This window comes from Paroedura picta, chromosome 4 (assembly GCF_049243985.1).
Source record: "Paroedura picta isolate Pp20150507F chromosome 4, Ppicta_v3.0, whole genome shotgun sequence".
NCBI lineage: Eukaryota > Metazoa > Chordata > Lepidosauria > Squamata > Gekkonidae > Paroedura > Paroedura picta.
Window position 1 is genome coordinate 143,935,777 of NC_135372.1, and position 108,199 is coordinate 144,043,975.

The 108,199-nt window shown below is 52.8% G+C and overlaps 2 protein-coding genes across 2 annotated transcripts; both read left to right on the forward strand.

Moving 5' to 3' along the window:
• The first annotated feature begins 25,326 nt into the window (after positions 1-25,326).
• Positions 25,327-71,759, forward strand: XKR7 (XK related 7). Its single transcript, XM_077336060.1, has 3 exons — positions 25,327-26,087; positions 68,161-68,360; positions 69,191-71,759. The coding sequence occupies exons 1-3, from the start codon at positions 25,408-25,410 to the stop codon at positions 70,150-70,152; spliced, it is 1,842 nt and encodes a 613-aa protein (XP_077192175.1). The 5' UTR covers positions 25,327-25,407; the 3' UTR covers positions 70,153-71,759.
• Positions 71,760-84,625: 12,866 nt separating this feature from the next.
• CCM2L (CCM2 like scaffold protein) lies at positions 84,626-103,257 on the forward strand. Its single transcript, XM_077336061.1, has 10 exons — positions 84,626-84,809; positions 90,047-90,214; positions 91,371-91,454; positions 93,117-93,300; positions 93,798-94,348; positions 96,473-96,608; positions 97,438-97,501; positions 98,728-98,875; positions 100,145-100,283; positions 101,350-103,257. The coding sequence occupies exons 1-10, from the start codon at positions 84,780-84,782 to the stop codon at positions 101,640-101,642; spliced, it is 1,797 nt and encodes a 598-aa protein (XP_077192176.1). The 5' UTR covers positions 84,626-84,779; the 3' UTR covers positions 101,643-103,257.
• The last annotated feature ends 4,942 nt before the right edge of the window (positions 103,258-108,199 follow it).

Consider the following 108,199-nt stretch of genomic DNA (forward strand, 5'->3'; position numbering starts at 1 on the left):
GGTGCTAGGGATGCCAGCCTCCAGGCAGCGCCTGGAGATTCCCTGGAATTAGGACCCGGTGCTAGGGACCCCAGCCTCCAGGTGGCGCCTGGAGGTTTTCCAGAATGACACCTCCATGCTTGGGGTCGCCTCCCTAGGTCCACCAGCAGGGCCAAACGCCCCCCCCCCAAACCCCTCCAAGCACCAAGAAGACAGAGCACCCCCCCCCCCCCAGTTCATAGTCTCAGCAAGAGTGCGTGCATGCAAAAGTTCACACCTTGAATAAATCTTTGTTGGTCTTAAAGCTGCCCCTGGACTCTGATTTCGTTGTGCCCCAGTCAGAGTGTCCCACTTGTACCCTGTGGCCAGCCATCACTCTGGGCATCAGAGGAGCCCTGTTGGATCAGGCCAATGGCCCATCCGGTCCAGCACTCTGAGTCACGCAACAGCCCAGTCCAGGGGCCCTCAGGAGGTCCTCCAGTGGGGCCAGAACTCCAGAAGCCCCCCTCTCTTGCCCACTCCAAACCCCAGAAGCCCCCCTCTCTTGCCCGCTCTTGCCCACTCCAAGGACCACAATCCCTGTGCCAGGCAGAGCTCTCCATCTAAACTTTGTGACCCATAGCCTCCTCCTCCTCCTCCTCCTCGTGTGACACTCCCGTGGTCCCCAGCCCACACGCCAGAGCAGTTCTAGACCACATGGCTGTTATGCAAACCGCCCAGGATTGTGGCAGAACTCCGAAAGGAGGACAGATTGCTCAGATACACGAGAGTGTTTTGTGGAAAGCTCCGCTTCTCACCTCCTCGTCTCTAGACAAATATTTGTAGACAACTTGTACCAAAACCATTTTTATTGGCCAAATGCTGTTAAAAGTGTTCCTCGGCATCTTTGGTGGGTGGGGATAATGAGTTCGTGGCAGCACAGCTTTCGGCGTGTTTACTCAGGAGGAAGGCTCCACGTTGCACAAAGGGGCTTACTCCCAAGCAAGAGAGTGGACAGGATCGGGTTGCAGGAGGGGTAACGTTCTGGAACAAAATGGCTTTGGCAGAAGTTCTCCCCTTCTGCTCTTCAAATGTTCGCTCCACTGCGAGTGCTGAGACTGGCAAAGAACAGCGCGGTTGTATAACCTGGGGAGAACTTCTGTGGGGGTTCGGCTGAGGGTGCTTTGCATCTCCGGAGGAGCAGACAGGGTGTGCCCCCAAGTCTCTATGGATGGAGCCTGTGTGGTAGGCCTTTACTCGGTTAAACAACATTAGTGAAGAGGGTGTCGGCAGAGTTTAAAAGCACAAAGGAGCCGAGCATGGGCTGCATGAAAGAATAAAACAGTTTTATTGAGAAGAGAAACAATGTCAGTTAGAGAAGAGAGAGAGAGAGAGTCCTAACTGACTAACTGTTGCAGGAAGGACAGAGACAAAGTGTGCTCAAAGGAGCAGGAAGTCTCCCGTGGAGCCAATCAGGACACAGGAGGAGAGTATTTGGAAAACAGGAAGTTCCTCCTCTGAGTGTGCTAACTGCTCATTTCCTCCCTTGTAGGAAACCAAATCAATCAATAAATGTTCTTCGTATGCTGTCAAATCATGGGCATGACCCATCTTGCATATCCCAACAAACGGATGAGGACCGGTGTCATGTCCTCCACGTGCATGGCTTCTTATAGAGCTAGAAAAGTCCGTTCCCAGTCTGAATGCGGAGAGTCGCAGCCAACCTGTAGAAATCAAAGCAAGAGATGTTGTGGGGGTAGCTTGCCACTGCCTGCCCCTGTGTAAAGGCCCTGGACTTCCGTGGTGGTCTCCCTGGGGAACCTGGGGATCCCCTCGTTGGGGGGTAGGGTTGCCAGATCCAGGAATCTCCTGGAGATTTGAGGAGGACAGGGACCTCAGTGGGGTACAATGCCTCAGATTTCACCCTCCAAAGCAGGGGTAGTCAAACTGCAGACCCCCAGATGTCCATGGACTACAATTCCCATGAGCCCCTGCCAGCGTTCGCTGGCAGGGGTTCATGGGAATTGTAGTCCATGGACATCTGGAGGGCCGCAGTTTGACTACCCCTGCTGCAAAGCAACCATTTTCTCCAGGAGAAGCAATCTCTGTGATTGCAGAGCTGACCCTGCTTACCTGGGCCTTCTAGGAGAGCGGGGGAGGCAAGAAAGGGGAAATATGTTGAGGATCCCCGGACACAGAGAGGCGAGACTGGCCTCAATCAGGGCAGGGGATTTTTAGGTTTGCGGCCGAGGAAATCTTTTTGAAACAAGTATTTACTGGATGCCCAGACCCAGCTCTTGATGCACTGCCTTGTGGAGGTGGCCAGCAAAAGCCCAAGAATATTAATTTGGTTGCAATGTGCAAGATCGCAGTGTGCATGATAGGGATGTGCGATTTGTTTCAGTTAGGTCCCTGAATCACCGCCATTTGTGGGATGGGCACCCCATAAGCTGAACTGTGATCCCCCCATGCAAAATGTGGCTTGAATCACTGAAAACCAAAACTGATAAAACAATCGATGAAACCCAAATGGATGAAATCCGAATGGGGTGATTCAATTGATCCTTTTCGCCTCCCTCCTCTTATACCCTGCTTTTCTCTACCCGAAGGAGTCTCAAAGCAGCTTCCAATCACCTTCCACTCCCAGCACAGACACCCTCTGAGGTAGGTGGGGCTGGGAGAGCCCTGACAGGACCGCTTGGTCAAAAAAGCACTATCAGGGCTGTGACAGGCCCAAGGTCACCCAGCTAGCTGCAATGTGGAAGAGGGGGAATCAAACCCGGCTTGCTAGATTAGAAGCCGCCTCTCTTAACCATTACAACACACTGGCTCTCTTGGGAAGGCGGGGGAAGCTAAAGGGAACCCTGAAATGGCTACAGGCCATTTAAACTTGCCTGACCAGTCCACCAATCAGCTGTTACGTTTGAATAGCCAGCAGCCATTTAAACCCTCCATTTCATTTCCACCACCTTCTAAGCAGTTTGGTGCTGTGCTGCTCTCTGCATATTTAAACTCTGCCAACTAGTTTTTGCCATTTGTCAGAAGGACCCCTCCGTATCCCATAAATATGATGTAGTCTCTCTCTTTCTCTCTCTCTCTCCCTCTCTCTCTCACACACACACAAAGTAAAAATAGCATTCCTGCAAAATGAGGCCTTTTTCCACATTCACTCCCCCCCCTGCAATCCCCCCCCCCCCATTCTTCTTCTCCTGGCGTTGACGGCTCTCCCTTGCCAGGATCCCCTGTGATGGATTATTTGCCGCAGAGGCGGCATCGGAATATTTGGCAAGGCCCAAACGGGGGTGGGGATGCGGGTGGGGAGAGAGTGGCTATTTCTGTGGAAACGAGTCAGCAAAACTTTTGATGAAGTGGCAACTCTGCTCCATGAAGTCTTAAATTATGTTAATGTAATTAAACGGGGGGCACCCAGTTCATGAGAGGCAGCTGCTAAATGCACAAAAGCAATAGAAGGGAGACGTCTCAGCTGCTCGGAGAAGGGACCTGCCAAAGAGCCAAGCCATTAGGAGATTGCAGGCTCTTCTTGGCTGGAAGGAGATGCTTGGAGATGCTGCCTGAGTTCCCTGGCTGAGAGGGCATGATGCGCCACTGGAGCGGGAGCCCTGAAAGCGGAGCAACAGGTGAAAGGCTGAGGAGAAGGGCTGTGGGGGACCCAGGATATGAGGACAATGTTCCCGATTCTTCAAGCAGAGGCTGTAAGAACTGAAGAACCTCAGAAGAGCCCTGCTGGAAAAGACCAATTGTCCACCGAGTCCAACCAGTTCCTCTGGAGGACCAGCGGCAGGGCAGGGAGGCTGAGGCCTTCCTAAGAACATCAGGAGAGCCCTCCTGGATCAGACCAGTGAGGGTCAGTCTTGTCCAGCATCCTGTCCCACACAGTGGCCAACCAGTTCCTCTGCAGGGGCGGCAACAGGGCAGAGGGCCAGGGGCTTCCTAAGAACATCAGAAGAGCTCTGTTGGATCAGACCAGGGAGGGTCCATCTAGTCCAGGATCCTGTTTTACCCAGGGGTCAACTACTTCCTCTGGAGGGCCAACAACTGGGCATAGAAGCAATTTATCTAATCCAATTTAAAGCTGTTTATTCATGTGGCCATCAAGACATCCTCTGGCAGTGAATTCCCCATTGTAATCGCTCCCTATGTAAATGAGTAGATTAAAAAAGTAAAATAGTCGAGTAGCTCTGCTCTATGATGAAGATAAAAAGGACGCTTCTAAATCAGACCAGTAGTCCATCTAATCCAGAGGATGTTCCTGTGTAGAGCAGGGGGTTGGACTAGATGGCCTGTATGGCCCCTTCCAACTCTAGGATTCTATGTTGGACTAGAGGGACCCTGACCAGTCAGACCCAGCATTGCTCTTGCTGGCCCTGCAGAGGAACTGGCTGGCCCCTGGGTGAGACGGGAGGCTGGACTGGAGGGACCTTCCCTGGCCTGACCCAGCAGGGCTCTTCTGATGTCCTTAGGAAGGCCTCGGCCTCTCTGCCCTGTGGCTGGCCCTGCAGAGGAACTGGCTGGCCCCTGGGTGAGACAGGAAGCTGGACTGGAGGGACCTTCCCTGGCCTGACCCAGCAGGGCTCTTCTGATGTCCTTAGGAAGGCCTCGGCCTCTCTGCCCTGTGGCTGGCCCTGCAGAGGAACTGGCTGGCCCCTGGGTGAGACGGGAGGCTGGACTGGAGGGACCCTCCCTGGCCTGACCCAGCAGGGCTCTTCTGAGGGTCTTATCAGGGGAAGGCCTCGGCCTCTCTGCCCTGTGGCTGGCCCTGCAGAGGAACTGGCTGGCCCCTGGGTGAGACGGGAGGCTGGACTGGAGGGACCTTCCCTGGCCTGACCCAGCAGGGCTCTTCTGAGGTTCTTATGAAGGCCTCAGCCTCTCTGCCCTGTGGCTGGACCTCCAGAGGAACTGGCTGAGGCAGGATGCTGGACTGGAGGGACCATATGTCTGATCCAGCAGGGCTCTTCCTATGTTCAGTTCACCCTGAAAAGCAGCCATTTTTTCCAAAAGAACCCTGTTGTCTGGAGACCAGGGTGTAGTCTGCACGGGGCTTTTTACCCACTCCCAGATTGACTAAATCCCTGCAGTCTACACTGAATTTGATTTCCATTTTGATTTGGGGCGCTTTAAATTTCCCACTGCAACATGCATGGTTGATCCGGAGTGACCCTACCTTTCCCCCGCGATGTCCAGAAGTGGATATAAAGCTATTTCAAAAACTGGTATCAGATCTCTGCTTTTTGCTAATTAACTTGCTGCCTCGTGCCTCCAATGCTGTAGCAAAGCAATCTTCCCTGATTGGCCAGGGCGTCAGTTCAAAGACTTTCTGGTTCCCGGTTGCAAGACTTGTCTTAGAGTGACTGCGCTCCAGAACCCTAACTTCTCTCAGCAGTGATTTGCCTCTTGGATTTATTCCCCCCTCCTCTGCTGTCTCCAATCCTTTTCCCCCTCCCCCTCCCCATTCACGAAAAGAAAGAGGCTCCTGCTGCACTTGGCACCCCTCCCCGCTCTGATCTTCCCCAATCGAGTGCAGAAAACTTTCTGTTTCAATGGGGGGGGGGGGATAAAGGAAGACACGAGTTCAAATTGATCTGAATTCAGCAGGATCCACAATGGAAAAAGCAAAGTGCAGAAACAGCCCTGGACTCAGAACCCACGGGTCTAACACCAGCTGGCTCAGAAAATCTCACCACACAGTGAATCAACCGGCTGCCACCCCGTGCAGAAGGAGCGATCCCAAACTGGGCCTAGTCTGCACACAATAGATAATGCACTTTCAATGCACTTTAGAAGTAGATTTTCCTGTTCTGCACTGGGAAATCCAGCTGCCAAAGCACATTGAAAGTGCATTATCCTTTGTGTGCAGACTAGGCCCCGGATTCAGGAAAAAAGCACTTTCACAGCCAAACAGCAGGACGACCGGAGTGAAATAGAGAGGGGGGAAAATGATTTATTTATTTATTTATTTATCATACTTCTATACCGCCCTCCCCGGAGGCTCAGGGCGGTTTACATTATAACAAGGAACCTTACATAAAACAGTCTGTAAAACATATACATCAATAACCAACAATTGCAACCAAACACAACACAGTATAACAGTAAACAGTTGTGATACAAACAGGTCCAGGGCTTGTTGATGGGATTCTGAGAGGGGTGGTTTATTGATTGAATTCTGAGGGGGGGTGGGGGGGGGAGCAGGGGCCCTTGGTCGCTGTTGATTACGTCTGGTCTCGGCCAAATGCCTGATGGAGGAGCTCCTTCTTGCAGGCCCTGCGGAACTGTTTAAGCTCCGTCAGGGCCCTGATCTCTTCTGGGAGCTCGTTCCACCAGGTAGGGGCCAGAACAGAGAATGCTCTGGCCCTGGTCGAGACCAGACGGACTTCTTTAGGGATGGAGAGAAAGAGCCAAGAGAGGAAGCCAGCCGGGCTTGAAGAGAGATGTCTGTGCCCCCAGGGATCCCCCAGGCACCATCCAGAAGAATAAACACATCAGGAGCCAGAAAGGCCCGGAAGGATCAAGGTAGACACGCAGAATGCAACTGGGAGGAACAGTAGATGAGCAGCCCAGCCCCAGGGATGGATGGGAGCTTCACAGCCCAGGAGGGCAGCCAGCGTGCGGAGGGGGATAGCTGTGCCGGCCCCTGTCAGGATCTTCGACTCTGTGAATAAGAAACCTTGTTTATGAAACAAAAGTTCTTTATTTTAAGAAGTGAAACTATCCAGGGACAACATTCTCGGTTCTGAGTTATGTTCAGAGAAGCCTGAGGTTATACATGCTGAGCCCCACCCCCAACATAATTCAAAGGTTAGGCCTCCTATCTAACTACAAAGGCTACACGTTACATATTATAATTCCTTTTTTTACTTTTTTTTTCTTCTTAAAATTTTTTTTCCAAAAAATATGGAACGCTTCACGAATTTGCGTGCCATCCTTGCGCAGCACAGATACATATTATGCTTCTTAACAAACAGTGGATACACATATAGCATCATAGACCGAGCAGTGATACCAGGGCTCTCTCAGCCTCCCCTCCCTTTGAGAGTCCTTTGGGTAGAGAAAAGCGGCATCTAAGAACCAACTCTTCTTCTTCTTCTTCTTCTTCTTCTTCTTCTTCTTCTTCAGTAATCTCAGGGCTCTCTCAGCCTCCCCTCTCTCACAGGGTGTCTGTTGTGGGGAGAGGAAAGGGAAGGCAAATGGAAGCTGCTTTGAGACTCCTTTGGGTAGAGAAAAGCGGCATAAAAGAACCAACTCTTCTTCTTCTTCTTCTTTGGATAGTGAAAGGCAGGGTACAAAACCCAACTCTTCTTTCTCTTCATCGGACCCACAAGTCTGCCTCACATAGAATCAGACCTTTGGTCTGTCAATTGGCAGTCGCTTTCTGGGGTCTTAGCATTTTCCACATCCCAGGGGCTCATGGGAATTGTAGTACATGGACCTCTGGAGAGCCACAGTTTGGACACCCCCACCCTACTGTGTGGTCCTTTTAACTGGAGATGCCAGGGACTGAACCTGGGACCTTCTGCATGCCAAGCGGATGGTTTTCCATTGAGCCACGGTCTGTCTGTCTCCTGCTGCCATCCCTTGGTAACATCGGATGGGGGGCTGTAGTTCAGAGGGGGAGAGTTTGTTTTGCATACAGGAGATCCAAGACACACACAGAGGGAGGAAGCCCATATGCCAGGAACAAGAGAAGCAGTTTAAACAAATACACCAGCAAATGTTGGCAGAGATTAAATATGCAAAGGAAGAGAAGAGCACTGGCTGTGTAAGAAATAGTCTAATTGAGAAGAGAAACAACTTTGTAAAGAAGAGAGGAGAGAGAGTGAGTCCTAACAGTCTGACTAACTGTTGTTCTGGAGGCAATCAGGGAGGAAGGACACTCGACGGAGCAGGAAGTCTCCAATTGAGCCAATCTGGACACACGAGGAGATTATCTTTAAATATCAGGAAGTTCCTAATCTAATGATGCTAAAAACACACCTCCCACGCCCCCTGTCGGACAATCTTCATTTGCTGTTGATTCACACACACTACAGACCCTGCATAGAATCATAGAATCACAGAATCATAGAGTTGGAAGGGGCCATACAGGCCATCTAGTCCAACCCCCTGCTCAACGCAGGATCAGCCCTTAGCATCCTAAAGCATCCAAGAAAAGTGTATATCCAACCTCTGCTTGAAGACTGCCAGTGAGGGGGAGCTCACCACCTCCTTAGGCAGCCTATTCCACTGCTGAACGACTCTGACTGTGAAAAACTTTTTCCTGATATCTAGCCTATATCGTTGTACTTGTAGTTTAAACCCATTACTGTGTGTCCTCTCCTCTGCAGCCAGCAGAAACAGCATCCTGCCCTCCTCCAAGTGACAACCTTTCAAATACTTAAAGAGGGCTATCATGTCCCCTCTCAACCTCCTTTTCTCCAGGCTGAACATTCCCAAGTCCCTCAGCCTATCTTCATAGGGCTTGGTCCCATGTTCCAACAGGAAACAGGAGAGTGAGAATAAACGTTGCCACTGAAACGATGTTGTCTTAATCTGCACAACCAATTCGATTTCCAACAGTCCACTAGAAGCCTGCTGGCCGGGAGCCTCATATGATCACACCCACTTCCTAAAAACACTTGGTGGTAGTCAGGAAAGGTGTTGGTGCCCATGGACACCTTGTTGGGGGACCTCTGAGTTAGAATGTAAAAAGGCCCAGGAGATGCCCCTAGGAAGCCCCGGACCACGGCACGGAAGCCCTCCTCCCGTTCTGCCCCCACCTCTGGGTATCAAGAGGTCCCCTGCCTTTGAACATGATGACAAAGATCTTTGTGGCATTTTAAAGCTTAACAAATTTACTGTGGCATAAACTTTCATGAGCCAGAACGCCTTCCATCGGAACATGAATCAAACATGTGCGGAACGGCTTCTGGCTCATGGAATTTCCTGCCGCAGTAAATTTTTTAGTCTTTGAGGCACCACAAATTTGTGCCTTTTTGGGTTTTGTTTTTTTGGCAGCCGAGCTCTCCTCTCCGCTCTCAAGCCCTCTAAAAGGCAGCCGGGCTCCGCTTCCCCGCAAGGAGCGGCTGTTCTCTGCGTTTACTGCCTTTTACTGCCCTTTACGGCACTTGATTACATTTTTATTGTTATTCTTCCCGGCCTGATGATCCTGTCAGCTGTTTGGGAAGGGCTGACAAGCCGACAATCCATTTTTAGCAAATAAATAAATGATGGGAACGGTTATAGTCCCCTGCTGTCGATGGGCCAGCCTGCCTCTGCCTCTGCCTCATCCGACCAGGGAAGCTAAGCAAACTCTGGCCTGCTTAACACTTGGATGGGAGACAACCAAGAAAGCCAGGGCTGCTGTGAGCCTGCGTGGTGTGGTGGCTAAGAACAGTGGCCTCTAATCCGGCGAGCTGGGTATGATTCCCCGCTCTTTGTCCACACACAGCCAGCTGGGGGACCTTGGGCTAGTCACAGCACTGATAAAGTTCTTTGCCCACACACAGCCAACTGGGGGACCTTGAGTTGGTCACAGCACTGATACAGCCATTCTGACCGAGCTGTCCTGTCCTCCTTCTCCCCACAACAGATACCCAGTGAGGTAAGTGAGGCTGAGGGAGCTCTGAGAGAACTGTGACCGGCCCCACTCCTCCACAGAGTTGTTGCGAGGATAAAATGGAGAAGAGGGAAGCTGTAGAAGTCACTTTGGGTCCCCGCTGGGGGGAAAGATGGGAGTCTAAATGCATCCAATAAATAAATAAATAAATAATTTATTATTATTGGTTTGGAGACCAAGACGTATGAAGAACGGTTGGGGGAGCTTGGTTTGTTTAGCCTGGAGAGGAGACGACTGAGAGGGGATCTGATCACCATCTTCAAGTATTTAAAAGGCTGCCATATGGAGGATGGAGCAGAATTGTTCTCTCTTGTCCCGGCGGGATGGACCAGAACCAATGGGATGAAATTAATGAAAAAGAAATTCCATCTAAACATCCGGAAGAAGTTCCTGACAGTCAGAGCGGTTCCTCAGTGGAACAGGCTTCCTCGCGAGGTGGTGGGTTCTCCCTCTTTGGAGATGTTTAAGCAGAGGGGGTGGCAGGTGACAGTGGATGAGCGATGGGGTTGGGAGTGTCCTGCACAGTGCAGGGGGTTGGACTAGATGACCCAGGAGGTCCCTTCCAACTCTCGGATTCTATGAAACTCTTGCTCAACAGAGAAGCCAGCTCTTGCTCAGAAGAGTCTGCTGTTCCTCAGGGGTGGTGGAAAGTGGGGACCACATAGGGTATCCGAGGCAAGACATGGTCAGAGGTGGTTTGCCATTATGACCCTGGTCCTGTTGGGTTGAATTCCCATCCGCTTAGTGCGCGAGATCTTACGAGGTTGGGCTAGGCTGGGCCATCTAGGTCAAGGCTGGGTTTGGCCACATTTTCTCATCTCAGCATCCCCAAAGGTTATGCAGTTATGCAGTCACCAACCATCGAGGGAAAAGAGTCACGGCCTTCTCTGTGGCAGCCCCTCATCTGCGGAAGGCCCTCCCAGGCACCTGAAACCCGGGGCTTCCTTTGATCAGTTTTGGGATCCAGGGGAGATTTTGTTTTAATTCTCCCGAGCTTTTAGCAGTTAGTTTTTATGCATGGCTGGTCCCCCGCCCCTTGTTCAGATGACTTTGAGTGGCTTGTTTTACTTCTGCCAAATTGAGGTTTGTAGTTTTTGCTGCTACTAAGCGATCCTGTTGTCATGCAAATATCCCAGTTCAATTCTGGGCAGTGTCGCCCACATCCAGGCCTGGCTGGTTTCGATGGATCTAGACCGGAATAACTCCGCAGGGGATTGCACTGCATTAATTGCCGGTTTTACTGCTGAGAAGCAGTTCTGGTCTGCTGCTGAGCTGGGTTTTTTAACTGCTTTTTAAACTGCGCCCATTTTAATTTTAAGGCATTTGCTGCTGGTTTTATGGGAGTTTGTTATCGATTGTAATTGTTCTTCAGTTGTGTGATGTTAGTTGGCTCCATGCCCTGAGAACATAAGGAAGGAAGGAAGGAAGGAAGGAAGGAAGGAAGGAAGGAAGGAAGGAAGGAAGGAAGGAAGGAAGGAAGGAAGGAAGGAAGGAAGGAAGGAAGGAAGGAAGGAAGATAGAGGCAAGGAAGGAAGGAAGGAAGGAAGGAAGATAGAGGCAAGGAAAGAAGGAAGGAAGGAAGGAAGGAAGGAAGGAAGGAAGGAAGGAAGGAAGGAAGATAGAGGCAAGGAAGGAAGGAAGGAAGGAAGAAGGACAGGACAGGACAGGACAGGACAGGACAGGACAGGACAGGACAGGACAGGACAGGACAGGACAGGATGAAAGGCTCCTGGACTCCAGTTTGGGGTTAACGTTATTTTCCTCTTTGTAGTGGCCAATATTCACCATCCATAGCAGCAGCAGCAGCAGCAGAGGAGTTTCTGAGCCATTGTTCAGCCATCCCCGGGCAGGTTGCTGCTTCCTCCAGCCCCATCAGAAGAAGAAGAAGAAGAAGAAGAAGAAGAAGAAGAAGAAGAAGAAGAGTTGGTTCTTCTATGCTGCTTTTCTCTAAGAGTCTCAAAGCGGCTTACAGTCGCCTTCCCTTTCCTCTCCCCACAACAGACACCCTGTGAGGTGGGTGAGGCTGAGAGAGCCCTGATATTCCTGCTCAGCCAGAACAGCTTTATCAGTGCTGTGACTAGCCCAGCTGGCTGCATGTGGGGGAGCGCAGAATCGAACCCGGCTCACCAGATTAGAAGTCCCCACTCCTCACCACTACACCAAACTGGCTCTCAGCTGGGGCGATGCCTGCTCCCCCAGCCCCCGTGCATTTTTCACAGAAAACACAAATCGATTGTAGAACAGAATTGGAGTCCGGTAGCACCTGGAAGACCAACAAGGTTTAATTTTGATCTTCAAGGTGCCGCTGAACTGGGGTTGTCAGCTCTAGATGGGGAACTCCCTGGAGGCCTTGGGGACGGAGCAGGGGATGGGCAGGACTTTGGGCTGCATGGAGACCCCCCTCCCAAGCAGCCCTTTTCTCCAGCAGGGGAACTGATCTCTGTAGTCTGGAGATAAGCTGCAATTCCAGGGGATCCCCAGGCCCCACCTAGGGACTAACATCCTTCCATGACTTTACAAACTTGTCCTGCTTCTGGTGACTCATCGGGAACAATTAGAGTGTGATGGACAGGGGCCCAAGTGCTGAATTAATAGCTGGAAGCCTATTCCACACTTCCTTTGTAGCTTCCGGCCCTGGCCGACTGTCCAGGCTTGTGATATACTGGCTTAGTTAGCCTGCGATGCATTAGGCCGGCTCTGCGGCTGTTCTCTCCCTCCTGCCAGCTTTTTGCTGCGGGTGTCCAGCAGCAGCTTCCTTCCCTTCATCCACCACTGACGACCGGCCAATGCTAAATCTGTCTCTGCTGCTGCAGCAGCTGCAAGAAATGCCTCAGAGGGGCTTTGTTTGATCGGTCCCAGATGCCAGAGCAGCCCCTTCCACATGCAGCCAGCTGGGTGACCTTGGGCCAGCTCCAGTTCTCTCAGAGTTGTTCTCGCTTAAATGTTCTTTCTGAGCTCTCTCAGGCCCACCTTCCTCACAGGGTGTCTGTTGTGGGGAGGGGAAGGGAAAGGTGTTTGCAAGTTGCTTTGAGACTCCTTTGGGTAGTAAAGAGCAGTGTACAAAAAGCCCAATCTTTGAATTAATTTCATCCCATTTGTTCTGGTCTGTCCCTCTGGGGCAAGAGAGAACAATTCTGCTCCATCCTCCATATGGCACCCTTTTAAATACTCGAAGAGTATTTAAATTCTTCTTCTTCTTCTTCTTCTTCTTCTTCTTCTTCTTCTTCTTCTTCTTCTTCTTCTTCTTCTTCTTCTTCTTCTTCTTCTTCTTCTTCTTCTTCTTCTTCTTCTTCCTCTTCTGTGGTTGCAGAATGTTTTCAAAGCAGGCCAGGGACCTCTACATGGCAACTGCACAAGACAATCTGGTATAAAATCTCCAGTGTCTCTGGATCTATGCACCATCGACCACAAGTTGTGATCAAACAGCCTTCAAAGCCCAAAACGGAATGCCCTGGGAAGGGGTGCAGGAGCAGGGGGTGTGTTGGGAAGGGTTCTTGGCCAAGTACCATGCACCTACAGTTTCCTGCCATGTCTACTCATCCTTTCAATTTTCCAGGGCTTTTTAGCCTCAATAAATAAAATATAATAAATGGATATTTCAAACGTGCAATGATCCAATTGCAGTGACACAGAAAAGCACATTTGAGAGAGAGAGACAGAGAGTGACAGAGAGAGACAGAGAGACAGAGAGAGACAGACAGAGCAGACAGACAGAGTGGACAGACTCGTGATCCCAGGCAAAAACTCCCAAGCAAACATTTGAAGATGGATCCCATAAAAGGGAAGCTTCAGCCACAGCGGGATGGGTGATGGAACATCCTGCCCCCCTCCTCCATGTTCCATCCTTCCCTTTTATGGGCTTTGTCTTCCAATGTTTGGTCAGGACTTTTTGCCTGGATTTAACAGCTACCCCCCCCTCCAAATGTGCTTTTCTATGTCAGCATAAATGGATTGTTGCATGTTTTAAACTCAAACAAATGGTGGCCATATAAACTAAGTCTGTCATTCCACTTTGGTCTGTCAAACAACTTTAAAATGCTGCTTGCTAGAAGAAGAAGGAGAAGGAGAAGGAGAAGAAGGAGGAGGAGGAGAAGAAGAAGAAGAAGAGTTGGTTCTTAGATGCCGCTTTTCTCTACCCAAAGGAGGCTCAAAGCAGCTTCCAATTGCCTTCCTTCCCTCTCCTCACAACAGACCCCCTGTGAGGGAGGGGAGGATGACAGAGCCCTGAGATTACTGAAGAAGAAGAAGAAGAAGAAGAAGAAGAAGAAGAAGAAGAAGAAGAAGAAGAAGAAGAAGAAGAAGAAGAAGAAGAAGATCGCCTTCCCTTTCCTCTCCCCACAACAGACACCCTGTGAGGGAGGTGAGGCAGAGAGAGCCCTGATATTACTAAAGAAGAAGAGTTGGTTCTTAGATGCCGCTTTTCTCTACCTGAAGGAGGCTCAAAGCGGCTTCCAGTCGCCTTCCCTTTCCTCTCCCCACAACAGACACCCTGTGAGGGAGATGAGGCTGAGAGAGCCCTGAGATTACTGAAGAAGAAGAAGAAGAAGAAGAAGAAGAAGAAGAAGAAGAAGAAGAAGAAGAAGAAGAAGAAGAAGAAGAAGAAGAAGAAGAAGAGTTGGTTCTTATATGCCCCTTTTCTCTACCCAAAGGAGTCTCAAAGCGGCTTCCAATCGCCTTCCCTTTCCTCTCCCCACAACAGACACCCTGTGAGGGAGGGGAGGCTGAGAGAGCCCAGAGATTACTGAAGAAGAAGAAGAAGAAGAGTTGGTTCTTATATGCTGCTTTTCTCTACCCGAAGGAGTCTGAAAGGGGCTTCCATTTGCCTTCTCTTTCCCCTCCCCACAACAGACACCCTGTGAGGGAGGTGAAGCTGAGAGACCTCCCAGCCCTCCTCCAAGGGACAACCTTTCAGATCCTTCAGGCGAGCCCTCCTGTCCCCTCTCAGCCTCCCCTTCTCCAGCCCCTCAGCCTTTCCTCATAGGTCTTGGTCCCCAAGCCCCAGATCGTCCTCTGCGCCCTCTCCATTGTGTCCAGGTCCTTTTTCAACTGACAGCCCCAAACCTCAGCAGCCCGGGCCATCCCCCCTCACTGCTGCCCTGTGTTGCCCGTCCCCCCCCCCACACACACTCCTTTCCAGCAGCTGTGGGCCATCCGTGCAGTTTGCCAGAGGTGATTTAGCATTCCCGGCGGTGCCTGGGGAGCAGTCTGGCATCAAGCGTCTGCGGAAGAGCCATTAGGAGCCCCTTCCCCGGCAATTCCAGCTCCGCTTGTCCTGATTAAAGCCAGAGTGGTCCATCACCCACCAGCTTCAGAGGGCGGGGAGGGAGGACAGGAAGGAAGGGAGGAAGGGAGGAAGGAGGACCAGGTGTCTTTGGAGAAGGCCTCATCCACTCCTGAAGCGGCCCAGGGAGGGGAAGCGCCGGAGCCAAAAAGCGGAACCTCTGCTGTTGTCAGGGGCTCCCAGCTGCTCCTTGGCCAGCAGCCCCTGAGATCCTAAACCCTCTGCAATGGGAACTCATCCAACCCGGTCTCAGCGTTCCTGAGAAGGAGAGAGGAGACCCAGCCTTTCCCCTGAGCTGTGGGGCAAGGGAGTATCACTCGTGCTGGGATTCGGTCCCTCTTTGCAAGCTCAGGTTCTGCCCCAGATCCTGAAGGGAACAAACAGTAAAGGGAAGATGCCATTTGTCCCCAGTAATTCCAGGATCTGAGGGAACCAGGGAGCTGCCCTCTGACCCTTTCTGTCTCCCTTACTTTGTCCCCCCCCCTTCTCTCTACATGGCCTTCCATGGAGATCCAGGTCTCTGCAGGTCTCTACTGTAGATAGTAGATGTATAGATGTTATTCTGTTGACTCCATGGGATGCCTCTCTCTGCCTTAACCTGGGGCCTACCCTCTGACACCTCCCCTCTCTGCACATGGCCTTCCATGGAGACACACGTCTCTGCTGGTCCCTCCTTTGGACACAGGGCCCTCAAGCTCCTGCACGTAGGATGCTGGACAAGCTGGCCATTCATGATGGGGAGAGGACTCCTGAAATTCGGCTTCTCTCTCTTCTTTCGACTGGAATCTGAATCTACCTGAATAAACAGAACTGGATCTGAACTGGATCTACCTGAATAAACAGAAGTTGAATTTTTTTGCATTATTTGTCTTTGCAGTATTATTCTTATTTGCCACACTTAGCATCACACCTTTGTGACAGGGCCAAGCTTGGGGCAAAAAAGCACCTTACTGGTTTACTACTACTACTACTACTACCACCACTGCCGCCGCCGCTGCCGCTGCAGCCACAGCTGCTGGTACAACAACAACTACAACTGCTGCTGCTGCTGCTACTACTACAACTACTACAACAACTGCTACAACTGCTACTACTACTACAACAACTACTACTACTACAACAACTACTACTACTACTACAACAACTACTACTGCTGCTACTATAACTACTGCTGCTACTATAACTACTGCAACCACTACTACTGTTACTGCTACAACAATTACTACAACTGCTGCTACTACTACTACAACTGCTGCTGCTACTATTACAACTACTGCTGCTACTATTACTACAACTACTATAACTGCTGCTGCTGCGGCTACTACTACTATTACTTTATTTTTATAGCCTTCCCGGTTGGTTCAGGACAGGTCAAAAGAGGCCCCCAGCATCAAATCAGGGAATCAGCGTCCTCTTGTTTGTAGATAATCCATTTGGAAAGATTGCTCCTAAACGGAAGGTGATGGCTCGTGATCACCTAAGGCTATTTGTTCTAGTTAACTGGAGAGGCTGCCCTGCCAAGCCAAGGAATGTGAGGTCTGAGACAAAGAGATCTTACTGCTAAATTTCTCCAGCTGAGGCAGGGTGTCATGGCACCTAGAGGTGTGCAAAAATATAAAATAAATTGTGCTTGGTTTTTCTGTTCGTGTCTATTGGTCCTGAAACATTTTGGTATTTCAAAAAAATCCTGGGTTCGAATACCCGTATGGTATTCAGATCTGGGGTTTTTTTTGATCCAATAGATCAGAGAAAGGGGGAATTTAAAAAATGAATAAAATAAAATAAGAAGCCAGCTCAGCCCTGGGGCTGGTTTGGCTTCAATCCTCAGGATCTGTGTCCGGTGGGGAGACGTCTCTCTCCTCCCCCAACAGACCTGAGAGTATCAGCTGGGGCGGCAGGAACTGAGAGTGCCACCCTGCCCTAGCTGGCTGGTATAGCTGCAAACTGAGAGCCAGTTTGGTGTAGTGGTTAGGAGTGCGGACTTCTAATCTGGTACGCCGGGTTCGATTCTGCACTCCCCCACATGCAGCCAGCTGGGTGGCCTTGGGCTCGCCATGGCACTGAGAAAGCAATATATATTTTGTTGTTGTTAGGTGCGAAGTCGTGTCCGACCCATCGTGACCCCATGGACAATGATCCTCCAGGCCTTCCTGTCCTCTACCGTTCCCCGGAGTCCATTTAAGCTCACACTGACTGCTTCAGTGACTCCATCCAGCCACCTGATTCTCTGTCGTCCCCTTCTTCTTTTGCCCTCGATCGCTCCCAGCATTAGGCTCTTCTCCAGGGAGTCCTTCCTTCTCATGAGGTGGCCAAAGTATTTCAGTTTCATCTTCAGGATCTGGCCTTCTAAGGAGCAGGCAAGGCTGATCTCCTCTAGGACTGACCGGTTTGTTTGCCTTGCAGTCCAAGGGACTCGCAAGAGTCTTCTCCAGCACCAGAGTTCAAAAGCCTCAATTCTTTGACGCTCGGCCTTCCTTATGGTCCAACTTCACACTTTCACATTTATATAGTACAGACGCCATTGTGGCTGCCATGGCTGTGCCTGCAGGATGCCCTCCCCCTTAAAGTTGTTGGCATCTGCAAGAACTGCAGTGGGTGGGGAGGTAGTTGTGATCTTCCTGCATTCTGCGGGGGGTTGGTCTAGATGACCTTGGAGGTCCCTTCCAACTCTATGATTCTATGACTTCCTCCCTGCTTCCCTCCTGAACAACAGGGAGAAGCATGACCGCAGACAACAGTTAGGCAGCTAGTTAGGCCTCTCTCTCACCTTTCTACACCACCAAGCTGTTTTTCTTCCCAAGCTGTTTTTCTTCCCAATAAAACCGTTTTGTTCTTTGAAGCAGCCTGCTGCTCCGTCCCTTCCTCCAGTCAGACTCTGCGACTGAATTTGGCCTGGTATAAAGCAACGCAACCTTACTCAGTCTCTGCACATGGCCTTCCACGGAGACACGCGTCTCTGCAGGTCTCTCCTTTGGAGAGAGGGCCCTCAAACTCCTATATAAACGATGCATAAAGGTTCCATCTTGCAGGGGCCCCGACTCAGAGGCTGGGTCAGGCTGGCTCCCTTATCTTTTCCAAGGCGACTGTTCTGCCTTGGATAATTGGCGACGTCGTGAGGACCCTGGGCCCTTGCAAAGGGTGGGGGAGCTGCCTGCGAACAGAGATGAGGTCGTTTGCTGGAGATTCCACTGAGGACGATGCTGGGTTGGCCAGACCAGAGTAGACCCCAAATTCTATCTGGGTCTAATGACTGAGGGCCTGGCTGCTAGCCTGGATCTCCGCTGGCCAGGGTGCCTGGAATGGCTGCAGCATCCTGGGACCCCCTTTGGAACAGGGCTTGCTCCCCCATTCTCAGGCCGTAAGCCAGCTGCTTTGTATTGAATCCATCCCTCACAACTAATTCCCCTGCATTTCTTCTAATAAAGGTTATATCACTTTTACAAAGGAAAGGCTGGTTGTTTGGACACATTTGCCCTGAGAAGCCCTGAGGTTCCACGTGGGACTCCTTGGCACCTGGCAGCTGCCTGGCCGGCCCTAGGGATGCCAGCCTCCAGGTGGGGTCTGGGGATCCCCTGGAATTCCAGCTCATCTCCAGACTACAGAGCTCAGTTCCCCTGGAGGAAAGGGCTGCTTGGGAGGGGGACGGAGGGATGCCAGCCTCCAGGTGGGGCCTGGGGATCCCCTGGAATTCCAGCTCATCTCCAGACTACAGAGCTCAGTTCCCCTGGAGGAGGGGGGGAGGGCTGTACAGCATAAGACTCCCCTAGGGTCCTTCCCAGCCCCAAATCTCACCCACTCCCAGCTGCACCCCAAAACCTCCAGGTGTTTCCCAACCCAGAGTCGGCGACCCTGTCGGGCCATACCTTACTTGTTCATCTGAGCCAATTTCACCTCCTTGCCTGGCTCTCTCCTGGTCATGCTGCTGCTCAGGGAGGCCGGTCTCCAGGTGAGGCCTGGAGAGTTCCTGGAACTGCATCTGAGCTCTGGGAGGCAGAGTTCCCCTGGAGAAAACGGCTGCTCTGGGGGGCAAACTCCACCGAGGTCCCTCCCCTTCCTGATAAAGCTGTGCTCTGGGTTGCAGGGATCAGTTTCCCTGGAGAAAAGGGCTGCTGTGGAGGAGCTGTCTGGCATTACACCCTTCTGAGATTCTCCCCCCCCTGGCAAAGCCAACTTCTAGGTGGGACTTGGGGTTCCCCCGGGATTGTCATTTTTCAGTCTATAGAGACCAGTTCCCCTGGAGAAAAGGGCTTTGGAGGTCAGACGCAGGGGTGGCCTGATGGTGGCTCTCCAGATGTCCATGGACTACAATTCCCATGAGCCCCTGCCACCTGGACACCTGGAGAGCCACCATTGGGCCACCCCTGCATCATTCCCCATGGTGGTTCCCTTTCCCACAAAACTCCCCATCTTCAAGAATCTCCAGGGATTTCTGACCCAGGATTGGTGAACCCGCTACAGCCATTGATGGCTGCCACCTTTAACCACTGGTGGTGAGTCTAAATTCGCCGTTGCAGTTGGCCAAGTGCAGCCTTTCTCCACTTTTTCACCCTTGAGAACCCCCTGAAACCTTCTTCCGGCTTTGAGATACCTCAGAAATGGCGCAATCAGGCAGAAGCAGAGCTGTGGACACGTCCACCCAAGCCCCTCCCCTTCCCACCCCCTCCAGGCCCATCACTGGCCTTTGGGGGGGGGCAACATGGCCATATGTGATCAAATCACCTGATAAATCTATTAAACTTAATATTAATTAACTCCCACCCTTCCGGGAAGCCCTTCCAGGGCTGTCAAGAAACCAGAGTTTCACGAAATCCTGGTTGACAAAGCTGGGTTTGTTGGGATGTTTCCCTTGTTGGTTGGCCTTGAGAAGGAATTCTAGCTTGTCTCTCCTCGAATAAGATCATTGAAAGCTCTCCAGGTGCACTCCGCCAGCCTTTCCGGGCGAGGGGGCAGGGGCCAAGAAGAACCCAGCTGTCTCCAGGCGTCCGCTGGCGGATCCTCTTCCGGCCCTATTAAGCTCGGGATAAAAGGGTCAGCGAGAAGGAACTTTTGACAAGGTTCTCAGCAGCTCCCAGAGCACAGAAATGCTTTCAGCGCAGCAAGTGCTTAGGGAGCATGGCACGGGGCAACCATGTTCTCTCCTCTCTCCTCTGGGGGACGAAGGAGCAGAGGACCGGAGAAGGCCGGGAGAAGAGAGCCGGCATGACTCAGGGCTTGGTTATTAGATTCCTATAGTGCCCTCCCAGCAGGCTGGCCCAGGGAGGGCTTCGTTGGTCTTCCCTTCATGATACAATAAAGCTGATCCGGCAAGACAGGCGTCTTAGAAGGTTGCCACCTCTGGGCTAGAGATAACTGGAGATTTGTGCAGGACAGGGTGGAAGGGCAGGAAGAGGCATCCTCTGAGTGTGGAATTGGGGTCCCTGTGGGTGGACAGGTGGTTGTGAGTTTCTTGCATTCTGCAGGGGGTTGGACTAGATGGCCGTGGAGGTCCCTTCCAGCTCTATGATTCTAGGCTCTCAGCATGCTGTGGAACCCACCCTCCCGAGTAGCTGCTTTCTCCAGGAGAACTGATCTCTGCAGCCTGCACTCTGTTGTAACAGCAAGATATCTGCAGACCCTGCCAGGAAACTAGCAACCCTAGAGCCACACCAAGGTCTGTTTTCTGAGAGTCACGGAATGTACGCAAACATCCAGAGCGGGAAAGATGATATGCTGACCACTAGCACTGTTGCTGTGGAGGCAGGTAATTTTGGCAGAAGGGGGAAGAATCACAGACAGGATCTAGAAATGGAGGAGGTACTGGTACAGGTGGGGTGCAGAAACAGGGGGTTTTTGGGGGGAGGGGAAGGGCAATCCAAGAATCAGGGTGGCGTAGCGGTTTAGAGACTTGTACAAGTTTGCCATGGAAGTTCTCTGCCTAGCCTACCTTGCAAGGCTGTTGTGAGAATAAAAACAGAAGAGAGGGTATATAAAATATTTTGTTTCACCCTATCTGTAAAAATTGGATTGGGATCAGAAAAATTGGAAGGAAAACCATTGAAAAAAGAATTTCTCTGAAAACGTGGTACTTTGAGACATTGATTCGAAGACCTAGTTTGAGTAATAAACTGTTTTATTGAACAGCTGTGGCTGGTTCTTCTCTCGGCTTGTAACCTCCAGGTGGGGCCTGGAGATATCGCCAAATTCCTTGAGATTTGAAAGGTGGTTGGGGAGGGGAAGGACCCCAGAAGGCTATAATGCCAGAGCCCCCTTCCTCCCAAAGCAGCCGTTTCCTCCAGGGGTACTGATCTCCGTGAGGATTCCGAGAGAGCTCCCGGCTCCACCTGGAGGGTGCCAGTCCTGGTGCTCAGTTCCCCCTTGCCGAATGCCCTAGTGGCTGGGACGTGAGCAGAGCTTCCTGGCAGCCAGCTAACGTGGCCGGCCTTCTCAGACAGCTCGTGCAAGGAGGCTGAGTCAGCTGTCTAGGATGTGTGAGCCGGTTATTGAGCATGTAAATATTTCAGGAGGTGCCTTGGGAAGCCATGAACAGGAAACGAGGGGAGCTGCTTCCCATCGGCCCGGTGTCACTGCAGAGGTGAACGTTCGTCAAAGGAAACGCATCCCTGAAAGGGCAGCATTCTGGCCACGCCAGCTCCTCCCTCATTTAGGAAAGGGGTCCCCATATGGTGTTTGTGGGGGGCTACGGTGCCGGCCAACACCTTCCAGCTGCCTGCCCAGTAGTCTTAGGAAGTGGGCAAGGCCCAGTTCGGCTTTTGCCCAGCGAAGCGTCTGATTGGCTCTTTGTGATTTGATTGACTGTGCAGGTTTTTCAAACCGTTGCATTGGCAGCAGCTGCCCCCAGAGCACAAGGATAAAAATGTAAGGTCATAGAATCACAGAATCATAGAGTTGGAAGGGGCCATAGAGGCCATCTAGTCCAACCCCCTGCTCAACGCAGGATCAGCCCTTAGCATCCTAAAGCATCCAAGAAAAGTGTGCATCCAACCTTTGCTTGAAGACTGCCAGTGAGGGGGAGCTCACCACCTCCTTAGGCAGACTATTCCACTGCTGAACTACTCTGACTGTGAAAAACTTTTTCCTGATATCTAGCCTATATCGTTGTACTTGAAGTTTAAACCCATTACTGTGTGTCCTCTCCTCTGCAGCCAGAAACAACATCCTGCGCTCCTCCAAGATACAACCTTTCAAATACTTAAAGAGGGCTATCATGTCCCCTCTCAACCTCCTTTTCTCCAGGCTGAACATTCCCAAGTCCCTCAACCTATCTTCATAGGGCTGAACGTAGGAGATGAACGTAAGAGAAACCGGGTTGGATCAAGCCTATGGCCCATCCAGTCCAACATGCTGTGTCACGCAGGGGCCAAAACCCAGGGGCCCTCAGGAGGTCCACCAACAGGACCAGAACTCCAGAAGCCCTCCCACTGTGCCCCCATAAGCACCAAGGAGACAGATCATCTCAGCTCCAGACTTAAGCACACAAGAGAAGCCATCTGGGATCAGGCCAAAGGTACACCCAGTCCAGTGCTCTATGTCGTACAGTGGCCAAAACCCAGGTGCTATTAGGACATCCACCTGCTGGCCAGAACTCCAGAAGCCCTCCCACTGTGGCCCCCAAGCACCAAGAAGATGGGGCATCCCTGCCCCAGACAGAGTCTTCCATCTAGACCTTGGGGCTAAGAGACACTGATAGACCTCTGCTATATATAAAAACACTGGGGGCAGGGGGAGGTCCCTCTCCCCCCAGCCTGGCCGCTCCCATTACAATTATGCTCTAGGTCCCGGCAAATCCTTAAGCTGGTGCTCTGGTGCTACAGGCCCCATGAGCCCTTAAACCACTCTTGGATCCCATAGCGGGATCTGTGCAGATCTTGTTGCTAACCAAGTCTTGAGACTCTAGTCGAGATAGGCCTGGGCCAGCTGTGTCGTTATGGGCAGCAGCTCCCTGCTTTCAATGCTCTTTCTGCATTCATGAAGGAGACCCCTTGGAGATGCAGGGCAGCAGCACAACATTGGTAGCCAAGCGGCCAGAATGGGTCTAATGCATCTGCTGATGGTTCTTATTCTGGCACCTTGATGGGCAGCTGGGAGGTGACCGGGGCAGAGGGAGGGGAGCCACGGTCCGGATTCCTTTGCTCCCCTCTTCTGCCAGCAATGCTAGGCAAGCTCTTAACACGGAGTTCTGCCAATCCCTTCTCCTCCCCTCCCCCAGCCACTGGCACCAGCTCCTGTGCTTGGCATCACTGCCCCAGCAGAAGCCCGGCCAAGAAAAGTGCTCATCGTGAGTCAGGGCTCTGGCTTCCAAACGTCTGGCCTGACCGGTTCTGACAAAGCGCAGCAGGGGCATCAATGAAGCGTTTTCATGAAAGGGAAAGAACCACCCGGCAAAGTCCAAAGGAATAGAGAGAGAGAGAGGGCGAAAGGCAGGGTCTCCCCTGCGAGCCTCCCTGGAGACAGATGCTGTGGGCCTGGAGGTCCCAGAACATTCTTATTTATGCTAAGGGCTCTCTGGAGAGAGCTTGATTCTCTCCCAATGACAGGGCAGGGAGGCTGAGGCCTTCATAAGATCATCAGCCCTGCTGGATCGGACCAGTCAGGGTCCATCTAGTCCAGCCTCCTGTCTCACCCAGGGGCCAACCAGTTCCTCTGGAGGACCAACAGCAGAGTAGAGAGGCCGAGGCCTTTAACCTGGTGCTGCCTTCTGGCCCTGGTATTCAGAGGGTGTCTGTCTCCGAATGTGGAAATTGCCGCTTCAGCATCTGTGGAAACACACAGTGAATTGGGCTGCAGAATTTCTGAGATGATCATATGGGTGCTGCCCGGGTTGATGAGGACAAAGAACAGGACAGCGGCAAAGAAGAAGAGGAAGAGGAGGAAGAAGAGAAGGAGGAGGAAGAGGAAGAAGAGATGGAGGAGGAGCTGGGTTTTTGTGCCTCACTGTTTAGTACCCCAAACAGTCTCAAAGTGGCTTATAGTCGCCTTCCCTTTCTTGCATCCTGTCAGCTAGGTAGGACTGAGAGCTCTGAGAGAACTGTGACTGGCCCAAGGTCACCCTGCTGGCTGCATGTGGGGGAGGAGGGGAGAATCCAACCTGAGTGTCTATGCAGTGCAGTGTAATCCGATGGCTTCCCCCCCCCCCTCTGCTGAATGGGACGTTGGTGTGTTTGTCCTCTGTCCCCCACGGGTTAAGCCTCACGGGGCTACTTGGACAGGGAACCTTGTTCATCCCCAGCAGCCTCTTGGGAGGGAATCCTTTCAATGTCACTTGACAGACCCAGAGAGGCTCTGAGTCCCTCCAGGAAGCACGGGGGGGGGGGACCCTTTCCACACTGGGAGAGCCACTGGGAGGGGGAAGGGAGGCAATGGGGGGGCATGAAGCATGGCCAAGTTACTCCTGGGCCAGCATCTGGGAGGGGGTGGGACACCCCTGGCCACACGATCCTGGGGATACGGGGCATCCTCCTCTGCAGCAGGCTCCCCTCCCCTGATAGTCTTTCCAGGTCGTTGTCTCCCCCCACCCCATCACTGGTGAGTGAGGGGGAGGGGGACGGTTGCCAGCTTTGGGTTGGGAACTCCTGGAGGTTTGGGGGTGAAGCCTAAAGAGGGCAGGGCCCACGGTGTGTGTGGGGGGTGCTCTCCTCTGGAGATGAGTCTAAATTCTGGGGGGGGGGCAGGTCCCGCGTGGAAGATGGCATCCCTATCCGCTCATGTGTGGCTCTTTGAAGTGGCCAAAGAATCTACTCAAGCCGGCTCCGCCACTTTTGGGGTGGACGCGAAGGAACCCCCCCCCCGATCCTCGCCCCCCCTTCCATCTAGCTTACAGGAGAAGCCTTGTGGGGGGGGAGATTGAGCCTCCTACCGCTATCTGTGTCGCGCCGAGCACATCTTGGGCGACGCCTCAATCCGGGCTGACCCCCGCCCAGCCCCTCCCCCCAAACCCCACCCCACCCGGCGGCGCCAGAACGGCCGGGAGCCCAGGGGCGAGACGTCGGGGAGAAGCGACCTCGAAAGGCAGGCGGGGGGCCCTTTGTGGGGGGGTGGGGGTGGCAAAGACCCCCAAGGGCCACCTTGCTGCGCGGGAGGGGGGTGAAGGAGGGGGCGTGTGGGGGGCGTGGCCGGTTCCTGCTGGGCGGGGCCGGCGGGGGGCAGAGGAGGCAGGGAAGGAGCCCCCCCCCCCGATACCACGCCCGGCCCGGTGGCGCAGCGCCGGAGGGAGCCGTGAATGGGGCGGGAGGGATGAATGGCTAGCGGCGGCGAAGGGGCGGGCGGCACTGCTCGGCCAGCCCCCGGCCTGATCTGGGGCGGCGATTGAGAGGGGAGGGGGGAGGGAGCACGCCGCCGGCTGCCTGCTTGCCTGCCTCTCCCCCTCCCCTCCCCTCCCTCCTCCTCCTCCTCCTGTCCCCCTTGCTGCCCCCTCCCCGCAATCCGGCCACTCTCCTCCCTCCCCTCCCCTCCGCTCCCCGTGGCCGCCCCTCCTCCGGCTCCGTCCCTCCCTCCCTCCCTCCCTCCGGAAGTCTCCGCCGGGCTCTCCCCTCCTTTCTCCCTCCGCCTCTCCTCCAACATGGCCGCGAAGTCGGATGGAGGAGCGGCCGCGGCCGCCGCCTCCTCGCCCTCGGCGTCGCTGGTGCGGCGGGAGGGCGGCGAGGGCGGCGTCGGCGTCGGCGGGGGCAGCCTGGCCCGGGGCGGCCGTCGGGGCGCCGCTCCCTGCGCGCCTCCCGCCGCTCCCTCGGCGGCCCCTCCGCCGCTGCCCCACGCGGGTCCGGCGAGCCCGGGGGCGGCAGGGGGGGCGCTGGTGCTGCCGGGGCGCCGCTACGGCCTGCTGGACTGCTGCTGGGTGCTGGGCGCGCTGCTGGTCTTCTTCTCGGACGGCGCGAGCGACCTGTGGCTGGCCGCCGACTACTACCTGCGCCGCCAGTACTGGTGGTTCGGCCTGACGCTGCTCTTCGTGCTGCTGCCCTCGCTCGTCGTGCAGCTGCTCAGCTTCAGGTGGTTCGTCTACGACTTCTCCGCGCCCGCCCGGCCCGCCGCCGCCGCCGCCGCCGCCTTCAGCACCAAGGACGGCGCCTTCAGCACCAAGGACAGCGCCCGCGCCTCTGCCGCCGCCGCCGCCCAGAGCCCGCCGCCGCCGCCGCCGCCCCGCGCCTCCCCCGGCGCCGCCCGGAGCCCCCGCGGCTGCTGCCGCCTCTGCGTCTGGATCCTGCAGTCGCTCATCCACCTCCTGCAGCTCGGACAGGTCTGGAGGTAGGCGCGGCCGCCCGGGATCGACGGGGAGGGGGGCGGGGGGCGCCCCGCTGGGGAACGCGGGCCGAGGAGGCGCCAGGCAGGTCGGGAGTCTCCCGCCCAGGAGGCCGGGGCCAGGCGTCAGCCCTGCATCCCCCCCTCCCCCCAGCACCGACCAGCTGTCCCTGGCCGAGCCCCCAGCTAGAGGGCCGGGCCCAGAAGCAGTTCTTGGCTCTCCGGTAGCATATCACAAAGGAGCGCCGCCCCCCTGCCCTCCGCCCCACTGCCGCTCCACCTGCCCGGCCAGGTTGGCTTCCTGCTCGGGTCCTTTAGGGCTTTGGGGCTCCGGAATGTTCTCCACACCCAGCAGCAGGGCGAGGTGGGGTCCAGGGATGGAGGGGGAGGGGCGGTCGGCACACCTGGTCCGTCTTTGGGGGGCATGTCTGCTGGAGTGATGCTGAGAGGGCGTCGCAGGCGTCCTCTGAGGAGCGAGGCCTGGATCCCAACGGGAAAGGTTCATTTGTCAGATTAATTCTCACTTGGGGACGGCGGCTTAAGGCAGGCCGCACATGGAGCCGTTCTCCACGGGGGACGGGTTGAGCGGGCTGCACTGCATGGGGCTTGTCTGGAAGATGCTGCGATTCATTGGGGGGGGGGGCTGGAGGGGGGATGTGGACCGGCACGGTCTGGTGCCTTTGCAGACGCCCATCCGCCTGTCGTTGACCAGAGGACGGGAAGGCGGTGAAGCGCAAGGCCAGGGGGCAGGAAGACGGTGTGCAGGCAGGGGAGGGCGTGTCCCGAATTAGATTCACCTCCGCCTCTACCATCAGCAGAAAAGCACACCTGAGAAACTGCCTCTCAGGCCTCTCATCCCTCAAGGTCAGTCCTGGCCATGCAGGTGGGCAGCAGCTCTCAGCCGTTTCCGGTAGAGGAAGGTTTTCCTGGTCACCTACTGCTGGGCATTGGCCCTGAGGCCTTCCGCATGCCAAGGGCATGGTTGACCGCTGACCCCTTCCCCGGGTGCCCCCAGAGCCTACTTTGCCATCGCAACAACCCTGTTAGGTAGGCTAGGCGGGGACAGAGCCATTGCTGGGTGGTTCTGGCACAATGGGCTCAATTGCTGAGTCTGGAGTTGGGATTTGGGTCTCCTGCATCTCCCCTCCGCAGGGCCAACAGGGTGCCCAACACAGCACATGGCAGAAACGAGATGCCCGCTCAACCCCCTCACTCCCTGCTTAAGAATTCTAGGGGAGGAGAAGCCGGAGCCGCCCTCTGGCCTTTGACCAGCCTGCCTGCTTTCTTCAGGGACCGGGAGGGAGGGAGGGAGGGAGGGAGGGAGGGGAGAAGCATGTCTCCCCCCCACCCAGCACAGGAGACCTCATTCTGCATGGCGCTCTGCACTTCCATTCTGGTCAGCTCCCCACCTGGTCGTGCTGGTGGTTTCACTAAGGGCTCTGGTTTGGGAGAAGGGCAAGGAGGGGGAGCAATTTATCCCTCTTCTCGGGCTCCTCTGCCCCTTCTGTTCCAACCCCCCAGCCCCAAAAGACCTGAGCTACAAGGGAAAGCAGATGGGGAAGGCACCCAGACTCCCCCTTCCTCCCACCTCCCACCGCACAGCTCTACGAAGACCATTTCCCAGCAGGTCTCCTCCTTGGGCCAGACTATTGAGCTGCCCTCTGGCTTCCTCTCCCCGCCCCCCCTCCCGCCCCCGACAGCCCCCTCCTTTCCGGAGACTCAGCGCTCCCTCCCCCCAATCCCCGCCGCCATGCAACCGGTCTGTAATGGATCTCCTTTCTGGGGGAGTCAGGAGCTGGGAAGGAGACAATGGTGAATTCCTGAAAAGAGCTGCTTAGCGATTCAGCCATTGATCCCGTCAGCTGGGGCTTGCGGCAGGGGAGTTCACATCGGGGCACGCCCCAGAAGGTGAGGGGGGCCTTCCCCTTCTCTTTGGGATTCAGGCCCATTGTCCCCCAGCCCTGACCCAGAAGCCAAACTCCTTGGTGGCACCAGAGCGCACCGAAGCACATTGGGCACCGGTCTCCTTGGCCGTCTCTGCGCCGCCCCCATAGATACGCCAAGCCTCCCTCCCCATCCATGCTCCCGGCCCATTCTTAGCACAGCTGCTGACAAGAGGGGGGGGGGAGACAAGGGGGAGGGGCGTCAAGCCCTCTCCGTGGGCTCCAACCCCTTGCATCCTCACACACATCTGAGTTTTCCCCTCTTCCATTTGGGAATGCCACGTGCGCAGCCTGCGGAAATGCGGGGGGGGGGGCACCTTGATTGCCTTTTGTGCCTTTCGCTGGGGAAGATTTGGTGGTTTTTGTTCTGGGTTGTTTGGACATTGATGAGACGCACACATGCACACACACACCCCCGTCAGTGAGCGGCTGGGAGAACGCACGGTTGAGGATTCATGAAGTGCAGCTTGCAGGTCTTTGAAGGGAGGAAATTGCAGATTGCCAGTCGGAGGAAATTGTTGGAAGGCTGACTTTGCATGCGGTTGTCGGAGTGGAGCAGGCAGGCGGATTCAGACCTCGGCAGGCGGGCAGGAAAGGAGAGCCAAAGGGCTGGATGCCGGCTGCAGGGAGACCTGACGTGGTTTCTGGTGTCCGAATCCCAATCGTGAAACACACATGGGGCATAGTTAACCAGCGGAACTCCCTGCCACAGGATGTGTTGTGAGCTGCCAAGGCAGAAGGCTTTAAAAGGGGGGTGGAGAAATTCATAGATGACTGACTATGAGTGGCCAATGAGCCATGCAGGATACCTGCTTCCCTCGTACTGGAGAATCCCTCTCAAACTCCGCTGCCTGCCAGCAGAGGCAGGAAGAGGCGGTTGGATTTGACTCCGCACTCCTCCACATGCAGCCAGCTGGGTGACCTAGGGCTAGTCACAGCCGTAATTGCTGTTTTCACAGAGCAGTTCTGTCAGAGCTCTCTCAGCCTCCCCTCCCTCTCAGGGTGTCTGTTGTGGGGAGAAGAAAGGGAAGGCAATTGGAAGCCGCTTTGAGACACCGGGTAGAGAAAAGCAGCATACAAGAACCAACTCTTCTTCTTCTTCAGTAATCTCAGGGCGCTCTCAGCCTCACCTCCCTCACAGGGTGTCTGTTGTGGGGAGAGGAAAGGGAAGCTGACTGTAAGCCACTTTGAGACTCCTTCAGGTAGAGAAAAGCGGCATATAAGACCCAGCTCTTCTTCTTCTTCAGTAATCTCAGGGCTCTCCCAGCCTCCCCTCCCTCACAGGGTGTCTGTTGTGGGGAGAGGAAGGGGAAGGCGACTGTAAGCCGCTTTGAGACTCCTCTGGGTAGTGAAAAGCAGGGTATAAAACAACAAGACGAATCTCATCCAATCTTGGAAACTAAGCTGGGTTGGCCCTGCCTAGTATTTGGATGGGAGACCTCCAAGGGACTTGAGGGTCATGCTGCAGAGGCAGGCAAACCACTTCCAAGCATCTCTTTCCTGCCTGATGGACAATCCTAGATCTCCTGGATGCACTACACACGTCATAGGAAGAATCATTAATCTCCTTTTGTTGTCCGTGCTGCAGTCCTGCACGGCTCTTTGGGGTAAGTGCCACTGAAGGCCCCGGACTTGCTTGTGAGGGACTTGGGGATGTTCGCTCAGGAATTAAGGAGGGCTCTCTTGAAGTATCTGAAAGGTTGTCCCTTAGAGGAGGGCAGGGAAAGGTTCCTGTTGGCGGCAGAGGAGAGAACCCACAGGAACGGCCTTAAAATATGTGCAGAACGGTACCGGCTAGGTACCGTTTTTAATGGTCTGAGTAGTTCAGCAGTGGAAGGGGCTGCCTAAGGAGGTGGGGACCTCCCCCTCACTGCCCGTCTTCAAGCAGCGGCTGGACAGATCATTCTCCTGGATGCTGGAGGCTGATCCTGCACTGAGCAGGGGGTGGTCCCCTTCCGATTCTTGTCTATGGTTGTGTTCTGTGAGTAGAGCAACATAGAACTAGGCTGTATGCAGCACTGAAAAGAGATTGCATTTGAATGCACAATGACCCACTTCTACACGTGCAAGACCAGCGTTTTTTTGGCAAAACCAATTCATTGTGGTGGGGGGGGGGCTCCCTCCTCCCCATCCCCCCACATCTCCCAAGGTCTAGGGTGGTTAGAGAAGGCTGCTGTATTCCCTCAGCCTCTGGGGGAAAGCAAGGAGTGCTCTGATGGCCAGCTGCAGGACCATAGAGAGATGTTGTGAGCCCAAGTCTTTTTAGGGAGGAAAAGTCCTTGGAGGAAAAGTCTTACCAGGATCTTCCTGCTTAACCTGAGCTTCGGCTGGATGAGAGCTTAGCCCTCCCAGATGTTCGACAGGCAGAGAACTCTGACCAGCTGGAGGGAATAGAGCCGCAGACAAAATGGCTTAGATTCCAAAGTTGTTGCAGGAGCTCCTCATTCCTCTGCTCAGCCTCCAGCTGCAGTTCCCTGCCTTGTCAGCCCATCTAGCTCACCTGAGCCAATTAAGCAATGCCAGCTAAAAGGCACCTCAGCAAGACAGTTGTTGACTACAGAAGACTGTGAGTCATCACAGAGTCAGAACTGAGAGGCTGCTAACAGCCTATATTAACTTGAGGCTGCTTTAGGCTGATCCTGCATTGAGCAGGGTGTTGGACTAGATGGCCTGTATGGCCCCTTCCAACTCTATGATTCTGTGATTCTGTCTGGGTTGTAAACCTGTTCCTTCTGCTGATGCCCCTGGACTGTCTGAACGAACCCTGGACCTACTGAACAGAGTTAAGGCATTCATTGCATTCTGTCTGTCCCTTGGGTTTCTGTTTTTGAAATACTCCGCCTTCCTGTGTCAGCTGCACTTCTTCCCAGCAGGGAGCTGAAACCTGAGACCAAAACAGGAAGCAGGTAGCTTCCCTCCCTTGCCTGGGGGAGATGGAGTGTAGGAAAAGGCTGAGGATGGGGCAACTTTCCAGCAGCAGGGCCTTTCAGAGAGGCCACCCAGCAAGCAGCAGCAGCAGGAAGAAGAAGAAGAGGACAGATAAACCACATGATTGGCCCTAATTGGGAGAGCGTTCTTCCCTATTGGTGGCACATCCACAGGGAGGGCCAATCAGGCAGGGAGTGAGTTGTCTGCAAACAGTTTAAATTGATTGGCCCTCATTGAGTCAGCACCCCTCCTGGAGGGTCAACCATGTAGGGAGTGAGTTGTCAACTTGAGCTTCATAATGTTTAATGATTATGATGATGCGCTTTCATGTGCACACGCACATCCTCAGATACAACATGATGGACTTTGGCAAAGAATGGCTGGCACGTCAGATTTCCCAGAAGAAGTCATCCATAGCCATTGTTAGGCAAGGTGCTTTGGTTCAGTGCTTGGCATGCAGAAGGTCACGGGTTCAATCCCCGGCATCTCCAGTTAAGAGGACCAGGCAGGAGGGGATGGGAAAGACCTCTCTCTGAGACCCCAGCCCTGGGATCCCCCTCCTCGCTCTCCTCTGCCCCCTCTCCATTTTGTCCACGTCGTTTGTGAAGTGAGGCCTCCAGAACTGCACCCAGGACCCCAGGAGGGGTCTGACTCACGCGGTGAGGCCAGACCCATAGCCAGATATTTTGTTTTGATTGGGGGTGGGTGGGTGAAATGAGCACAGTGGTATTCAGCCTCTCCATATTTATTTTCTTATTCATTTACACTTTATTATTTAGTTCCAATATTCTACTTGAGACTCAAGGTGGATTCTATGGTATAAGAATTTATTTGAATAGCACGAGAGGTCTACCTCTCAAACACATCCCCCTCCCCAGAGGCTTTTATAAACCTTTTACGGTGGCTCCGCCTCATGTAGGCCGTAAAGAAGGGCAGGAGCTGAGAAGACCCCCCCATACCATGCCAAAACTGACTCCCCCCTCTTGACTTTTATACCCACGGCCTCCCCACTGAGCAGAAATGCCAGTTCCGTAGCTTGTGGCCACGTCCATTTTGGCAAGAGGGGAAAGGTCACGGACCCCCCCCCACGGAGCTCCTGTGATCCTTGGGGGGTCCACGGATTGCTAGTTGTGAATCCCTGACCTAGAGAATTCATGTTTGGATTATGACAGGAGCCACACCTTTTTAGCTTGGCTCCTTCCCTTTTTTGTATAGAGAATTTACACTTGAAAGATTTGTGGAAGATTTCACACCAAGCTCTGTTGCTGGTTGAAGGGGCACGGCGAGTCATGGATGGCTGTGGGCCACCCTAAAACCAAGCAAGAGTCTGGACTCTCATTTAATTAGATTTTTGTCCTTTGTCCTGATCCGGTCCGGGGATCAGTACTGGTCCGTGGATCAGCTCCTCCTTGTCCTCTTCCCCAGCTGCTGCTCGGGGGCTGCCCTGCCACTCTGCCGCTGGCTCACCTTTGGTGCTCTCCAGCGGCCGCCATGGCTGGGGCTCCTCCTTGACGTGGCACTGTGCAGCTGCTGCTGGCAGCACCCCCAGCGGGTGGCGGGAAGTCAGGGGTGCCGGCGGGAAACTGAGCGGAGGAGGGGCTCTGGCGGCAGCGACATCCCTCGGCAAAAGACTATCCCGCCCCCCCCCCAGGCCTCAGTAAAATTGTCAAGCGTTGACCGGTCCCCGGTGATAAAAAGTTTGGGGACCACTGCTTTAAAGCCCTACATGGCTTGGGGCTAGATGCCTGAAGGAAGCTTCCTTAGACTGTCCTGCCCTGGAATTAAGATCTTAGGGGGTCCTCCTGATTGTCCCCCCAGCCAAAGTGGGTGTACGACAGAGGGCCTTTCTGGGGGTGGCCCTACGATTCTGGAACAATTTGGTGCATTTGGCCCCCTCAGTGTCCGTCGCCAGGAAGCTGTGCTAGACAGATTTATTTAGGGCGACCTTTGACTGATTTATTTTGTGTCTATTGGCAGTCCTGACGGGAGATTTTAAATTGTGGTCTTTAGGCCTTTTTGCATTTGCGGCTTTATTGATCCTGCTGATCCCCTGGAATTCCGCAAGGTAGATAGGTGGCTGATAAGTGTTTAAAATAAATTTATCAAACAAAATAAATAGCACCGTGTGATCCATGTAAGGGGAGGGGTGCAAGCCTTTCTGCCAGCAGAGGCTGGATTGTTCTTGTGGGGTGGGGGCTCAGTGGTAGAGCGTCTGCTTGGCATGTAGAAGGTCCCAGGTTCAATCCCTGGCATCTCCAGTTTTAAAAGATCAGGTGGTGAGTGAGGGGAAAGACCTCTGATGAAGGCCCTAGAGAGCAGCTGCCAGTCTGAGTCGACAATTCTGACCTTGTTGGACCAAAGCTCTGATGCATTCACACAATTCTGCAAGGTCCCAGACCGTGGCACGAGCCACAGAATACATTTTCCCAGTCTCCCTCCCTTCTTATTCTATTTCCCTAAGAAACCCATTCTGTCTCCTCTACGAAGCATCTCGCGAAACATTCCAGGGATCAGGGCAAAGTCTTGACACAACCAATGATGCTAGACAGGAAAATGGCGAACCACCGACGCCCAAGGAGGAGCACGAAGCAAGGCGGCTGGTTTTGTAGCACAGATGGGTCGTGGAATCCGGCTCATTCCTGTGCAGAACTGTTATATTCAAACATTTTCTATGCAGACGGTTCTGAAAGGCGTCGGGCCACCTAAGGGTGGTTTGACTTCATTTCCATCAGCCTGCAGGGTACCAAACCTGCAGGCCGATGAATGAAAATGCCGTGGCTGCTGGTACCATGTTTCTCTGCCTCTCCTCCGGCTCCTGCCTCTCGCAGTCTGACGGGCTCCAGAGTGGGCAGGCCTTTGAGGCAATTAGAGCCGACCCTTCCGTCCGGCCACGGCCGCTTTCAAGCTCTCTATCGGCCTCTTCCTAATCCTGGGATTTGTGACACTTGCTCCACTGACCAGTTAAATGGGGGCTGCTAAACCCATTAGCCAGGCTGGATTGTGCAGGGGAAGTCAGCGGCTTGTTTCTAAGAAGCGATGGATTCCCATGAGCTGAACAGCACCCAGCAAGATCCCTCTTAGCCCTGTCTTAGGGTCATTGCCTGCTGGACACCGTGGACGTCCCTACGCTTTAATCTTGTCTGAGTGTGCCCTTTTGCATGGGAGAGGTTCCTTTTCAGAAGGCTGCATCTCTGCTCACACCAGGCCAGTAGAAAAGAGCCAGAGTCCAGGAGCGCTTAAAAGACTAACAGGGGAGGGGAGGAGCTTTCCTGAGCCATTGCTCACTTCTGCAGAAAGGAGAAGAGTTGGTTTTTATACCCCACTTTATACTGCCCGAAGGAGTCTCAAAGTGTCTGACAGTCTCTTTCCCTTTCCTCTCCCACGACAGGCACCCTGGGAGGGAGGTGGGGCTGAGAGAGCTCTGACAGGACTGCTCTGTGAGAGCAGCACTATCAGGGCTGTGACCATGGCCAAGGTCACCCAGCTGGCTGCATGTGGAGGAGTGGGGAGTCAGCCCAGCTCACCAGATTAGAAGCCACCGCTCTTAAATATGACACCAAGAAAGATGAAGAAGGACAGCCATGTTAGTCTTGGGCAGCAAGAATCCAGGAGCAACTTCGATGAACAAAATTTGTAGCAGGAATGAAGATGTTGTGAGTCCTGTCTAAATTCTTTGAAGACAGATCAAGATGGGTGGCCCTGTTAGTCTGTCTGCAGCCAGAGACAGCCTTTTAAATAGTTTTAAATACTTGAAGATGGCGATCAGATCCCCTCTCAGTTGTCTCCTCTCCAGGCTAAACAGACCAAGCTCCCCCAACCTTTCTTCATACATCTTGGTCTCCAAACCCCTCACCATCTTTGTTGCCCTCCTCTGGACACGCTCCAGTTTGTCCACATCCCTCTTCAACTGGGGTGCCCAAAACTGAACACAGTTTTCATCTTGCTCTTTCTACTGAAGAAGGGAGCAGGGACTTCCGAAAGATCCTCCCCTGACACAAATGTTGTGAGTTTTCAAGGTGGCCACTGGTCTCTGGCTCTCTTCTCTTGCTGCAAGCAGACTAAAATGACGAAGCCCCCTTGGAAGAAAACACAAATGTACAGGCTTTTTGCATCAAGGAGAAAAAGGAAAGAACCAATGATTGGTGGAGCAGATGACTAAGGGGGAAACGATTAGGGAACAGGAAAGAAGAAGGCTGTCCATTTGGAACTACAGAGTAAGCGATATGTTCATAATTGGATGTGAATTTGTCGTGGAGAAAATCGTAACGTCTTCTTTAATTTTTAAAATTCCTCCTTTTTATTTTTCCCTTCTGTTATATTTGTTCTTTCTTGCCTTTTGCATTTTCCTGTCTTGTATTCGTTTTTGCTTAATAGTATTTTTTTTCTTTTTAAAAAACCCTTTCAATCAAATTATCTTGTAAAAGAAGATAAAAGCCTACATCCGGTCAGACTCCAGTTCAAAACCCCTTCTCGTCCCTGGCCCGGCCCACTCCCGATCTTCAAGGCCGAGCAGCTGGCTTCAAGTACAACGATACAGGCTAGATATCAGGAAAAAGTTTTTCACAGTCAGAGTAGTTCAGCAGTGGAACAGGCTGCCTAAGGAGGTGGTGAGCTCCCCCTCACTGGCAGTCTTCAAGCAAAGGTTGGATACACACTTTTCTTGGATGCTTTAGGATGCTTAGGGCTAATCCTGCGTTGAGCAGGGGGTTGGACTAGATGGCCTGCATGGCCCCTTCCAACTCTATGATTCTGTGATTCTATGAAAAGAGAAGAGCAATGCCGCTTCATATCGCAGCCCCCCTGTCATGCCACGCCCGATCTGATCTGCAGAAGGGGCCGCCAATCACCTGGAGTCAAAGTGCTCCATCCCTGGAATAGGACTTTAAAAGGATGCTCTTTACCAGGTGATGGGAAAAGGCAAATCCCATGCCGACCAGAATTAGAACAAGAACAAAGAATAAGATTTCTGCGCAGCCGGCTCATGGTCGACTCAGCCTTCCATCCTTCCAAGGTCGGTCAAATGAGTACCCAGGTTGCTGGGGGGTAAACGGTAATGACTGGGGAAGGCACTGGCAAACCACCCCGTATTGAGTCTGCCAAGAAAACGCTAGAGGGCGTCACCCCAAGGGTCAGACATGACCCCGTGCTTGCCCAGGGGACACCTTTACCTTCACCTTTATCATTAGTGCTGTGCGTAAATCCGTGCCAAGACCATATATGAGATTATCGAATATGGTTCTGCTCATTGTGTCTGGATAAAGATATTGTGGAGTGGGAAAAGAGGCAGAAAAGGGTAGCCAAAAATCTCATCTCACTTAAAATACTGCTGTGGCTGGCCTCTGCTCCCCCGCTCTTTCAACATTGGAGGCCTACCTCGCAGGGTTGTTGTGCAGTTGAAACTGGATACACTTCCGGAGGTTCTTTTGCCTCCTGTTTCATCTGCACGGCAACCCTGTGCAGTAGCGTTTCACTTCCACAACGACTTGCATGGGAGGCCTCAAATGTTTCTCCTGTACAACGACCTCATCCACTCTCCAAAGCAGCCCTCTCTGCCTAGGGAGCTGATCTTTATAGTTTGGAGATGAGCTGTAATTCCAGGAGCTCTTCAGGCCCTACCTGGAAGTTGGCGACCCCTGGGTTGGAAATATTCCTGGAGGTTTGAAAGTGGGACTTCAAAATGGCACAATGCCTCAGAGTCCACCCTCCAAGGTAGCCCTTCTGCCTTCAGAGCTGATAGATGAGCAGCAACAGTGGAGGCGATGGTAGAGGCTTGCAGACTGAGGTTGGGGTGGTGCAGGCGTGTCCCACCTGGGCTATGGACTTTGGACAGCCCTTACCAGAAAATATTTGTATTTTGGGGTGCAAACAGACAGTAGTAGATGGTTCCTGCAGCATGGCTCCTGCAAGCCTGGAAAGTGCAGGAAGATGTACATAAAAATGTTTAGAGCCTGAAACTGTAAATTGTGCACAAGGAAGTGGTTGGAGACACATGGGAACTGAAGTGACTTTTCTCAAGCTTTTCTCAGCATTTCCCAAGAAGGTCCTATGAAATCAGAAGCATAAGAATCCAACAAGGATTCTCGCCCCTTCCACATAATGGGGTGGGCGGCTGGCACAGCCCGGCACTGAGTAGTACTCCCTGCACCACTGCCCATGTTGCAAGGCCACACAAACGTATGCACACATGCAGGCTGGCTGCCACGGAGCTTCCTCAGGGATCCTGTGCTGCCACGGGCGGACTGGTGTCTTCAGGCAGCAGCACCTCACCTGCCCAGGCTTCTGCAGGCACTGCCTCCATAGCTTGGATGGCTTGCACTGCTACTGCTTCTGCCCCGGACTTGGCAGGTTGCACCTCCGCGGCATGGCCAGCGTCTGCCTCTGCAGCTTGGCTGGCCTGCACCACCCCTGCAGCTGCCCCAGACTTGGTGGGCTCTACAGCTGTCCTGGACTCTGCAGGTGGTGCCACCGTGGCTGGGCCAGCTTCCACAACTGCTGCCACCACTTCTGGCTGCCTCCCAGGGTCTTCCGGTGCACTTGGGGGAGAGGGATCCATGGACATCACATCCATGAGGACTTCCGTTTCACTGATTGTACCAGAAGATGTGTTCCACGTTAAAACCCCTGCTCTTCTTGTTTAATGAAAGCACTGATGTGGCATCACATGGACCAACTTACCATGCAGAGGCCTGTCTAATTATCTGAGTTCACAAGATATTCAGTGGATGAAAATGGATGCAACGGGGCAGGAAGCTGTTTCCCCTTCTTTGTTTAATTAAAGGATTATGTTTTAATATCTCCAAATCACCTTTTTGGAAAATTCTGCTCAATTAGTTTTAGATTACGAGGTTTCCCTTCCCCCGCCGTCCCTCTTAACTTTGCCTTCGGGGGGGGGCAATCTTGAAACAGTGAGGAATGAATTTTTTTATGACAGGTTGTGGTGGTGCTTTAATACGGACTTTTATTATGTCCTTTTATTATAGTATTGTATGTTGTAAAATGCCCCTAGCTGGCAAGGCAGGAATGGCGGCCTAGAAATCGGATTAATAAACAAATTAATAGATAAAAAATCAAAACCACCCCTGGACTCTCGGAAACAGGAGGCAGGGCATCGGAACAGTTCAAGGACTCCGCCTGGCCTGGGAAGGAGCCGGTGAGGGATACTTGGACTGGTATGGGTTATTTTGCAGTGAGGGGCTTTGGCTGGTCACTTGCTGGATGGCTCATCTCTAGGCGATGTCTGGAATCTGAAAACATATTTTTCAACGAGTCTGTTCTAGGACTCAGCATTTTTGAGTGGCACTTGGGTGGAGTGAATGGCATTTGTTGGAACAAATGAAGAGCAGACTCGTACAAGAGATGACAGGGCAGCTTAGCGTTCGGCGTGGGGATGTCCAGATTAGGACTGAACAGACAAAGGGGGAAGAAGAAGAAGAAGAAGAAGAAGAAGAAGAAGAAGAAGAAGAAGAAGAAGAAGAAGAAGAAGAAGAAGAAGAAGAAGAAGAAGAAGAAGAGTTGTTTTTTTGTACCCTGCTTTTCACTGCCTGGAGGAGTCTCCAAGTGTCTCACCATCGCCTTGCCGTCCTTTTCCCACAACAGACATCCTGTGAGGCTGAGAGAGCTTTGGACAGGACTGCTCTGTGAGAACAGCTCTATCAGGACTGTGACTAGCCCAAGGTCACCCAGCTGCCTGCCTGTGGAGGAGCGTGGATTCCAGCCCAGGTCACTGAATTAGAGGCTGCCGCTCTTAACCACTACACCACAAACAGAAGGCTAATCCTAGAAAGAAAGATTTTTAACAAACTCGGGGACGATTTTGAAGGACAAAGATATTTCATTGGCAATAAAGATCAGAATTGTCAAAACGATGGTTTTTCCAATGGTGATGTGTGGATGGGAAAGCTGAAGCTGTAAGAGAATGAAGAATTAGGGACCTGGGGACAAAGAGTAAAAACACCATGGACGGAAGAAGAACAACTCAATCTCTTGTGGACCAAATGAAACCCAGCTGCTCTCTTGGGGCAACGATCTGAGAACAACGATCTGTCATGTGTTGGTCGCAAAAGGCGTGCAAGTGATGGCTCAGATGATTGTGCTTGGGAAGACTGCAGAGGAGAGGACACACAGTAATGGGTTTAAACTTCAAGTACAACGATATAGGCTCAGCAGTGGAATAGGCTGCCTCAGGAGGTGGTGAGCTCCCCCTCACTGGAAGTCTTCAAGCAAAGGTTGGATACACACTTTTCTTGGATGCTTTAGGATGCTTAGGGCTAATCCTGCGGTGAGCAGGGGGTTGGACTAGATGGCCTCTATGGCCCTGTCCCACTCTAGGAGTCTATGATTCTATGGACTATGGCCTCTGTGGCCCCTTCCAACTCTAGGATTCTATGATTCTATGATTCTACGACTGAGGGCAGCAGAAGGAGAGGTCCACAAAGGACAAGATGGACGGATAGTGGAGTGACCTTACAAAAAAATAAAGAGATGACTGCAGGCAGAGTGGGGTGGTGGGCCTGTGTTCCAAAAATCACCAGGAGTCGGAAACAACTTGATAGAACCTGAAACAACACCAGCTGGACTGACTATTTACTGGGCTGACATCCATGTGGATCGCTTGAAATTCTCAACTTTGCTATCCATTAGGGGTTTGAGAAGACCTGCGAGGTATCAGAATCACAAAGTATGCACTTGACAGTGCTAGACCTACGATGCTAGACCGAACGCATTTCGACTCCTAGCGCATTTCATAGATGCCTAGAAACTACAGACACACACGAGAATCTTTTAGCAGCTGTGGAGAAGGAGACTTGGATTTGATAAATGGGGATCTTCTATCAGTTCTCTTTTTATTGAGATTTTTATTCACAGAGAATACATTTTTTAAAAGCATTGTTTCACTGGCTGCATTTTCTAATGCCTGACATGTGTGTTCAGGATTAGACCTCTGAGGAAAACCCAATTTGGGGTTGAAAAGTGTTAGGTCTCTCATTGTAGGTCTCTCATTGTATGGTGCATATTTTGTGATTTCAATGATTATCCCATTAATTCATTCATTGATTCATTCATTCACTCACTCATTGATTGATTGATTGATTGATTCATTCATTCATTCATTCATTCATTCACCTATTAACATTAACTCACTCATTCATTCACTCATTAACACATTCATTCATTCATTCAACCATTAACATTAACTCATTCATTCATTCATTCATTCACTCACTCACTCATTCACAAACTCATCCATCCACCATTGTTGCTTTTTGTTACACTATCCCCTTTTTGGTTTTCTCGATTTGGGGGCGGAGCCTGGGGAGGGCAGAGTTCGCGGAGGGGATTGATGGCTTTAATTTTTCTGCCACCCTCTCAGCAAAGCAGTTCAGGGAGTCCTCCTTCCAAAGGAGCTGCCTCTACGAGAGGAACTGTTCTCGGTCGTCTAGAGATCCAGTTTACTAGCAGGAGACTAGCAGGTGCCACCAGGAGGCTGGCGACCCTTGGAAAAACGGCAAAATTGAGAATTATGGGCGTCACCTGCAAGAAAAACTCCCGTTAACAATTTCCCCTTGTGGAAGCCGTGAAATGCTTTTTTGACGCAAGGTTTGACCTACACAAAATCCTTTCTACTATGGTGCATGTTCTTTCTGCACATCTAGCGCATTAGACAAAGATCATTTATGGTTGAAATGTGACTAACGTCGTCCAGAATTAGCGACTCACTGATTGTGTGAATATGAGACCCTGCTAAAGAAAAAAGCATTCTCTGTCGTTAACTCTTAGAAGAAGAAAAGGAGTTGGTTTTTAGACCCCGCTTCCCTTCCTCTCCAGACACCCTGCGAGGTAGGTGGGGCTGAGAGAGCTCTGACAGAACTTCTTTGAGACCAGCCCTAAGAGAACTGTGAGTGGCCCAAGGAGAATCAAACTGGGCTCTCCAGATTAGAGTCTGCTGCTTTTTAACAACTACACCAGGGGTAGTCAAACTGCGGCCCTCCAGATGTCCATGGACTACAATTCCCATGAGCCCCTGCCAGCATTCGCTGGCAGGGGCTCATGGGAATTGTAGTCCATGGACATCTGGAGGGCCGCAGTTTGACTACCCCTGGACTACACCATGGTGCCATATAATACACTTGTTTGTGCTTCAGAATTAGCAAAGAACCTTTAAAAAGAAAGAGGCAAAAAGCTTTGGGGTTTGATTAACAACAACTGTGTGTCGTTCAGTCCCTCCAGTTCTTCTTTCCCCAGACTGCTCCCCACTTCAATATTTCTACATAATGTACAAGCCCAAGGGAATATACCCCAGTAGACACCCACTGACAGCAGCAGAAACTTTGCAAAAGGACGGCAAGAAATAAGGGGTGGGAGAAAAGCGTCCCAGAGGATTTTGACGAAGCAGGATGCCTTTTGTTGTGGTGCATGAAGGATGAGACCAGGGGAGGCCTGGCCTCAGCTCTACCCACCAAAGCTGAATAGGCAAACCTGGGCCAATATCAGCCAATGCAGCTGGGTTGTTATGAAGATAAAAGGGAGAGGGGAGATCTTGTTATGCAGCCCTAAGGAGGGGCAGGGTAAAAATGTAATATTTAAAGACTAGTTAGGTCTTGGACTCCGGGGAATGGTAGAGGACAGGAAGGCCTGGAGGAGGCCAGTTTGGTGTAGTGGTTAGGAGTGCGGACTTCTAATCTGGCGAGCCAGGTTCGATTCTGCGCTCCCCCACATGCAGCCAGCTGGGTGACCTTGGGCTCGCCACGGCACTGATAAAACTGTTCTGACCGGGCAGTGATATCAGGGCTCTCTCAGCCTCACCCACCCCACAGGGTGTCTGTTGTGGGGGGAGGAATGGGAAGGCGACTGTAAGCCGCTTTGAGCCTCCTTCGGGTAGGGAAAAGCGGCATATAAGAACCAACTCTTCTTCTTCTTCTTCTTCTTCTTCATTGTCCATGGGGTCGCGATGGGTCGGACACGGCTTCGCACATAACAAACAAAGGCCTTGGGAGAGCCAGGAAATGCAAAGGGGAATCTGTTGCCAAGCCGGGTTGGTTTATAAAATACTTCATTCATTCATTCATTCATTCATTCATTCATTCATTCATTCATTCATTCATTCATTCATTCATATATTTATATACCGCTGCTCTCAAATGTCTTGCGGCAGTTTACAATAAAAACACAATAGACCCTCCTAAAAATACTCCTTAAAGTATAACCAAGATGGAGAACTATAAGATCGCAATCCCAAGCCCCTGTTCAGCATATGGGTCAAGCTCTCTCACTGGAAGTGAGGATCCTAAAAGAATCTCATCAAGAGATCTTCTGATGATAATTCCGGGACCCAGCCCTGGCCTCAACCACACGCCTGGCGGAAGAGCTCCGTCTTGCAGGCCCTGCAGAAAGCTGACAACTCCGACAGGGCCTGTAGCTCTCCCGGGAGCTCCTTCCATCAGGTTGGGACCAGGACCAAACTGGCTCTGGCCCGGGTCGAGGCCAGGTGTATGTCCTGGGGGCCTGGGACAACCACTAGATTCATACCCGCTGAGCGGATAAGTGCAGATAGGTAGGAGTTCCACATCTTTCCATCTCCAAAATATGCAAAGGTTTAAACCTGCAACCGAGGACCTACCCATGGTATTTTCTGGCAGTTCTTGAGTCTTCAACATGCACGTGAAAAGGGCTATCGAGTCTCAGCTCACTTATGTGGGCCCCTCTTGGGGTTTTCATGGCAGGAGGTTGTTTCTGAGGCGGTCTGCCATTGCCTGCCTCTTTGTAGCGTCCCTGGACGACCTTGGTGGCCTCACATCCGAAGGGTTGCTGGCCAGGGTCGACCCTGCTTAGCTTCTGAGTTCTGTGGAGATCAGGCTAAAGCCAGGAATCTTTTGCTCAAGAGCAGAGGCATTTCACACACGCAGTCGCATGAGCACGCATGTCCTTGGCAGGCAGTCCCAGAGGACAAAAGAAGCCTTCTCAGGCTCCTTCCAAGGGTGGCCCCTGGTGGGGGCAACGTAGTAGCCCAGACAGCGCAAGTGAAACAGAGCCTCCTGCTCACCTGACGGCAGAATCTGTGCCTCTCGCAGCCTCGGGGCTTAATCTATTTCAGATCTTCCACCTTTATGTTAATTGTTATAATGAAGCTCGTTAGTCCCCCCTGCTCCTTACTTAACATGGCGGTCGTAATTAGTTGCAAGAGCCTTCTCTGTGGGATTCTGCTAGATCATCAACTTAGGAGAATTAAATCCTCTTTTTAAAAAAAAGAAGAAGAATGGGAGGAATCCCCCCGGGTGGCTGATTTTCCACGCACGTCCCGCCGCGTCCGTCCGGCGTCTGCTAGCGACGTCCTGTCAGCTCGTGAACGGGAGGGAAATATTATTTGGGGGCTGAAATGGAAACTCCCAGATCAGATGCATGACTAACCAGGATCAGCGTTTCTTTCGGGGGAGCTGGCAGGAGATGAGATCTCGGTTTAATGAAACCTTGCAGGTGGAGGCAAGAGCATTGCCCCCCTGGGATGAAAAGAGGAAGGAGGTGGGGGAGAGATCCGTGACTAAGAGCCAGAGAGGCAGATTTTTGGCTGTCTCTCGGGCTGCCTTTCCTCTGAATATGTTCTGCTTCCTTACGCCCGGGAGAAGAAAGAAGGGGACAGCGAGGACATGCCAGGAGTACCTGAAGTGGCCTTTTACAGAAGCAGAACTTTGGCCTGTTGGGGTCAGAGAATAATAGAATTATAGAATTGGAAGGGACCTCTAGGGTCATCTAGCCCAACCCCCTGCACAGTGCAGGAACTCACAACAGGAAAGCGATGGCAGCATGACCAGTGAAGGTATGCGGTTGGGGAATGTTAGTCCCATTGAGGTCAATCTGTAGAAACTGGAGCGAGACAATGACATACAGACAATTCCATCCCCCAATTTCTCCATGCATGAAGAGGGTAGACCTGGGATCGGTTCACAAGGGATGACGGCACCATCAAGTGATGACTGGCTCACTCAAGGGCAAGGTGACTATTACATTTGTGGGTTCGTTAAGACAAAGACACTCAGTTCCAACAACTACAGGCCAGGCTGGATTATGGAGCGTTTTAGTGGGGGATCACTCGGGCATGAAATCAGGGTTGCTGTGAGTAGGCAAGTAGTTGTGTATCCATCATTGTGCAGGGGGGTGGACTAGATGACCCTGGAGGTCCCTTCCAACTCTATGATTCTGTGATTCTACTTTACCTGAACCAGGAAGTACTGAACAACATAAGGAGAACTGAGGAACTTATATCCACATTCACGAACATGGATTTGCCATTTCATCTGCCAGCCCTGACTTACCAGCAGCATCTAGAGTGTGTTTGTGTTATTTGTGTTATTGTGTTATGGAGAGCCAGCTTGGTGTAGTGGTTAGGAGTGCAGACTTCTAATCTGGCGAGCTGGGTTTGATTCCCTGCTCCTCCACAAGCAGCCAGCTTGTGAGTGTTGTGCATTGTGCAGGGGGTTGTGAGTGTCCTGCACAGTGCAGGGGGTTGGACTAGATGCCCCAGGAGGTTCTTTCCAACTCTGCGATTCTAGGATTCTAGAGTTCTGAGAATGAATATCCAGAAAGTCTCTCTTCTTTTCAGGGCAGATAAAGAGATGTTCCCTAGATGTTGAGATGCCATAAAACCAAAAATCTTTGCTGGTTTGCTGAGTCGTCCTGAAGTGCCGGGCCAGAGGTTCTGGGACGCCGTGATTTCTGATGCAACTCAAATGCTCCAGAATTCTGATTCTTACAGGCCTCGACGTGAAACCTATATATTGTTTGTATTTACTTTCAACCGTATACATAACCCCAGATGTCGCTCATGTGATGTCTTGATTGATGGGGAAAGCTTTATCGTTATTACAACTCATAAAGTTATACATTTTTTTAGCATCCTGACAGCCCTTGCAATACTGTCAAGGGGGGAAAAAGAGCTGGGTATTCCCCTTCCATCTAGAGAGTATTCACTGCTGGTTCTGTGTGGGGGAAGCCGCTGTGAACAAGCATGTCCTTGAGGTTTTTTTGCTTGTTCGTTGGCAAACTAAGGGATTGGATTACGTCTGGGAAGGTTAGAATGTACCAGTATTTATTCATGACATTCTTAATGTTATCGTAGTGTTTATATTGTATGATAAAGCCACCACCACCTTCTCTGTAGGACCGGCTGCCGGGTTCGTCTGACCGGCTGGCGGGGAGTGGGGGTTGGATTGAACCAGGAGCGCCGAGGGAAGAAACCAGAGATAAACATGTTGGGCCCACATCACCCCAAAATGCCCTTCTTCCAGCATTTCAGCAAATGGCCACACTATCGCTCTGGGGCCATATCAGCAGTCTGGGTGGGGGAGCGGGAGGGAAGCTGACTGGGAACAGAGGGTTGGGTGAGGTCACAGTGTTGTAAAACTGATTAAAACTGGTAACCAGCAGATAGAAGAAGAAGAAGAAGAAGAAGAAGAAGAAGAAGAAGAAGAAGAAGAAGAAGAAGAAGAAGAAGAAGAAGAAGAGTTGGTTCTTATATGCCGCTTTTCCCTACCCGAAGGAGGCTCAAAGCGGCTTACAGTCACCTTCCCATTCCTCTCCCCACAACAGACACCCTGTGGGGTGGGTGAGGCTGAGAGAGCCCTGATATCACTGCCCGGTCAGAACAGTTTTATCAGAGCCGTGGCGAGCCCAGGGTCACCCAGCTGGTTGCATGTGGGGGAGCGCAGAATCGAACCCGGCATGCCAGATTAGAAGTCCGCACTCCTAACCACTACACCAAACTGGCTCCCCTCAGGTCCCCTCAGGGAGATTATTAACCTGTCCCTGTCATCTGGGGAGTTCCCTGAGAGGCTGAAGAAGACAATGCCCCTTCCTCCGCTGGAGAAACCATCACTCAATCCGTGGGGCCTGCCTACTACCTATCCTAGGAAAGCTCTCGAGCCAGCGTTTTGTCCTTCTACGATTGGCTTTGGGCTATGGACAAGCAAAGAGTATCTTAAAACAAAGGACACTGGATAGCAAACAGCAGCAAGGCATAGAGAAGGCACCTGTCTTCCTCTCTCCTGCAAAATCTAGATATCCCGTGATACCGGCTGCTTCACTCTTTACGGGAGCTACGAAGCCTTCTCTCCCGCAAGAGTCAGTGCTTCACCTTCTGTATTGCTAGGACGACGGATTAGCAAAGTCCCTATTGAGGAAAGGATCAGGAGAGGTTTAAAGTGTGGATCACGTCCTCCGTTTCCGCCCGTTTGACACTGGGGTTCAAAATAAGCTAATTACCCTTCTGCTGGATAATCGGCACTCAAACGTAAGGCTTTTCCGCACCTTGGGCATTATCGCGTGAAGCCTGCTGTGTGGCAAAGTGTGAGAAATAAAAGCAACTCGCCAGCACTGCACACCTCTTGAGCTGTCTCAAATGCCACAGTAGTGGCATGTGCAAAAAGGATCTCGGAGTCTTGGTAGACCAGAGACTGAACAGGAGTCAGCAGTGGGACTCGATGGCTAAAAAGGCAAAGGGGATTTTGGGCTGTATCAAACAGAGTATCGTGTCCAGATCACGGGAGGGGATGGTACTGCTGTACTCTGCTCTGGTTCGGCCTCACTTGGAGTCCTGTGTTCAGTTTTGGGCACCCCAGTTGAAGAGGGATGTAGACAAACTGGAGCGTGTCCAGAGGAGGGCAGCAAAGCTGGTGAGGGGTTTGGAGACCAAGACGTAGGAGGAAAGGTTGGGGGAGCTTGGTCTGTTTAGCCTGGAGAGGAGGCGACTGGGAGGGGATCTGATAAACACCTTCAAGTATTTAAAAGGCTGCCATGTAGAGGATGGAGCAGAGTTGTTCTCTCTTGCCTCGGAGGGATGGACCAGAACCAGTGGGATGAAATTAAAGCAAAAGAAATTCCAGCTCAACATCCGGAAGACGTTCCTGACAGTGAGAGCGGTTTCTCAGTGGAACAGGCTTCCTCGGGAGGTGGTGGGTTCTCCATCTTTGGAGATTTTTAAACAGAGGGTGGAGAGCCATCTGACGGAGAGGCTGATTCTGTGAAGGCTCAAGGGGGTGGCAGGTGACAGTGGATGAGCGAGAGGGTTGTGAGTGACCTGCACAGAGCGGGGGGTTGGACTAGATGACCCAGGAGGTCCCTTCCAACTCTATGATTTTATGATTCTATGTTTCTGGGCACTTTTCACACATCTTGCACTCCTCACTCACTGCTGGAAATGCGGGGAGAGAGAGTAACATACTTTAGGCTTGTTTCGCTTTGGCCTGCCTACCAATGTCAATCACTTTGGCCAACCAATCCCCTTCTGGAAATTACCGTTAATTTTTTTTAATAGACTTATTCGTTTAAACGCCTATCCACATATCCATAGAAACACAGACAATCTCAACCAAGGCGTGTGTCTGCCTATTCGTTGCTCCAGGTGGTTCTCCATTTTTAAAAAGAACTTCCCATCCCAGGAAGATGGGAGAGGGAGGCAGGTGTGAGGGCGGGATGTTGGAGGTGGAGATAGCACTTCTTCGCCTCCATACTATTCTTTGGCTGGTGACCTGCTGGTTGTCCGCTGGGGGATAGCACATCCCCCAGCTGGTTGTCCGCTGGGGGATAGCTGAATCCACTGTTTACACTTTAAAATGGCAGATATAGCAAGCGGTTTGCTGGCCAGATGCAGGAAATTGGTGACGTAATGCAGAGCAGCCGGACTATAGCGTCTTCAGAGGATAAGCATGATGCTACATTTATGACTTGCAGAAAAGCCCACGCAATATCCCAGGCAGAAGGTGGAAACCTGCAATTTATACTCCTAATAGCCAAGTTCCTTGTATTAGCTTGTAAAACTCATTGACTGATCGTCAATCCAGGGCTAGGATAAAAATCGTATGATTTTAAACTTACCTAATGATTTTATGGCTTTTATACTAAACAGAGTTTGTTACATTTTTCTTTCAAATTAACCGTTGATGCCAAAATTTGACTTGCTGGTCTTGGACCATATAATAAATGTCTACCTATCATGCCCAGGGAGGTGAATTTCCTCCAGGTAAGACTGGCCAGGGATTCTGTTCCTTTGGGGGGGGGGGCTCATCTGGGCATGGAATTGGGGTCACTGTGGGTGGGCAGGTACTTGTGAATTTCCTGCATTCTGCAGGGGGTTGGACTAGATGAACCTGGAGGTCCCTTCCAACTCTGTGATTCTATGATTCTAAACGGGGGCTTTTGTACTTTTGGCACATTATGAGAAGACAAGACTCCCTGGCAGGGAAAAAGTCAGAGGCATCAGGAAAAGAGGAAGACCCTGCAGGAGATGGAGACCCTCCACCCAGACGCCACAACCCACCATCTGCAAGACCTGAGCAAGGCTTCAATGAAAGGACAGAATTTTGGAGGACGTTCATTCGTAGGTTTGCCATAAATCAGAAGCGACAACACTTAATGGACAAGCGCAAACCTGAATCCAGAGATACCGGCGGCTGAAGCCCAGTCCAGCATGTGGATGTAATGGGGACATTATGACACGGGGAGGGGGATCAACTATTAAAACCCCATTATTTGCTGAAGCAAAGCCCTGGTTCACTGGTCACCTCTTCCAAGTACCCCCCCCCCACCACACACACACACACACACACACACACACACACACACACAAATGCAAGCATGGCAAGAAACAGGCCCCATACGGAGCAATCCCAAGGGGGCCATGTGTGAAAAGCATCCTTCTGTGTCTAGGAAAATAATTTTTCTCTTGCTGCAAACCCCCCCCCACCACCATAAAGCAGATGAGCAGGCTGAAAGGGGAGGGGGGGAAGAGGGAGCGTCTTGGCAACTGCAAGGGGCGTGTTTCCCCCCTCCTGTTCGCAGATGCCGCCCTGGTCTTCTGCAGATCTGTTCCCAGACAGAGCTGTTCTCCAAGAAGATCTCGGCCAAGGGCAGAAATTGGGAGTCAGTGTGGGGAGTGGTGCCAAACGGCGGGGGCTCTCCTGGGGGTGGGGGGTGGGGGTGGGCCCAGGGCCTGGCAGCTTGTTGGATTGGTGGGTTCTGTCCAGGCCTGCTGCCAACTTGGCCCGGCTCTTCTGTGCTTCCCTTCGGAATGGGGGATGACCACGCGTCGTAGGACCTGGTAGCCGAGAATGCATTTTGCACGCAAACAGCCCCAAGTTCAATCCCCGGCATGGTGAAAGAATCTCATGGGGCAGGAGTGGCAGGAATCTGGACCCCGGCAAGCCTCTGCCAGCCTGAGCAGAACATACCGAATACAAAGCCTCTGAGTGGTTTCGCACACGCTTGGTATGCAGAAGGTCCCGGGTTCAATCCCCGGCATCTCCAGGTATGAAAGGACCAGGCAGAGAGCGATGTGCAAGACCTCCTCCTGAGACCCCGGACAGCTGCCGCCAGTCTGAGCAGACACCTTGATGAACTGAGGCAGAGGTGGCCCACCTGCAGCTCTCCAGATGTCCATGGACTACAATTCCCATGAGCCCCTGCCAGCATGGGCAACCCTGGGCGTCTTTGGCGGTCTCCCGTTGAAGTAATAACCAGCATCACCTCTTGTTAGTTCCTGAGATACGACAAGATCAGGAGGACGAGGGCACGTTTCCGTCTGTCTTCCAGGGGCTCCGAAATTGCTGCGAGACCTTCCCCCTCCCCCACCATCAGTCACTTTGCTCGGCTGAACATTTGAAGTCTGGGATTAGCGGGGCCGTCTCATGCCAGTTGTCCTTGGTAACGCAGCCGTCCAGATTTGGCTCTCCCTGCCCACATGTTCTGAGCCTTGCAGGGGGGGGGGCGTGATTGAGCTGTTTTCTCGGCCCTTTACCTGCCTGGAGTGGGGGGGGCGTTTTCTTTCGCCTCCCCCTCGCCCCACTGCCTCCTTTCCAACTCAGGCTGCAGTCCACCAGCTGGGGAAAGGGGTTTTGTGTTACCGAAATATATCCAAAGGGACGGGGTGGTCATGTTTCCGAGGCAGCTGACTGGTTTCCGTCAGGTGCTGCAAAACTTCCCAGCGGCCAGGGTGGCCCAGTAGCTAATTGGCCGGGGACGTGCCAGGATTTTAAGCAGGGATAATGATACTGACCCAAGTCAGACATCAAAGCTGCTGGCGTGGCGCTTGAGGGCTGCAGGTAGAGAAAATTAATTCCCGGCACCTTCGGCAGGAGCTTTCTGGAGCGCAAAAGCCAGGGACGGAACAGAACAGAAGTCAAGCCCATCTGCAGAGGATTGTGCTGCACAAGTGCAAGCAGGAAGACCCCAGTTCGAATCTCCCCTTGGTCACAATTCACTAAGTGGTCTCGGGCAAGCCTGCATGTTGGCCTACCCTACATGGATGTTATGAAAGATCCCCCCCCCCCCGCCCGCCATGGTGCCTGCTTACCCCTTTGAGAGCCAGCTTGGTGCAATGGTTAAGAGTGCCGACTTCTAATCTGGCAAAGTGGATTGGATTTCCTGCTTCCCCACATGCAGCCAGCTGGGTGACCTAAGGTCAGTCACAATCCTGATAGTTCTGTTCTCTCAGAGCAGTTATGTTAGAGCTCTTTCAGCCTCACCTACCTTACAGGGTGTCTGTTGTGGGGAGAGGAAAGGGAAGGTGACTGTAAGCCGCTTTGAGACTCCGGGTAGAGGAAAGCGGCATATAAGTACCAACTCTTCTTCTTTACTGTCACCCATCAAGTCCTTGTAGAAAGCAGGAGGGGTCCAGGGGGGCTTTCACTCACAAGGCTTCTGGTCAGCCAACGGAAACCTGGGCCTAGTCTGCACACAAAGGATAATGCACTTTCAATGTGCTTTGGCAGCTGGATTTTCCAGTGCAGAACAGGAAGATCTACTTCTAAAGTGCATTGAAATTGCATTATCTATTGTGTGCAGACTAGGCCCTGATTGGCTGTGTGGGTTTTTAAAAAGTCTCTTCAGCAGCCACAGACTCCTCAGTGCCCGGATCTTCCCTCTGGCCCTGCAGGCTGTGGGAGGAGATATTAGAAGGTTGTTAAAGACATCAACAGTGAGGGCTTTGCCTTTCTGACGGTGGGTGTGATAAGATGACATCCGTCTCCTTTAGAAGTGACCTGGCACCTGTTCTTCTGCATTAGGAGACAGACTTTCTTTTAGCCTCGCTCTGGATTGCCTTTGGATGTTGCGAGTCGGCTTCAGACTTTCTGCATTTGGGCTTCCCTCCCCTCGTTTCCCAGGCTGAATTCTGTACCGAGCCGGCAGGGTCAGCCTCCCATCTTGCTTTGCTCCCTTCCCCTTTTCCAAAAATGTGTTTTTTTGCAAAATGGGGCCTGCTTGCATCTTTGATTTTGTTGCCCCCCTTAATCCCACCATTCTGCACCCTTGGTCAACTCCCCGCACTTCTGAATGTAATTTTAAAAATGCATGGGTTATAACGTTATAATATAACACTACTCTGTAAGACAGCAAAACTGATTTTTTAAAATAAAACTTAGAAACAGGATTGTAACACAATCATCCCACAGAGATTGTGGGTGGGCTGGGTCTGCTTGGGTCAGGAAAGGTTCTCTGGCTGCCTGGGCCTGCCTGTCCTCGGAATAAGCTGCTTGCCCTTCTGTGTAAATGTAAGAACATAAGAGAAGCCACACTGAGTCAGCCGAGTGACCCCTCCAGCCCAACACTCTGGGTCACACAGTGGCCAAAACCCAGGGGCCAGCAGGAGGCCCACCAATGGGGCCAGAACTCCAGATGTCCTGCCACTCCCCCCCCCCCCAACACCAAGCAGGCAGAGCATCCCTGCCCCAGACATAAGAACATAAGAGAAGCAGGAGGCCCACCAATGGGGCCAGAACTCCAGAAGCCCTCCCACTGTGCCCCCCAATCGCCAAGAAGACAGAACTTCCCTGCCCCAGACTGTTATATCTCAACTCTCTTCTTTACGAAGTTTGCACTGCATCACAGAGTCCAGCCTGCTCTGAGAATTTATTTATTTATTAGCAAGAGAAAAGTGGGGGGGAGGGTGGGGTTTTCTGCCCCCGGGAAGGGGGCCCCTTGATTGATCCCAGAATCCCCGAAACCCTGGGAAAGGGATCCAGGTCACGCAGCTGGCTGCATGTGGAGGAGGAGGAGGAGCGGGGAATCAAACTCGGCTCAACAGATTAGAAGCTGCCGTTCTTCACCACAACACCACAACTGGTCTCCCTTTCTCCTCTAGACTTCCTCTCCCCGGGATTTTCTGTCGTCTTTGGCATTGGTTCCGTAAAGGAAAGACCATGCATCATATACCTGAATGTCGTCTTCCCAGAAAGACGTCTAGGAACCATGTGTGTGCGCACAGAGATGATATAAAACCATGCTGCGTTGAAGCACTGGGGTTGTAACTTCCCTCATAAAAGCCATCAGTGCTTAATTGATCTGCACTAAAGAGGAGTGGGGGGACAAAGACCCTCCACCGGAACAGATGGTGGAGGCTTTTATTCGTGTATCCCTTGGCCACGGCCCCCTCAGGAGCTCTGGGGCTTTGGCTGTGGTGCCTCTCTGTCACATCCCCCAAGGAGAGCATCTCCCGGGTCAGCTTTGACTTACGGAGGCTCAGGACAAAATGAACTTTGCCAGCTGCCCCGGGAGGCACGTGTGGCCTCATGCGCAGAAGGTGAGGAGGAAATGTGGCACATCCCAGGTGGAAGGCAGGTGGGGAGATGACGGCTTCCCCCTCTCTTTAGAGCTGATGGATGCGGCGGCTAATGGAGTCGGCCGGCAGTATTTTATGGATCCGATATAAAAGCCATCCATTGAAGGTGACAGGTTATACTAGGTCGGGAGAGAGCTTTATAGCCGCTCTACTTCTTGCTTAAGCCTCCTCCTTCTGCAGCCACCGTCCCTCTCCCCTTTGCACAAAGATGGGAGAAGAGGCCGGGGGACAAGGCCGTGCCGGGATAGCTATGTGGGTGGGCGTGGATGCCGCGAATCAAGACGGTCGGCCCCGCACCAGCACAGAACTGGGCATCGGGCACGAGGCAGTCCCACATCTGGGAACTGCTTTGCATTGTTTTAAAAAGCAAGCGCCTACACAAGGGAATCCGGGTCCGAGATCAGAACAGGAGAAGAAGTGGGGGGGGTCGAAAGACAGAAGCTGTTCTTGGACTCCAATAATGGCACAATTAGATATTTTTGAATATTGACGGTGTTAATTATCTGGCTAACCGTAATTATTTTCCTATTCATTCCGTGTATTTGCTGTGTCCTACAAATATATACCGTGCCCTTAGTGGAATGACACTTTCACTGTTCCTATAAATTGCTGGTTCATAGTCTGTTCTCGTAAACTTTATTATTCTCTCTCTCTCTCTCTCCCTCCCTCCCTCCTTCTCTGTGCTTATGAATTAGCGTTTTTGGTTTTTGGGGATTCTGCTGTAGGGATCAATACATTCTACAGGTTACAGAAGAATCTATGTATTCCAATTTGGGGTCAGCATTAAGCACAAAGAAATGTTCTTGTCTTTAGAATAGTTAATAGTCACCATTGAAAAAACATGATTCAATAATCATCATCGAAATACGACCTCTATACTGTTTCCAAGAGACCTTGAACTCTGCTTGAATGTGTCGGTTATATGCAATTATTATTACACAACTGAGGAAGTCTAACAATGAAATTAGGTATTCCCTAGCCATTGGTTGCTTTGATGATGGTCACTATAGATTCTGAAGAAAAGAATTTTTCTTTTTGCTTAATGTTGCCCTCCAATATAAAAATTAATCTGTAACCTGCAGGATTTCTTGAGCCACATGGGTTTATTTTTCTTGCTTGCATAAATCCTCTCAGGCATGTTTCCACTTGAAAGCTTATTCCTAGAATTAAACTTTGTTGGCCTTAAAGGTATCACTGGACTCAAACTTTGTGCTGTGTCTTTAAACCAAAATTGCTACACACCTGGATAAGTCCTATAGTTACCAGCCTTGCTCAGGTCTTGCAAACTGAGAGCCCTGACTTCCTTGAAAGAGTCATAGAAGGATCAGTCCAGCCGCTGCTTGAAGACGGCCAGTGAGGGGGAGCTCCCCACCTCCTTAGGCAGCCCATCCCACTGCTGAACTGGACTCCTAGAATCCTAGAGTGGGAAGGGGCCATGCAAGGCCATCTAGTCCCACCCCCTGCTCAGTGCAGGATAAGCCTCAAGCATCCAGGAGAAGGATCTGTCCAGCCGCTGCTTGAAGACTGCCAGTGAGGGGGAGCTCCCCACCTCCTTAGGCAGCCCCTTCCACTGCTGAACTAGACTCCTAGAATCCTAGAGTGGGAAGGGGCCATGCAGGCCCTCTAGTCCCACCCCCTGCTCAGTGCAGGATCAGCCTCCAGCATCCAGGAGAAGGATCTGTCTAGCCACTGCCTGAAGACGGCCAGTGAGGGGGAGCTCCCCACCTCCTCAGGCAGCCCCTTCCACTGCTGAACTGGACTCCTAGAATCCTAGAGTGGGAAGGGGCCATGCAAGGCCATCTAGTCCCACCCCCTGCTCAGTGCAGGGTCAGCCTCAAGCATCCAGGAGAAGGATCTGTCCAGCCGCTGCTTGAAGACTGCCAGTGAGGGGGAGCTCCCCACCTCCTTAGGCAGCCCCTTCCACGGCTGAACTAGACTCCTAGAATCCTAGAGGGGGAAGGGGCCATAGAGGCCATCTAGTCCCACCCCCTGCTCAGTGCAGGGTCAGCCTCAAGCATCCAGGAGAAGGATCTGTCCAGCCCCTGCTTGAAGACTCCAGTGAAGGGGAGCTCCCCACCTCCTTAGGCAGCCCCTTCCACGGCTGAACTAGACTCCTAGAATCCCAGAGTGGGAAGGGGCCATGAAGGCCATCTAGTCCCACCCCCTGCTCAATGCAGGATCAGCCTCAAGCATCCAGGAGAAGGATCTGTCCAGCCGCTGCTTAAAGACCACCAGTGAGAGGGAGCCCTAGACTGCATTTGCCTTCTTTCCAGCCGCAACACGCTGTCTGTTCTTATTTACCTTATTTACCTCTCGTTCACACCCACTGCTACCCAGAAATGTCTCTCTCACCCAGTCTGCCTGCTTTTCACTTTTGTGGCCCAGATGTAGAACTCTGCACTGGCCCTGATTGAGTTGCATCTTGTTGTCATTTCCCTCCTTTTCCAGTGTGTTCAGATCTCGTTCAACTCTGTCTCTGTCTTCTGGGACATTCGCTGCTCCTCCCACCCCTCTTAGGTCTGGTCTTCCTCTTTTCCTGCTTTAGCTTTTCCTTCCTTAAACTTTTCCTACCATAATTGTCTTTTCCAGGGACTCCTGCTTTCTGTTATCTGCATGATGCGCACCATATAATGTGCTGAAGTGATAGATTGCCTGACCAAAGCAGGAATATCCAGAAGTGAAAACTTGTATATGGAATGAGTTGTTATACTTTATTAGGGCCCTGGGAGATCACTTTCCAGAAGCAACTTTTTACTGGTCCCAATTTCTCCATAAGCCTGTTAGGGAGAAAACGCTGTCCCTCAGTGTTCATAACCACATCCAGGAAACCAAATGCATCTGAGACGGTCCGGTTATTTGTTTGTTTGCATCTTGGATAGGCTGCCGTCCTCACCTGGACTCCTGGTGGATTTCAAAGAGGGAATCCATGCTGCTGAGGGGAGGATTAGGGTGGTGGAACTCCCCAGGAGTTAAAAAACAGCACCGAAGCAGAGCGCCTTATCACGACGCATTAAGTGATGCAAAATTCTGTAGTAGGATCCTGGTTTCAGCAAGCTACACACAGTACAATGGCTACCCTCCTACACAGAAGAAGAAGAAGAAGAAGAAGAAGAAGAAGAAGAAGAAGAAGAAGAAGAAGAAGAAGAAGAAGAAGAAGAAGAAGAAGAAGAAGAAGAAGAAGAAGAAGAAGAAGAATTTAAATACTCTTTGAGTATTTAAAAGGCTGCCATATGGAGGATGGAGCAGAATTGTTCTCTCTTGCCCCAGAAGGACAGACCAGAACAAATGGGATGAAATTAATGCAAAAGAAATTCCATCTAAACATCCGGAAGGAGTTCCTGACAGTGAGAGCGGTTTCTCAGTGGAACAGGCTTCCTTGGGAGGTGGTGGAAATTTTTAAACAGCCATCTGACGGAGAGGCTGATTCTGTGAAGGCAAAGGGGTGGCAGGTGACAGTGGATGAGCGAGAGGGATGTGAGTGTCCTGCACAGTGCAGGGGGTTGGACTAGATGACCAAGGAGGTCTCAACTCTATTCTATGATTCTTAGATGCCACTTTTCTCTACCCGAAGGAGGCTCAAAGCGGCTTACAGTCGCCTTCCCATTCCTCTCCCCACAACAGGCACCCTGTGAGGTGGGTGAGGCTGAGAGAGCCCTGATATCACTGCCCGGTCAGAACAGTTTTATCAGTGCTGTGGCGAGCCCAAGGTCACCCAGCTGGTTGCATGTGGGGGAGCGCAGAATCGAACCCGGCATGCCAGATTAGAAGTCCGCACTCCTAACCACGACACCAAACTGGCTCTCAGAAAGCCACGGGAGAATAAAAATGCAGGGAGGAAAAATTCAAACCAGCCCTCTCTCCTTGTTTGGAAATGCCTCTTTGATCCCGCAAGAAGCCTTTCAAAACTTCCAGAACGCAAATATTCCATTACACAAAAGCGCCAACCTATAAAGAAAATTCAGGCTTGGGAGTTCTTCTTCTCGCATAATCTGCGCATTCGAGATCCCCTTCAGATTGCTGTGAACCCTCCTACTGATAGTTAGGGTTAATTTTATGTCTGTGTGTTTTGTGTTTTTTTGGCTTGCTTGATTTTATTTGTTCAGGCTTTTTTCAGCCGAAAATGTTCTGTTGAGCACCCATCGCGGCAAGAGGGAGGTGTAGGCGGCTTGTCTTGAATCCTAGACAACCTGTCGAGGCCGTGCTTTCGTCTCCCCTCCTCCGTTCTCTTGTTGGCTTCTGCTTCTGGTTATCTCTTGTATTTTTTAATGTCTTGAATGTCCAAACAACTGCATCAAAGCGAGCGTCATAGTGCTCCTTTTTCCACAAACAGCCGATTGGAAAGTCAGCAAGAAATTTCAGGGCAGGGTTTCCAGGGACTGGCTACTCACAATCCTCTCCGGTGCCAAATACTCAGAGATAGACTGCTCTTGAACGTGGGGTTTCAATGTAGCCTCGGGAAGCCTCGCTTCAAAAGGGACGTGGACAAAATGAAGAGGGGTCAGAGGAGAGCAACAAGGATGGGCCAGGGCCAGGGGACCAAGCCCTGTGAGGAAAGGCTGAGGGACTTGGGAGTGTTCAGCCAGGTGAAGAGGAGGTTCAGAGGGGACAGAAGGGCTCTCTTGATGTATTTAAAGGTTGTCACTTGGAAGAGGGCAAGGAGCACTTCCTGTTGGAAGCAGAGGAGAGGACTCACAGTACTGGGCTTAAATTACATGTAGAATGGTACTAGCTTGATATTGGGAGGGGAGGAAATTCCACAGTCAGAGTAGTTCAGCAGTGGAATGGGCTGCTTCAGGAGGTCACTGGCCGTCTTCAAGCAGCGGCTGGACAGATCCTTCTCCTGGATGCTGGAGGCTGACCCTGCACTGAGCAGGGGATGGGACTAGATGGCCTCCATGGCCCCTTCCCACTCTAGGATTCTAGGAGTCTAGTTCAGCAGTGGAAGGGGCTGCCTGAGGAGGTGGGGAGCTCCCCCTCACTGGCCGTCTTCAAGCAGCGGCTGGACAGATCCTTCTCCTGGATGCTTCACGCTGATCCTGCACTGAGCAGGGAGTGGGACTAGATGGCCTCTGCGGCACCTTCCCACTCTAGGATTCTAGGAATCCAGTTCAGCAGGGGAAGGGGCTGCCTAAGGAGGTGGGGAGCTCCCCCTCACTGGCCGTCTTCAAGCAGCGGCTGGACAGATCCTTCTCCTGGATGCTGGAGGCTGATCCTGCCCTGAGCAGGGGGTGGGACTAGATGGCCTGCATGGCCCCTTCCCACTCTAGGATTCTAGGAGTCTAGTTCAGCAGGGGACTGGGCTGCCTAAGGAGGTGGGGAGCTCCCCCTCACTGGCCCTCTTCAAGCAGCGGCTGGACAGATCCTTCTCCTGGATGCTTGAGGCTGGGAAATTCCTGGAGATTTGGGGCTGGAGCCTGGGGAAGAGAGGGCCCTCAGTAGGGTACAGTGTCACAGAGTCCCCCCTCCAAAGCATCTCTTTCCTCCAGGGGAACTGAGCCTTGCAATCTGGAGACGAACCGTAATCTATTGACTTCTTTCTTATTTCCTTATTTCTCGGATTTCCAAGCCGCTCCTCTCCAAAAGATCTCGGGGCGGCATACAACAAAGGCGAGTAAATCTGCCTATGATAATCCCCAGGTCCCGCCTGGAGGCTGGCGCCCTGCCGCAGTGCTGCTCTGTGGGCGAAGGGGAGGGCTGTTCGACAGACGCTGCTAGGAGCGTGTGCCGTTTGGATCTTTCTTTGCAAAACAGAACTCCATCTCCTCCGACACCCTCCGCCAAGCGCAGATTGGCCGGCAGATGGTCTCCCCGGTCCCTGGCTGCAGGAGCCAAGCGCCTTCCGTCATCCAGCCCGGCAAGTTCAGAGCTCCCGTTCCATGTGGCTCTGTCAGACCAGCTGTTCCTGCCGTTCTCCGAGGTGCATTTGATCCGTGCAAAGAGCCTCACTCACCGTCTAGCACAGGGGTAGCCAAACTGCGGCCCTCCAGATGTCCGTGGACTACAATTCCCAAGAGCCCCTGCCAGCGAATGCTGGCAGGGGCTCGTGGGAATTGTAGTCCACGGACATCTGGAGGGCCGCAGTTTGGCTACCCCTGGTCTAGCACAGCGACGCCCGCCCTCTGTCCCTGGACCGGTGTCTGGCTAGGCTGGAGGCTGGAGACAACAGCAGGTTTAGGATTTCTTTCCCCTCCTCCCAGCTGCCTTTTACCGACTGGGAGGGCTCGATGGGAACTGTGCAGTGTCCTGCCTCAGAGGTAGAGCATCTGCTCAGTGTGCAGAAGGTCCCACGCCCATCCCCGGCATCTCAGAAGAACATAAGCCACGTTGGGTCTCACTCTTGTCCCCCAAGCACCAAGAATATGGAGCATCATTGCCCCGGACATAAGAACAGAAGATCAGACCAGTGGCCCCTCCAGTCCAATGCTCTGGGTCACACAGAGGCCAAAACCCAGGGGACATCAAGAGGTCCACCAGTGGGGCCAGATCTTCAGAAGCCCTCCCAGTGTGGCCCCCAGTCACAGACAGAGCATCACTGCCAAGACATAAGAGCATAAGAGAAGCCATGTTGGATCAGGCCAATGTCCCCTCCAGCCCAGCACTCTGTGTCACGTGGTGGCCAAAGCCCAGGGGCCATCAGGAGGTCCACCAGCAGGGCCAGAACTCTTCCCGCTCTTTCTCCCCCCGCCAAAAAAGCCAAGCAGATAGAGCATCCCTGCCCCGGACGTAAGAACATAAGAGAAGCCATATTGGATCAGGCCAGAATGTTCCAGTTTGTCGTGGAGAGATTCCCATCTTGCCTTGTCATTCCCAAGATACAAGCCACAGTTACCAGCAAAACATCAGGAACTAAAATGTCTAGATCATGGCCCCACAGCTTGGAAAACCCACAGCAACCCATGGTCCATCGATACCTTGTGGCTCACAGCCCTTCAGGGACCTCTGCTCCATATGTAGACAAACATACGTATGAGAATTTCAGCCTGCCCAGTAAAGGCACAGAATTCTTCCTTGGGGAGGGAGGGATTAGAGATTCCACTTCTGGAAAATCCAGCGCAGAGGAAAGATGTTTCATGCTGTGGAGTACAATCCCGTAGGGAATTCTGTTCCCCTTTCATCACCCAAACAATCAGCCAAGCACCCACTTTGTGGGTCCATCCCGGCAACGATCCTAGAACCCTGTTCAGCCAAAGCAGATATGGCAGGTCAGAGAGGCGGGGATGCTGCGGATTTTGCAGTAAGCATGTGCAGCTCTCAGATTTATTGCGTTTGACTGCGACGGTTCCCACCAAATGACCCCAGGGCCAGGCAGCCATGTATGTCAATAAAGATTACAGATAGCTTTGGAATCTGTGTTTTTTAAAATTTAATTCTGATTTGTGCAATTAGTGACTGATTCGACTCATAGCAGCATCTTCCTAAAAGCCATCATTTGTGTGGGACCCCCCCTCCTGTCCCTCCCCCCCCCCCCGCTTGTAGAACAACTGTAGGCTTTTAAAGTATTTTTTTAAAAGATGGTAAGTGCTATTTTGCAGAACGAAGTTTGAATCCCATGAGACCTATGATGGAACAGGGCCACCATTCATTCATTCATTCATTCATTCATTCATTCATTCATTCATTCATTCATTCATTCATTCATTCATTCATAGTTATGTACCGCTGCTCTCAAATGTCTTTCAGCGGTTTACAAAATAAGTAAAATACAGTAAAATCCCCTAAAATGCCCCTTAATACAAAAATCCGGTTCCATCTTATCCACTTCCTTTTCTGGCTGGATGCCACCTCCTGGAAGGGATAAATAGGCAAAAGGGACTCTCTGCCACCATTGGTTGTTAGATGGGATTTCCTTGCTGAGATGGGATTTCTCAGCTTCCCTCCCCTTACGCCAAGGCCCAGCATCTGGACCACCTGCTGCCCACAGCCCTGGCTATATCAGGGCTAGTTAACTACAGGGGACACTCCCCGGCGAATAATTGCTTGCTAAGATCCCTCCTTTACTCTGAACTAGGGGACCACAACATGGACCAGAGAACCATTGTCAGCTTCAGCGTTATAAATGGATTTGTTAAAAGAACAGGGTTTATAAGCATGACTTTAGCACAGAGTTAAGCAAAAGAGTGAAAGAAAGAGAGGGTGAATTGCAATCTTTCTGTCCCTCTTCTAAAATTAACCCTATCTGATGTTAAATATCAAGTAGGCACCTTTCTTAAAAGGTTACAAGTTCCTCTTGCATGTTCAGCGCTCACCTGGCAGCCACCTGGTCCAAGATGGCTGCCCACTTCTTAAACCAAAGCAGTCTTCTATTTCAATGGGCAGCAGACTAAAAGTTTCCATTTCTTGTGGTCAGCAGCTGTTATACCTCTCTGTTCCCTTCCACCTGGATTCCCCAGGTCCTGCAGGAACAAGAATCCCCACCCCCTCTGCAGGAAGCTCCATTGGGTTCTAGGCAGTTCTGGGGAGAAGAAGTCTCCCTCCCTCCAGGGACCTGCCTCCAGGTTAGGCTGTAAGAACTCCTTTGTTTCCTGGCTAGATCAATTAGCATTTGAAGGGAGGTAAGCAAGTGATTACTGGCAACCCTCCCCTCTCTCAGAGAGAGACAGAGACAGAGAGAGACTGTAGTTTTGAAATAGCCCACAAATGGGGGGGTGGGGGGGCATTTTGCCAAAACATCTTTAAGATAAAGTTTTATTCAAGGTCTAAACCAGAGGTGGTCAAACTGCGGCCCTCCAGATGTCCATGGACTACAATTCCCAGAAGCCCCTGCCAGCATTCGCTGGCAGGGGCTTCTGGGAATTGTAGTCCATGGACATTTGGAGGGCCGCAGTTTGACTACCCCTGGTCTAAACTTTTGTGTGCATGCACACTTTGCCAGATGCAATGCAGCTGAAGAGGAAGAGTTGGTTTTTATACCAGGAGTGGTTTAAGGATTTGCGGGGCCTTAATTAGCACCCAGAGTCAGTTTCAGAATTCCCCCCACCCGCCAGTAGTGGGAGGGGGGGGAGTGGAGTTGCCGATCTTCGCCATGCTGGTAATGTTGGGAATGTTATTATTGTCTTTTAATGGGGTTTTAATGGGGATTTTAGGATGCTGTAACTGGCCACGAGCTGCAAGGGAGTGGCGGGAAATAAATCTAATAATAATAATAATAATAATAATAATAATAATAATAATAATAATAATAATAATAATAATAATAATAATAATAATAATTCATGGGGCTCCAGAAGAGTACAATTTTGGTGGGGGCAACACAACTGCGGGCAGAGGGACGCCCCCATAGTGGACATGGATGTCACTCTGAATGTCCTTAAAGAGAAGGAAAAGAGAGGCTACGGCCCTGATCCATGGGGGTGAAAGAACTGTGTGGACCCCCTAGAAGTGGGGGGGTCGTAGCACAGGCTACATCTACTACGTAGATAAACCAACCCCATTTTATACCTCGCTTTTCACTGCTCCAAAGGATTTCAAAGCAGCTTACAATCACCTTCCCTTCCTCTCCCTACAACAGACACCCTGTGAGGGAGGAGTGAGTGAGAGAGATCTGAGAGAACTGCTCTGTGAGAACAGTTCTACCAGGGGGGCTGAGAGAGCTCTGAGAGAACTGCTCTGCGAGAACAGTTCTACCAGGGCTGTGACTGGCCCAGGAGTTGGCAATCAAGCTCAGCTCGATACAACACCACGCTGTCTCTCCCTGGAAAGACTGATGGTCACAACCCCATAGTGAATCATTAGATGTTCTTCTTTGCATTGTTGGCTTAAAATAAGCAGAGCGCGTTTCAGGCCAAATTCGGTTTGTGATTGTCACAACCTCTATATCCCCAGGTTTCCTTTGTTTCAATTATCTGTTCCCTCCATTTGTCCCCTAACGGGGACCCAAAATAGTTTACATTGTTCTCTCTTCTATTTGATCTTCACCACAACCCTGCGAGGCGGGCGAGGCTGAGGGAGCGTCCATGGAACAAGCAGATCTCCCAGATCTTCGTCTGAGAGGCTTGTTGGACCACGCTGACCTTTTCCGTCGCACAGTTTTCGCCTTCTACCTCCGCAGTGGAAAGTGCTTGAAATTTCCTTTTCTTCTTAAAACATAAAACCAGAGCTGGGAATCCAGAGATTGAGGCAATTGGTCATTAGAGTCCAGCTGCCCAACAGCAGTTCATAAATCCGTGCTTCAAAAGCCCTTCGGTGCCTTGTTAGGTTGTTAGAACGTTAGTGTATAAAAAATGCAACAGCAACGATCAGTTTGACAAAGAAAACAAAAGCACAAAACCCTCTGCCGTCATGGCTCCAGGGGGGGATGCCGGCCATGGTGACACAGAAACACAATTTCACTGCTAGGAAGAAATGCAGATAAGCAAACTGCCAGAGCAGCCAGGCATGGGGGAACACAGATCCCCTGAATCCCAGAGCCAAGAGGCAACATCAGGGGAAGGCCTCAGCCTCTATGCCCTGTGGTTGACCCTCAGGGGCTCATGGTTACTGTAGTCCATGGACACCTGGAGAGCTACAGTTTGGTCACCCCTGATCCAGAGGAAGTGGCTAGTTGCCTTCTGAGACACGATGCTGAACTGGATGGACCTCTGACCCAGCAGGGATCTCCTGATGTTCTTAGGAACGCCTGGCCTCTGTTATCTTACTTATTGGCACCCTGTGTGAGACGGGAGGCTGGAATGGATGGACCCTCCCTGGTCTGATCTTGCAGGGCTTTTCTGATGTTCTTATGCAGACCTTGGCCTCTCTGCCCTGTTGATGGCCCTCCAGAGGAACCAGTTGGCCACTGTGAGACGGGAGGCTGGACTAGATGGACCCTCCCTGGTCTGACCCAGCAGGGCTCTTCTGATGTACCTATGAAGGCATTGGCCTCTGTGCTTCGTTGGCCCTCCAGAGGTACTGGTTATCCTCTGTATGAAACAGGAAGCTAAACTAGATGGACCTTCCCTGGTCTGATGGGTGCTGGAGCAAGGAAGGCAGCTTTCTCTTTTCTCCCCTCCAGAGACCTGGGTCTTTTGCCTCTAGCTCCTTCCTCCACGGCCAGACTGCTTGCACCCCCCCCCTCCAGCCATCACCCAAGTTAAGGCAATGAAATCATTTAGGGGAACTATATTAATATTTGCATTGAAGCAGAGCCGGTAATGTAGATTTTAGGGTGAACAATTATGTCCCGCTAGAGCAGACGCAGAGCCAACGTCCCTCTTTATATTCTCAGTTGCCTTCTGCATTGATCTTCCACATCAAAGGGCCTTTCCTCGTTTTCTTAATCAAAGGAACCTTTTCTTCCCTCCGACAGCTCAGAAATTTGAATTTTTACAGCATCGGGCCAATGTTGGAAGCAATTAGGAATGTTAGAAATGTTATTAACTTTGCAGCTGCCGAGGAGCAAGTCTGCGGAAACCCGGATGTAGCTTTGTTCGATTCGTTTTCCATCCTTTCGAACTCCTGAAGCTACTCTCAGGGGCTGTAACACAAGTCCCCCCTCCCCCCATCAGGAATGAGATTAATTTTTAAAAGTATCAAGACTCGTGCTTCCATAAGGGGTGGTGTTCAAAAAGCACTATGCATCTGTGATTAGATGCACAGGTGTTTCAATGGAGAAGTACGATTTTTTTTTTAAGTAGCAGGCATCATAGGACCTTTAAATCATGGAGAAAGGGGATTGGTTGCCTGCCTTGATTGACAGGCGGAAGAGAGTCGCGGATAAACTGCGTTGCTCTCTTCTGCCATTTCCCACTGCAGTTGTGGAGGGCGAGGAGCGCGAAAAGGCGGCAGACAAGAGCAAGACAGAAGGTGCGGAGGGGCCGGGAGATGCGATAATATTCAGTGCTACACCATTCCGCTGGCGTAGCGCTATTTTTAACGATGTGCGGAAATACCCAGAGACATCACTTGAAAACGGCTTGGGGTGCTGGAATAGGAACTGGGATATGTGGTAGCCTGTCTAGGGTATGGCGAGGACACCTGGGGGGGGGGTACCACTGGGCCCTTTTCAGCCTCTGGTCACAGTGGTGCATCTTTGCAGTTGAGTCAGGGCTGAGCATGGAGGGAGGTGGTGGAGGAGGATGTGGGGGCAGGTAGTGGTGCTCTATCTCTCTGGGTCTTTGGGCAGTGTGTGTGTGTGGGGGGGGGGGTTGTGTCTCCTGGCTGTATACCTTGCTTTGGGGATGGCCCCTCCCTGCCCAGCCAGGACTCCCCCTTGTCACCTGAAGAAGAGGAAGAGGGGCCCAACAGGAACACCTTGTCTGACCGGCAGAGGAGGGCAGTGCCAGCCAGGCAGCCTGGCCAGGGACGCACCAAGGGGCAGCAGGGGAAGGAAGGATGGCCGTGGCAGAGCTGGTAGAGCAAGGACTACAGGCATGTCTCCCAGAGAGGCCAAACCAAGCCTGCCCAGCTGACCCGCCTCCTCCTGCTCCCCCCTTGTTGAAGAAAGGAGGAGGTGAAGTGGGGTGCCGCCAAGGTGGGGGAGGAGCCTGGGGGGGCTTGGCCCCTGCATCACCAAGCTCCGCCCCCATCACCAAGCCCCACCCCTCCATCTGTCCTGGGCACCAGGCAGGCTAGATATGCCCCCTGGGAAGACCCCAACTCGAATCCCTCCCTCCCCACCACAGAATTCTGCTGGGTGATCTTGGCCCTGTCAGACACTCTGCCTAGCCTACCTCACAGGGTGGTTGTGAGGATAAAAACAGGAGAGGACAAGGATGTCAGCCAGCTAGATTCCTCACTGTGGAGAAACCTGGGGAATAAATCAAGTCAATCAATCACATAAATCAGGAACAGGACTGAAATGGGTCGTGACGGCGAGAGAGGGGGTGGGCATTTTGCTGGAGGCTGTTTTCGTCACAGCAGGTCAATGGGAATTGGGGCCCTGTTTATGTGGGGGAGTAGCCCTTTCCTTCTGCAATGTTTTCACAGTCCGCCCACCCCCCAAAAAAAGAAATCTGAGTGAAGTTGGCCTTGACAGGGCCAGGGCCTTTTCGGCACCGGCCCCAGCCTGGTGCAATGAACTGCCAGGAGGGATCAGGGCCCTGCGGGGTCTCAAACAGTTCTGCAAGGCCAGGCTTATACCATCCCCCAAGGAAGGCTGTGGGCGGGAGAAGAAGAGACGGAAGACTGGCATGAGTCATGCTGTAAATGTTTTAACTTATTCTTTGTATGTGCTGTTACCTGCCCTGAGCAATATCGCAGGGAGGGATAAAATTACAATCTGTTCTTATTGTATTATTACTATGTTACCTGTTGGAAAAGGGAGATAAAGGTGTGAATTCAGATCTCAAAATGGCACAACCTCTTTGTGGAGAGATTTGGCGGCAGAAAGAAACGAATGGATCATGCCCGCCTTATCTCACTTTAAGCCCTCGGATAGCGATCTGAAGCCTGCAGCGGGTCCTCTGTTAACCTTTTTACTGGGGGATAGGATAAAGCCCGTCTCAAAAGAACCCGTGGAATTCTGCTTCCTCGCCTCCAGGAAGCGTACAGCCTTATTTCAATAAAATTGGATAGTTTAAATGTTTTGCTGTCCTCTTATATCTCCTCATCGCTGCTATCCTTTTTACCAGCTGGATGTTTGTATTTTGCTTGCTGGTTGCCGAGCGTATTAATAAATCTGGTCTGATCTGAACAGGGCACAGGTATGTCCATCCTAGAAGCCTCATCCTGAGTTCAGTCAATAGAATCATAGAATTAAAGAATCATGGAAGGGACCTCCTGAGTAATCTAGTCCAACCCCCTGTACTATGCAGGACACTCACATCCCAATCGCTCACCCACTGTCACCTGCCACCCCCTTGAGCCTTCACAGAATCAGCCTCTCCGTCAGATGGCTCTACAGCCTCTGCTTAAAAATCCCCAAGAATGGAGAACCCACCACCTCCCGAGGAAGCCTGTTCCACTGAGGAACCACTCTCACTGTCTGGAACTTCTTCTGGATGTTTAGACGGAATTTCTTTTGAATTAATTTCATCCCATTGGTTCTGATCATTCCCTCCAGGGCAAGAGAGAACAAACTCTGCTCCATCCTCTACCTGGCAGCCTTTTAAATACATCTCCCAATAATTATTTTGCAGATAAAAACTGAATATATTTATTCAGTTAGAGCCAGTTCATATCTGGGTTGCAGTCGAAAGAAGAGAAAGAAGCCCATTTCTCCGCCACCAATGGCCAGCTTGTCTGGCATCATTTCCCTCTTGTTATTATTTTTATTCATTTGGCTCATATTCCGCTCCTCACTGTGAAGACTTGGGGGGATGTACACAGAAGAGGAACAAGGAAATCCATTCAGTGCTCATAACCATTTAAAACAAAGAGATAAGATAATTACAGGTAACCAATATATTGCAGATTAACAGGAACCGTGTAGCGCATGGCAGGGACGTATTCGGAGTTGATGAGACATTTCCTGGTGATGAGGTCAGTGACAGGATCCACACTGCTGGTGTGTGCAGGACATCATTGTCTCCACAGGAGAGACCTGCAGAAACAAGCATCTCCATGGAAAGCGATGTGAGGAGAGGGAGAAGACAAAGGCGGAGGAGGGGTCCGGGTGCAGCTCCTAACTATCCCATTCAAGGAGGTTAAACACTTAGGTCCATTCCGCACAGCGCTAATGTTGCCAAAGTGTTACCACTGTGTAACGCTATTTATTTTGCGTTATTCACGACGTCATACACAATCTGCAACACTCCTGCAAAAATCGCTTCGTTGTAGCGATTTTCGGGGAATCCATAAAAGTGGATTCCCTCTAAAAAAACCACGTGACTCTTGAGAACAACCTGCAACACATCCGAAAAAGACATGTGCATTCTCAAAACAGCGGTAGCAAGCATGTCCCTCCCTAATCTCTCGCACCCGAGCTTCTGGCATCCCGATCGCCATTTTCCCCCCCTTAAACTGGCCAAAGCAACGAATCAGCTATGCTTCTATGGCTGAAATCCCTCCACAAGCAATTGTCTGTAAAGTTTCCGAGCACAATACAGCCCCCTGTTCGACACTGCCCGTAATTTCGGCCAGGAATAGCATGGGGGGGGGGGGGGGTTAAATTTCAGAACGTGTAAACGAATAAGCGCCAGCTCCTAAGCCAGCAAAAAAAGGTCTTTCTGATACATCGAATGAACGAATATGCGTTGCTATTGGTCTTTTTGTGTTTTTAAAAAACGTTTTTAAAGGGAAACACGAACACAACAGTTAATTGGCTGCTCTCTTTGATTGACAGCCAGGGGAGGGAGGAAGCGCGGAAAAATATCACCTTCTTTGTTGCGATTTCGGCGAGACCGGAAACTTGTGCGTTACGAGAGCAGCGCTAGTGGGAGAACCTTTTCTTCGATTGAACTGCCTGTGTGCGTTACCGAGACCTGCTGCTTTTGCTTCCAGCGCTTTTCAATAGCGCTCAGACTTAGCGAAATGGCCCACTGTGCGGAATTGCCCTTAGAGTTATATGGCTACAAGGCATGCTGAGCCACTCGCTGCAGCCCTCATCTCAGTTAGTTCTGAGGAAGCTGTTGATGCCTGCCCCAGTTCTCTCAGAGCTCTCTCAACCCCACCTACCTCACAGGGTGTCAGTTGTGGGACTCCTCCGCCTCCTCCTCTTCACCGCTTCCTCTTCTCTCCCCCTTTCCTGCAGGTACCTGAGGGCTCTCTACCTGGGCCTCCAGAGCCGCTGGCAGTCGGAGCACCGCCGGCGCCATTTCTACTGGAGGATGATGTTCGAAAGCGCGGACATCAGCATGCTGCGGCTCCTGGAGACCTTCCTCAAGAGTGCCCCGCAGCTGGTACTGCAGCTGAGCATCATGGTGCAGCAGAAGCGCATTGAGCCACTGCAAGGTGAGCGGAGACCGGGGGGGGGGGACACGAGAGCGGGATGACTGCCTGCCTGTCTGCCTGGAGACCCATCCAGGCACTCCCAGGAAGCCCCCAAATCAGGATAGCCAGTGGTGGCCTGCCCCTGTCTTCCGGCGTGGTGCAGTGGTTAAGATTTTTGCGGATTTTAGGTATTTTTATACTGTAATTTTTATTGTTTCATTTGTGAACCACTGTGAGGCGGTATTTCTGAGAACGGCGGTATATAAATTAAAATATAAATAAATAAATAGCAATGGCTTCTAATCTTGCAAGCCGGGTTTGAGTCCCAGTTCCTCCACCTGCAGGCAGCTGGGCGACCTTGGGCTAGTCACAGCCCTGATAGAGCTGTTATCAAAGCATTTTTCTCAGAGCTCTCTCAGACTCCCCTCCCTCGCAGGGTGTCTGTTGTGGGGAGAGGAAGGGAAGGCAATTGGAAGCCACTTTGAGCCTCCTTCGGGTAGAGAAAAGCGGCATAAAAGAACCAACTCTTCTTCTTCTTCTTCTAGTTCTCTTCTTCTCCACTGCTCAAGTGTCCTCCCAGTCCTCACCCATCCTGGGTCCCTCTTCAGTGCCCATGCACATCCTGCCACCTGGTGCCTAGTCCTCATGCTTCTTTCCTGTCTCCACATCGGTCGCTCCACATTCTCTACTCCCACCTCTGCCTTCTAATCTTCCTCCTCATCGTCGGCCTTTGTCTCGGCCTTGCCCTTCCGCTGTTCTGCCACCGTTCCCCCTCCACCTCCGCCTGCGTTTCTCCTCCCTGGATCCTCTCCCCCCTAATCCCCTGCCTCCCTTTCTTTCTCCTTGAACAGGCCTCTCCGCCTCAGCCTCGCTGGTCTCCCTCGCGTGGACTCTGGCTTCGTACCAGAAGGTGCTGCGGGATTCCCGGGAAGACAAGCTGCCCATGTCCTACAAGGGGGCCGTGGTGCAGATCCTGTGGCACCTCTTCACCATCGCCGCCCGCGCTATTGCCTTCGCCCTCTTCGCCTCGGTGTTCCAGCTCTACTTCGGCATCTTCATCGTCACCCACTGGTGCATCATGACCTTCTGGATCATCCAAGGGGAGACGGATTTCTGCATGTCCAAGTGGGAGGAGATCATCTACAACATGGTGGTGGGCATCATCTACATCTTCTGCTGGTTCAACGTCAAGGAAGGCCGCAGCCGCTGCCGCATGTGCATCTACTACGTCATCGCCCTGTCGGAGAACGCCGCGCTCACGGGGCTGTGGTACTGGCAGCGGGACAAGCGCGGCTTCCCCGAGTCCAACGCCTTAATCATCGTCTGCGTGGTCACCTCCAGCTTCGCCTTAGGGGTCTTCTTCATGTTCATCTACTACTGCCTCTTGCACCCCAACGGAACCATCTTCCGGGCCCAGGACACGAGCTGCATCTGCAGCGAGGAGCGCACGGCCATCCCCGGCGCCGCGGGAGGCCCCGGAGACGTCATCACCAGCCCCCCGCGCTCTTTGCCGAGGACTACAGGGGCCGAGCGGGAGGGGGTGCCCGGGGACCGAGACAGCTGCGCGCCGGTCTTTCAGGTCCGGCCCAGCGTGCCCCCGACCCCCGTCGCCCGTGCCCCGCGGACAGAGGGCCCCGTCATCCGCATTGACTTGCCCCGGAAGAAGTACCCCGCTTGGGACGCCCATTTCATTGACCGGCGCCTCCGTAAGACCATCCTGGCGCTGGAGTACACCTCTCCGGCCACGCCGCGCCTGCAGTACCGCAGCATAGGGGCGTCTCAGGAGCTTCTGGAATACGAGACCACCGTGTAACGTGGCCGGGGACTGTGGCGCTCTCGAGGGTGGGGCTGCAGGGGCCCTTCGTGAGCCGGAGGGATGCTCTGGGCTCTCTGGCCTGTCTTGTATCCCCTGCCCGTCATCTCCGGGGTGAGGTGCTAAAGGCCCAGGAAGCAACGGGCCCTCCGGTCTCGTGATGGCAAGTTTGGTTCACCCTTCCTCCTTCCCGCAGCACTGACTACTCCCCCCCCCCTCTGTTGCGCTGGCCCCTCTTGTGCGTGAGAACCTGTGTGCGTGGGGACAACTAGCCCGGCCAACTGGTGCTATTCTCCTTCAACAAGCTCACAGTCTATGCTGAGCGAACGTTCCCCACCACCACCCCCTTGGGAGGGCCAGACCGTGTCTGCTCCTGCCCCTGAACCCGCGTCCCCGACAGACCCTAAAGGAGGGGATGCCTCCACCCCATCCTCCCCTGGGGGAAAAGGAGGCCAAGTCCTCCCCTGAAATACCTCACCTGTTACCTGAGCCCAGGTTGTCCAGGGCCTTGAAGACCATGGATTCTGTTCACTCTGGTCTCCAGGAAAAGGGCTGATAGATTAAGGGGGGGGGTGTCTGTGTGCGGGGGGAGTTTCAGAATCTACGTGAGGCATTGCAGGATCACATGGTCCCTGGGGAAGGGACTGTAACACCAGAAATTTACCTCCATTTCCTGTGTCACATGTGCTGGTCTATGTGAGGTCTGGGGTCAGAGGTCTCGTGCGCACACTGAGGGCTATGAGGGCTGGCCCAGAGAGTGGAGCTGCCGTTTTTCCAAACCGAAGGAAGCAGCTTGTGTCTTAGTGTTCGGCTCAGCTAAGTTTGAAGACTTCCTCTGCCTCAAGCAACCATTTCATTGGAGGACGCTTCAAACTTGAATTGTTGGAGGCTTTCACAGCCTGAATCACCTGGTTGTTGTAGGTTTTCTGGGCTGTGTGGCCACTGGCTGGTGGTTTTAGTCCCTGACATTGGGCCAGTAATTATAGTTGGTGCAAAAGCTTGACTAATGGACTTGCTAATGAACTCCATCCAGGCACAGGAAAAACATTTCCTATTAGACTTAAAATCATAGAGTCATAGAGTTGCAAGGGACCTCCAGTGTTTTAGTTCCTGGCATTTGGCCAATAATTGCACTTGGTGTCTTCAGATAAGACAGGCAAAAGCTTGACTAATGGACTTGCTAATGAACTCATAGAAATATAGTCCAATTCTATGAATTCTACGAATTGACTAATGGACTTGCTAATGAACTCTATTCAGGCATAGGAAAAACATTTCCTAATAGACTTAAAATCATAGAATCATAGAGTTGGAAGGGACCTCCAGGGTTTTAGGGCCTGAATTTTGGCCAGCAACTGAAGTTGGTGCCTTCAGATAAGACAGACAAAAGCTCGACTAATGGACTTGCTAATGAACTTCACCCAAACACAGGAAAAATGCTTCCCAATTCCAGTCCATTCCCCTGGGAGACTCCCAGATAAGACAGGAATGGGATGTGTCACACACAAGAAGTAAATAAAATGCCCAGCAACCATTCCCACACTCCACCCTCTGGCATGGAGAGATTCCCACCTTGCTGTAAACTGAAGAAGCCAGCCACAGTGACTGGCAAAACATCAGGGACTAAAACAAAACAAACCACGTCCCCACAGCCCAGAAAACCCACAACCACCAACCAGCTTCAGACTTGGCTGAATAATCGAACGCAAGCCCACAGTTAGCATCCTCAGATAAACCTGGACAACTCGTTCTTCCGCCCAACACTGGCCATCATTTTCTGGATTCAAGGGCCTCAGGTGGGGTTGCCAACTGCCAGGTGAGGCCTGGAGTTCTCCTGGAATTATGACTGATCTCTGGACGACAGAGATCAGGAAGTAGCAACTTGGGACGGTGAACTCATGTTCCTCCTCAAAGTCTGCCCTCCCCAAACCTCCAGGAATTTCCCCACCTGGTGTTGGCAACCCGAGCATCGAGGCATCACTATGCAGTACGACATGGGACCATATGGGCGTACCGGTCACAGATCTGGGCTGACGGGCAGACAGGGGCGGGGAAAAAGGAACGGGTGGTTGTTGGCATATATCCATTTATTTAAATGTATGTAGATATCCAATGGACACGGAAGGCTTCCAGAAAGAGCTGCCCTTTTCCTACGTGCCGGTGGTGGAAGTGGTGCTATTCGGATGCCCACCTTAGGGGTGGGCTGCAAGGGGATAATCACACTGCCATGGCTCCCCCCGCCCCCCAAAACCCCTGGGAATTGTAGTTTACGTCCTGAGGAGAGAGTTCGAACTCCCCTCGCAAAGCTGTCGTTCCCATATTATGGAGAGAAATGACTGTTAAAACTCTTTAGGAGGTGGGGAGACACCTCCTTAAGAAATTCTCCTTGGGGGAGGGACACCCCCCCCCCCCGTAGCCCTTTCCTCCACCTGGTTTGGCCGCTGTCTTCCAGGTAGCTGAGGAAGAGGCAGCAAGGGAAGACCCAGGAGAGATGCGGCCTCCAAGGGGGAATGGGGAGGGGAGGGAAGGGGAGGGGTTCAATGCACACGGTACACGGGAGAGTAACAGCGACAGACTAGACCTTTTCCGGGGCCCCACAGGTTGCAGCCTGGTCAACCAGGGCCGGGAGAGGGGAGGCCAAGCAGTCAGGGTCACAAGGGGATGCTGTGGACAAACGCAGGTCCACATTTTGGCATGGGGGTTGAGAAGGGGGATGCCGACTGGTCTGGGGCCCGTGATTTTTTCAGGGGCGGCAGGAGTTGGGTTGGCCAAGTCCGCTGTCCGTCACCTCCAGGAATGTAACACGGAATGGGCCAGGTGGTGCCTTTGGCCTGACCGACTTAGAGCAACCCCTTGGGGCTTTTAAGAGAAAAGCTGTCTCCATAAACATCTGGAGATGGTCCATGGATGGCTGTTGGCCACACCCTATATTTGGAAGACTCCTTTTAGGGCAGGGATGCTCTGTACTCTTGGTGCTTGGGAGGGCTTCTGGAGTTCTGGTCCCACTGGGGGACCTCCTGCTGGCCCCTGGGTTTGGCCCCTGTGTGACAGTGATGGACTGGAGGGGCCACTGTCCTGATCCAACATGGCTTCTCTCATGTTCTTGTACGGAGCAGAGGCCCATGAGTGGCTCTTAGCCACAAGGTCTAGGTGGAGCACTCTGCCTCAGGCAGAGATGTTCTGTCTTCTTGGTGCTGGGGAGGGCCACAGCGGGAGGGCTCATGGGAATTGTAGTCCATGGGCATCTGGAGAGCCACAGTTTGGCTACCTCTGATGTAGAACAAGGTAGCAGATTTCGTGACAAGTAATTGAAGGCTAGGGGGCTGTCTCCTCTGGGCCGTGACCCACAGATGATTTTGTGCTCGGGGGCAGCACTGTACCAAGTCAGATCCACATAGACAATTGCTTTTAGGGTTGCCAACCTCCAGGTGGGGCCTGGAGACCGCCCAGAATTACAACTGAACTCCAGCCTAGAGAGATCAATTCCCTGGAGGAAATTGCGGAAGGAAGGAATCGGTTTCTCAATGGAACGGGCTTCCTCAGGAGGTGGTGGGTTCTCCTTCTTTGGAAGTTTTAAAGCAGAGACTAGATATCTGGCAGAAATGCTGATTTCATGAACTTAGGCATATGGGGTGAGTGGGTGGGCAGGAAGTTGTGAGTGTCCTGCCTTGTGCAGGGGGTTGGACTAGATGACCCTGGAGGTCCCTTCCAACTCTATGATTCTGTGGAAGAAAGACCATTGATGTCCAGGCATGTAGAGGCGAGATGCTGGAAAGCACAGGCAGAGGAGGGAACAAGGTGGGTTGAGGGGAAGGATCCTGGGAGAGGAGTCATGTCTGAATGGAGCCAGACGTAAGGGACAGGAGGCTGATGCAGCAGGGAGGGGAAGAATGGCTGCGGAGAAGGTCCCTGCGGAGAAGACCACAGGTGCCATGTAGACATGCGCCATATCCTTATTTAATTCATTTATGACCCCACATTCTTCCCAGTGGGGACCCAAAAGGGCTGATAATTCCTTTCCTTATTTTCTCTCCAGAACAACCCTGCAAGGTAGGTTAGGCCAAGAGAGTGTGACCGGCCCCACACCGTCCAGCAGGCTTCAATAGCATGTGAGATTCGAACCTGAGTCTCTGAGCCACTAGGGGCTCAACCGTGGCTCTCCAGGTGTCCATGGACTACCATTCCCATGAGCCCTTGCCAGCACAGTGGTTGTAGTCCATGGACATCTGGAAAGCCAATTTGGCCGCCCCTAAATTTCCCCAACACTCAATGAGTCCACGGCTCATTTGTGGCTCGTCTGCGACGTCATCAGCAGGGTCCACGTCAGCCCAGGGTCTCCTGCACCCGTCCCGTCAAGAGGAGCGTGGCAATTAGCACTGTGCCCCCATTCCCCAGGTCAGACTGGAACCCACGGCCCTTTGATTCCTACCTGGTGGCCAGCCACGGACTGCAGCTGCGTCCCTGGCTTCAGCCAGGCCTTGGGGAGGGAGGGGAGATTTTGGAAGAGGACAAGGTCAGCCACGTGGCTCCGGGATTGGATGCTTTGGGAAATTACCTCTCCCTTCCAAGAGCAGAGCAGCGAAACTAAGATCACCTGGGCAGACAGGTGGGTTGTGAAGCTGCCTCGAACGGGGGCTTCCTGGTTCCACTGCTGGCAGAAAAGCAGAGGTTGCCCACAGCCCACCCTCTTTTGCCAGAGAGGAAGGCAGCCCCTCCTCAGTTCGGTCCTTTTGGCTTTTCTCATTCCCCTTCCTTTTGGCTTTCTCCTCCGGGAACACACCGCGGCATAGTCAACCTCTGTGAAAGGGTCAGGCTGTTTCCGAGGACGAGTGCTGAGGAATATCCAGGAGGCAGCTCCCCCATCCTTGCTGTAGGATCGTTCTCAGAAATGTCACCTTGATAGCCTGTCCTGGCACCTGGCATGGGGGTGGGACTGGCGGTGCACGGGTAGTCAAACTGCGGCCCTCCAGATGCCCATGGACTACCATTCCCATGAGCCCCTGCCCTGGAGTCCTGTGTGCAGGTCTGGAGGCCTCACTTCAAGAAGGACATGCAAAGGAGAGTGACAAGGATGATCCAGGGCCTGGGGACCAAGCCCTCTGAGGAAAGGCTGAGACTTGGGAACTTTAAGCTTGGAGAAGAGGAGATTGACAGGAGGGCTCTCTTCAAGTATCTGAAAGGTTGCCACTTAGAGGAGGGCAGGATGCTGGAGGCTGATCCTGCACTGAGCAGGGGGTGGGACTAGATGGCCTCTGTGGCCCCTTCCCACTCTAGGATTCTAGGAGTCTAGGACAGATTCTTATCCTGGATGCTTGAGTCTGATCCTGCACTGAACAGAGGGTGGGACTAGATGGCCTGTTCTCACTGTGATCTGCTCTCACTGAGCAGTTCTCTCAGAGCTCTCTCAGCCCCACCTATCTCACAGGATGTCTGTTGTGGGGAGAAGGGGAAAAGATTGTGAGCCGCTTTGAGGACTCCTTCAGGGAGTGACAAGCGGGGTATAAAGCCCAACTTTCCTTATGCTGCTTGAGACCAACACCTGAATCTGCCTGAAGCAGCATTTCTGCATCCAAAAGCTCAGTCCTAGAATGAAACTGTGCTGGTCTTAAAGGTGCCACGGACTCAAACTTTTTTCTACTGCTCCAGACCGACATGGTGACCCACTTGCGGTGTTTCAGGTGCCTGGTGCTACCTGCCATTGGGACCTGAACCGTAAAACCCTGGGGAACGGGCGCTTTTTATTCCCCATGAAGTAACCAGTTCGCCTGGACACTTAAGCCCCCCTTGTTTTGCATCTGGGCTGCCAGTCAAAGGGCACCCCCACCCCCAATGCAGAAGGGATTATGAAGGCCTCGATGGCCCCCGTCTCCTCCCTAGGGGGACAGTGACCCACACTTAGCCATTTTCTGGGGCTACCGGAAGAGCTGAGCGACGCAGTCAAGACCCTGAGCCCATGGCTGGAAGGGGGGGGGGAGACCCTGGCTGCCCAAAGGGCCCCACTTGCTATGCACTCTCGCTAGCCAAGGACTTCTCTGCTCCTGAACCGTGAACTCTGAAAACCTTTGCAATAATAATCTCGGAGCGCGTCTGAAAGGGACGCCCCCCCCCCTTTGTGGCCAGTGTCTTCCTCCCAGGGTGTGCGGGAAACCGGAGGGAGGGGAGAGAAAAAGAGATCGCCAGACGCGTCGCCCTTCCTTGCCCGGGTGGCCTATGGATGGGCAAGCAGCCTGGAGCAGCCGTCTCTGGCGAACCGGCCAGGGATCCTGAGGAAGGGAACCCCCTGCCCCGCTCTGTTACCCTCTTATTTTTCTCTGTCACAGAAGCTTGAGTAGGGCCGGATGAAAACCGAGCAGAGGATTAAATCTTTCCCGTCTCTCCTGGACGAAAGAAGCCGGGGGAGCAGAGACCCCGATGATGCCGTCTGCACCACGTGGCCATCTGTCAAGAGATCCTCTCCTGGTTCCCCACTCCACGGTAGAGCCCAGCCAGAAACGGGCATTTGGGGCCAGAGGAAAGATAAGATTTTACACCTTGGCGGGAGGAATCACCTCCCCCATAAGGGTGGCAAGGTTTTGACCCATTCCGCAGGGAGAGTGGGGGGTGGGGGACTAGGTTTGCAGAGTGGCAACTGAGGCACATGTGTTGTGGGTGGGGGTTATGCCGTCACACTATCTAGGGTTGCCAACTCCAGGTTGGGAAATCCCTGGAGGTCCAGGGTGGAACCTCCGTGGGGGTTTAATGCCATAGAGTGGAACGAGCCCTTTCCTCCAGGGGAGCTGCTCTCTCTAGGCCAGAGGGCAGCTGTAATGCCCAAAGATCTCCAGGACCCACCTGGAAGTTGGCAATCCTTGCAAACGATCCTGTCGATGCACAGGGCAGGGAGGACTGGCCTGGAAGACCACGCTGTCTTCGGTGCATTGACTCCAATCTAAACCCCTGGACATGAATGCGCGTCGTGGAGGGTTGTTCTCGTAGGAGAGAGCGCTGTGAACGTCTCACGGATCGGAGGACTCTGTATTAATGTGATATCCTGGTGGTGCAAAAGCGTCTTTTTGGCAGTTACAGTATCCAAGGGAAGAGGGGGGGGGGGAATCTGACAATGCTGTTTAGAACTCGGAGCCTGGGCTGAGCGGCCCCGGCCCATGCAGGCCCCCCCTGCGTCCTCCCCACCCACTTCGCCCTGTGACTCCACCTGTTCTTCACTCCGGGAATCCATAATCCGTTCCACGGTGTACTGTACATACGTCAAACGCTCCTCCTTTTACGGACTCCCAAATCACCCGCCTGGGAGATGAAGCCGGGGGGGCCCGAGGTCTGAACCGAAACTCTTTTTGTATACCACAAACTTTTTTGTATATTTTTAATTCTGCTGCAACATGATATTAAAAATTCATTTCAATAAAACCCGACAGGAGAGGAAGTCTTTCTTTCTCTGTTCCTATTCTGGGGCCTCCACGTGTTCGAATGCCCAAGGCAGAACCATCAGTTTCACACAGAGCGTGGCATGTGCCTGGGGGGCACATTGGCACGAGATGAAGGCAGGGCCACTGATCTGGACGGCTTTAAGAGCTTTCTGTAAGAGCCATGAGAGGGCTGCCAATCCCAGCTTGGAAAATCTCTGGCGCTTGGCGGGAGGGTAAGGCGAAGGATCTCAGGAGGCCACAATGCCAGACTCCCCTTTTCTCAAGGGGAACTGATCTAAGGTTGCCACTTGGGGAAGGGAAGTTCCTGTTTGCAGCAGAGGAGAGGACCCACAGCAATGGGTGTAAACTACATGGAGATAACAGCGAGATATCAGGAAATAATATTGAGAGTAAGAGCAGTTCAGCAGTGGGATGGGCTGCCTAAGAAGGCGGGGAGCTCCCCCTCACTGGTGGTCTTCAAGCAGCGGCTGGACAGATCCTTCTCCTGGATGCTGGAGGCTGATCCTGCACTGAGCAGGGGGTGGGACTAGATGGCCTGCATGGCCCCTTCCCACTCTAGGATTCTAGAAGTCTAGTTCAGCAGTGGAAGGGGCTGCCTAAGGAGGTGGGGAGCTCCCCCTCACTGGCCGTCTTCAAGCAGCGGCTGGACAGATCCTTCTCCTGGATGCTGGAGGCTGATCCTGCTCTGAGCAGAGGGTGGGACTAGATGGCCTGCATGGCCCCTTCCCACTCTGGGATTCTAGGAGTCTAGTTCAGCAGTGGAATGGGCTGCCTCAGGAGGTGGGGAGCTCCCCCTCACTGGCCGTCTTCAAGCAGTGGCTGGACAGATCCTTCTCCTGGATGCTGGAGGCTGATCCTGCCCTGAGCAGGGGGTGGGACTAGATGGCCTGCATGGCCCCTTCCCTCTCTAGGATTCTAGGAGTCTAGTTCAGCAGTGGAAGGGGCTGCCTCAGGAGGTGGGGAGCTCCCCCTCACTGGCCATCTTCAAGCAGCGGCTGGACAGATCCTTCTCCTGGACGCTGGAGGCTGATCCTGCACTGAGCAGGGGGTGGGACTAGATGGCCTGCATGGCCCCTTCCCACTCTAGGATTCTAGGAGTCCAGTTCAGCAGTGGGATGGGCTGCCTAAGGAGGTGGGGAGCTCCCCCTCACTGGCGGTCTTCAAGCAGCAGCTGGACAGATCCTTCTCCTGGATGCTGGAGGCTGATCCTGCACTGAGCAGGGGGTGGGACTAGATGGCCTTTGTGGCCCCATCCCACTCTAGGATTCTAGGAGTCTAGTTCAGCAGTGGAAGGGGCTGCCTAAGAAGGTGGGGAGCTCCCCCTCACTGGCCGTCTTCAAGCAGCGGCTGGACAGATCATTCTCCTGGATGCTGGAGGCTGATCCTCCACTGAGCAGGTGGTGGGACTGGATGGCCTGCATGGCCCCTTCCCACTCTAGGATTCTAGGAGTCTAGTTCAGCAGGGGAAGGGGCTGCCTAAGTAGGTGGGTAGCTCCCCCTCACTGGCCATCTTCAAGCAGCGGTTGGACAGATCATTCTCCTGGATGCTTGAGGCTGATCCTGCACTGAGCAGGGGGTGGGACTAGATGGCCTGCATGGCCCCTTCCCACTCTAGGATTCTAGGAGTCTAGTTCAGCCGTGGAAGGGGCTGCCTAAGGAGATGGGGAGCTCCCCCTCACTGACTGTCTTCAAGCAGCGGCTGGACAGATCCTTCTCCTGGATGCTGGAGGCTGATCCTGCACTGAGCAGGGGGTGGGACTAGATGGCCTGCATGGCCCCTTCCCACTCTAGGATTCTAGGAGTCTAGTTCAGCAGTGGAAGGGGCTGCCTCAGGAGGTGGGGAGCTCCCCCTCACTGGCCGTCTTCAAGCAGTGGCTGGACAGATCCTTCTTCTGGATGCTGGAGGCTGATCCTGCACTGAGCAGGGGGTGGACTAGATGGCCTGCATGGCCCCTTCCCACTCTAGGGTTCTAGGAGTCTAGTTCAACAGTGGAAGGGGCTGCCTCAGGAGGTGGGGAGCTCCCCCTCACTGGCCGTCTTCAAGCAGTGGCTGGACAGATCCTTCTCCTGGATGCTGGAGGCTGATCCTGCACTGAGCAGGGGGTGGACTAGATGGCCTGCATGGCCCCTTCCCACTCTAGGATTCTAGGAGTCTAGTTCAGCAGTGGAAGGGGCTGCCTCAGGAGGTGGGGAGCTCCCCCTCACTGGCCGTCTTCAAGCAGTGGCTGGACAGATCCTTCTCCTGGATGCTTGAGGCTGATCCTGCATTGAGCAGGGGGTGGGACTGGATGGCCTGCATGGCCCCTTCCCACTCTAGGATTCTAGGAGTCTAGTTTAGCAGGGGAAGGGGCTGCCTAAGGAGGTGGGGAGCTCCCCCTCACTGGCCATCTTCAAGAAGTGGCTGGACAGATCCTTCTCCTGGATGCTGGAGGCTGATCCTGCACTGAGCAGGGTGTGGGACTGGATGGCCTCTGTGGCCACTTCCAACCTTATGGTTCTAGTATCCTATGATATCTGTTGTCTGAAGATGACTTGTAATACTGAGTAATCTCCTTGGAGGTCAAACAAAAAAGACGAGTCAAAAGATGTAAGGAATTTTTCCTAGTGTAATCAAATCCCCTCTGATTCAATGCAAACCAAACATGTTGTCATCTACGGAATGAATCCTCCCTAAGTCTTAGATGTCAAACAATTTCTTGTTTTCCTCCAACTTTATCTGCAGAACTAAAAATGTTTATCGCGTCCGTTTTGCTGCAGAGGGGCAGGCGCACGAGTGGACTCTTTAGAGCGTCTTTCGAGAGTGTTCGTGCTGAGGCCTCCCTGCAGCTCGATGGACGTGATAAAAAAAATTTAGTCCTCCAGATCAGTGGTCCCCAACCTTTTTTAGGCTGGGGACCGGCAGGGCATTGGGCCGCGCCCGCAGGGACCGCGCCCGCGCGGGCCACGCCCACGCTTCGGGCCGCGCTCGCGGCCGCGCCCGCGGATCGGGCCGCGCCCGGCCGCGCCCGCGAGCCGCGCCAGGCCGCGCCCGCGAGCCGCGCCCAGCCGCGCCCGCGGATTGGGCCACACCGGCGGGCCGCGTCCGTGGATCGGGCCGCGCCGGCGCGGCCTGCACGGGCGCGGCCCGGCCCTGATTCCTTCTCCCCGCCCTCCCGCAGTAAGTAGCTTCCCAGGCCGCAAGCTTGCGGCCTGGGAAGTTTTTTACTGCGGGGGTGGGGGGGGCGGGGAGAGGGAGCCGCGGCCCGGCGCCATGGCCTTTGCGGCCCGGCGCCGGGCCGCGGCCCGCAGGTTGGGGACCACTGCTCCAGATGTTCAATAAAAACAAGTTTATGGTCTAGAAACTGTTTGAGAACTAAGACTTCAGAAGGATTCGTTCCCTAGATGTCAACTTGTTTTGTTTGCATTGAAGCAGAAGCTCTTTGGTTACACTAGCAGAATTTCTAATTTTTGCCCTGCATGGATCTATCTATCTATCTATCTGTCTGTCTGTCTGTCTGTCTGTCTGTCTGCGTCATCTCTAATCTATCTGTCTGTCTGTCTATCTATCCGTCTATCTATCCGTCTATCTATCCGTCTATCCATCCATCCATCCTCTGTCTGTCCCATCCATCCATCATTTGATTTCTATGCCACCCTCCCATGTGGCTCAGGGCAGCTCACACACAACATTGCAGGGGTAATGCATGGAACAGTCTGAACATATAACACAGTCATAATCAAACAGTGGTTGTAAATTAACAGAATTTCAATGGCTTTGGTTAACGATAATATAATAAGAATGACAACTTAGACAAAACCCCCAGGGAGGTCAGGCTGGTTCAGGTTAGGGAGGGGGTGTCTGAGGAGGGACCCATGGGTGCTGTAGGGCTAGTTGGGCAAATGCCTGGTGGAGGAGCTCCCTTTTGCCGACCCTGCGGAATTGGGGGGGGGGGGTTCAGGCAGGCTCTGATCTCTTCAGGGAGCTCGATCCACCAGGTGGGGGCCAGGACAGAAAAAGCTCTGGCCCTCGTTGAGGACCGACATTCCTCTTTGGGGCCAGGGATCGCCAGCCAATTGGCAATGGTGTAGTGCTCTTTTGGGGGTATAGGCCAAGAGACGGTCTCTCAGGTACACTGGGCCCAGACCGCACATGGCCTTGAAGGTAAGATCCAAAACCTTAAGCCTGATCCGGAATTCGATTGGGAGCCAGCTGAGTGGTTGGAGTACAGGTCAGATGCGGGATCCCCACGGTGATTTGGGGAGAATCCTGGCTGCTGCGTTCTGAACCACTTGTAGTTTCCGGGTCAAGGATAAGGGTCGGAACTGTGGATAGCCAATTGCAGAAGTCCAGTCTAGGGGTGACCATCGCATGGATCCCTGTGGCTAGGTGTCCTGGGTTTGTTTAACTTATTCACCATGTGGACACCTTTTGGGCACCTGGAGGCTGGCAGCCCTAGGAAGCAAGGAACCTCTGTATGCAGAAGCTGGCGCTAAGCCAGAAGATTGGGGTGGGGGAATGAGTCCTTAGGGGAAACAGTGCTGTTAGCACATGAGAGAACATACGACAAATCAGTCAGACACAGCATACAGTGCATCACAAATGACAGCCCTGTTCTGTACATTTTTCTGTTACTCACAAACTCCAGCAAATGGGGAAGATCCACCAAACACACACATCCCATACGCACAGTTTGGCATGGCCTTTCTGAGGGAATCAGGGAAGCTCCTGCACTGTTGTCGTTCTGCCAGCTATGTAAACTAGAATGAATCAAGAAGGCATTTTTATAAATGATTCCCCAATTATCCCCTGAATCCCAGAGCCAGGAGGCAACATCAGGGGAAGGCTTCGGCCTCTCAGCCCTGTGGCTGGCCCTCCAGAGGAACTGTTTGGCCACTGTGTGAGACAGGAGGCTGGACGGGATGGACCCCTGGTCAGACCCAGCAGGGCTTTTCTATGTCCTTGTGAAGGCCTCAGCCTCTCTGCCCTGCTGTTGGCCCTGCAGAGGAACTGGCTGGCCCCTGTGTGAGACAGGAGGCTGGACTGGATGGACCCCTAGTCTGACCCAGCAGGGCTCTTCTGATGTCCTTGTGAAGGCCTCAGCCTCTCTGCCCTGTTGCTGGCCCTCCAGAGGAACTGGCTGGCCCCTGGGTGAGACAGGAGGCTGGACTGGATGGACCCCTGGTCTGACCCAGCAGGACTCTTCTGATGTCCTTAGGAAGGCCTCGGCCTCTCTGCCCTGTTGCTGGCCCTCCAGAGGAACTGGCTGGCCCCTGTGTGAGACAGGAGGCTGGACTGGATGGACCCCTAGTCTGACCCAGCAGGGCTCTTCTGATGTCCTTGTGAAGGCCTCAGCCTCTCTGCCCTGTTGCTGGCCCTGCAGAGGAACTGGCTGGCTCCTGGGTGAGACACGAGGCTGGACTAGATGGAGTATTGATCTGACCCAGCAGGGCTCTTCCTGTGTTCTTAAGGGCTCCTCTCCATCTTCAGAGCAAATGCCACAGCCCTCCCCTTAGCAAAAGAACATTTGTGCCCAGTGACCTCTAGGCCTTACGATTAGTCTCCTGTTCTGTCGAAAATAATTTCCCCAGCAAAAAGAGTTCTACAGGGCTATTATTGTGAAGCCCTGCCCTGTTCACCCAGCTTTTCATTTGTTTCCTTTGAGAGCCAGACAGAATGCCGTTCTTACCCCTTTATTCCTTCATCTCTCCATCTCTCTCTGCTTGACTCCAATGTGATTCCTCATTCACACCGGCTTTTACTCTTCATCCCCGCTGGCTGCTCATTCCGTTCCAGCCGACTGAACCAATGCCTAGAGCTGGACGGAGGGGCCCAGCAGACGACTGATGGGGCATTGCCCCCTTTTGCCCCTTTGAAGCTATGCCCTGTCCCGATGCCACTTCCTGGAGGCAAACAGCGGGGAGAGCTCGCTTCCTGCTTGTGACCCTCCAAGGGGACAGAATGCTGCTCTGGAGGGTCTGATCCAGCAGGGCTCTCTGTACGGTCTTATTTCTTGGGGGTCGGTCACAAGGTCGCGGTCTTTTCTGCCCTTTAATGAAAGGACCGGATGCATGCACGCACGGCAGGTCTCTTGGTGGCTGCTAGCGAAGATTCCCACCCTTCCCCGACTGGGTGGCCTGCCTGTGCTTTTAATAGCCAAGCCCTGTCCTGCATCATACGCTTGCAAGGCCCGTCCCGCAGATGTTGGATAATGCACTTTCAATGCACTTTAGAAGCTGATAATGCACTTTCAATGCACTTTAGAAGCTGATAATGCACTTTAGAAGCTGATTTTCCTGTTCTGCACAGCTGCAAATGCACAGGGGAATTGCATTATCCAACGTGTGTGTGGAATGGAAATTGCAAATGCTGCCTCGTGGCCAAGGACACAAGCTGGGGGATGGGAGAGCCAAGCCTAGGCCATTTCTGAAGTTCTGCAGCCCCCGCTTCCATGTCTTTCTTAAAGATCCAAACAAAGCTGAAATTTCCATGACTTCCAGCACTTGTCATCTCTCCCCCCCCCCCAGCAAAGATTTGATCATCCAGTGGGATGGGGGAGAGTTAGGGTTAGTTTCTTACCCTACAGGTCTGCCTCCAAAATAGATGCAGGGACATCCCATTAACCAAGCCCTGTAAGTTCCCTGCAGTTTTTTTTGAGACTTAACATGGGAGGAGAAGCTCCAAACCAGAGAATCTCCTGCCCCCAACTGGGGATTTCTGACTCTGGAAGTACAGCAAATAATGCTTCCAAAAGTGCAAAATGATCATTCATAAAGCATCATAAAGACAATCATGAATAAACAAACAATAGTATAAATATTTGCACAATAACACAGCAGTTCAACAAGTGTGATACAAAAATACAATTCAGGCAACAGTTCCAGCAGGTTAGTTCCACTGAATTCTAACAGATGTCCAGGCATGTCCAGGCATGGCCCTGACCTGGCTGGAGCAGCCCAGTTTGTGGGGTCCTGAAGCCCACCCTCCCAAGCACCCACACTCACCCACACCCACACCCTGCCCAGGGCCGGCCTTTCCTCTTCGCCTTGGCGGGCGTCTCGGTTCCATCTGCTTATCAGTCCCTGGCTGGGCAGGAACCTGGCAGCTGGGCTTCGTGGCCCAGCGAGGGGCCGCTGGAGTTTCCAACACAGGATGAGAGAACAAAGGGTGGGCCGTGGGGAGGAAGGGCTGCCTTCCTGTGGACGCGAGCAGAGCGGAGACGGGACATGGAACATGAAGCGAAGAAAGCGAGAAAGGTAGGCGCGTCAGAGGGCCGGGGAGGGGGTCCTCTTATGGCCTGGGGGCATTTCTGGGGGTGCAGGCTGTGTCCCTTGTAAGCTGTGGCCCTGGTGAGCCGAGTTTGATTCCCCGCTCATCCATATGCAGCCAGTTGGGTGACCTTGGGCCAGTCTCAGTTCTCTCGGGGCTCTCTCAGCCCCACCTTCTTCACAGGGTGCTTGTTGTGGGCGGAGGAAAGGAAGGTGATTGGAAGTCGCTTTGAGACTCCTGTGGGTTCTTTTTCTCCCAGGCAAAGCCTGCTTTAAAAAGGAGAAGCTGGTCATAGCATTGCCAACTCCAGGCTGGGAAATCCCTGGTGGTCTGGTGTCGGAGCTTGGGGGGCTGGGGTTGGAGGAAGGAGGTTACCCCACCGTTGTCCTGGAGTCCCCCCTCCAAAGCTGCCAGTTTTCTCCAGGAGAACGGCTCTCTGTGGTCTGGAGATCAGTTTTAATTCCAGGAGGTCTCCAGGCCCCACCTGGAGGATGGCAGCCCTTGAGCCAGGGAGGGACCAGCTCTTTGGCTTTTCCTACCTCTTCCCACTGCCTTCCCGAGCTTAAAACTGAGCTGATCTCCCTACAGGTGTGTGATCCCTTTTGGAATCTGGGGTTCCTCTCAAGTTCTGTCCCCTCTCCCAAAAGTGAGCTTTTCCTGCTTACAGAATTGAGCCCCCGAGGAAAAGAAACATGAGCATGCGCAGAGTGCTTTTCCTCCCAAAAGAGCAACAGCTTGTGACAGGGAAGCCAGGCTAGGCATGAGCCCTGCTTATAAGGGGTCCCTGGAGCACCCCGACAGGAGGACGTGCGTCACTTCCGGGCCCCCCGCCTGGCATCCTGGGAGGAAACCAGGGTGACCTTCGCTGGAGCCACAAAGGACCCGGAAGCAGCCCTGAAAGCACCATTCGGCAGCTCCCCTCCCCCAGACTTTCCTAGTGCAGATTTTGGTAAAGGCATCTGTAGGCCAGGATTTCATCCCCCAAAGAGAGAAAAGTAAAATCCAGACATTGGGTACACACGCAATGTGGCAAGACTGTTTCTGCTAAGAGACACAGGTAAAAGAAAAGCTGCAAAGGTGCAAAGCTGACTTACCTGGCACAGGTGTTGCTGACATGGAGCTGGGTCCTCTTCCAGCCCCACTCTCCGGAAGCCCGGGAAGGGAGGAGTCCACATCAGGGGGGGGGAGAGATCTGAATTTCTGTGTTCGGGCAGGTTTTCATTTCCTTAAGGCGGGGGTCCCCAACAGGGCAGCCGTGGGCACCACAGTGTCTGCCGATGCCTTTCCTGATGTCCACTGAGGACTTTAGAAAACAGGCGGGGCTGGTGCAGCTTTTCCCCAGCAGGGCTTCTGATTGGCTGTGCCAATTTAAAGACATCCTGTTGAACGAAGATTCTGTCGGAAATGTTGCGGAGATCCCATTAGATACCATTAGATGTTGACACATTTGATCCCTGAACTTGTGTGGTTGGCTCCTCCTCCTGCAACAGCTGTTTTTATGTTTAGGGGCCATGGCTCAGTGGCAGAGCATCTGCTTAACATGCAGATGGTCCCGGGTTTATCATTCATTCATTCATTCATTCATTCATTCATTCATTCATTCATTCATTCATTCATTCATTCATTCATTCATTCATTCATTCATGGCAGTTTGCAATAAAAGCCCAGAATAAAATACAACTGCTGGCGGCAAAATCCCATCTATTCCCAGCCACCTTCCCAGGCCACAACGCTCTCCGCCCTTGGGAGAGGCATCTCCTGCCTCAAGAACAGGGACCCGATCTCCCTTACCCTCCTCAACCCAATGCCTGGTGGGAGATCTCCCTCTCGCAGGCCCTGCGGAACTGTGACCGCTCCCTCAGGGCCCTCAATCCCTGGCATGCCGGTTGAAAGGACCAGGCAGGAGGTGGTGGGAAAGACCTTTCTCTGCCCGAGGCCCTGCCGGTCTGAGCAGGAAAGACTGACCTCAAGGGGCCGATAGTCTGCCTCAGCATAAGGGGGCTTCACGCATTCACGTGTGTTTGCGCCCCCTGCCTATTGTCAGGGTTCCACGGCTGCCCACAAGCTATAAAAAACAACAACTCTGTTTTAAAGGATTCAAAGAAAACTGAGTGCTGTTAGAATCCACACTGCTGGTAGGGGTGCCAACCTCCAGGCATAGCCTCCTCTCCAGATTGCAGAAATTGGCCCTCCCATGGGAAATGGCTGCTTAACAGCATTGTAGCCCCCTGAGGTCTCTCCCCTCTGCAAATGACATTCTCCCCTGTCTCCACTCCCCAGTCCTCTGGGAAGTTTCGATTCTGGAGTTGGCAACCGTAGTGAATAACTGCTGGGAGCTGAGTCAGGGTTCCAGCGACTTCTCTCCAATGTCCTTTGAGGACAGAAATTCTCTGGAAACCCTCCCCCCCCCTCCAAAACAGCCGTTTCCTCCTGGGTAACCGACCTCTGCGGGCTGGAGAGCCATTGTAATTCCAGGAGAGCTCCAGGTCCTGCCTGGAGGTTGGCCACCCCACACTACCAAACCTTTTGAGAGCTTGGGGGGAGGGGGGATGCTTGTCGCCTGAAGGTTGGCTTGGAACGATGGCGCCCTTCCCTCTGCCAGATGGGCTGTCCTGGCCTTTCCCCTCCCGGTAACTGATCCACCACCCTCCAGACCCCCTTGGGACCGACTCCCCGGCCAGCTGCCTCCAGAGAGGCCCATCTGTCAGCCGGGCTGGCGGCCAAACAGCCAGGAGCCAGTCCTGACATGGACGTGTTGCGTTTCCAGCCCGACATACGCTGGTGCCCCGGGCAGGGAGTCCACAAGGCAGAGCTCCCTGTTGCTGAAGGACGAGGAGCAGAAGCAGCCGGAAAGGGGTCCAGCTCAGCCGGAAAGAACCAGCAGTGTCTCCTAGACAAAGGGGATGTGAAAGGCCTCCTCCGGTGCTGGCCGCTTCGGGCACTGGAGATCCGTGACCCCCTTTGGGACCCCCTTTGCTGTATGTTTCTCGGGGAAATTGTTCAAAGTGAGAGGTCATTCCTATATTTTGTTTTACCACTAAGCTTTGTGGTCCTCCTTACCTGTTCTCCAGGCCGGGTTTTTATTTCCCTTTATGTTGTTTGCTGCTCCCAGTGACATCTGCCGCGGCAAGCGGAGGGTGGCTATGCGGCCATCTGACGGAGAGGCTGATTCTGTGAAGGCTCCAGGGGGTGGCAGATTACAGGGGATGAGCAAGAGGGTTGTGAGTGCCCTGCACAGTGCAGGGGGTTGGACTAGATGACCTAGGAGGTCCCTTCCAACCCTAGGATTCTATGATTCTAAATTCCATCAAAACATCCGGAAGAAGTTCCTGACAGTTAGAGCACTTCCTCAGTGGAACAGGCTTCCTCGGGAGGTGGTGGGCTCTCCATCTTTGGAGATTTTTAAGCAGAGGCTGGAGAGCCATCTGACGGAGAGGCTGATTCTGTGAAGGCTCAAGGGGGTGGCAGGTGACAGTGGGTGAGCGGGAGGGTTGTGAGTGTCCTGCACAGTGCAGGGGGTTGGACTAGATGACCCTGGAGGTCCCTTCCAACTCTGGGAATCTATGATTTTAGGATTCACACACACTGGCCACAGGCAGCCCCCAGCACCCCTGACCAGAGGCTGGGCATGGCAGCTGCTTGTGTGAAATGGAGTGACACCCGGCACCCACCCTGTGCCAACTCCCATGGCCTCCCTCTGGTGCAAGTGGCAGTGTGGGCTGCTTCCCTGCGTCACCAAGCCCCGCCCACCTGGGCCACGTGTGGGCCTGCATGACAACCTGGGTGTTCCCATAACAGAACGAGAACTCAGCACATACCTGCGTCTACGACGTGGGCTGGACTTCCTTGCTTCCTCTCAGTTTTCTCGCTGTTTTACTTCTGGAGAGCATGTGAGGAAAAGTCTGTTGGACTTTGGAGAAATCTCGGCTGGACGGAGGGAGGGTCAGAGGGAGCCACTTCGGTGCACTTCCTTGCCTGCAAAGGGACAATCCCATGGCAGCGTGCTTAATTTAGGCCATCGGGTTGTGTGTGTTTTTTTTTTTTTTAATTATTGACAGAAGAAATTTGGCTTTTTGGGCAGAGCGTCTGTGCAGCCATCTGCATGCAGAAGAGTCTGTGCGGAGCCATTTTGGAGGGTCTGGGCATCTGTCGATATTTTCCCTGCTAGCAGCCATTTCCACCATTCTCCTCTGCGGCTGAGCCTTATTTGGCTCTGGCACCTTCCGAAGGAACCGCAGAGGAGCCCTGCTGGGTCGGGCCAGGGAGGGCCCATCTACTCCAGCCTCCCGTCTCACGGCGTGGCCAAACAAAGCAGGAAGAAAGTGGGCTGCACCGAGCAATGCATAACAAAGCAAGAAGGAAAAATGCCAGCTGATTAGAAACAGATTTATACTACAAAGGTGCTATGCATTTTGCCAACTAGGCTTTCTCAGGGGTAATCAGAACATGCACCTGGTCTGGAACTGTCAACAGCAAATGAAGTCATACAGTGGCCAGCCAGTTCCTCTGGAACGCCAACAAGAGGGCAGAGAGGCTGAGGCCTTCCTAAGACCATCAAAAGAGCCCCGCTGGATCCATCCAGTCCAGCCTCCTGCCCCACACAGTGGCCAACCAGTTCCTCTGGAGGTCCAGCCACAGGGCAGGGAGGCCAAGGCCTTGCTGAGGACATCAGGAGAGCCCTGCTGGGTCAGACCAGGGAGGGTTCATCCAGTCCAGCCTCCTGTCTCACACAGGGACCAACCAGCAGTGGCTTCTAATCTGGCGAGCCAGGTTTGATTCTCCACTCCTCCACGTGCAGCCAACTGGGTGACCTTGGGTTAGTCACAGTCCTGCTGGAGCTGTTCTCACAGAGCAGTCCTGTCAGAGCTCTCTCAGCCCCACCTCCCTCACAGGGTGACTGTTGTGGGGAGAGGAAAGGGAAGGCGAATGGAAGCCTTTGGGGAGGGTGGAATATAAATATAACAAACAAACAAATAAATAAATAACTCTTCTTCTAAAATCTACCAACATGGGAGAGGGAGAAAAATTTCCCCCTGTTCATTCTTTCCACCCCATTTGCAATTTTTAAAACCTCTATAGAATCATAGAATCACAGAATCCTAGAGTGGGAAGGGTCCATAGAGGCCATCTAGTCCAACCCCCTGCTCAACCCCCTATCATTTCCTCCATCCCCCCACCATTCGTTGGCTCTTTTCTAACCCCCCCCCCCGGTTTCTTCTTTCAGGGGTTCGTGTCTCCCATCAAGCGGCTGGTTTTCCCCAAGGCAGCTCGGAAACAGGCCTCCAAGAACGCCGTCTGCCGGCGCCCTCTGCACTCTGTCCCGCTGTATCCCCCGGACTATCTCATTGACCCCCATGTCCTCCTGCATGACTACGTGGAAAAGGAAGTGAAGGTGAGGTGGGCAAAGGAACAAAGAGAGGGTGTTTCTTGGAGCCAGCATGGATCAGCTGAGATAAAGAGCAGGGACGCAGAACTGTCACCTCTTGTCACTTGCAGGAGCAGAAAGAATATAGGATCTTAAGTAGAGGGCTGCTGGATCAGACCTGCAGAGCCCCATCAGTGGCTATTAGCCACAAGGGCTATGTCTGGGGCAGGGATAGATTCAAGAGGATCACAGTGTTGGTCTGAAGTAGCACAACAAAAATAGAGTCCGATTGGACTTTTAAGACCGACAAAGATTTATTCAAGGTGGGAGCTTTCTGTGCATGCACTCGAAACCTCCCACCTTGAATAAATCTTTGTCATTCTTGAAGGTGCTATCGGATTCTATTTTTGTCGGGGCAAGGATGTTCTATATTCTTGGTGCAGGGTGGGGGGCACAGTGGGAGGGCCTTTGGCGTTCTGGCCCCACTGGTAGACCTCCTGAAGTCCCCTGAAGATTGGCCACAGTGTGACCCTGTGTTGGACTGGGGGAGATCCTAACTTTTATGTTGGAATTACAGACTTCCATAAATAAACATCAAGGTTTTATGTTTCCTGTAATGCACACAAGGTCTTTTGGTCCTTAGAATCACAGAATCATAGAGTTGGAAGGGGCCATACAGGCCATCTAGTCCAACCCCCTGCTCAACGCAGGATCAGCCCTGAGCATCCTAAAGCATCCAAGAAAAGTGTGTATCCAACCTTTGCTTGAAGACTGCCAGTGAGGGGGAGCTCACCACCTCCTTAGGCAGCCTATTCCACGGCTGAACTACTTTGACTGTGAAATTTTTTTCCTGATATCTAGCCTATATTGTTGTACTTGAAGTTTAAACCCATTACTGCGTGTCCTCTCCTCTGCAGCCAACAGAAACAGCATCCTGCCCTCCTCCAAGTGACAACCTTTCAAATACTTAAAGAGGGCTATCATGTCCCCTCTCACCCTCCTTCTCTCCTTTCTTGCATGTCTGAATGATTGCTAATGTTACAACCAGACAATCTGGTCTATGGTTTCCAGCAGAATAAGGTTGCTTCTTAAATACACATTTTTGCTGGCGATATTAACACCCATCTCTCTGCTGCCAATCTTCTCTCACCGGTGACTCCTTCTGCTTTCTCTTTCTCTCCAGTTTTTAGGCCACCTGACCTGGGTGACGACGTCCTTGAACCCCTCCAGCCGTGACGAGCTGCTGCAGCTCCTGGATACAGCCAGGGTAATCGTATGATGCACTGCAGTGAAGTTTGGTGCTGTTCAATTAACAGTTGTGTGCTGGGAACAAGTTGTACCGGGAAGAGGGTTGGATGCAGGATTAGGGATGAGGATGATGATGATGATGATGATGATGATGTCAGCCATTCAGTTGACTCTTGGTGATCCGATGGCTCAGCTGTCGCCACGATTTCCGATCCTCTTTTAGTTGTGCAACGTTCTGGCTGGCGTCCATTTTGATCGTGTCCAACCACCACGTTTTTTGTCATCCTGGTTTCCTTTAAGGGTGGAAAGTTAATTTTAAGGAATCTGAATATATGAAGTACCTAGAAGAGCACTGTCAAGTCACAACTGACTGATGGAGACCCCAGTGAGGGGCTTTCCAAGCAACGGAGAAGCCGAGGTGGTTGGCCATGGCCTCCCTCTGCAGAGTCTTCCTTGGTGGGCTGCCTTCCCTGCTTAGCCCCCGAGATTGACCTATACCATGCCACTTGCCCTCCGACACATATTCTGTATTTATTTATTTGTTTGTTTGTTTATTTATTACATTTATATCCTGCCAGTCCCGTAAGGGCTCGTGGCGGCTTCTAATAAAACCCCATGCATTAAATACCCCAATAAAACACATACAATTTATAATTAACTGACCCATCAACTAAAACATAAAAACTAAGGCTAAACATCCAATCATTTGGCGGCAAAAACCCTCACTAATTAAGACCTCAGGGTGGATGAAGGGGCTGATCTCTCCCTTTAATCCGCTCTTAATAGACTCTTGGGCAGGTTCGCTGGGCAGGGCAATATGTAAGTAAAATAAAAAATAAAGAGAACTGGGGAAGTGTGGAAATGAGCCCTGGGGTGGGGTTTATCCGCCTCCCCCTGGATTGTGTGGCTTGACTCATTGACTCTGGTGCCCCCTCTGTCTCTCCTGGATTGGGAAGGATGTCCTGCCCAGGGCTGAGGGGAGGCCCTGTGGTTCATAGAATCATAGAACCATAGAGTTGGAAGGGGCCATACAGGCCATCTAGTCCAACCCCCTGCTCTACGCAGGATCAGCCCTAAGCATCCTAAAGCATCCAAGAAAAGTGTGTATCCAACCTTTGCTTGAAGACGGCCAGTGAGGGGGAGCTCACCACCTCCTTAGGCAGCCTATTCCACTGCTGAACTAGAATCATAGAATCATAAAATCATAGAGTTGGAAGGGGCCACACAGGCCATCTAGTCCAACCCCCTGCTCTACGCAGGATCAGCCCTAAGCATCCTAAAGCATCCAAGAAAAGTGTGTATCCAACCTTTGCTTGAAGACGGCCAGTGAGGGGGAGCTCACCACCTCCTGAGGCAGCCTATTTGGTGGCAGAGCTCCTGTGTGGCAGGCAGAAGGCCCCAGGTTCAATCTCAGTAGCATCTCCAGTTAAAAGGGTCAGGTAGGAGGTGATGGGAAGGACGTCCGCCTGAGACCCTAGAGAGCAGCTGCCAGCCTGAGCAGGCAATACTGACCATGATGGGCCAAGAGCCTGGCTCAGTAGAAGGCAGCTTCCTTGGTTCATGTGCAAAGCACCAAGGGAGGGGATCAGAGGGCCACCGGGAGGTTTGTACCCTGCCCAGTCTCATCCAGGGACCGGACACATGGCTCCAGTCTCGCTCCTTTCCTCTCCCAAACCCGCAGCAACTGAAGGAGCTTCCGCTGAAGACGACCCCGGAGCAGGACAGTATCCTGAGCCTTTCGGCCCGCTGCTTGCTTCTCACCTGGCGGGACAACGAGGAGCTCATCTTGAGAATCCCCACCCATGAAATTGCTGCTGCCTCCTACCTGCGGGATGATGCACTGCACCTCTTGGTGCTCAAAACAGGTGGGCTAGGGTTGCCAGATCCAGTTTGGGAAATTCCAGGAGATTTGGGGAGCGGGAGAACATAAGAACATGGGAAAAGTCACGTTGGATCAAGCCAACGGCCCCTCCAGTCCAACACTCTGGGGGCCACCAGGAGGTCCACAAGAGGGGCCAGAACTCCAGAAGTCCTTCCACTGTGGCCCACCAGTGATGGGCCTGGAGGGGGTGGGGAGGGGAGGGACCCCAGGTGGGCATGTGCACAGCTCTGCTTCCCAACCCTATTCTGCCCCATTGTGCCACTTCTGGCGTTTCTCGAAGCCTGAAGGATGTTTCAGGGGTTTCTCAAGGGTAAAAAAGTTGAAAGAGGCTAAGGTAGAATCAGGCCCAACAGCGCCCACAAAATGTTGGGGGTCTGAGCATCCAATTGGGCAGCTCCTTCCCACTCTCTGTCAGCAAAGGCCGGCTCAGGGACCTCAGAGACCATTAACCCCTGGTCTCCCCCCTCCCCCTGTTTCCAGGCTTGGGAGTTGACCCTGTGCCCGCAGGGAGCAGCCTGGACTCGTACCCCGGGAGCACGCAGGAGAAGAAATTCCCTGGAGGACCCTCTGACAAGAGGCCCACGGAGCCCAGGCCACTGGGGGCCACCACTGAGAGGCGCCACACCATCTGCAGCTTGGACTGGAAGATGGCCCGGAGCGGGCAGGAGGGGAGGCCCAGCGGGGGAGGCAGCCTGGAGCGCAAGCAGGGGGGTGGGAGCTGGGAGAAGAGGCAGGGGGGTGGGGGTGGGGGTGGGGGGCGGCCCTTTGGGAGCTGGGAGCGCAGGCAGACCTACAGTGGGAGCTGGGAGCGCCGCCCTGCTGGCAAACCCGGAGGCAGTTGGGAGTGCAGGCGGGCGGGGGGCAGGCCCGGGGGCAGCTGGGAGCAGCGGCAGGCCTACAGCGGGAGCTGGGAGCGAGGCAAGACCTGCGGCAGCTGGGAGCGGAGGAACACGGGGAACGATCCTCTTGACCCCAAGAAGCCCAGCCCAGAAGCCTACTGCAACCTGGTCATCCTGGCTGTGACCAACAGAGTAAGTGACACTGAGGGTGGACAGCTCTAGCTTGGGAAAGGCTGGAGACTTTGGGGGTGGAGCCAGGAGAGTGGGCGGAGTTTGTGGCAGGGCGGGATCTCAGCAGAACAAAATGCCAAAGACTCCACTGTTTCCTCCAGGGGAACTGCTCTTGTTTGCGCGGAGAGCAGGTATAATAACCAAAGATCCCCAGGTGCCACCTGGAGATTGGCAACTTTAGATGGTCCCTCCGCCTCAAAGACAGGAGGGTCCCAAGGAGAAGCCAGGTATCAAAAGAACCCGCGGAGCCATTTGGTACTAACACTATATAGTTATAGCACTATAGCGCCGTTAAGAAGAAATAAAACTGCTATCGATATAGCGCTAGGTTAGTACCGTTAAGAAGAAATAAAACCTCTAGTCCTCAAGGCGAGGGAAGGAGAGGGAGGGGTTTGGCCATGACCGTCCAATCATTGAAAAGTAACCTGGAGGTGCACCGGAGAGGGCGGGACCAGGAAAACCCGACAGAAATGTGCTCGAGGGAAAAGATGGGTGGGGGGACGGACAAAATTTAAAAATGAAAACTAAGTGAAAACTCAAGACACAAAAATGCGTGCAGAAATCAGGGGAGAAATCGAAACTGTTGTCCCCCTGAGTGATATAAATGTGAAGGTTTGGGTGGATAGTGCCCAAGGGTGTTTATTTGACATCTTATGGGATGCTTTGCATCCATTGACTGCAGACGAAGGACTCAATTGTTTGTAGTGAAGTAAATAAAACAAACCTGCCTGATATTCAACAGGCCTCAATAAGGTGGAAGGTACATAGAGAAGAGAATGGCAGCAGGGACCCCAAGAAAAGGGGATTTCTGCTTCCTCTTCTGGCCCAATTTGGGACTGGCCGCTACCCATATTTTTACACTCTGTTCAAAGCCTGACAGTTTTCCATGATACAGTTTACTCTTTTGATGCTTTTGTGGGATTTTCTGTGCTGTGGAGTTTGTCGGCTGCCTCGGATATCCTTTAAAGGCAGAGAGGGGAGAGAGAAATTCCCTAAATAAACTGCAGTTGTTGCAGCAAATGGATTAAGAACATTAGAACATAAGGGAGGCCATGCTGGATCAGGCCAACAGCCCATCCTGTCCATCGCTCTGTGTCACAAAGTGGCCTAATCCCAGGGGCCACCAGGAGGTCCACCAGCAGGGCCAGAACTCCAGGAGCCCTCCCACTTTGCCCCCTCCCCCCCATGCACCATGAACACAGGTTTAAAATTATTGCTCAACAGTTTTTCATGAGGCAAGAAAATATTTCCAGGGGAGGAGCAATCCACCCCATTCCCCTACCCTAGTTTTGAGTAAGTGTGGAATCAGGAAAAGCAGGTGAGTCTACTCTGTTTCTTATGTGCTTGTTGCTGAACATTTATATCCCACTTTTCCGTCAAAGGTATCCAAAGCAGGCTACAATAGCACAGAAATAAACCAGGGAAGGAGCAAAGAAATAGCACTTGAGCCCAAGATGTGTGGGGCCTGGAGTGCCCCCAGAATTACAACTGGTTGTCTGACAATGATCCATCCCACTGGGAAAATGGCTGCTTAGAAAGACAGACTCTATAGCAGGGGTAGTCAAACTGCAGCCCTCCAGATGTCCATGGACTACAATTCCCACGAGCCCCTGCCAGCATTCGCTGGCAGGGGCTCCTGGGAATTGTAGTCCATGGACATCAGGAGGGCTGCAGTTTGACTACCCCTGCTCTATAGCATTATACCCCGCTAAGGCCACTCCACCCCCCAAATCTCCAGAAATTTTCAAACCTGATGATTCATCATTATGAGGGTCTGGATGTGCCCCTGCTTACCATCATTCACTCAGGTTGCCAACTCAGGTTGGGAAATTCCTGGAAATTGGGGGACAGATCCTGAGACAGGGAGAGCTTGGAGCGGGGAGAAACCTCAGCAGGTTTCAACGTCTCCAGAATCCAACCCCCAAAGCAACCATTTTCTCCAGGGGGACTGATCCCTGCAGTATGAAGATCAGCTGTGATTCTGGAAGATCTCCAGACCCCACCTGGAAAGTGGCAACGCTATCCATAGCTGCAACAAAGCATTTCCCAGGGGGATCTGACAGCTCTTTTCTCCCTGGGCTCCAGGACATGGCAGAGGAATCCTGTGCCCTCATCTGCCAGGTTTTCCAGATCATCTATGGGGACCAGACCATTGAGTGTGTAGACCGGGCCGGCTATCATTACACGTCCACTCCAAAGCGCCCTTGGCTGTCCAGCCGCAGTGAGTACACGCGAAACCGTGACGTGGACTTACGCTGACCTTAACTGGGGGTCCCACCTGTGTTTGAGCCTGTGGCCCTCTTCAGAATTCTGATCACAAAATGGCTGCCACAGAAGGCGGAGCCAGTGACAAAATGGCTGCCCTGTGGAGCAGAGCCACACACACGCAGTGGCCAAGCAGTTCTTCTGAAGGGCCAGCAGTGGGGCATAGAGGCCAAGGAAGGACATGAGGACCTCACAAGAGCCCTGCTGGATCAGACCAATGGTCCATCTAGTCCAGCATCCAGTTCCACACAGCAGCCAACCAGTTCCCCTGGAGGGCTGACAACGGGGCACAGAAGCTGAGGTCTTCCCTTGATGCTGCCTCTTGGCTCTGCTGTTCGCAGACTGACTTCCTCTGGACATGGAGGTTCACCGTGGCAGGTAGCCACCGATGAATCTCTCCTCCGTGAACCTTCCTAGCCCACTCCAGGACCTAGCATATTCCAGAACGGAGAACAGAAAGAGGACATCTATGTGAAATGGTTGGAGCTATGACAGGGGACCTGATGCACAACCGAGGAAAACGCCCAGCTGCACAGTCACAAATGCATGCCACTCAGCCGCTCCCAATTTCACTGCGAAAAAGCACACAACTGTTCCGGTGGAGGAAAGCCAGCCTGCCTGAACCAGCCCAAACCTGGGGTCCATTTCAAGCAGGATCACAATTGGGGAGGGGGGCGGACTGATTTTGCCTCGTTTTGCACTCTCGGAAGGGGCCGGGCGGGCAGGAGCCTCACTGGTTGTGTTGGCTCTTCCTCATCCCGCCCTCCTTGCCTTGTTGTTCCCAGGCGTGAGCTGCCGAACAGACGGGACATACGCGTACGACGCCGATTTCAGCTGCTGCAGCTCCTTGTGAGTCCTGCTCGAACAAACGGCGTGTCTGCGCCACGCAGGCAGAGACTGGAGCGGAGTCAACATCATGGCCCCCTTGCCAAAGGGAGCCTGGCAGTGGTCGCTCTGGGGAGGGGGGGGGAGGCTGCAGCCGAAGTCTGGGCGGCTTGACAACTCTGCCATTCCCCCAGCGCCCGGGGCTAAATAGGAGCTCGGGCTTAGCTTGTAGCACCCTGAGCTTGAGGTAGGGTTGGGGCCCCCTGGGTTGGGAACGACCTGGACGCCTTGGGTGGGGGGGAGTGGATTCACGTGGGGCCCTGAGATAGCCTGGAAGTTCGACCTTCACCAAGGGAAAGGGAAAGAAACCGTGTACTAGCCCAGGGGTGGCCAAACTGCGGCTCTCCAGATGTCCATGGACTACAATTCCCATGAGCCCCTGCCAGCGCGCTGGCAGGGGCTCATGGGGATTGTAGTCCATGGACATCTGGAGAGCCGCAGTTTGGCCACCCCTAGTCTTTTCCTTTGTGCGCGCTTGAATTAAGGTATCCAAGGGGGGGGGGGAAAGGAAGGTAGGTGACTCTCTTGATCGAATGTTCTAGAAATAGATCTTTTATCGTTCATTCGCTCTTAACTTGGGCGTTTTTCAGCCTTGCTCGTTGTGCAAGCAGCCGGCCTATTGCCCTGGAGCCAGAGAACAGTTCTTGTAAGGGCCAGGGCCAAAAAAGGCTGCTCTAGGACTCGGCTGTAATTCTGGGAGATCTCTTGGTTCCATCTTGAGGTTTGCTACCCGACTGGCTACCCAAGGTCCTTTGTGACGGGAGCGGTTGGGGCTCAAACCCAGGGCCATCCGCATATAACAAAGAGGCTACCCTGCTGGTCTCAGGGTCTTGCTGGGGATGCCAGCCTCCAGGTGGGACCTGGGGATCCCCTGGGATTCTAGCTCACCTCCAAGCAACAGAGATCCGTTCCCCTGGAGAAAACGGGTGCTTGCAGGGGGGACTCTGTAGCGTTAGACTCCCTGCTCCCAATCCGGCCCACTCCCAGCCACAGCCCCAAAGCCTCCAGGTTTCTCCCAGCCCAGAGCTGGCAACCAGAGGGAGCAACTTCCCAGCAGCTGCCCAGAAGCATCTCAGCCTTGAGAAATGATGCCACGAGGAGGCAGGCAGGCAGGCAGGCTTCCGGTGAGCCAAAAGGGGTGCCAGACGAGGCCTGGGCACCGTTGCTCACCCTCTTCCTTTGTCTTGCAGTGACGGCTCCCACGAAACCTTCGAGGCCTACCGCAGCGGCGGCTCTTCCCCCTCCTTTCACCAGTCGCACCACAGCCTCGCCACGGCCTGCAGCGGCAGCGACCAGAGCAGCGCAGGGCTGGAACAACTGCAGGAGTACATGGTCACGGTGCGTCGGGTGTGCAGAGGGCCCTTTGGGGTGCCCGGTGCATGCACAAGAGTGCTTGTGGTCTCCCCTGGTAGTAATTGGCTCACGCTCACTCCCTCACCCCACAACGGACACCTGGTAAGGTAGGTGAGACTGAGAGAGCCCTGTGAGAACAGCATTATCAGGGCTGAGAGAACAGAGCTGAGAGAGCTCTGTGAGAACAGTATTATCAGGGCTGTGAGGATCCCAAGGTTACCTAGCTGGCTGCATGCAGAGGAGGAACGGGCAATCAAACCTGGCTCACCAGATTAGAGGCCACCACCAACCCTTAACCATGACACCAAGCTGGCTGTTGTTGCTGTTGTTGTTATTATCCAATAATATTATTATTAATGGATTGTCACAGTCAGATATTTGACGTAGATGGGGTTTTGCCGTTCGAGATCTACTTGGGAACTGCAGAGGTACCTTTGTAGGATTCTTGCTGTACCAAGAACATGACCTTCTGGAGCTGAGCTGGTGTTATTTGCTCAATGCTCAGAATGTCCAAGTGTCTCTTAAGACTTCTGGGTCTCCAAATACAACTGGCACAATGGTAAGCCTTCATCTCCCAGAGGCACTCTAACTCTATTTGTAGGTCTTGGTATTTAGTGGTTTCTCCTATTCTTTCTTTTTCTATTCTGCTGTCTTTTGGGATTGCAGTGTCTGTGATCTGAACCGTATTTCTTATTTCCTACCCACAACTGTGACATCAAGGGTGTTATGCTCCAGGTGTTTCTCTGTAATCAAAAGTCCTCCCCCCCCCCAAATTTTTATTTCCTCATTCTCCATGATCTTGTCTGGTTTGTGCTCCTGGGAATTCCGGCTGACGTTAAGCTATACTTCTTGAAAAGATTCCACATAGCTGCAACCCTGTTGTGACATTCTGTACAGTCAATTTGAGCAGTTTTACCACAAGCATGGGACCACGTGGTCGATGGCTTTACCCTTTCTCAGAGTTTGCCATTATCACTTGCTCTTCTGAATCTTGGCTTTCATGCCTACATGAATAAAAAAAGTAACAGCCAAAATATTGAGCCACTGAAGAACAATGGTTATTTGGAAAACGAGAGGTTATCCGGAACTCATTCTGGCTCCGAGCAATTCAGGAAGATTTGGGTCGGAAGTGCCAGCCTCCTTGCCCATTTCTTCCCCTCCCTAACCATAGAGCTTGACAACCCTTCGGTCCCTGGCTTCTGGCTTCAAACATGTCATCTTTTAACCTTCCTGCCTCTCTCTCTCTGCTCGCAGCTGAGAAACAAGCTGACCCCACAGGAAATCCAGCAGTTTGCCTTACTGCTCCGGGAATACCGGATGGGCCTCTCGGTGGAAGCGTATTGCACCGGCCTCCTCCAGCTCTACGGAGACAAGCGGAAGTTTCTTCTCTTGGGTAAGCCCACACTGTCTCCTAGGGCGGCTCTGGGTTGAAGCTCGACGTGCAGCATCCTCTCATGCCGGGTCAGCCCCACCCCCAGGAGGCGGAGCTGGCCAGAAAATGGCTTCCACGGCTTCCTTTCAGTTCTGCGGTGAGGATCCTTGTGTGGGAGTGGCAACCACTGCCCAAGCAAGGTTTTTAAACATCTGCACAGCCAGTCAAATCTCCAGTGGCCAATCAGAAGCCCTGCTGGGCAACAGACCCACCTGGCCCCGCCCACATCCTATGTTGGGGACCCCTGCTCTCTGCAATGGTTGAAGCATACCTTTCACCTAAATAAAAGCTCAAATCTGTCTATCATCTGTCTGTCTGTCTATCCGCCTGTCCGTCCGTCCGTCCATCTATCCATCTATCTAATCCAGGGGTAGTCAAACTGCGGCCCTCCAGATGTCCATGGACTACAATTCCCAGGAGCCCCCGCCAGCGGGGGCTCCTGGGAATTGTAGTCCATGGACATCTGGAGGGCCGCAGTTTGACTACCCCTGATCTAATCAATTATTTATTCATTTATCTGTTATATTTGTGGACCACCACTCCCAGGCCTGCCATCACGTGGCAGCTAACTACAATAAAAACACACTAGATAACCATACTAAATTCAGCAACATAGCCCCCCCAGACCCCCCACTCCCAAAATTGCCAACCCACTAAGTCTCCAGGGGTGATGTCCCACGTAGGTAGAAAGAGAGCAGGGGAGGGGCGGATTTAATTGCCAGGAAGGGGTAGCTAGTCAGGATTTTTTATTTATTTTATTGATTCTGATGTTTCTACTCCGCCCTTCCGCGATGCTTAGCTAACCGGGCTGAGGCTGGATTAAGGCGATGGTCCAGAACTGTGAACGGCAGTCGATCAAACAGAAGCCAAGAATGAGCTTTAAGCCCAGAGGGAGCCTAAAGGCCAACAAAGTTCAACTCAGAGTAGAATAAGGAATGGTTGGTCTTAAAGGGCCCACCGGACTCAGCCTCTGCTCTCCTTGCTCTCTCCTTCCCCAATTCCTCCCGCCGTCCTCCTTCCTTGACAGGCATGCGGCCGTTCATCCCCGATCAAGACATCGGCTACTTCGAGGGCTTCCTGGAGAACATCGGCATCCGAGAGGGAGGGATCCTGACCGACAGCTTTGGCCGGATCAAGCGGAGCATGAGCAACACCTCCGCCTCGGCCGTGCGCAGCTACGACAGCTGGTCCCTGCGCTCCGATTCGGAGTCCTTCAACCGCATGATCACGGACATCACCCACGACATCGAGGCCCTGGCGCGGAATGAGGGGGACGAGGAGGACGACGGAGACACCGAGGAGGACGATAACTACCTGTGAGGACGCGGCCAGGACACGGAGGCGGTGGAGGGACTGGTGGTGGTTCTGTGGATTCGTCTGCCAAAAAGACAAGAGCTGGAAGAACGCGTCAGTCAGTTGGACTGTGCTTTTTGGGTCAACGGAGGCAAATGCATACTGAGCCTTCTCCCCACCCAAGGACATCAGAAGAGTCTTTCTGGATCAAACCAGTGAGGGTCTCCTGAGTCTAGCCTCCCGTCTCACCCAGGGGCCAGCCAGTTCCTCTGCAGGGCCAGTAACAGGGAGCAGAGGCCGAGGCCTTGGAAACATAGAATCGTAGAGTTATAAGGGGCCATGTAGGCCATCGAGTCCCACCCCCTGCTTAATGCAGGACCAGCCTCGTGCAACCATGATACGTCTCTGTCCAGCTGCTGCTTGAAGACCGCCAGTGAGGGGGAGCTCACCTCTAGCCTCATAGAATCATAGAGTGGGAAGTAGCCAAACCGCCACCAGTATAAGTGTAAATTTCTGCTTTTTGTGAATTAGCTTACTGCTCTGTGCCTGCAACACTGATTGGCCAGGTTGTCAGTTCAAAGACTTCCTGGTTTCCGGCTGCAAGGCTTCCCTCCCTGTTTTAAAGTGACTGCGCTCCAGAAGCCCACACTCCTCACAGCAGAGATTTGCCTCTTTCTCTGATAGGTTGCTGCTGGCTTGGGAGTCAAAAGAAAAGGAATAAAACACTAATTCTGGCTGGACTTCACCTGACACCCACCCTCACCCGAGTTCTGGAAAGGTTGTTCAGCTTCGTGACCAGTGCTCCCCTCCCCGCTCTGAGCTTCCCCAATCAAGTTCAGAAGGATTTCTGTTTCAATTTGCGGGGGTGGGGAGGAGAAAGATCTAAGTTCAAATCAATCTGAACTCAGCAAGATCAACAACAGAGAAAAAAATGTATCAGCCCAGGTTGGGGAGGCAGGACCAGTTAGTGCTGACTTCCCTGGATCCACATATTTTTTCCCAGATGAATGCATATTTCCCCCTTTAAAATCTGTTCCATTCACTTCCTTGCAGTTGAGGTCAGCCTCAGTGGCCTGTAGTTTCCCAGATCGCCATCCTTGGTCTCTAGAGCGAAGAAGAGCCCCCTAAGTTTGCAGAAAAATCAGAAACGCCTCCCTTTTTTGAAGATTGGGATGTTCTCCTCCAGTCTTCTGGCACCTAGAATCACAGAATCATAGAGTTGGAAGGGACCTCCTGGGTCATCTAGTCCAACCCTCTGCACTATGCAGGACACTTGTGCATTTCTTCCACAGATTTCTCCTGCCTAGTGGAATGAGTCCCCCAGAGAGATCAGGAGCAACATGGAGCTTGTCGACCAGGACTTTGGTTGAGGTCAGTTGGACAACAACAACAACAAAAAGACTTCTAAATCTCAGGCCTCCTTCCGCCTCTGATTCCTCTTCATTCTAAAATCTGGCCAGCTACAAATTATTTCAGATTTTGAGCTGATGCAACAGTACTTAATTGTGACTTTTAGAAATACTTTTTTTGGGTACTTGGTAACTTGATTGGTTTTACTGAGTTTTTCGTTTGTGCAAACCGTGTCTGAGAGGGGCGGGATATAAATCCCTAAAGAAATAAATACCTTCAGAGTGACTAAAAACTAGCCTTATAAAGCAGGTTAAAAAGGTAAAGGTAAAGGTATCCCCTGTGCAAGCACCGAGTCATGTCTGACCCTTGGGGTGACGCCCTCCAGCGTTTTCATGGCAGACTCAATACGGGGTGGTTTGCCAGTGCCTTCCCCAGTCAAGACCGTTTACCCCACAGCAAGCTGGGTACTCATTTTACCGACCTCGGAAGGATGGAAGGCTGAGTCAACCTTGGGCCGGCTGCTGGGATTGAACTCCCAGCCTCATGGGCAAAGCTGTCAGACGGCTGCCTTACCACTCTGCGCCACAAGAGGCTCTTATAAAGCAGGTTACTTGTTCTAAAAGAGAGAACCTTTCCATCTTTGCTAGTGAAAATAGTGAGGAGAAAGTAATGGGGGATAGCTGGGTAGAACAATATTTTAAACAAATTCTCAGTTATGCCCCTCCCCTTCTCTGGTTAAGAAGCCCCTCTATGTGCAAGCAACAAAATGGGCTTTTTCTGACCAAAGCTTATGCTAAAATAGAAAATTGTTAGTCGTAGAATCCTAGAGTTGGAAGGGATCTCCTGGGTCATCTAGTCCAACCCCCTGCACTATGCAGGACACCAACAACCCTCTCGCTCCTCCACTGTCACCTGCCACCCCCTTGAGCCTTCACAGGATCAGCCTCTCTGTCAGATGGCTCTCCAGCCTTTGTCTAAAAATCTCCAAGGAAGGAGAACCCACCACCTCCCGAAGAAGCCTGTTCCATTGAGAAACCACTCTGACTGTCAGGAACTTCTTCCGGAGGTTTAGACGGAATTTAGAATCATAGAATAACAGAGTTGAAAAGGACCTCCTGGGTCATCTAGTCCAACCCCCTGCACTATGCAGGACACTCAAAACCCTCTCGCTCATCCACTGTCACCTGCCACCCTTTTAAGCCTTCACAGAATCAGCCTCTCTGTCAGATGTGTCTAGCCTTCCAAAAATTCTGCAGTGGAGAAAGCCTGCCATCTGCTGGCAGGCAGGAGAACATACAATGAAAGTGACTGCTCATTTCAGGGAAGCACATTACATGGGACCCAATGTGGCATGGCTGCAGTATAACATCTGTCCTGCAGCCCCTGCACTGGCTCGCAAATGTTTTTCCAGTCCCAATTTAAAGCCCTAAGGGCCTGGCACCCTCTCAAAGGGACCTCTCCTGGCCTGAGCCTCCCCAGCTGCCTGGTGTTGTGTCTAAGAGTAGCAGCCTCTAATCTGGAGAGAACTGGGTTTGAAACCCATGCAGCCAGCTGGGGGACCCTGGGCCAGTCACAGTTCTCTCAGAACTCTCTCATGGGGAGAGGAAGGGTAGGCCAGCTTGGTGTAGTGGTGAGAGCCAGCATGGTGTGGTGGTTAAGAGTGGGCGCCTCTAATCTGAAGAGCCGGGTTCGCTTCCCTGCTCCTCCACATACAGCCAGCTGGGGGATCTTGGGCCAGTCACAGTCCTGTTCGATTCTCACAGAGCTGTTTCTCTCAGAGCTCTCTCAGCCTTACCTCCTTCATAGGGTGTCTGTTGTGGGGAGAGGAAGGGAAGGCGATTCGAAGCTGCTTTGAGACTCCTCACTCCAAGGAGTGAAATTGGGGTACAAAACCCGCAGCTCTACTCCTTCATGAGGCCTTGCACCTTGTAAATTACCATAAATGCGTGGGGGGGGGGAGGGAAAGACACACTGTTATTAGCAAAAGGACCCAAAAACGGTTGCCAGCTTCTGGGTGGGGCCTGGAGTCCTCCAAGAATTACAACCCATCTCCAGACTCCAAAAATCAGTTCCCCTGGACAAAAAACGGTTCCTTTGCAGAGGGGACCCTGGGGCAAAGCTCTTCTGAAGCCCCTCCCCACTTTCCCCAAGACCTCCCCCACAATCCCCCACAAGGATTTTCCTCCCTGGAGTTGGCATCCCTAGAATCACACCATACAGCCTCACATTGAGACACAGAGCTGGGTTTGCCCTTGACCTGCCAGCTCTGGTTTGGGAAATACCTGGACACTTTGGGGGTGGAGCTAGGAGTGGGGAGGGATTTGGGGCAGTGGACTCAGTGGAGTCTAATGCTATGGAGACCCCCCTCCCAAGCAGCCCTTTTCTCCAGGGGGACTGAGCTCTGCAGTCTGGAGAGGAGCTGGAATTCCAGGGGATCCCCAGGCCCCATCTGGAGGCTGGCATCCCTGACCCTCAGTGGGGTCCAAGGCCACATAGTCCCCCCTCCCAAGCAGCCCTTTTCTCCAGGGGGACTGAGCTCTGCAGTCTGGAGAGGAGCTGTGATTCCGGGGGATCCCCAGGCCCCACCTGGAGGCTGGCATCCCTCCGTCCCCCTCCCAAGCAGCCCTTTCCTCCAGGGGAACAGAGCTCTGCAGTCTGGAGAGGAGCTGGAATTCCAGGGGATCCCCAGGCCCCATCTGGAGGCTGGCATCCCTGACCCTCAGTGGGGTCCAAGGCCACAGAGTCCCCCCTCCCAAGCAGCCCTTTCCTCCAGGGGAACTGATCTCTGCAGTCTGGAGAGGAGCTGGAATTCCAGGGGATCCCCAGGCCCCATCTGGAGGCTGGCATCCCTGACCCTCAGTGGGGTCCAAGGCCACATAGTCCCCCCTCCCAAGCAGCCCTTTTCTCCAGGGGGACTGAGCTCTGCAGTCTGGAGAGGAGCTGTGATTCCGGGGGATCCCCAGGCCCCACCTGGAGGCTGGCATCCCTCCGTCCCCCTCCCAAGCAGCCCTTTCCTCCAGGGGGACTGAGCTCTGCAGTCTGGAGAGGAGCTGGAATTCCAGGGGATCCCCAGGCCCCACCTGGAGGCTGGCATCCCTGACCCTCAGGGGGGTCCAAGGCCACAGAGTCCCCCCTCCCAAGCAGCCCTCTTCTCCAGGGGAACTGATCTCTGCCGTCTGGAGAGGAGCTGGAATTCCAGGGGATCCCCAGGCCCCACCTGGAGGCTGGCATCCCTGACCCTCAGGGGGGTCCAAGGCCACAGAGTCCCCCCTCCCAAGCAGCCCTCTTCTCCAGGGGAACTGATCTCTGCCGTCTGGAGATTAGCTGGAATTCCAGGGGATCCCCAGGCCCCACCTGGAGGCTGGCATCCTAGACCCTCAGTGGGGTCCAAGGCCACAGAGTCCCCCCTCCCAAGCAGCCCTTTCCTCCAGGGGAACTGATCTCTGCAGTCTGGAGAGGAGCTGGAATTCCAGGGGATCCCCAGGCCCCACCTGGAGGCTGGCATCCCTGACCCTCAGTGGGGTCCAAGACCACATAGTCCCCCCTCCCAAGCTGCCCTTTTCTCCAGGGGAACTGAGCTCTGCAGTCTGGAGAGGAGCTGTGATTCCGGGGGATCCCCAGGCCCCACCTGGAGGCTGGCACCCCCAGGCACACCCACCCTGCAGTACTGTAACCTTTGGGCCTATGATTGTCCACTGAGGTGGAATTGCCCCTTCTTCCCTCTGGTTTCTGAGTCGTTCCATCTCCCGCCCCCCGCCCCCAATCTCTCCCCTATTTATTGTCCTGCTCAAAGAACCAGCAGTCTGCAGGGCTTAGGATGCCAGAACTGTGCTTCACAAACGTTATAGACCTCATCATCACAGGCCTAATGGTCAGGACTGCCTTTCCAGATAGCTGGAAGTCAGAGATGAGAAAGAGGGTAGGAGGGAGGGGGGGATTGCAGGGGGGCCTGGAAGACTCTGGATGTGGCCGCATCAGCAGAGGCCTGGCTGGCACCAAATCTTTTTCCTGTGCTCACCCATGTCCTTCATGCAGCCGGAGATTCAAGACATGCCCCTCCTGGAAAGGGAAGAGGAATTACCGCCCCGCCCCTAAGCAATACCCTTAGCCCGTGTTTCGAGCATGAATATCTGCACTAGCCAAGTGCTGTGTTCCGGTGACGTCACTGTCTCTTAGCCCTCCTGAAAACAGGGGAGGGGGTGGCGGCAGGGGTGGGGGACAGGGTTGCCAAATCTGGGGTCTGTTACACACCTCAGTTTTGCTGCTGTTTCCTGGTGAGTTCATTTTAAGGAATTTTCCCCTTGAATTCGGATCCTGGCTCTCCCCATGTGTTCCACGCTTCCATTGGAAAGGGGTTGTGTGGTCATGTTGTTGTGTATTTCAACTGCAACGGAGCACAGAATCATAGAATCACAGAATCCTAGAGTGGGAAGGGGCCATGCAGGCCATCTAGTCCAACCCCCTGCTCAACGCAGGATCAGCCCTAAGCATCCTTTTTATTGCACATTTGCAGTAATGTGCAGGGGGTAAAGAAGGCAAATGCAGTGTCGGCCTGCATCAACTGAGGCATCACATCAGAACTGCAAGAGGTCACAGTCCCACTGAATACTGAATTGGTCAGACCCCACCTGGGGTCCTGTGTGCAGTTCTGGAGGCCTCACTTCCAAAAGGACAGGGACAAAATTGAGAGGGTGAAGAGGAGAGCGAGAAGGAGTATCCGGGGGGGGGGCTAGATCCCAAGCCCTGTGAGGAAGGGTCTGAGGGACTTGGGAGTGTTCAGCCCAGAGATGAGGAGGTGGAGAGGGGACAGAATAGCTCACTTGGAGTATTTGAAAGGAGTCTCAAAGCAGCTTACAATCACCTTCCCCTCCTCCCCCCACAACGGACACCCTGTGACAGAGGTAAGGCTGAGAGAGCTCTGAGAGAACTGCTCTGTGAAAACAGCTCTAACAGGACTGTGACTAGCCCAAGATCACCCACCTGGCTGCATATGGAGGAATATGGAGTCAAACCCAGCTCTCCAGATTAGAGGCCACTGCTTTTAATCACTGTAGGGGAAGGAGGGGTAGAGAGAATAAAGAAAGCAAACCTACCCACCAAAGAATCACAGAATCCTAGAGTGGGAAGGGGCCATACAGGCCATCTAGTCCAACCCCCTGCTCAACGCAGGATTAGCCCAAAGGAGAAAGGAAAAGGTCTTCATGGACAGGTGATTGCACCGAGAAAACTACACA

What these genes read in the sequence shown, in the direction of transcription:
- XKR7 (XM_077336060.1), top strand. Translation starts at nt 25,408, where the DNA reads ATGGCCGCGAAGTCGGATGGAGGAGCGGCCGCGGCCGCCGCCTCCTCG. An exon ending in CAGCTCGGACAGGTCTGGAG is followed by an intron (nt 26,088 to 68,160) that starts GTAGGCGCGGCC and finishes CCTTTCCTGCAG; the next exon opens with GTACCTGAGGGCTCTCTACC. An exon ending in GCGCATTGAGCCACTGCAAG is followed by an intron (nt 68,361 to 69,190) that starts GTGAGCGGAGAC and finishes CTCCTTGAACAG; the next exon opens with GCCTCTCCGCCTCAGCCTCG.
- CCM2L (XM_077336061.1), top strand. Translation starts at nt 84,780, where the DNA reads ATGGAACATGAAGCGAAGAAAGCGAGAAAG. An exon ending in ACGTGGAAAAGGAAGTGAAG is followed by an intron (nt 90,215 to 91,370) that starts GTGAGGTGGGCA and finishes CTTTCTCTCCAG; the next exon opens with TTTTTAGGCCACCTGACCTG. An exon ending in CCCTTGGCTGTCCAGCCGCA is followed by an intron (nt 96,609 to 97,437) that starts GTGAGTACACGC and finishes TGTTGTTCCCAG; the next exon opens with GCGTGAGCTGCCGAACAGAC.